General features: G+C 46.3%; 2 protein-coding genes and 1 pseudogene across 9 annotated transcripts; all 3 read left to right on the plus strand.

The window, feature by feature from the left end:
• Window positions 1–46,689: 46,689 nt before the first annotated feature.
• Hmgxb4 (HMG-box containing 4) lies at window positions 46,690–79,468 on the plus strand. 8 transcript variants are annotated; one of them, XM_020159578.2, is made up of 11 exons: window positions 46,690–46,773; window positions 51,067–51,165; window positions 51,801–51,949; window positions 52,386–52,464; window positions 53,203–54,158; window positions 69,720–69,801; window positions 70,959–71,023; window positions 72,397–72,502; window positions 73,328–73,497; window positions 76,799–76,921; window positions 77,406–79,468. In XM_020159578.2, the coding sequence occupies exons 2-11, from the start codon at window positions 51,135–51,137 to the stop codon at window positions 77,448–77,450; spliced, it is 1,806 nt and encodes a 601-aa protein (XP_020015167.2). In that variant the 5' UTR covers window positions 46,690–46,773; window positions 51,067–51,134; the 3' UTR covers window positions 77,451–79,468. The 8 variants fall into 8 exon arrangements, with proteins under 8 accessions (XP_020015167.2, XP_073940433.1, XP_073940434.1 ...); XM_074084332.1 differs by having other exon boundaries at window positions 69,729–69,801; XM_074084333.1 differs by having other exon boundaries at window positions 51,801–51,919.
• LOC141425835 (cytochrome c, somatic pseudogene) lies at window positions 54,165–65,650 on the plus strand (annotated as a pseudogene).
• A 2,424-nt stretch (window positions 79,469–81,892) lies between the features above and the next one.
• Window positions 81,893–114,829, plus strand: Tom1 (target of myb1 membrane trafficking protein). Its single transcript, XM_074084337.1, has 15 exons — window positions 81,893–82,053; window positions 94,164–94,248; window positions 96,913–96,991; window positions 97,902–98,051; window positions 98,313–98,447; window positions 98,547–98,693; window positions 101,110–101,226; window positions 103,491–103,624; window positions 105,396–105,429; window positions 105,809–105,902; window positions 106,950–107,070; window positions 110,520–110,595; window positions 112,968–113,027; window positions 113,836–113,875; window positions 113,951–114,829. Exons 1-15 carry the CDS (start codon window positions 82,002–82,004, stop codon window positions 114,103–114,105), a joined length of 1,479 nt encoding a protein of 492 aa, XP_073940438.1. The 5' UTR covers window positions 81,893–82,001; the 3' UTR covers window positions 114,106–114,829.
• The last annotated feature ends 26,578 nt before the right edge of the window (window positions 114,830–141,407 follow it).

A 141,407-nucleotide genomic window follows, 5' to 3' on the forward strand; every position in this document is an offset into this window, starting at 1 on the left:
TGAGTGAGTCTTACATAAAAATTAACAGGCGCTTGACAAAGTCATAATTACTAACTAATGATGCATTAGGCAATTTCCATAATTAGTCATGTTATTGATATTTTCTTCCAACCACAGTGCTGGTGGGGCCACCTTTATTTATAGGGAAAGAAATGTCTAGTCTGCCCCCTGCCACACCCGGCTCCTGTCCTCCTGTGGACCAGACCCCACCCCCACCCCCTGAGCTGTTTCCTCTCCATGGAGCAACAGGAACCAACCAACCAATTATGACAAGGATCCATGGAGGACACGGAGATGACACTGCGGCAATTTCTCAACTGTCCCAGACTTGAGGCATGCTGCAAGAGCAGCTTCTCTCCCATCATCTCGCAGCAGATCTCCAGGGTGCCATGTCTTACTCATCCACTGTACAAGTGCAAGGACCAAGGCCTGAAGGGGTGAAACGACACGCCCAAGTGCACAGTGAGCATGGGAAGCTCTGGCTGAGGCCAAGCCGGAGACCTTGCCAGACTGGAAGTGGATGCACAGCTCCCAATTAAAAGCCTGGGAGGCTGTGCACAGGGCAACTCAGACAGCAGGTCTGCACTCAGTAGCTGGCAGTTTCAACCAACTGCCAATGAGAAATATTCAGGGAGAAAAGTCAGGTATGGTGAGACACGCCTGTAATCCCAGCTCCTCAGGAGGCAAAAGCAGCAGGATTTAGAGTTTGAGGCCAACTTGGGCAAAGTTAGGGAGACACTGTCTCAAAAATGAAACACAAACCAAGGGGCTAGGGGCATGGCTCAAGTGGTACAGCATGCATGATGCCCTGCGTTCCATCCCCCGTACAAAAAAAAAAAAAAAGAGGGAGAGAAATAAGGACAGAGACAAAGAAAGAAATATTTGCGGGGAAAAATTGTGTCCATACTAAACATGTGCAGATTTTTTTGTCATTATTCTCTAAATAATATGGTATAGTGATATGTACATGACATTGACAATGTATTTTGTATTTGCTATTATAATCTGCAGATGAGGTAAAGGATTCTGGATGTTGTAGAGCATTTGCCTAGCATGCATTAGGACCTTGATCTGATTCCCTGCACTGCAAGAAAGAAAGAAAGAAAGAAAGGAGGAAGGAAGAGAGGGAGGGAGGGAGGGAAGGAAGAAGGAAGGGGAGGAAGGGAGGGAAGAAGGAAGGGGAGAGAGGGAGGGAGGGAAGAAGGAAGGGAGGAAGAAAGGAAGAAAGAAAGAAATTGAATAAATAAATAAACAATACACACAGGATCTGTATAGGTTATATGCAAATACTTCACATTTTATATAAGGAATCTGAGCACCAAGCAATTGCAGTGTCTGTGGGGGTTCCCGGAACCAAATCCCATAAATTCTAAGGGTAAGTGTAGCTTGTTTGGGTGCTGTTAATCTCTCCTATCTAAAACAGTTCTTGGCACATACTAAGCACTCCAAAAATAAATGAATGAGTGATTTGCTTCATACATTGCCCAGGCCATTGTTGACACTTGGTAAAAGCAAGTTCCCTTCTCTACCTGTGGCCATACCTGGAGACTTTGACAGACTGGCCAAGCTGAAGGGGACTTTGATATTTTTAACTTAAGCCATCTTGACTTGAGATTGGAAGTCTCACAGGGGCAAGAGCAATCCCCCAGTCCCCCACTGTGTGAGTGTCTACTGTAAGCATGAGGGTAGCAGTTGGATGACTGCATCATACATGATGCAGGCTCCTTGTCTTCCAAGCTCACTCTCCACTAGGAGAGAGAATTTGGATGGAGTTCAAAAGTAGCAATACCCAGGGCAGGTGTACAGACTGGTGATGGACAGTGAGCCAGGGTGCTAGGGAAGAGGGGACATGGCTTGCTTTGTTCTACAAATGTTTTATGCTGCCCAAAGACAGGGACCTGGAGTTCCCAAAAGGCCTCCCACTTTCCCACACATGCCTCCTCCTGTGTGGGATACCCTTGGCCTCATCCACCTACTGCCCTGCTGTTCATCCTTCAAGACTCAGCTCTATGGCGACTGCTACAGGAAAACTTCCTTGAGCTCTCTGACCACAGATGAGCACTTTCTACTGATGTTACCCGTCACTGCTCAGTGGGAAAACAGAGAACATTGAGCACTTGCTGTATGCAGAGCATCTGTTAGGCTTTGTGTGGAATGTAAGGACTGCCCTCAAAGAACTTACCAGAGAACTGTAGTGTGTGTGTGTGTGTGTGTGTGTGTGTGTGTGTGTGTGTGTGTGTGTGTGTGTGTTGTGTGTGTGTGTGTGTGGTGGCGGGGGTGGGGTGGGTGGATAGTTTTAGGCAGACAAAGTTTATTAGGTTGAGTCACATGAAATCACCATTTTAGTGGGTCAAAACAGCTGAATGTCAGTAATTCCATATGATCCGACCGAATAATTAGCAATGCATGTATTCCCCTAGCAATCTCATTTTCTAATAACCACGCAGCATTTCCAGCTGGCAGAATGCTTTGTGATCCAAACAATCTCTCAGTGCTTTAGCTACTTTCACTGTCCCCATAATCTTACAGATAAGGAAACTGGCATTTAGAGCAAAGGTGACTTCCCCAGGGTAAAACAGGATTTGGTCCCACTGATACTGGATTGTTGATCCCAAGTTTGTGTCTTGGCACAATGAATGAAGGCATCAGACCAGGAGTTAAGAGTTTAAAGTAAGTTCACACCAGACTAGGAGTTAAGAGTAAAGCAAGCACAAAGTTTTTTGAAAGATAGCAAAGCACCCTGATAGATGGGACTTTTTGAAAGAGCTAAGCCAAAGAAAGGATGAAGTCTAGGAGTGATACAGGGCACTAGATGGCTTAAGTCCAACTATTCTGCCTTGAAACTATTTTTGTGATTGATTGACGCTGAGTCAGCTTCTCACTGAGCTCAGCCACCTGTCTGTCCCTCTTCTTATTGAACATAGTATCCCAAAAAGATCTGGTCAGCTCATTCTGGCCTTGGAGCCCACATCTTACAGCTGCGTTTTGTTATTTTGGTTAGAGGCTTGTTATTTTTGTGAGAAACCTGTTGTTCCTCAGGCCCCCTTTTCATGTCTGCTTCTAAAGTGCCTCTCTCATCCAAAATGGAGTCACCTCTGTCATTGCTTCCCTTACATCTAAATCCAAATATGATGTCCATGTGTAGCACTCAATGTCAAACAGACCCATGGGCATTTCAGGCAGAGGGACTGCCAAGTACAAAGACCATGAGGTGCGATCCTGTAAGGTGGAATGAGTTTGTTGTGTCCAAGGTTAAGGACAAGGTCAGTGAGGCTGGAATGGGGACAAAGAGGGAGTGGTGTGACATGAGGCCTCTGCTTTCATAAATCAAGTCAGAGACCCCATCCTAGAGAAATTGTGCCAGCTATAACCCAGACAGTGACCGATGGGCAGGATTCGGAGAGGAGCCAGGCAAAAGGAGAAAGGCCCCTGCTAGGAATGCCTGCTCAACCTGGGTAGCCCAGGAATGAGCTGGGGCAGGAACCATTGTCATCCACAGGTTATGGGTGAAGGAATTCACCAGGGAGAAGAGTACAGGCTTACACTACCAAAGACACATCCAGGGCATGCAGTACTTGTCTTCATCTTGGCTGCTCAGAGAACAGCAGTCAAATTTGTTGCACTCCAAAGTGTTAAATCTGGAACCAAGATTAACTAAATTTGAACGCAAAGAGGCTTACACAGGAAGTCATGAGAGGGTGGCCCTGCAGGCATGCAACCAGGGCCCAGGCAGCACTTAGAGGAGGTCCGGAGGAGAACTGGATGTCGGAAGAGGCCCAAAAGGGTCACTTTAAGTAGGGTGACCCCACATTGCAGTTTGCCAGCTGTGACTGCTGTTCTGGTGGTAATGTTTCTAGGGTCCCAGTGATACAGTGCTTAAATACGTTGGGTTCTTGTCCAACGCCAGTCAAAGAATGACAACCCTGGCAAACAGGTGGGTGGCAAGCAGTGAAAGAAGTTTACTGAAATAAGGAAAGAGAGAACTCCCACTTGGGAGGGACTCAGAAAGACAGCCAAGACACCTGCGCTGTCTAGGAGTTTTTATCTAGTTCTTGGCGTGCTTTTGGGGCAGACTTTGAAAATCCCTGAAAGCAGCTGTCTGAGAGGTGGGCCTGTGGGTGGGCCCTTACCCCTCCCAATTCTGAGCCCTCCCTTGAATTCTCAGGACCATTTTGTGCTATCTCTGTTCTCTTGCTTAACATGTTTCTTGTTGACTTTAATGGCTCCTTTGTGGCCCTCAGCCTTAACTGCCTAAGATCAAGGTGGCTCCTAACACTAGAGTAACAAATTACAGGGATGTCTAATTCTAAGACCCGCTCAGCCCTTGACAGTCTCTGATTCTCTTCCCTGCCCTGCTGCCTCTCTCCACCCTCTTTGGCTGCAGAACATGATGGACTGTCACTTCTACCAGGGGCCCTGTCTTCTGCCCCCAGACCCCTTCTGGTCCCTGCAATGGATCCCTGTTGGCTCCATCCTCCCAGCTGCCCTTCCCCTGTAACACCAGCCTGGTTTCCTTTGGAAAATATTAGCTTTCATCCCCGGGGCTGGGTATAGGACTCCCCTAGCCAATCAGAGCATCCTGACCAGCCTCTTGCCCAGTGTGGGGACTAAGGACACCCCTGCTGAAAAGAAACCCCCACAGAGGCAAACGGAGCTGAGAGATGGAGCATAGACTTGGTCCTAAAGCCACTATTTGGACACCAGGATGCAGCTATGCCTGAAGCTGACACCCACCACCACCACCACCATCTGTCATAACCTGAGCTGGTAACTCTTCCTCTTGGTTAACATTGCTGAGTGGAGCTTCTGTCATTTGCAGAGGAAAGACATTCCCCTCCACCGAGCCAATCTAGCCCCTTGCTCTGCACCCTCAGAGTGCTGGCTCTACACCTATCCTGTCACAGCTCATGTCACCCATGATCACAGGTCCCAGCTTTACCTCTGACTTTCTGAGCAAAACAAAAATCTGTGATGCAGGGGTATACCTCCAGATCCAGAGAGACCTGTGGGTCACTTCCTCCTATCACTGGTGTCGCCACCTGTGGAAAGGCCCCCCCACCCCAGCCACCCTGTGATAAATGGCTCCCATTATGCTGGACTTCCCAGGCCACTGGCTTCTCCTCAGAGCATCTCCTGTTACTCTTCATCATTGCACTAAATTACATTTCTGTTTACTGTCTGTCTCCACACAGAAACAGAGCTAAATATCACTTGCCTGGAGCAGGGACTGGTTTCTGGGGCTCTCTACCCTGTGCATGCTTGGCACAGTAAGTGCTTCCATAAGCAGAGAGGAGAACAGAGGGGCAAATGCAGGCAGGAGTGACAGCGCTGGCCCGGGACACAGACAAGAGAACGGGTGAAGCAACCTTGGCAAAGCCATGGGCTCAGTTATTTGCTGCCCTTGCTATGCTACTTCTACGTTCTTTTTGTTGTTGTTGTTGCAGTACTGGGGTTGGAACTCAGGGAACCTTGAGCCATTCCACTAGACCTTTTTTGTGATGGGGTTTTTTGAGATAGGGTCTCAGGAACTATTTGCCCAGGTATTTCTATTATCCCTAGTCTACACACAAGGAAAGCAAGTCACAGAGAAGCAAATTTACTTGCCCTTGGGCCCACAGCTGAATGGCAAAGCCAGGAAGTCAGGAGCCAGCATTTATCCCTTAATCACTAACTAAACAGCTTCTGCCTTATGGAGATTAAAAAAAAAAAGACAAATTTCTGCTCTCAGGGAGCAAAGCAGAGGCATGAAATAGAGTGGGTACCCCACACATAATAGTTTAATAAATTAATTCATAATTCACCAAATTGTGGGGAAGGGAAATGAGCCACTCTGGGACACAGAAACCAGATGCCTGTGGTCAGCATAAGTTTACCCACCCTGGAGGTCACACAAGCCATAATTTCAGCTTCCTGCATCTCTGGAGGGATCCGCAGAGTGGCGGCCCCACGAAGCCCTCTTCCTGTAGGAGGAGGAGGGGGTGGGGGATGGAGCCTAGAGTGCCACTGATCGTACTCAGGGTTATATTTGAAGTCATTTATAAAGCACTGCATGGAAAATGGGCTTCTGAGTGGAGCCAGTGCTCCTCCTGTTGTGGTTTTGCTGCCCACCCCCCAACACACACACACACACACACACACACACACACTCACACCTCTGAGCCACGCAAAGGCACATGGCAGAGGAGCCAAGAATTCAATAAAGGATGACTCTCGTAGATCCTGGAGCTCAGAGGTTGGAGGCGCCTGCCTTAGAAACTGCTAACTGAGCTTTCCACCCAAGTCGCAGGCTGCAATGAGGCCCCCAAAGCAAGGGAGGACTGACCACTGCTCCTAAAAATCGCCACATCAAAGGGTCTGTGCTCTGCAAGGCCTCCTCAGTCCCCACCCTCCTGCACAGGCCCTCTCTCCTGTCAGAAGGCCTCACCCAGAAGATGGAGCTCAACATAAGGGAACGCAGATTGGTTCTATTAGTTAGGGATGCTTTCTGCTAAGCACTGACCAGAAGCCTGACTAATTGTAATGATCAAGGAGTGGGCTGTGACAATTCAGTAGCTCAGTGATGTCAGGGTGTCCCTCTGATTCTCTTTGTTTTTACCTCGTGGTTATAAAATAGTTACTCCAGGCATCAGCTCCCATTCCAGGGAGGGTGGAAGAGAGAGGTCCTTTTTAGCAGTAAAACAAAAGCATCCTCAGATGCACTGCCCTCACCCTAGCAGACCTCCACTTACATCTTATTGGCCAAACTGGAACCACATTACCACCTACCAATAGTCTAGATTAGTCAGGAAGGGAGAAAAATTTGGGACAGGTGCTGGCTTTGTCAGATAACAATGCAGAGTAGTAGAAAGAGCACTGACCTGGGAGTCAGACAGTCAGGCTCTTCTACTATCTGGATCTATATTCCTGGTCTGGGTCTCAGGTTCCCCACCTGTAAAATGGGAAGCATTAAACCAGGTAATCTTGGTGGTGGGGTGGGGAATTGGCCCAAATAATATATACACATATAAGTAAATGTAAAAATGATAAAATGAAATTAAAAAAAAAACAGGTGATCTGTAGCTGTGATATTGATTCAGCTTCTGACCTCTACAGACACCTGGACTGACACAGAAAGAAGCCATAGCTGCAATACCTACCCCTGCTCCACTCTGTGAAGGGCAGCCCCACTCACCAGTACCAACCGGCTGCAGAGCCTGGCCTGGGAGAAAGAGAATGAAGGCCCTGGGGAAAGCAGGAGACTGGGGTCAAGAGGCCTGGGCTCGCTCTCCCTGTTCACACTGCTGACCTCCCAAAGGTTTGGGGGGTGTCCTGGATGGTGTCCTCCATGTGAAAGTCAGGCAATCAGAAGCATAGTGCTAACAATAATAATGATACAAACAGCAAGTGGAACTTGACCTCAGAACCAGACAATGTGCTAAGAGCTTCACCCATCCTACTTAGCAAATTCTAACACCCCATTGTGTAGGTGTCAGCCATGTGACAGAGAAGTAAACCAGGCGTCAAGTCGTGCCCTTGCTGACTTCATGCAGTTAGGAAGTGGAGATGCTGAGGAAGTGTTAGCCAGAGTGCATCTCATCCTGCACCACCCCAGACCCTCATCTGCTGCCCTACTTACCCTGTACCATGGCAACCCTAGGGGTTTGTCCAAGTCCCTTGGGGCTGCTGTAACAGTTCTTTCTAGCAAGCAATCTCTACATGGCAGAAATCTTTTGCTCCAGCTCTTGAGGTTGGAAGCCCAAGATCAAGGTGCCAGCAGGTTCAGGGTCTGGGGAGGGACTGCTCCTGATAATTGGGGCCGTCTATGTCCTCACATGTCAGAAGCAAAAGGGGCAAGCAAGCTCCCTTGGGCCTCTTTTAAAGGGACACCAATGCCACTCAGGAGGGCTCTGTCCTTGTGACCTTGTCACCTCACACCACACTGATAGTTTAGGTTTGACATGAATTTTGAGGTGACACAGACATCCAGACCCTAACATTCTGCCCCTGGCTTCCCCAAAATTCATATCCTTCTCACATGCAAAATACATTCATCTATCTCAGCAGCCCCAAAACTCCTACCTCACTCCAACATCAACATTGAAGTCTAAATGTAAAGTCTTATCTAAATGTCCTCTAAGTAGATGACCATGGTATGCACACCTGTAATCCCAGCACTGGGAGGCTGAGGCAGGAGTATTGAGAGTTCTAGGCCAGCCTGGCTACTCAGTGAGACCCTGTCTCAAACAATAATGATAACAAACATCCTCTAAGTTAGATATGTGGGAGGCTCAAAGCCTGCTCCATCTTGAGGCAAACTTCTCTCCAGCTGTGGTGAGCCTATGAAATCATGACAGCGATGTGCTTCCAAAGTACAGTGGCAGATGGTGGAGTAGCTCAAGAGGTAACAGCACCTGTCTAGCAAGAGTGAGTTCAAATCCCAGTGCTGCCAAAATACAATGGCAGGCCAGGCATAGGATAGACACTCCTAATTCTAAAGGGGAGACATAAGGAGGAAGAAGGGAATTCCAGATCCCAAGTAAGTCTAAAACCCTACCAGGCAAACAATGTGAAACCTTAAGCCTGGAGAACAACCTGACTTGACTCCATGTCCTGCCTTTGGCACAAAATGGGGCGAGGTTTGGATCCCCAGGTTCCAAGAAGTTTTGCCCCTATCGAAGGGGTGGGGGGAGAGGGAGGGGGCAGGGTGGGTGGTAAGGGAGGGGGTGGGGGCAGGGGAGAGAAATGACCCAAGCATTGTATGCACATATGAATAATAAAACAATAAAAATTAAAAAAAAAAAAAAAGAAGTTTTGCCCCAATGGCTTTGCTGAGCACAGTCCATGAAGCAGCTCTGCCAGGCTGAAGTCACATGCCTCTGGCTATCCCAGGCTGGAGTTGAGCACTGGTGGCTCCACTGACCTAGGGTCTTGGGAGCAGCTCAACTCCCCGGGGCGTAGCCATAATGGGGCTCTCAGTGGTGGCCCTACTCCTGGGTCAGTTCTCTGCCTGGACCCATGTCCCTGCAGGGCATCCTTTGAAATCTAAGTGGAGGCAACCATGAGCCATGCGCCCAGGGTGTGTGCTCTCTGCATGCCAGGGGAGATAGCACCACCCAGGCGCCTCCAAGTTTTGTCATCCATACGTACCCTCCAGGGCATGGCCTGAGATGTGCCTGGGATGCTATGCTGCACCAAAATGCAGACAGCAGACCCTTGAAATCATTCTGCCCAAGGCCATGCTTTCCAGGCCCGGGATGTGCGGACAGCTCCAGGCATCTCCAAACACCTCACAGTCACTCACCTTGGCGAAGATGCTCCTGGCTTCCTTCAATCCGCACCAGTCTCCCTTATCAAGTGGCAGCTAAGCCACACCCTTAATGTTCTGTACTGAGATTTTTCACTCTTCACAACATGGTGAGGCTGAGACTTTTCCAAAATCTTCAAATTCTGCTCTCCTTTAAATCAGAATCCCCATCTGTAATATGTCTCGCTCTCCTTGCATTTTACTATAAGATGTCAAGAGAGACCATGCCTCTCCTTCAACACTTTGCTTAGAGATTTCCTCTGCCAAATGTTCTATTTTGTCACTCAGAAGTTCTACCTTTCACAAAGCATTAGGATGTGAACACAAGGTGGCTACTTTCCAACACAGGACAGCCTGTCCTCTACCTTCTGGCACTGTGCTCCTTGTTTCTGACTGAGCCTCATCAGAACAACCGTCACCATCCACCACACCCTGGTCACAGCCTCTGAGACCATGAAGACAAGGCTTTCTTTACACACGTCTCCTCACCAGAATTGCCTTTACTGCTCCGTTCACAGCAACAAGGGCTTCTCCTACCCTGCACATCTGCCCATTACCCACTTCTAAAGCCACTTCCTCATTCCCAGTTCGTGGTGGCTTCAGCACTCCATTTCTCAGTGTCAACTTCTGTCTCAGTCCATTTGGGCTGCTAAGACAAAATACCATAAACTGGGTAATTTAGAAATATATTGCTCACAGTTCTGGAGGCTGAAAAGTCCAAAGTCAAGGCACTGGAGGAGTTGTTTCTTATGCACGGAACTTTCTATGTTCTCACACAGGAGAAACACAAACAAGCTTGCTTAGGCCTGTTTTATAGGAGCACTCATCCCATTCAGGAGGGCTCTGCCCTTGTGAGCCACTCACCTCCCAAAGTCTCCGCTTCTTAATACCAAGTCATGCAGGGTTACATTTCCAAATGTGATTTGGGAGGGATGCAAACAGTCTGCCCACAGCAGGACAAAAGTGTGGCTCTGATACATTATATGGCTGAGCTCAAGTGACCCATCAGCAAATGCTGGAGGCCCAGTTTGAATGGAGCACTCACTCAGAGCAGAGATGCTGCCAGTGTCCACAGGAGCCTACCAGGACAGGGCCCCAGAAGGCTCTTCATCATAGGAATTACTTTGTATGTGCTTTGCCACATGGAAGTTTCTGGAAAGCCAACCAATGCTCCCTGCAGGCCCTTTCCTGCTAATTCTGGAATTTGCATTGTCCAAGAACCTGGGAAGGGCACACCAAATGGGCTTTGCTCCCATGGAGACTTGGGAAGGGGAGATGGTGTTTGAAGAGATGCCTCATGACCAAGGTTGAAATACCACAGTTCAACTTCTACCTGAACTTGCTGCCCAGGGCTCAGGGCAGGCAGTGATGGGTCCCCTCTGTGACTCTTCGAAGCAGAAGGTGAATGGGATGACAGCCATGCCTTCTCAGAAGTTAAGAGCCCAGCACACTAATGTGAGGAATTCTGGAAGGTGCCACTTTGGGGCCACCATTTATAGCTCTGTGGTGTGCAGATTCCCCAGACAAGCATGGCAGCTCTATAAGCTTCCCCCGAAGTCCCACATCAGCCCATGTCCTAGCCACACTCAGTTCCAAGGTGGAGGGGACCAGAACACTTTTCTCCACAGCCTTCATCCCCATCTGAAATTTTCTATGTCTTATTTTGATTTTTCTGGTTTTGGCCTTCCTTCAGGAAGACAGGAACACCATTGCTTTATCCCCAGCACCTTGGACCATCCTAACACATCTTAATGGGTCCTCCATAAATATCTGTCAAATAAATAACCTACTAAATGAAATGAGGAATGAGAAAAGTAATGGATGCCTAACTGAAGTGCCTGCAGAAACATACACGCTTATTATTTCACACCACAGGAAGTGCAGAGGCAAACTGCTTCTGGTTGGATAAAGCAGTAAGTAGGTGATGTGAGGGTCCAGCTCGGTGCTTTGTGGAACTCCCAGCTTTCCCATCACACTTGCAAGATGGCTGCCCAACTCAACATACTACAATGTCCCAAGGCAGAAATAAGCAACTCTCCACCTCCTGCCCCTTTTCAAGGATGAGGAAGGCTTGCCCAGAAGCTCCAAGCAGCCTCATTGGGAAGTTCAAATCACGTGTCTGTGCCTCAGCCTATCACTGGCCAAGAGAATGGAACACCTGTGACCAGTTTGCACCAATCAGCATTCTCGGCCCCACCTCCAGCTGGGGAGGGGCCCTTGGAGTACCTGGGCTCCCACTAACCTGAATAAAGCCCTGGTGCTCTAAGGAAGGAGGTGGGGAGGAGTAGGCATTATTCATAGGAGGTGGTGCTCAGTGTGTGCCACAGATGCAGCAGTCTCTTCTGAATTGTGTCCTGCATGAGCACAGCATATTTTATTGCTCCCCAGTTCTGTCTCTGATTTTATTTTGTCCCTCCAAAGTCTTCTTGACATAGGGTTCCTTCATGTAGGAAACTCCAGTCTTCCTTCAGAGAACCTTAAAAAAAAAAACTCTCTCTCTCTCTCTCTCTCTCTCTCTCTCTCTCTCTCTCTCTCTCTCTCTCTCCACTTATATTTGTGTCTTTGTCTTGGTTCTTTGCCAACTCATTAATGTAAAAGTTGTCAGAATAAAATGGAGTCACTTGTGTTGAGGCTAAGAGGAAAAAGTAAATGAAGCTGGGAGGCTCTGAAGGAAAGGCTCTCACACACAGTTGCCTGATGGTGACTATCACAAAAGGCTCTTCCACAGCCTTGCACAGAGGTCACCACAGCCTTGTACAAGAAGCACTTGCACAAGGACATATGCCCAGCAACCTGACTGACATCACCCCCGGTTATTACTCACTGTGACCAAAGACTATTGTTTCAAAATATCAAAATATCTGATTATAATTCCCCTCTTTTTTTTAATTGGTACTAGGGATTGAACTCCCTGCCTTCTCTACCACTCTGAGCCACACCCCCAATCCTTCCCTTTGTCTTTAAAAACTTCTTGCCTCAACCTCTTTGATGACAATTTCTGCTGTTGTTTTGTTTTTGTTTTCAGTGCCAGGCCTGGAACGCAGGGCTGGTGCTCTACCACTGAACCACACCCAGCCTGACTCAGTTCCTTTGCTGATGTCCATAGTTTACTGTGCATATCCCCAGCGTTCTGCTGCTCCTGTTCCAACACCAAGTAAATAGCACTGTTGCATAATTCTTTAGAGATTCTCTCTCTGATTGTTTGGTTTATGTTTTGTTTTGTTTTTATTTATTTATTCATTTGCTCATTTTTCGTAGTACTGAGGTTTGAACTCAGGGCCTCATGCTTGCTAGGCAGGTGCTCTACCAGTTGAACCACTCTACCAGCCCCTTTTTGGGTTGGGTATTGTCAAGATAGGGTCTCTCAAACTATTTGCCTGAACTGGCTGTGAACTGTGATTCCCCTGATCTCTGCCTCCCAAGTAGTTAGGATTACAGAAATGAGCAACTGGCACCTAGCTTGTTTTGTTTTGTTAGCTTAACTTTGCCTTCATTCCATGTAACCCATATAAAATGAAGTTGCCTTGGGACCCTGCTTAGGCACAATATTGCAGAATTTGAAAGTGAATAGTTTCTTTGCTTTATGGGTTTTTTTTCCCCCCTTTTGAAACGCAGCTTAAATCCTTACTCCAAGCCTCTCACAAGGGAGAAAAGGTCTAAAGGAGAAAGTCTAAGGGAGGAAATTTTGTTTGTAACACACAAGAGTCTTACATTTCCTCCTCCAGTTCTCTCAGTATCTCTCATAACCCAAGGAAGGAATGAAGGAATGCATGGATGCTTCCAAAAGCCATCTATTTTTCAGCAGGTCACACTGCCCCCAACACAAATGAGACTCCCAGAAAACATGCCTGAAACACTCTCTGAATGCCTTTCTCACTTCACTGAACCCGGCTGTGATGCCAGGGCTGGGTGGAAGGTGACTCCATGTGGAAATCCCAGAAACCATTGTAACAGTGGCCTGAGATTAGCCCTGGAGCCCTATGATCAAGTCCCAGTTGTGTCCCAGTCCCTAGGGCCCTCCTCTCCCCATAGCCCTGCTCTTGCTCTGGTTCAGCCTCTTTCGAGCAGAACACAGAGTGCGGGAGGCTTGGACCTCCGCAGGAAGAACTGGGTACTTGGAACTCAGGGTGTGGTCCCCCCAGACTGGCAGCATCCACATCACCAGGAGGAGCTGGGTAGAAATGCAAAACCCCAGGCCCCACCCAGACCAACTGACTCAGGGAATGCTGGGGGGACTGTAGCCTCCTCCCTTTTTAAGATACAGCCTCCAAAACAGATAACCAAGTTAAAAAGGGCAATAACTGGGCATGGTGGTACATGCCTGTAATCCTAGCACTAGGAGAGAATCACGAATTTGAGAACAGTCTGGGCTATCTAGTAAAACCCTGTCTCAAAAAAAAAAAAAAAAGGCAGTCGGGCGTGCCAGTGGCTCACACCTATAATCCTAGCTACTCAGGAAGCAGAGATCAGGAGGACCACGGTTTGAAGTCAGCTCGAGGAAATAGTTCGAGAGATCCTATCTTGAAAAAAATCCATCACAAAAAAGAGCTGGTAAGTGGCTCGAGGTGTAGGCCCTGAGTTCAAACCCCAGCACCGCAAAAAAAAAGAAAAAAAAACCTAAAGAGATATTTAGGTTTCTGAAAAATGCTCAACATAGCAAATCATCAGGGAATGCAAATTATGACCACAAAGAGATGTCACCTCGCTCCAGGAGGAATGGCTGCTATCAAAAAGACTGAAGATAACAGTGGGCAAGGATGTGGAAAAAGGGAATTCTTGCACACTATAAATGGAAATTATCAGGTCTGTTATGAAAAACAGTGTGGGGGTTCCCTGAAAAAATAAAAACCAAACCACCATGTGATTCAGCTATCCCACTACTGGGTATGTCTCCAGGGAAATGACATCGGTATCACTCCCATGTTCACTGCAGCACTGTTCACAAGAGCCAAGACATGGCAGCAGCCCAGCTGTCCACCAACTGATGGGTGGATAAAGAAAGTGACATCCATATACAGAACAGAATACTATGCACTCATAAAAAAGGACGGAATCCTGACATTTGCAGCCATGTGGCTGGAACTGGAGATTATTATGTTAAGTGGAATAAGCCAGGCACAGGAAGAGGAGTACCATGTGCTCTCACTCACACATGGAACTAAAAAGTCCATCTCACAGAAGTTTCGAGTATGGTGGTTACCAGAGGCTGGGATACCGGGGAGGAAGGGGTGGGAAGAGGGTGCTCAAGGATCCTAAGATAGGAATAAGAGGTTCTGTATGGAGTGCGTAGCAGGGTGACTATAAAGAATAATTTACTGTAATGTTACAAAAAGCTAGGGGACAGGACTTTGAATGTTTTCACCATAAAGAAATGCTAACTGTTTGATGAGACAGGTATGTCTCTATCTACCACATAAGCCGTGCCCCAGCTCCTTTTTTTTCCCTTGTTGTTTTTTGGGTAGGGTCTTTTTTTTTTTGTCAGGGGCCAGCCCCATTCCAAGATCCTCCTACCTACACCTCCCGAGTAACTGGGTTTATCTGTTAAGATGGAGGTCCCTCTAACTTTTTGTCTGTCCTGAAACTGTGACCCTCCTGATCTCCGCCTAGCAAGTAGCTGTGATCACAGAGGTGAACCACTGCTCCCAGCTCCCAACTTGATGTCTGTCCCTAGAGAGGTGCCCGCCTGTGTTCTGCTCACAGTAACAGTATCCCCACGCTGTTCCCCAGAACTGGGGCTCCTCAGGGACCATACCTGCCAGCCCAGGCTCTGGGGCCAAGAGCCCAGGCGCATCCTGTAGTTTCAGAAGAAGGATGAGCCTCCGTGTCTACAGGTCGCAGATGGACTTTGAGACTGGAGGGATCTGGCTTTGAAACCTGAATCCATTTTTTATAAGCATGCAGTAATCAGGCAAGAGGCTTCATTGTGGTGTTTACATGCATGCATAGCCTGTTCTTTGATTATATTCACCCCCTCTATTACCCGTCACTATCTCCTGCCCCTAGTTTTTTACTATTTTTATGGGGTTTCATTATCCTATTTTCATACTCTAACTTGAAGTAGATTGCAACATGCAAAATGGAGACAATCCTGTCTTTGGGAGAATTTTACAAGGCTTACATAGATCACAGAAGAAAAAGCTGTTGGTCCTCCTTCCCCGCCCCACTGCTAGATGGCTGTGCCAAACCTCAGACAAACCTGGAAGGTCCTGATACTGCAGATCAGTTATTACCTCCCAAATATGTCCTGTACTTAGCAACAGGCAACAGAAGAGCCAAATAAAAGTGCCTGGGATCATAAGAAATACATTGTCTCTCATACCAGGGAGTCCAAAATCCAGGACTGGTTAATTCAGTGGTTCAACACCACCCACAAAGGCCCAGGTGCTTGTTTTCTTGCCTGCTGCTCTGTAAGCTTCAGCTTGTTTCATGGAGCCCAGAAGGCTGCAGCACTCCAGGCATCACACATCACATGCAACAAAAGCAAGAGTTTCCTACCATGTGTTTTTTTTTCCCCCTTTCTCTTCTTCTCTTCTTTTTTTCCCCAAACTATGCACTGAGCAGACTCCCCATGATCTCTCTAGGGCTTCAGGGCCCATTGAGGAACATGGTTTATGTGAGCAAAGAAGTAAGGCAGGAGAATCCATTGACACCTTGACCAACAGCATCTGCCACACCTGATAGCCAGGGTGGGCCTCCCCACATCACCCGTTGTACTAAAGCACCACCTTCGTCCAGGGTCCAAGGCCTCTGGTATCCCCCATTCTGCCTATAGTATGGTTCTCCTGTACCTTGGAATCACTTGGAGGATTTTTTTAATCTGATGCCCAGATCTCTATCCCAGAGATTCTGATGCTAACTGGTCCAGGATGAGAGCTGAGCCTAGGAACTATTTAAATCCCCTCAGCTGAGCTAATGTTTGTACCCACTGGTGAGATCAATGGACCTCAGCCTCCCAGGTGCCTCAGAAAGGTCCCCAAAGTTCTGACTCAGCAGTGCTTAGGCATGTCTAGCAAGTCCCCAGGTGCTGATGGGGCTGACACAGGGACCACACTTTGAGAACTACCTCTGGATTAGTGCTGTATAAACCCCACCGTGAGTATGAACCACCTCGAGAATATTGTTAAATGCACCTGCTGCTTCCAGTGGCCTGGATGTGCCCAAGGCTCTGCAGGTCCATCAAGCCCCATGTGATACATGAAGCCCACACTGTGCAGCAGGGCCTAGAGCAGCCAGGGCTCTGTAATCCAGGGCCTGAGGGCCAAGCCCAGCCCATAGCCTACTTTTGTAAATAAAGTTTCATTGGAATACAACATTGCTCATTTAGTTACACATTGTCTTTGGCTGTTTTTGCAATAACAGCAGTGTAGAGCAGCCACAAAAGACCTCATACACCCTACAGAGCTGAAGATGCTTACTCTCTGGCCCTTTACCAAAAAGGGATTGCCCAGCCCTGGAATGGAAGCACTGCTGGTTTTCAAATCTGGCTGCGCACTGAAATCACTTGTGCAGTTTTAATGTCTGGCTCCTACTCCTCTAAATTCCAATGTGACTGCTGTGGAGTTCAGCCCGGGCACCTGGTTTTTGTTTGTTTTGTTTTGTTGGCAGCACTAGGGTTTGAACTTTTGGACTCAGGGCCTCACATTTGCTAGGCAGGTGCTCTACAACTTGAACCATTCCACCAGTCCTTTTTTGTGATGTTATTTTTCAAGATAGGGTCTCACGAACTATTTGCCTGGGCTGGCTTCAAACTGTGATCCTCCTGATCTCTGCCTCCTGAGTCCCTGCGATTATAGGTGTGAGCCACTGGCTCTTGGCTGGCACTGTGGTTTTTATAAACTTCCCCAGTGACCCTAATGTGCACTCAAGAGTCCTGGTCTCCTAGCCACCTTACCAGCTGTGTGACTACCCCTGGTCTGCCTCTGTCCACAGCTCACTCTAGGGAGGGAGGATCAGCTCCCAGGCATCTGAGCTGCCCGAGGGAAACCAGACAGCCCAGCTGGGGCCTGGGAGGTGCCCACCTCACATTTGGGAGGAACTGGAGATTATTATGTTATTATGTTAAGTGGAATAAGCCAGGCACAGGAAGAGAAGTACCATGTGCTCTCACTCACACATGGAACTAAAAAGTCCATCTCACAGAAGTTTCGAGTATGGTGGTTACCAGAGGCTGGGATACTGGGGAGGAAGGGGTGGGAAGAGGGTGCTCAAGGATCCTAAGATAGGAATAAGAGGTTCTGTATGGAGTGCGTAGCAGGGTGACTATAAAGAATAATTTACTGTAATGTTACAAAAAGCTAGGGGACAGGACTTTGAATGTTTTCACCATAAAGAAATGCTAACTGTTTGATGAGACAACATTTCAGATCCAAACCACAGCAAGCTGAGTTTCTGTCTCATAGAACTGGCTGTTAAGAAGTCACTGAGAGGCTGCTATGAGGAGCACAGGGTGGTCAGCTTTGATGTTACAGAAAGGAATATTCCCACAAGCACTAATTTTTTGCACATGAGGTGTAAGAAAAGCATTGTAGTAAGATGGGTTAGGTTCCCAATCTTTACTCCCTCCCCTAACAGAAGTGCAAGCCTTATGCCGTGGGACTCTGCATACCTCCAAAAGAGTGCACATCACACCCCTAATATGACTTGCCTTGGCCAGAGAAAAGTTCGCAAACATGAAGAGAGCAGACTTTCAATATGCTTGCATGGCCACGCATGGCTTGGCTTCTTGTGCTCCATCATTGTCCTGAAAAGAGCATGCCCTTGATAGCTACTAGCCCCTGAACAGGGACACATGGAGCAGGCTTGAACCTAGAGCCAAGTCCATCCAAGCCCAGGAGACCTCTGCAGAACCACAGCTGACTCACACAACCATGTAACTGAAGTCAAAGCTCGATGCTCCATGCCAGTGAGTTGGGGGACTGTTTGTTACTTGGCAGTAAACACATGACTAATACATGAAATAGAGATAGCTCCAAACTTACCGTGATTCAATTTGAGATTTTTTTCAACTTTACAATGGTGTGAAAGTAATACACATTCAGTAAAGCTATACTTCAAATTTCTTTTTTTATTAGCATAAATAAATTGTACAAAAGGGTTTCATCATATTTACATACATGCATATAATGTATTTTGATCAAATTACTATATTATGGTACTCTTTCTATATACTACCTGTCTATATTAGTCTTTCTTAATCCCCCTCTCTCCTTTCCTCTATTTTTGAATTTTCATCTTTCCCACACTAGCCACCATACTCTCTGGCGATGCTGACAACAGAAGTGACCTCCCAGTGAGCCAGTTGATCACCACAGAATCAACCACTGACCTACGGGATACTGAGATGCTAAGCTGTGATGTCTAATAAGTCAGGTGTGTGCAAGCTTATTTTCTACCTGTGATGTTTTCAACTTAACACTGGATTTATCAGGTTTTACCCACTGTAAGTGGAGGGGCATCTGTGCCCAGCACACACTGGGTTCCTTATTTAATCCTCACATAATCCTAGGATATAAATATTACCCTCCCCATTTTATAGTTAAAGCAACTGATGCTCACAGAAGTGATGTTATTTTCAAATTTAATACTGCAGATAAGGAGAGTCAGATTTTGACACCTATTGTGTCATATCATGCTGCAGTGTCCTCTTAGAACACAGGTGCACATTTCCAGCTGTGTCAGGGGGAAAGACATGTTCAAAAGGATGAGAATTGGATGTGGCTTATCATTAGCTGTGTTACAGTGTATGACAGTGCAGATGGACAGAGATGGAGAGCTGTCAGTCGAAGAAAAGGAAGTTCCTTCAGGCTCCTGCCAGGCTGAGGCAGGTCTGACATGTGGAAAAGGTCATCTCAGTTTCTGTGGATGCACAGTGCTGCCCTGGTCAATCCCCCATGGAGCCTCTCTAGTTGCCATTGCTGCCTTCTTCCTTCTTAATAAAACATGGATTTGATTCAGCTGGCAAAGTACACAATGTTGGGATATAACCCGTGCTTAGTTCAAACTGTTTGTGCATCTGGTTCCCCACTGCAGGTGCCTAATCTGGGTGTGAGCATTTGGCCCAGTCCTGGAAAATGAGACTTTCAGGGAAGGCTCCTGGGTGACTGAGAAGCTGGTCTTTCCCGACTGGATGGACACTACCTCCATAGTTCTTGGTCATTGTGAGGCCATCATGCCTCACACTGAGGCCACCACATTCCAGTCATAATAGGAGACATCACCCAACACCCTGAGGGTGACATAACAGGAAGATAAAAGTTGAGGTCCAGGATGACATCTCAGAGTTGTCAAAACTGTAACTGTCTAATTTCCTGGGACACTACAATGAATCCCCTTACTCTTTAAGCTACTACCAGGTGGGTTTTCTTTACTTGTAGTCAAACACATCTGCACTGGTCATCTGTTACTGAATAAGATGGCCGCAGTGGTGGTTTACAACACCACTCATTACCTCACATTTCCTTAGGTCATGAACCTGGGCACCTCTCAGTCAGGTCCTCTGCTCCAGGATTTGTCAAGAGACTGCAGGTGCGATGTCTGCCAGATTTGGGGTCACCTCTGAAGTAGTCTGGTTATTGCTGGATTTTGCTCTTTGCAGGCTCTTAAGCGGAAGGAGGACCCCAGACCTCTGCCAGCTATTGGCTGGAAGATGCCTTTGGCTCCTTGCAAATGGCCTCTCCATGGGGAAGCCCACAACTTCAAGCCAGCAAAGGAGAGAGTGCACTAGAACCATGCAAGTCAGTCTCTCTTTAACCCATTCACACAAGTAACCTTTGCCACATTCTATTGGTTACAACCAACAGGTCCCGCCCACTCGGAGGGAAGCAGACAAGGGCCTGGCTCCCAGGAGGAGGGATTATTGGGGTCCATCTGGGAGCCCGCAACCCCCCTCCTCCCCCGCTCCCCCCATAACAGCCTCAGTCTAATCCTTCAGATTTACTTCCTTCCACCCTACACCACCTGGATCCTGAGTCAAACAGCCCAACTCTTAAAAAAATATTCTCAAGGTGCTTGGGAAATTTTGATTCTAAACTACATACTACATGACAGGAAGAAAGCAGCATTAATTTTGTTAAGTGTGCTAATAGCATTGTGATTATATAAGAAAATGACCTTTTTTATTTGAGACATACATAATAAAGCACGTTCAAGTAAAATGTCATGTCTGAGGTTTGCTGTAACATTTCAGCAAGGAAAAAAGAATACAACAGATGTGACAAAAACCTAATAATTGCTGAATCTCGCTGATGGATATCTGAGGATCCACTGTGCTCACAACTTTGGAGTAGGTTCAAATGTTTTATGATGCTTTTCTGAGTCTGCATACTCCTTTATAGTCTCCTTAAAGCCAAGAATTTCACAGTAAACATGGGGGAGGGTATGAATGTGTCAAGAACACAAACAGAGGCTCTAAGCTGATGGTGGGGTCCTCCAAGATCTGTCACCCCACCCACACTGTTGCTCCCCTAAACATACGCCCCAACCCTGCCATCCAAATAGACGTCTCATTCCCCAAATAGACCACACTCCTTCATGCTCACCCCAAGCCTCTGTGTGTTCTGTGCTTTGCCTGGAAATTTCTTCCAACACCTTTCTCAATCCCATCCCCCTGTTCTACCTCCAAAATCCAGCTCAAGTGTCGTTCTCCAGTAAGGATTTCCCTGACTTCATCTACTAAGCAGAATGACCCTCCCTCTCCCCACTGTCCTTTGTGCCTTATGAAGATTATTATTATGGCATACATAATATGTTAGGTTGTAATTGTTTTTGTGATTTCCCTGGCCAGGCTAAAGCTTGAGAAAGGGTTTTTCTCATCCATCGCAGTTTCACAGTGTTAACATAGAACTTGGCACATGGTAAGTGCTAAATAAATGTTTGTTGAATAAATAAATGAACAGCTGAATGAATAAGTAAATGAATGAAAAAAATCTAGCACCTAGCAACATTTAATCTAAGTATCAGGTAAAAGTGAGCCCCAAAGTATACCCAGCCTACTATGTGACTTATGCAACCCCACCATGGCCTCCCAGCCATCTGAGTCTCCATCGGTCTATGAGATCTTATAAATCCAATACAGGAAAGACTCCATGACACTGAAATGAACACAAAATACCAAGTTCATTCTCTGATGTGGCTGAGAAATAAGCACCAAAAACAGATCCTCAAAAGGGGCTCCATGGCGGACACCTATGGCTTACAACTATAATCCTAGCTGATCAGGAGGCAGAGATCAGAAGTATCCAGCTGGAAGCCAGCCCTATCTTGAAAAAACCCATTACAAAATAGGGCTGATGGAGTGGCTCAAGGGATAACAGCACCTGCCTAGCAAGGCCCTGAGTTCAAACTCCAGTGCTACCAAGAAACACATACAGAAGAATTCTCTTTAATAGTTAGAGCTGTAGACTGTGAGGACCATCTGTGACATCCTTCACTCTATTGATCATCAGGGTTGATTTGGTTGATCTGGCTAGCTAAATAAATGTCCTCTTCCTCCCTCACCACTCATGTGTCTCCCGCCCAAAGTTGCACACTGGATCAAAGAGGATGACCTTCCCTAATAGAGAAGAATCCTTCTTCTGTCAAGAGCATGACTAGAGGGGTATATGAGTAGCTGCACTTTCCTAGTAGCACCTCCAAAGAAGCTCTCAAGGTCCATTTGAGGACAGTGTAGGGTAGACAAGCTTCCAATACCCCAGACACGTTCAGATGAGGCACTCATGTGACAGTCTGCCTTTGTTTAAAAAAAAAGTTAGCACTGTAAAGTGTTAGAACAGGCCACCTCCTAGACTCGGTAACTCCCCATTCATCAACTATTTACTGAGCACCTACTATTCCAGGTGCTTAGCATCTAATGTGTCAGGCATACCTCATTTTATTGCACTTTGCAGGTATCATGTTTTCTTACAAATTGAAGGTTGTGGCAACCTTACATGAGGCAAGTCTATCAAGTGCTATTTTTCCAACAGCTCAAATTAGCACTTTTTTAAAGATTTTTTTTTTTAAGTTTAGCAAAGATTTACTTAGCAAAAGAGGATAAAGTAGGGGAAACTGAGCATAACCCCTGATATGCAGAGGGTGGGGGCTTAAGAGGCTCAAACTGGTGGTCCTTGTCATGGATATATTTACACTTTCTGAGCAGGGGGTGGGGAGGGGGGTCCCCATCTCTAATCCCCATCTAGATAAGATCATGTCACCTTGCAAGTCACATTCATTTCCCTCAGTTTCCAAGTATGGATTCCTGGATTTAGGGTGGATCTATTACCCAAAAAAATGTGGCTAACATGGGTCTTATTACTAGTCGAAACATGGAGACAATAGATGTAACATTTAGGGCACCTATCTGCCAGACTAGCCTTTTGTTCAGTGTCTCCCTACACTGTTTTTTTTTTTTGACTGTACCAGGGTTTGAACTCAGGGCCTCATGCTTGCTAGACAGGCACTCTACCACTTAAGTCACTCCACCAGCCTCCTACACTCTCCTTGAAGAAGGATGATGATATAAGGAAAGCTTCTTGATTTCAGTGTGTCTGTCTTAATTTCTGAATCTGGCCTTCTCAATATTTTTAGTTTTTCTATCACTTCATCTATCTCTTCTGCCTCATTTTCCCCCTAAAGACTCTGGTCTCTTTTAATCTTTGTGTGTGTGTGTGTGTGTGTGTGTGTGTATAGGACTGGGGTTTGAACTCAGGGCTTCACCCTTGCAAAACGGGCACTCTACTACGTGAGCCACACCTCCAGTCCATTTTGCTGTAGTTATTTTGTAGATAGAATCTCAAAAATTATTTGCCCAGACTGGCCTCCAAATGTAATCCTTTTAATCTCAGCCTCCCAAGTAGTTAGGATTATAGGTGTAGGCCACTGGTGCCTGACTTCCTTTTTATCTTAAAAGGGTTGCTGAGTGTCTAAAATCTGTCTTCTTATGGCTTCTTCCTACTGAACATTGACCCTGCCTCTCAAGGGACCAGAAAGTCAGTCTCTATCTTAGTCAAGAGTTAACGCTGGAAATTCAGTTGGCAGGCTGCCAGAATCAGAACCAGACATTATCATAAGTAAACTGGTGATTCTTTTACTAAAAGAAAAATTAAAGAGAAATCAGTAGACATTGTCATTCAAAAGTTTAAAAAATGTTATCTGTACATGAACAAAGCTAACAAGAATTTTAAAGAAGAATCATAAAGATTACAAAAATGTAAAGTCTGTAGACATAGTGTATTGAAAATGCCTATCCACAGAAACAGAATAGTAGGTTGACAGATATTATGAACACAGTGGGCTAGATCCATCTGTTTTCTATTCCAAATGGTGATGGTTGGGTCACGGATCTCCTCCATAGACAATGCTTTTGTTGAACTCTTGTTGAATACTGAGGGAGGAGGCTGATTTGAAATCTTTCAATGTAAAGTACTTTTTTCTTTGTTTTTTGGTGGGACTGGGGATTGAACTCAGGATTTTGCACTTGCAAAGTAGGCACTCTACTGCTTGAGCCACACTTCCAGTCCATTTTACTCTGGTAATTTTGGAGATGGGGGGGTCTCTCGAACTTTTTGCCTGGGTTGGCCTCAAATGGTGATCCTTCCTATCTCAGTCTCCCTAGTAGTTAGGATTACAGGCATGAGCCATTGGCGCCCGGTCTGTAAAGTACTTTTTAGTTAAGGTATGTACATTGGTTTTGAGACACAATGCTATTGCACATTTAACAGACTGTAATATTTATTTGCATTGCTGGCTTGCTCTACTGCAATATTCACTTTGTTGCCGTGATCTGGAGTAGAACCCACCATATCTCAAGTATGCCGGGGTGAGGCAGGTCACAGTTCCCTGTGGATGCCATGTTCCACAGGCAACACAGAGCCTGGTGCTTCCCAGAACACTGCACATGGGTCTTTGCAACCTAGTCCCCCAGACACTGACCAGATGAGCTCAAAAGTTTTTTCCAAACACCACATCTGTTTTTCTTGTCCTGGTGATTCTTTCCAATATGTCAATTTCATGTAGGACTAGTGTTTCTAGAGATCTTCCAGGGGATGGTGGAGAACCTACTAAATAACCACAATCAATGAACATGAACTTGAGGCAAGAACCATGTGCCTCTTGTCTGCCATTATCGGGTCTTGGCACATAGAGACATAATAAAAATTCAAATTGAATTGCTGGATAAAGGAAATGCAAATTAAAACCACACTAAGATTCCACCTCACCCCTGTTAGAATAGCCATCATCAGCAACACCACCAACAACAGGTGTTGGTGAGGATGCAGGGAAAAAGGAACCCTCTTACACTGTTGGTGGGAATGTAGACTAGTACAACCACTCTGGAAAAAAATTTGGAGGCTACTTAAAAAGCTAGACATCGATCTACCATTTGATCCAGTAATACCACTCTTGGGGATAGCCAAGAGACTGTGACACAGGTTACTCCAGAGGCACCTGCACACCCATGTTTATTGCGGCACTATTCACAATAGCCAAGTTATGGAAACAGCCAAGATGCCCCACCACTGATGAATGGATTAAGAAAATGTGGTATCTATACACAATGGAATTCTATGCAGCCACGAAGAAGAACGAAATGTTATCATTTGCTGGTAAATGGATGGAATTGGAGAACATCATTCTGAGTGAGGTTAGCCTGGCCCAAAAGACCAAAAATCGTATGTTCTCCCTCATATGTGGACATTAGATCAAGGGCAAACACAAGAATGGGATTAGACTATGAGCACTTGATAAAAGCGAGAGCACACAAGTAAGGGGTGAGGATAGGTAAGACACCTAAAAAACTAGCTAGCATTTGTTGCCCTTAACGCAGAGAAACTAAAGCAGATACCTTAAAGCAACTGAGGCCAATAGGAAAAGGGGAACAGGTACTAGAGAAAAGGTTAGATCAAAAAGAATTAACCTAGAAGGTAACACCCACGCACAGGAAATCAATGTAAGTCAATGCCCTGTATAGCTATCCTTATCTCAACCAGCAAAAACCCTTGTTCCTTCCTATTATTGCTTATACTCTCTCTACAACAAAATTAGAAATAAGGGCAAAATAGTTTCTGCTGGGTATTGAGGGCGGGGGGGGGGAGGGGGCGGAGTGGGTGGTAAGGGAGGGGGTGGGGGCAGGAGGGAGAAATGAACCAAGCCTTGTATGCACATATGAATAATAAAAGAAAAATGAAAAAAAAAAAGAAAACAAATTGAATTGCTGGGTACAAGTGGCTCACACGTGAAATCCTAGCTCAAGGTGTAGGCCCTGAGTTCAAACCCCAGTACTGAAAAAAAAATTTTTTTAATTGAATAAGTAAGTAACTTAACTACATGGAGGGAGGAAGCAAAAGAGTTACATCTGCTCAGAAGATGGAGTAGAAAATGCTAATGTGTGGTAGAAATTAAGAGTATGAAAAGTGCCAGGTGCCAGTGGCTCATGCCTGTAATCCCAGCTGCTCAGGAGGCAGAGATCAAGAGGATCCTGGTTTGAATCCAGCCTCCGGCAAATAGTTCAGAAGGCCCAATTTTGAAAAAAACCCATCACAAAAAAGGGCTGGTGAAGTGGCTCAAGCAGTAAGGGCATCTGCCTAACAAGTGTGAGGCCCTGAGTTTAACCTCTCTTGCTGCCAAAATAAATATAGTATGAAAAGTAAGAATAAAGGAATGTTTTTCTAGGCCTTTTAATGTAAATTCCCGGCATCATTTTTTTTTTTCTGGCAGTACTCGGGTTTGAATTCAGGGCCTCAAACTTTCTACACAGGCACTCTACCATTTGAGTCACTCTGCCAGCCCTTCCTACATCATTCTTAAATGGACTGCAATAAAAGAAGGCGAATTGCCTTTTCAGTTCCTTTTGGATTCTGAACTGGTGTTTGCATGAGGTTCATGCTGAGCCTGAACACAAGCTGACCTACAGTTTTACAGGTTATGAGTGCTTCTTTGGGTTTTTTGTTTTGTTTTGTTTTTAACATTGTGAGAGACCATTACAGCAGTCAACAGGCAATGATACAGTTCAGACCCCAGTCTTAGGCAAGATGATTTCTCCCTACCTGGCCACTGCCGTTCTGCAAGCTTGAGCTACTGAAGGTCATCCCTGAGGAGATATGACCAGTTGGCATCCACTTTTCCTATCTGTTTCATTCCTGCTATTGCTAAGGAAGGAGGCAGGCTGTGGGTGCTTGAGGAAAGACTAGCAAGAAGACTGGTTGCTTCTAGTTTTGATGGACTGATGGCTCATAGAGCACCCATGACACCAAAGGCCCTGACAAGCTCTTGCAGCATGGGTTGTCCAAAGCAGCAGAAGTACAAGTCCTGCACAGATTCACAACAGAGGTGAGAATGTCTGTGCACCTGAGTACTGGCTTCTCCAGAGACCCCGTGGGTCCCCCGGGTTGGGTGACAGTTCCATTCACAGGCACCAAGAATGCTCCTGTGCTCATATTACTCTCCTGTTGCTGAGTGAGCCCTATCCTGCTCACTAAGTGACCACAGTCCAGCCTTTCTGTCACTCCACCACACATGTTCCTGAACTGACTCAGGCAACGTCCCAAGAGTGCCATTATTGATGTGAGTTATAGATGCTGGTGTCACACGACTAATAGGGAAGAGAACATGAGCCTTAGAGCTATTTTCCCAACAACTCTGTGCTGAACTGAATGCCTGCGTGCCCCCCTCTCCCGCCCCACCCCAAATCTGAATATTGAAGCCTTAACCCCTAATATGACTGTATTTGGAGATGGGAGCTTTAGGGAGGTAGTAAAGGTTGAATTAAGTCATAAGCATGGGACCTCAATCAATAGGACTAGTGTCCTTGTAAGGAAAGGAGGTGAGGCTAAGCGTGGTCACACCTGTAAGCCTAGCACTCAGAAGATGGGGGAAGAGAATCAAAAGTTCAAGGCCAGGCTACATAACGAGACCCTGCCAAAAAAAGGAAGGAAGGAAGGACCAGATATCTCAATCTTGGATTTGTACGTGCATGGGGGGAAAGCCATATGAAGAGAGGGCAAGAAGGCAGCCATCTACAAGTCAGAAAGACAGCCTTCACCAGAAACCGAATCAGCTGGAACGATGAGAAAATAAATGTCTATTGTTTAAATCTTCCAGCCTGTGATATTTTGTTATGGCAGCTGAAGCTGACTAATACAAACTCTAACATCCTTCCCAACATGCCTTCCCCCATTCTGAACCTTTTCTTGTTTTACTTCCTCTGCACTTACGTCCCATTCATGACTTAAATGCCACAGCATCATCCAATCTCTGAACAGCATCACTTGCTCCATCAAAGGAGCCTGAGCCTCCTTACATTGGGCCCTGTGCAGTTGTTGGGGCAGGAGAGCTCAGAGACTGAGAGAGCACCAAAGCTTTCGGGAATTTTATTAGGCAAGACAACAGCAACTCAATGGACTCCTCCCCAAGAACAAAGGGGCCGTCCTTATGTACCATTTGGAGCAGGTTACAGAAATGGGGGAGGAACAGTTTCCCATACATAATCGCATCTCATTGCATTGGCCACTAACCTCTGGAGCGAGGTGACCCTACTCTGGTCTCCAGGTAACCTTCCCCACTCCATTTTGTCCTTGTTTCACTGAGGCATTCATCATCTCCCTTCCCCCTCCCTGCCTTCCTGTCACAATGTCACACTAATAACAACAGCAATGAGGACCATTCACTGAGCACTTACTGTTCTCTGCCCTGAGCACTTACAATTGATTACACAAGCATTCTGCATTCTGCCATACTGTTTTTAGTGGGGGGGTTACTGGGGTTTGAAATCAGGGCAGGTTCTCTACCCCGCTGCTATACCTTTCATACTCACTAGGTCATGCAACCTTCATTTCTATCCTCATTTTACGGATGAGGAAACTAGGTCTGGACTCAAATGCTGGCAATCTGACTCCAGAGCCTACGACCTTGCCCATTCACCTGATCCGTTTGTTGATCTGCCTCCCTGACCAGACTTCCAGTGGGCAGGGACCTTATCTTATTTGTCTCTGCATCTGTCTCCAATGCCTGGCACAAGACCTGGTACATTCTGAACCTACAAAGGCTCCAGGAATGAATGAATGGATGCCTCAATCTCACACTGGTAGCCACCTGTCACAGTGGTCAGAAAACATGCAGTCCCTTTGACTATGGATATTAAGAAGGAATCTCAGTGTGAGGTAATGAACACATCTCTGTGCATGCCCATCCCATCAGAGTGAGAGATAACTCATGCTGAGATTTACTTAAAAGGCATTTAACTCAGCTCACACATCTGCCGACCAAGGCTATTACTCGCAGAAATCTATTCTAGGCATTACCATTTTGATTGCCAGCCCTGAGACACTGGTGGGTTGGTAGAATCTTTTTTTCCCCTCCTCTCACCAGTTGAGTTACTGCCTGCTTTTGTGGAATAAATTGCTATAAATTGAGTTACCAGCACTCTAAAATGGGGAAATATATTCTCGATGCTATATGGGCAGATGACAACATTACGGAAATACACAGAGTGTGTGTCAAAGTTTATGTGAATGGTGATGAGTTGTGATGGATGTTAGAAGGATGGGGGATGGGAGGACATTGGTGGCCTAGGGCAAAGACACTCTGCATACCCTTTCTGGCACTGCAATTGGCCTTGGCTTCTCAGAAGGGAAGTTTAGGGATGGAACACTAGAATCAGGACAAACAGGTGGAACTGATTATTGTGGGGGGGGAATAATAATTCATGCAATAAAACAAACAACCCCCAGAAACCCATAAGGATGGTATTGGGGACCCTGCCAATGCTCTCCTTGGACCTGTGTGATCATCCCACAGTTTCTATGTGCTTTGTTTCTAAAAGCTGCACTGCAAAGTCTCTTTGGAAACCTGCTCTGGGTGCCTGGCATTGCTTTGCAGCTTCTCAGCACCCCTCCCAGGGGTGAGGACAGTCCTTGGCCAATGACTATGTAGCATGAGAGTAAGAAGCCCAGCAAGCTTGCTGAGTTGGGAGGAACTCCCGAGGTCCAGTAGACACTGCAGAGCTTTCCCCAGGATCTCACCTAAGGACACAGCTTTGCTTGACTCCTCCTCCACTCCACCATCCACCTTTCCAAGCTTGCTCCCAACTTTCTCCTGGGAACTCTGCCCTAATAAGCCATCTCAGGGTCACAGGTGTGGAGTCAGAAGAACTCTACCAACTGAGAGGACCTGAGTGAGTGGATCATGGGAAATTTAGGAGCGATGGGGTAGTGATACCCAGGGAAAAAAGCAATCATGATGTTCTGAGTGAAAAAGAGAAAGGGATGTCCTCTTCCCAAAGCCAGCATTCACAGGTCATTACTGAGGCAGACTGCTGGGTGGTCCTTCACCAGCACTCCTGCCTGAGAGTTCTAGTCACCTTAGACAGTACTGGACAAAGAGATACAAGGGCTACCAGGAAGCCAGCCAGGAAACACTTTAATAGCACCAAGGAGCATGGGTGGGAGGCTCCCAGCCCCTTCTAGGACTCTTACCCACCCTCTAAGTCTAAAAGAATGAAAAGAATTGAAGACATGGGGCTGGGAAGGGGGCAAGGCACTCCCACTGTAGCAGGACAGGGAAGCATGAATTTCTCAGAGGAGTAGAGAACAGAAGGGACCAAGGTATGAGTGTTTCCATGTCCCCACCCTGAGAGTTGGCCATCATCCAGGGCAACCCAAGCAGCAAGAAGCTGTGGATTCCCCCTGGCAGCAGTGGGGCTAAGGGGTTCCCTGAGCTCCTGCTGGAGCCAAGCTGCCACATCAGAGCAGGACAAGGAGGTCTCCATGGGGACCTCTGAGGACCCACACAGGGGCCCCTTGAGAGGGCACTTGTCTTTTTCTCCCAATGTTCCCTGACCCCCTACCAGTGCAGGTCTCTGGACCATGGTCAAGCCTGAGCCAGAAAGGGGAAACAGAAGAGTAAACAGAACATGGAACTGAAGTCCTTAACTGCAAATGACCAAAAAGCTCGGAAACCAGCCTGAAGTACTGTTAGAGAAACAGTGGAGCACCTGGTGTCCCCCGTGGTCCACAGAGCTCCTCAACTCCATGTGACCACTGACTACTGCAGCAGCCACAGCACCAGGTGTTTCTATGGGCGAGCTTATGGACTCTTCTCAAGGACCTCAGGGGGCGGCGTCACTGTCCCTGGGGGACAGCTGGTAAAGCTTACAGAAGTTACGCAGTTCATGCCTTACCTTACAGGCAATGCATAGCAGAATCTAAATTCAAGCTGTGCTCATCAGGGCTTGGTGGTACACAGCTGTAATCCCAGCACTATGGAGGCTGAGATAGGAGGATCCAGAGGTCCAGGCCAACATGGGCTATATAGTAGCAAGACCCTGTCTCAAAATGAAACAAAACAAAGAAACAAAAATGATACTACCCATGATAAAAGTAGCCGAGGATTGAGGCAGGAGAGACATGAATGAATTACAAAATCATTACACTAAGTGGAAAGAGGCAAACACAAAAGGCTCCATTCTTAGGATTCCATTCATATGAAATTCTAGAAAAGGCAAAACAGAGTGACAAAAAGCAGATCAGTGTTTGGTGGGGAGGGAGGACCAGAGACCAGGGAGGCAGGGGGAATGAAGAAACCTTGGGGGTGATGGAAGTGTTGTATGCCATCATGGTGGCAGTGGTGGTTACACCACCGCATGCATTCATCAGACTTAGAGCTGCCCACCTCAAATGGCCAATCAGGTTGTACGTAGGTTAATACAAATGTCAGTTGCTGTGTACTAGTCAGTATTCTGCTACTGTGACAAACTACCTGAGATAATCACCTTCAAAAGAGAAGTTTAATTTGGCTCACAGTTTTGGAGGTTTCAGTCCATGGCTAGTCCTGTTGTTTTGTGGCCAGTGGAGAGGCAGCACATCATGGCCACAGCATGTTGCAAAACTGGTTCACCTCATGGTCTAGACACAATGAGGGAAAGAAGAATCTGGCACCAGTGGCTCACACCTGTAATCCCAGCTCCTCAGGAGGCAGAGATAAGGAGGATTGTGGTTCAAGACCAGGCTGGGCAAATAGTTCTTGAGACCCTATCTCAAAAATATACACCATGATAAATAGGCTGGCAGAGTGGGCACAAGTGGTAGAGTGCCTGGGTACTAAGCATGTGGTCTTGAGTTCAAACCCCAGTACCACCACCAGAAGAAGAAAAAGAAGAGAGAGAGAGAGAAAAGGAGGGAGGGAGGGAAGAAAGGAGAAAGAAAAAAAAGAAAGAGAGGGAAGGAAGGAAGGAAGGAAGGAAGGAAGGAAGGAAGGAAGAAAGAAAGGAAGGAAGAAAGAAAGAAAGAAAGAAAGAAAGAAAGAAAGAAAGAAAGAAAGAAAGAAAGAAAGAGGAACTGGTTGGGGTCCCAGAGACTCCTTCAAGAGCAGCCCCCAATGATCAGAGGACCTCCCACTAAGCCACACCTCTTAAAGGCTCCACTGCCTCCACATTGTGCAGAGCTTTGGGGGGCACTTATGCAAACTTTAGCACCTGGAGTTGGAGATGCCAGTGGAATGTGATAGTAGAGAGAGATCTGGAGCTCAGAGGAGGCAGGTGGGCTGCAGAGATCTGGAGTCATCCCACTGTCTGTGACACACACCCCAGGAGTGGACAAGGTTACTAGAGCAAGGGCACAGAGTAAGGAGAGCAAGGAGGACTGGACACAATCCTCAGAAACCCAAAATGTTTGGCACAAGCCTAGGAAAGAGGCTGCAAATGACCCATCAGAGCAATGGGTGAAAAACCAGCAGCTGTCAAGAAGCCAGAGGGCAAGTCTGCAGGTCCTTGGCCTGGGGAGCAGGGTGTCAGGGGAAGTGACACCAAGGGAGGCAGCTGAGGCGGACCAGGTGGGAGCAGGCTTAAAGGTTCCACTGCCTCTGTGCTCTGGCACACCTATTCCAAAGACAGTTAGCAGAGCCACAGAGGCACCAGCCATTCTGATGAGACTGGGGCTGGAGGGAACACAGAAACTGAAAAAGAAAATGAAATGGACTGGCAAGTGGTGTAGCTGAGACAGTGAGAGAGAAGCAGAGGGAGTGCTCCAGTAACTGTCTGCCTAATGCTTCTCCACCTTGAAAGTTGGGAAATGAGCCTCAAAGAGGAAGTAACAGTGGTGATGCATCTCCCTCCTTTCTTTCATTCAACAAACATTTGCAGACATATGTGACCTGCACAGCCGAGGAGCAAGCTCAAACAGGACAGTCTGGGCTGTCCAGAAGCCCACAGCCCAAAAGAGGGGACAGGCAGATCTCATGGAAATATACACTCAGGACCATCAGGGTCCCAGGCTGTCAACCATGAGTTGTTGCATAAGCAGGAGTTAGGCAGAAGGCTGGAGGACCTGAAACTTATTCTGAAAACCCTGCTGTGGGAAAATAGTACAAAACTATAAATGGAAAATTGAGTACAAAAGCAGAGGGGTCTGTGCAGGTGAGGGGTCCCCAAGCTCAAATCCTTTAGCTGTTAACAGCAATTCCTCCCCTTCAAAAGCAAAAACGCTTCGAAATTGGGCCGGCAGCGCCCTCTCGTGGCATCATGGAGGAAAGCCTCGGGAAGTCAGAGCCACTCTGATTGTTCCCCCAGGTGTCCTCAGACCAGGCTCCTGCCCCGCCCGTCTTGTATAATTATTTTTAGAAGCTCAGAAATTACTTGTAGTTTAATTTGGGGAAAGTAACTTTTCCCTTCTGAGCGTCTGTTACCTTTTCTGTAAATAAATTATGTCTTCATAGAATAAAATTAAAACCTACTCCAGCCTAGCATGGTAGCATATGTCTATAATCCCAGTACTGGAGAAGCCCTGCCTCAAAAAGATAAGGTATTAATGATAATTAACTAATTAAAAACATGAACCTCCCCCGTAGGTTGATGGTAAAGATCAAATACAATGACTCACACACAAGTGCTTTATACAAGGGGCATTTTGTCTTTTTTGTTTTGCTTTTTTTTCTATTTTTTCCCCTTTTTTTTCTGTGCTGGGGACCGAACTCAGGGCCTTACATTTGCCAGGCAAGCGCTCTTCCACTGAGCTAAATCCCCAACCCCCCTACAAGGGGCATTTTGATATGTAAGCATTTTTTTTTTTTTTTAAGAAAAATGTACTGACATTAACATCTTTTTCTGCTTCTGAATCAACTCTCCTGAAGAGAGAATCCTTGCTAGGTGTTCACGGAGGGACAACCAAAGCCAGCTACACCCTGGGCGAGGGACGACGACGACAGGAGGGGAGTTCCCGTCTCCTGCACTGCCCTGCAGGCCCTGAAGAGTGAGGTGGGAGTTTATAATCTCCAGGTGCCCCAGCACCTCCCTGGCTCATGGGCCATCACAGGATTTAGAAAAAGTCACCGCATGGATGAATGAATGACTGGAACGAGCCTCCACCTTCCATGTAGAGTGTGGGTTCATCATCTCTGAACAGTTCCCGCCTAGTGGCAGATGCGATCCCTCCTCGGCCCCCAGAACTTTAAATCATATTTCTTACAAACAAGGACTTTCTTTTACAGAAACACATTTCGATTATCGGAAGCGGAAAACTGACATAAATACAATAGTCTTGCCTCTCTATAAGCCTTATTTAAATTGCACCAATTGTCCCAATAATGCTATCTATAAAGAAGCATATCCAAGATCGCCGGCTAGGTGCTTCGGTCGTTGTTGTCCTGCAGCAGCTGCTGGGATGTGTGTGCCTGAGCACAGACTTCGGATCACAGAAGCCTGTAGGAGTGCAGGCGGTTACATTGTAGCACGTCCTTAATTTGGCGTCTGCCTGATAGTTCATCATAACCAGATTCAGATTATGCACTTTTGGTAAAGTCGTTTTCATACCAGGAAGTACATAGTGTTGATTGCATTGATCACTTGGATAAAATAGCGTCTTCCAGTTGCTCTGTTGTTACATTACTTTCTTTTTCCTTTGTAATTACGAGGCATCTTGTGCACACTCAATGGGGTACTATGTAACTATTCTGTTGCTTCTTTTCACTGTGTTAAAATCCTGTGATCACTCCCACCTGAGTTGGTTATTAATATGGTGATTGCCAAATGGTAATTCTGACATTTTTTCCTCTCCATGTATTAGTTGACTTTCCTATGGAAGGAAGCCCCTGTCCTGTTAGCCCATTATTTATTTATTTATCGTGCCAGTGGGCTCACTACCTCCTATATTTAGTCAATGTTTGTACAATAGTCCCCCTTATCCAATATTTCGTTTTCTGTGGTTTCAGTTACCCATGATCAACCTTAGTCTGAAAATATTAAATGGCAAATTCCAGAAATCAGCGATTCACAAATTTTAAATTCTGCATCACTCAAGTGTAATGAAATCTCATACCACGTCTTGCCCAGGAAGTGAATCATGCCTTTGTCCCTTGTAGTCGCACTGTGTGTATGACCTTCCCATTAGACATTTAATTAGGCATCTTAGTTATGGAATGGGTTGTGGCCATACTGCAGAATAGGTGGATTTAAGTAACCCTTCTTTTAGTTAACAATGGCCCCAAAATACAAGAGTAGTAATGCTAGCAATCAGGATATGCCCCCAAAGAAGTTATAAAGTGCTTCCTTCAACTGAAAAGGTGAAGGCACAACAGGACATTTTGAGAGAGGGAGAGCACATTCCCAAAGCTTTTGCACAGTAGTGTATCATTATAAAATCACTCTTTTTGTTGTTACTGTGTTGCTGGGGTTGGGGGATTTTTTTGTTTGGGTTTTTGTTGTTGTTGTTTTCTGTTTTGTTTTGTCTGTACTGGGGTTCTAACTCAAGCAAGGCCTTGAGCTTACTTGGCAGGTGCTCTACCATTTGAACCAGTCCTCAGCTTCAATTACTCTTTTTCATTATTAGTTTTGTGGTTAATCTCTGTGCCTAATTTATAAATTGCTGGGTCTCAGAACATATCCCCTGCAGACAAGGGGGTACTATGATAATTTTTTACTACCATTTTTTATTTCCATGCTCATATTTTCCTAGATTTGAGTAGCAAGAAAGACTAGGAAAAGATGAAGTTGGTTGGGAGAGGGGAGGATAGAGAACCAAGTGGTTTCTTTTTGGTTTTTTCTGTATTTTGCAGTGCTGAGGATAGAACCCAAAGCATCATGCACACTAGGCTAGTGTGCTACCCTGAGCTATGTCCCAACAAGTGGTCTCTTAATGGCACAGGAACTCAGTCCTAAGCAAGCACCTAGAATTTAGAGAACAACAGGAAAGTAATGGGTTGTCACTCTGTCACCAAACCACTTGATTTTGCTTTTTACTTATTTATTTGTAGCCAGATTTTTCATATGAGAAGCTCATCCAGAGAGGAAGAAAAGGTACCCTGATCCTTCCCTCTGGAGTTTAAAATCATTAAAACACATCTTGTGGGCAGGAGGAATCTCAACCAGAGCCTGATGGTGCAAAGGCCAGTCTCTGGGAGGAAGTTTGACCTTGGATGTGGAGCTGGTAATGAAGGAGCATGATGATGGGGTGTGGGTCAGTGACATAGGCTCAACCCTGAGAATTCTGCCCTTGGAAAGCAGTGATGGTCGAGACACTTGGCACTGAGGTTGTGTTTTGAGGACAAGACATGGCTGTCCAGCCTCCTTGGGGAGCTCATCACTGGATACTTGGGGACCCGGCACTTTTTGCCATGTGACTCCCCTAAGCATGAAATAGAGAAGTGGAGGAAGGTGAAACTGGGCACAGGGAGTGGGCTGACTTATGGAAGCTATATATATCACTGCTGTTTCCTGAACATCACCAAGTCCTCAAGGATGGGTCTGGGGGCCAGAAGAGGTGGAATGAGAGCTGAATCACGGGTTTATACAAAAACCTCTGTGCACAGGGATAACCTGGAAAGCCTTAGGGAAAGTGGATCCCTCTGAGTAAATGAAACAAGGTCTGGAAGCTGTCACCATTTGGGCAGTTTCTGGACGGAACTGTGCTCATACCCACAGAAAGGACAACTTCAGGGCTCCATTCCCTGAATCCCGAGTCATTGAACCAGAATAGTCAGCCTCAGACAGAAGGAAAGGCAACTAAAACTTATCTCCTGAAATTCAAGCTCTCAGACACCAGCCACAGGCCAAACCTGGAAGCAGACATTGCTAAGGACAGCAGCTTCAGCCTCCAGGGTTAAGACTTTTTTATTTGACTGCTATTATTATTTTCTCTTCATTACTGGTTTTATTCGATTACATAATGAGGCATCTTCTAATTAAGATATATTGTAAGCACATATGCAAATGTCACAATGTATGTGTCCCCTCCTTACAACTATTATATGCAAATAAAGATTATGATGCATCTTAGTGTCGTTTTCTAGGTTTAGGGAATTTTGCATCATTATTTCTTCAATTTTTTTGTTTCAGTACTGGGGTTTGAACCCAGGACCTACATCTTGAGCCACTCTACCAGTCTCTTTTTTGAGATAGGGTCTCTTGAACTATTTGCCAGGGCTGGCATCGAACCACAATCCTCTTGATCTCTGCTCCCTGAGTAGCCCCCTCTTTTGTTTTGTTTTGTTTTGTTTTGTTTTGTTTTTGAAAAGATGAGAAGGTAGGGTTTTGTTATGTTGTTCAGGCCAGCCTTAAACACCTGGGCTCAAGCAATCCTCCTAAAATTGTGCACCACCACACCCAGCTCTTCAATTTTTTAATTATTTTATTAGCATATAATAGTTGTACAAGGGCATACATTGTGATATTTACATACGTGCTTACAATATACCATAGTTGGATTTACCCCCTCCATCATTCTCTCTTCCCCCCTCCCCTTCTTAGAACAATATCATCAGATTTCATTCTTCTATTTTTACATATGCATACAAAACTCATCTACCATATATATCCTTGTTCCTCCTGCAGCTCAAATTGCACATATATTAAGCTTAGAGTGGTCCTGCAATTCACCAAGACTCTTTACTTCAGGGCCTTTTTTCTTTATGCTTCATTTGGATAGTTTCTTTGCTATGTCTTAAAGAAATCTTTTCTTCAGTGTGTGATTGAGTGTTAATCCCACTAACTGTGTCTTTTTACCTCAGGTGGAAATTTGTGTTGTATCTCTTTTGACATTTTGAGACTTCTATTGAAGTTTGATTGATATATTTCAAACTGCCATATATTTAATATGTGGTTTTGATGGACTTTTGATCTATATAAACAAAACAGACACAATCAACATAATGAAGATAGTTATCTTCCCCCAAAGGTTTTTTTTAAAACATTTTGCCCTATTTGCTCTGCTAGTCTCCCCTTCTTTCCTAGTCTATATTCATTTTTTCTGAGCTATTTGATAGTAAGGTGTGTGTAGTGATCCTTTACCCTCCAGACAACTCAGTACTTCTTTTCTGAAAACAAAGATATTCCCTGACATAATCACAGCACAGTTACCAAATTCAGGAAATACATAGAGATACTGTCACTTAATCTGCAGACCCTATAACACAATCTGCTAATTAGACCATAATTCCCTTTATAGTCATGGATAAGCTTTTGTGTGAAACTTTGTATCTTCTGATAATTGTAGATTTACATGTGGTTGCATCCTTCATCCAGTTTCCCCCTTGGTAACCTCTTGCAAAATGAACATACAATGTAATAACCATGACACTGACGTTGATACAGTTAACAGTCCTAGGATTAGAGGCTGGAACCACCAGCGCTCACTATGCTTTAACTAGTGTCTCCTTTATGGCTAATGACATTGAAAATCTCATGTACTTATTTGCCATCTCTCTGGCCTGTCCTCTTCCACAGCAATCTCATTCATGTCTTTTGTCTAATTGCTCTTTGGGTTGGGGGGGGCTTATTTGTTTTTTACTGTTGAGGGTTTTGTGTATGTATATTCAGGTTTGAACTCAAGGCCTACACCTTGAGCCACTCCGCCAGCCCTCTTTCGTGATGGGCTTTTTCAAGATAGGATCTCTGAAATTATTTGCCCGGGCTGGCTTTGAACCGGGATCCTCCTGATCTCTGCCTTCTGAGTAGCTAGGATTATAGGTGTGAGCCACTGGCAGAAAAAAAAAAAGGGCGGGGTACAGCAAGATGTTTAATATACTTAGTGAGATGCTGGGTACATCAAGCAAATTAGCATATCCATCACTTTGTATGTGTGGGTGTTTCTGATAAGAATACCTAAAATCTACTCCCTTACTAATATGATCCAATATGATTAACTCTAGTGTACATGTTGCACCTTGGGTCTCTCGATTTATTCGTCCTCCTGTGAAAGGAGCAAATATGAAGGGGAATAAACTGCAGAAATGACACGGAAGTGTAAGGGACAGATGGTAGAGGTAACTTTGTCTTAGATAAAGGAGATGGAAAGGCATCCTGAAAAGCAACCTCTAAGGAGACCTGAGGAACGGGCTTTTCAGAGTAATAATAAGCCTCTCACCAAAATAATAAGATGTAGCTGCACAGTGTGGGGAGTGGACCCCAGGGCCAGGACCAGCTGACAAGACCCTCCTGGAATGTCCAGTTTGATAAGGAAAGGGATGGAGAGGTGGTTGGATTTAATGAAAAGTTGACTGGGCACCAACTAATCACAAATATAGTTTCAAGCCAGAAGAGCTGGACCTACACCAGTTAGTGCACCTACCTCATCTCCTAGACTTCAGCCATTCTTTGGCTTAGCTCTTTCACTAAGTCCTTTCAATAAACTTTGTGCTTGCTTTAACTCTTAATTCCTGGTCTGGCATCTCCAATATTCAACTATGCCAGGACACCAACTCGGGAACAACACTCCAATATCACTACGGAACTACACATGTGTATCCTCTGCCCTACATCCCCCCATTTCTTCCTCCCTCCCCCTTTTCTCCTGGAAACCACCATTCTCTCTGTCTCTATGTATTGAACTATTTTGGATTCTACCTGTACGTAAGATCACACAGCATTTGTCTTTCTGTTTCTGGATTTTTTCATTTAGCATGTGGCCTCCAAGTTCATCCACATCAGTTTCTCCCCCTTTCATTGGGGCAGGGGGCAGTTCTGAGGTTTGAACTCAGAGCTTCACACTTGCTAGGCAGATGCATTACTGCTGAGCCACTCTGCCAGCCCTTTTTTGTGTTGGGTATTTTGGAGATAGGGTCTTGTGACCTATTGGCCTGTGGCTGGACTATAGGTATGAGCCATTAGCATGGCGCCCGGTTAGTTTCTCCCTATTTTAAAGCTAAACTATATCTATATCTAGATAGATAGATAAATATAGAATAATTATCCATTCATCAGTCAATGTACACTTAGGATGTTTCCTTATCTTGGCTATTGTCAAAAATGCCGCTATAAATATGGGAGTACAGATAGCACTATGAGGTGCTGAGCTCATTTCTTTGTGATATAAAACCAGCAGAGGGATTTCTGGGTTACATGGAAGTTCTATCTTTAATTTTTTGGGAGATTTCCATACTGCTTTCCATAACGGCCGTACCGATTTACATTCTCAACACGGTGTACAAGTGTTCCTTTTTCTCTCCTCACCAAAATTTATTATTTCTTGTCTTTTTATAGTAGTCATTCTAATAGGTGTGAAGTCACAGCTCTTTGTGATTCTGATTTGCATCTTCTGATGATTAGAGACGCTGTATACTTTTTTTGTATATCTATTATCCTCTTTGGAAAACTGACTATTCAAGTCCCTTTGCCCATGTTTCAGTCAGATGAATTGTTTTTGTTGTTTGTTGATATTGAGTTGTGTGAATCCCTTATATACTTGGAATTTTATCCCCTCATGTAAGCTTGGGAAAGAAAAATAAACTTGTCACATGTTCTGATTTCAAATTATATTTCAAAGCTACAGTAAGCAGAACAGTATGGTACTGGCACAAAAACAAACACACAAACCAATAGAACAAACTAGAGAGCCCAGCCAGCCCAGGTGGCTCATGCATGTAGTATGAATGTAACTCTAGCTACTTGTAAGGCTGAGAGCTGAAGGATCACAGTCTGAGGCCACCCTGGCCAAATAGTTTTGAGGTAGTCTACCATTAGAGAAAGTTCAGGACTCATAGAAAAATATTACATCTTAGATGAACTATGCTTTGGCTCAGAAACTGCCCTCACCTGGCCGGGAACTGCCCATGCCCCTCCCCACTCATTGATTACTGGATGGGAATCTCCTGGTTCTCCCCTTCCCATAGGTTATCACAGGTTTTAAAAGCACCTGAAGAGCAGAAGCAACTCTCTTGGCTGGCAGACTCCACCTGTGCCCACCACGCTCCCCTTTGTATTTTCCTTCCCTAACTTTTAATAAACTTTATTTACACTCATGTGTCCTGCCATGGACTCTTCCAATGGGACACAAAGAATTTGGAAGTCTTCTGATCACAGACTGCACCATTAACAGTGTGAGACCCCATCTCCAAAATAACCAGAGCAAAACAGACTGGAGGTATGGCTCTAGTGGTAGAGCGCCTGCTTTGCAAGCATGAAACCCTGAGTTCAGACCTCAGTCCCACCAAAAAAAAGAAAAAATTAATTTTCTTAGATCTTTATTTTTATATAGATACCTTAAGACTTTCTACATAAATAATTGTGTTATCTGCAAATAGGGACAGTTTTATTCCTTCCTTTCCAATCTGGACAACTTTTATTTCCTTTTCTTCCTTTATTGCAGGAACTAGAATTTCTAGCACTATGTTGAATAAGAACAAGGAGAGCACACATGCTTGCCTTGTTTCAAACACTAGGGGATGCTGGACTCTGGTGGCAGAGATCAGGATGATCACAGTTCAAAGCCAGCCCCAGGCAAATAGTTCAGGAAACTCTATCTTGAAAAAACCCGTCACAAAAGAAAAAAAGACTGGCAGAGTGACTCAGGCGGTAAGAGAGCCTGCCTAGCAAGCGTGAGGCCCAGTGCTGCCAAAAACAAAAAATACTTTAGGGGAAAAGCATTCAGTCTTTAATTTAGTCAGTTGCAGGTTTTCTGTGGGCACTCTTTGTGAAGTTGAGAAAGTTTCCTTCTCTGTCTTTCTGAGAGCTGTTTTTGTTTTGTTTTGTTTTATCATGAATGGATGCTACATTTCATCAAATGTTTTTCTGCACTGACTGATATGACTATATGAATTTTCTTCTCTATCCCATTATTACAATGGCTTATGCTGACTGATTTTCAAATACTGAACCAGACTTACAACTCTGTGATAATTGTGTAATTCTTTTATAGATTGCTGCATTTCCTTTGTAAATATTTCATTGATATTTGGGCCTATGCTCCTGATGTAAGAGGTGCTCAAACTGCTTTTGCTGAAAAACACTGACCCCTTACTTGGGCCCAGGAATGAACTAAAACCAGGAGAAAAGCTTGGCACCTCTGCCTCCATCTTGTTCTTGCTGTCCTTGACTCTGAGCCATTCTCTCCTGCAGCCACCTTAAAATCAGGGAGGGACAGGAATGCTCGGCAACATCTTTATGACAAGGGACTGCAACTTCCAGTAAGGAACAGCAGAGACTTGCAGGGCAGACCACCCCTCTAAATGAAGACAACTACTTACAATGATAAGACTGCACCCTAGAGCAGGAACAACCATCTCATGGGGACCAGATTGCTCTGCTTGAGTGATGACAGCGATAATATCTTCTCTGGAACTCTCAGACTAAGATAATAGTCAACCGGAACACACCTGTGACTAAGATTGTTTAACTATGCATACCTTTGTCCCTGCCCCCAGTTCTTTTTTTTGTGCCCTGAAGATGACTAAAGACAGGGCGAGTGGCCAGACCTGGCATATGGAATCCCAGGAGTTTGGGCCTTGGGTCCAAAACTTCCATTTCACTGAAGAATATTGACCTGTAGTTGTCTTTGTTGTTCTGTCTTTGTCTGGTTTCACTATCAGAATAACACTAGCATCATAAAGCAAATTGGAAACTGTTCCCTCCTCTCCTGTTTTCTGGAAGAGATTTTGTAGAATTTGTTTAAATTATCTTCATGTAAGAGGTGCTCAAACTACTTTTGCTAAAAAGCATGGACTCCTTATTTAAGCCCAGAAATTAATTAAAACCAGAAGAAAAGCATGGCATCTGTCCTCCATTTTGTATCTGTCTTTGCTCTAAACCATTCTCTTTGCAGTCACCTTGCAATCACCTTGGATTCCAGGAAAGACAGAGGATAACATCTTCATGACAAGAGGCTGAAACTACCCCCAACAGTAAAGCCTCATCAGCATGGACCACCTGCCCGACTCTAGATAACAACCCTGTCCCAGAACAAGAACTGAGATAGTGACCAAGTGGACCACACCTGTGACTGGGACTGTTTATGCATACCTTGTCCCCTGCCCCCAGTTCTTTTGTGTACTCAGACCTACAGCCCGTGTCAGATGGCTGAGGATGAGCTGAGTGCTTACTCTGCCTCTTCCCGTGGCATGTCCTGAGTGATGTAATAAATCTCCTTTCTCTGCCTTCACCAGCCTCTGTCTGGTGTGTAGGAGCAAGTGGCCAAACCTGGCATGTGGAATCCCAGGAGCGTGGGCCTTGGATTCAAAACTCTGGTTTCATTTACACATTTGGAAGAATTCTCCTGTGAAACCATTTGGAAATTTCTTTTTATTTATTGGGGAGGGGGAGTTAGATTATAAATCCAATTTCCAGTCAGTAAAATGGTTTGTGTTTGTGTTTTTGAAGAATTGGTCCATCTCATCTAAGTTGGTAAATGCATGTGTGTGGAGTTGTTCATGGGCCCTTATTCTTTTGGTACTTATAACATCTGTAATGATATCCCCTATTATATATAAAACACTCTGTTCTGTTCTCTTCTTCCCTCTCCCTCTCTCAGTCTCCCTCTCACTTTTGTTTGTTTGTTTTTTTCAGTACCGGGGTTTGAACTCAGGGCTTACGCCTTGAGCCACTCTACCAGCCCTTTTTTTGTGATGGGTTTTATTGAGATAGGGTCTTGAGAACTATTTTCCAAGCTGATTCAAACCTCAATCTCCTTATCTCTGCCTCCTGAGTAGCTAGGATTACAGGCATGGGCCACCAGCGCCAGGTCTTTCTCTCTTACTCTTTTACTGATTTTATCAAAGAGCTAGGGCTAGCCCTTTGGTTCATTGATTTTCTCCATTTTTTGCTGCTTTGAATTTCACTACTTTCTGAACGCATTCTGATTCACCCGGACCACACCTTTCTCCATCTCGAGCTATCCAAGGAGTCTTCCTTTCTCTCTCCAAGCTTCAGAAATACAAAACAAAAAAACAATAGGCTACCCACCAAGAACATTCTTCCACCTACTCACTGGGGAAGAACTTGAACTCATTCAAAGGGCTATGGCCTCCAGCAGAGCTGCCAACCCCCTGTGGTTGGGCTAGCCTCCAGCAGGCACCTGGTCAAATCCTCCCCAGCACTATTTTAAAGAACAGCCCCTTCCCACCCTTACCTGCCCTAGTAATTAGTATTCTCTTACTCTATTTTTCTCCACTTTTTACCCAACATAGTATAATTTTCTGTCCCCCTCCCCCCAGCTAGAATATAAACTACAGGACATGGGGAGGGGTCAAGGACCCTCAATTTTGTTCTCCATTCTATTCCCAAGGACAGTGCCTAATGTGGAGGAAAGCCCCCCCACACACCCCCTCACCCCACACCTTATAGAAGCATGATGGGAACAAAACTATCAAGAGCCAAAGGGAATGAGGAAGGAGGCACCAAGCTCCAGGAATGCTAGAATGGGAAAATAGGGCTAAATTCCCAACTGGCAAAATTCAAACCATGATCCCAGGAAGAGACAACCAATCAACAAGCCCCTCCACCCACCCTGCAAAGAAGCAATCGATCAGCAAAATCCCACCTGTGAAGTCCATAAATACCTATCCCCAACCCCACTCAGTGCAGTAGTAGCACCGTGATTTTTGGCCTAGCCGTCCTCCATTTTCTTTCTTTCTGATGGCATCCTAGTAAATCTTTGTTTTCTCCTTCTCTCCTGTCTTGGTAAATTCTTTTACCAATCTGCAGCTCCAAAACTCCTACCTGATACATGCTGTGTTTTCAATAAGGGTGTGTTCAATGAAGGAATGAATCTGTAGTGAATCCAGATTGGGAGCAAATTAATAGCATTTTCTAGGCTGTGGAGCTATGTGACTTCAGGTCTGTGAAAACTTAAGTTGAACAAAAATTTAATAGGCCCCATCCTCAGGTGGGATAAAAGAAAAAATGGGGCATGTGGAACTCATGACACATTCAGATCCAAGGTGGCAATACAATGAGTGAACAGGTACTATTTTTGACTACCTACCAGCCATTCACCCTTCTGTCAGTAAGTCCTGATTTTCCTTTCCCTACCCTACTTTTGGAGGTGAGCATGTGACCTAATTTAGCCAATCACCATACCCCACACTTTTGCTCATAGAGATTGCTTTCTGTTTGGACATATGCTTCAATTCAGGCCAAAAGAGCCATTCTCCCATGACCTTTGTCAAAGCAACATGGAAAAAGAAATTCCCTCCCTGGGGACACTTCTTGATAAAGATGATAGCCAAACTCTTAAGAGTCTAAAAATAACGTCAACTTGAAGGAAAGCACCACAAAGAGAACAAGGGGCTAACCCAACTTCCCTCCCTGGATCCAGTCATACCTGAATCTACTGGGGATTTCAATAGTCTGAACCAATCAACACCCCTTTTCTGGTGATCTGTTTTGAACTGGGTTTCTGTCTCTGACAACTGAAGTGACCAATACCTCCAGAGTATTAAAGAACAAAAAGAAAATACATTCATAAGGTTCTTAAATACCTCAAAGGGCGGTCTAACGTCAGGCAAAGTGTCCCAGAAATGCAAGTTTTCACTTTTTGATGAAGCTCATTGCCTATCTTTTTGGTGAGCAAGATAAGAGCTAAAGAGAAAAAAGCCACAATACTAGGGCTTGAAATCAGAACCTCATGCTTGCTAGGCAGGCACTCTAGCACTTGAGCCACTCCAGCAGCCCTTTTATGTGATGGGCTTTTTGGAGATAGAGCCTTGTGAACTATTTGCCCCGGCTCGCTTTGAACTGTGATCCTCCTGATCTCTTCCTTCTGAGTAGCTAGGATCACAGGGGTGAGCCACAGTGCCTGGTTTAGTTTCCATTATTATTTGCATTTCCTTTTTTGGGAATAAATTCAGCAACTCTGTTTCAGATGTCTTCACATCTCACCATCTGACAGCTGTAAAGGCAACAATTAAACAGAATCCAGTCTTCTATTCAGTGCAGAAGGGGAGAGAACTAAACAAAGCAAAAAAAGAGTATGGAGTCAAACTTGATAATCTGGACTTTTCCCTAATCCTCATCTGATCACTCATGAGAAGTGACGTCTGACAAAAACACCTTTGCTCCTCCTGGTCTCATAGCTATGTCATTTTTAAGTGCTCATTCAATTCTGGAACAGAAAGCCTGCCAGTACAGGGTTTCTTAAAAAATTTTTTTTTCAGTACTGGGGCTTGAACTCAGGGCCTACACTTAGAGTCAACCCACCAGCTCTTCTCTGTGATTTTTTTTTCCGTGATAGGGTCTCCTGGAACTATTTGGCTGGGGCTGGCTTGGAACCAAGATCCTCCTGATCTCTGCCTCTTAAGTAGCCAGGATTACAGGCGTGAGCCACCGGCACCCCACTAAGGGTTTCTTAATCTTTGATGAAGTCTAGGCCCCAGAAATACATGTGCACGAGCATACGACTTTGCATTATTTCATGGGGTTCACAGCCCTAGAAGCTAACCTATATCTCTAACTCCTCTGTTCTTCACTAAGAGAGAGGCCAGTTTGTGCTTGAAGTTCTCCCATTGATGGAGAGCTCACTACTCCTCTCATGGTCACTCATCAAGTTAGAAAAACAGGTTCTTTGTATTAAACCAAATTCTGTATATTGTAATGTCTACTCATTGATCCAAGTTCTCCACGGCTAATCAGAGAAATCAGATTCACGCCTATACCTGAGTGATCTCGCCTTCTCTCTCTGAGGACTGTTTCTAACTTTTAAATGAAAGTAATTTATGCAGGAGCAATGTAATGATTTTGCATGCAAAATATTTTACAGTGCATTGTTACAAAAATATAACATATGCTCTTCCTCCTCACATCACGGGCTAAATCACAAAGCACCACTGCTCGCAAGCTGCCTGGCTCTGAGTTTTGCACAGGGGAATGACTACTGTACAAAAATACCTTGAAAGGGCCGGGCACAGGTGGCTCACGCCTGTAATCCTAGCTACTCAGGAGGCAAAGACCAGGAGGCTCATGGTTCGAAGCCAGTCCAGGCCAATAGTTCCATGAGCCCCTATCTCAAAAAAACCCTTCACAAAAACAGGGCTGGCGGAGTGGCTCAAGGTAAAGGCCTTGAGTTCAAGCCCCAGTGCATGAAGAATCAGAAGACTTGGGAGATGATACGACGCTCAGAAAGCGTCTAGCGGGTGCAGAGCGAGCCTTGGGTAAGCCCGGCTCGGTCTCCGCAGGCCGGGCTGATCGATGCGCTCGGCGCTCCTTTCGAGGGGGCTCTGCGCTCGGCGCTCCACAGCGGCTCCCTGGCCGCTCGCGCTTTTCTCTCCTTCTTCAAGATGGCGGCGGTCGGCGGTGCCGAGGCGGGATCCGGGCGAGCCGAGTGAAGGTAGCGGCGAGCGGAACCCCCACGAGACCGGCCCGGGCCTCCACCCCGAGGCGGCAGCGGCTCTGCCCCGACATCGCCTGCCACTCGGGTCCCGCGACACCGCTCCGGGAGCGCCCCAGACCCGCCGCGGCCTGGCCGGGGGGGGCCGAGCCGGGGACTGGAGTAGCGGCCGCAGCCGCCCCCGGGAAGGGGCCGGAGCGGGCCGCCGGAGGAAGGCGGCGGGAGCTGTTCAAATGGGGAAGGCGGGAAAGCTGCGGGGCCGGGAGGGGGCGTGCGGCCGCCCCGGGGGCCTGAGGACCGCGCCGCCCCTCCCCTCTTCCTGCGCCGCCGCCTCCGCCCTCGGGGGCTCCGGAGGCCGTGGGGACGCGGGGACCCGGGGACCCGGGTCGGGCCCGGCGCGGCTGGGGACCCGCGACTCGGGGCGCGCGGGGCTGTCACCGGGAAAGGGTGCCGCGGCCGCGCGGGCGGGAGGGGATGCGGGGAGCGCGCCTGGCTTCTTCCCTACGCGGAGCTTTGTTGAAGTGGCTGTGTTTGCAGCACGGTCCCCCCCCGGGTCCCCGGGGGTGCAGGCATGGTGGTCCCTGGCAGTTTGCGTGGACACCCGGGTGTGGCGTGGCTTCTCCAACTTGGAACCCTCTTCCTAGGGGGAGTTTCTCCCTCCAGGCCCGTTTTCCCTCCGCCACTATTACCTGTAGCTCCACTTATTCCATATCGTGCAGAAGAGAAGGAAAGGCTGCTCCCCCTCTTTCTGATGACTAAGGCGGTGACCGGTTACATTCCCTCGTAGCAGGATAAATTCAGAAACTGAATGCAAAAGGAAGCCTGTTGATCGCACGAGGCCTGTCAGAATTTGGATGGCCGGTCGGGTGGAAACGAGTGTGGTCAGCCGGTCTGTGCGGTGGTCGTGGTTCGCTGTGCGATGACAGGATTTCGTCCCCATCCCAGGCTCTGGGGAGCTCTGCAGCTTCCAGAGCTGGCAGGGGCTGTGAGTGCTGCAGAGATAGGCCCTTGTTCAGAGACCGGAGGAGACCCGGGAAAATGAGAAGACCTCGCCCGCTCCCATCCTGGAAGTCACTACCGCCGAGATGTCAGAAACTGGCGAGAGCGGGATGCGCGTCTTCCTCTACCTGCACGCACGGACTGGCAATTTGAGTTCCTGCAAGGAGTGCTAGCAAAAGAGGGAAACAAGAACGACCTCGGACAAAGCTCGCCCTGGACTGCACCTGGATCTTAGGGCTTCTCTTACTGCCCACTTTGTAGGTCTTTTTTTCTTTCTGCTTTTTCAATCTCGTTTACATTCTGGGATGATGAAGCTTAGTAGTGATTGCTACCTCAAAAACTCACCTTCTGAAACTTTTTGGTGTTTACAGTTTGAATTTTCAAAATAACAAAGGACTACATCTGATGATGTTAATATTTTCCGTAATTCCTTTGGTTATCCCAAAAGGCTTTGCCTAGAGGTAACTTGTATTTTTACCTCCAAGTGGAAGAGCACCTCTACCTCCCCTTGTTCATATTTGAAGAAAAATCCCAGAAGAGCCAGTTTAAAAATTTGCACATTTCCCAAGTATGCATTTTTATGATAGCATGTTTCTTATTTCCATAAACAGTTACATGATGAATTTTTTACTTACGTTGTCATTTCTTAGCACCAAGACAAACATCAGTGTAAAATTATTCCTGCCTCTTGAAGTTGACAGCGTTGAATTTTGTGAACTCCAAAATTATGGAATTCAGGAGAATGGGTTTTAACACCTGTCTTACATTTGCCAACATTTAATGTAATTATGTTTTCTAATGTGAAAATCAAACCTAATTTTTCATCTTCATTAATCCTCCCAATCTGCTTCCCACCCCTGAACCTTGGAGTTTCATGGATGATATCAAGACCTGGAAAGAATATTAGGGGTTCATCTAATCTTGTATAAGTGTTGCTTGAACTCTGCCTCTCTTTCACACTGTTGCTTGAGACTTCTTTATCTGGAATCATCTTTCTTTTATGACCAGCCACCACAACTAACCCCTGAACTGCAATAATATCCTGATGTTAAAGAACATAGACATCAGGGCCCATCAGTGTGCCCAGGCTGGGAGGATATAATACATGGTGTTGTTCAAGCTCTTAGCTTCCCCAGCTGTTGGTGAATTGGACTTGTGTTCAGGTCCTGTTCATTTTTTTTCTATAGGTATTATTTGATTCTGTAGCTTATGAAATGTTCTTTGGTGCTTTTAAGGAGGTTAGCAGGCCTACTTCTAAAACATAATGCCAGTACCAGCACAAATTTTCTGTGTTAGCCTGCCTCTAAGGAGCAGTTCCTAATTTTCTCTTTAAATTCACTAGTTTTTCAAAGCCATCAGTTATGAGACATTGAGTGTTTTTTCATGTCCCGTAAGTCACAGTTGTTTTGGGGTTTTTTGGTTTTTTTTCTTACTGTCTGCAGAGGCATTTACTCCTGGTCTGACTTCAGATTGCTTGACTGATGTTAGTTTTGATGTCTCAAAGAGAAAGCTTGCTTATAAGTGGCTGGATCTGCCTTTGCTTACATTTAATAGTGCATGTTTTGGTGACCACAGAATAATGGCTATGTTTAATGATATTCAATAAGGTTTTTTTGTGAGGAGTTTTGCCATTATTTCTTAAGCATTCTTTGCTAAAATTCATTGGGCACAAGAAACATTGAACAAGAGGTCTCAAGCTGTGGTAGTTCTTGGCATTATCACCATATGAAAACTAATGTCATCTTTGTGTTTTTCTAATAAACTCAGTATTTCAGCACCATTTTTAAATGAATGAATATAATTCCTGTGACTCTCCACCCATTTTGTAGTCAACACCACTTGGATGGGAAGTAGAAGCCGTAGTTCCCAGTTAAGAACTGGCTACATGTGTATCTTGTTTCTTTGCATTTTTCCTTGAGGCCTGACCTTATATACCTTTAATTTCCCATGAAAAGGCCCTTTGAACAAGCAGTTTTCCAGTTTATCTTTAAAATAACCCAGTTAATTCCGTGCTTTTACTTCACTCTAGCTTCTCTTACCTTGAGCAGGTCCGTCCTTCACTCTTGTGTTTCTTAATCTGATAAATCATTCTTGGTGATACTTCTTTTTCCTGTTTTCAAGTTGGGCCTACCTGTGTATTGTATTTTATCTGACTGCAAACAAGTCTTTTTTTTAAATGTTAACTTATGAAAGTTAACCTTGTTAATCAAATTCATATTTTCTTTCACAAAAGTTATGTACTTCCCTCTTCTCCACTCCTACCTGAAGGGATTAGTAATGAGTTATTCAGGTGTCCTTCAATTTTTCTAAATCTCATTTGTAATGAGGATGGTAAAATAAAATTTAAATGAATGATCAGTCAGATTGGCTTTTAAACATTTGACTAATTGGATGAGAATATTTTCAAAATATTAAATATATAACTTTAAATTTCCTGCAAAGACATCCTGCAGACCATCCTTCAGGTATTTGAAGAACTTTGCCTTACACTGTAGTATATAGCATTGTCAGTAAGGACATCCGAACTTGAATGCCAAAAAAAAGTTTTAAATATTCAATATTTACAATATTTAAATGATAGTACTTTCATTACATAAAATCTTAAAATCACAAAAATGTCAGTATTAGTGGCCAAAGACAATTCCTCTATTTCTCACCTGCCTATTAGTGTTCAACATTGTCATGTGGCCAAACTACTGTAAGAAATATACCCACTTTTACACTGATGGATTTTAGCAAATTCATCAAGGCTAGCAGAATGCAAACAAAAATTAAAATTTTTTTTTAATATGCCTATAGTGGTACCATTGCTGTTTAAGTTACAATACAGCAAATTTTACTGGTTCTCCAACCAGTTGGTAGGATTTTATAGTCTTCAAGTATTTGGTGTAATCTGTCTTCCTCTGCATCTGGCTTTATCTGTGCATCCTGTAACCATGACTGAACCCACCCCTCTGACTTAATGTCAGTTTTTACTTTGTCTCTGTGTTGTCAGTCCTGTTGGCATTCCAGAAATTCTCGTTAATTTTGGAAGTACTTTTTTTAATCTAAGAAGTATTTTATATATTTCTCCAAGTGACAACTTTAATTCGTGAATCAAATCTAATTGAGCCTAGCATACTTCCTGCAATTTCAACCCCAGTATATTTGCAAACAGAATGAGGAGGTGACAAGACACTCCTTTATTTCTTGCTGTCCTTCCAGTCAGCCCTGGATCACCGCAGTTCCACCTGGAAGGTTGCTTCTGCACAGTGATTTCGCATTACAGGAAGGTTTTCCTTCTTTGTTTCTCAGACCTGGTCCTGTAGACGGGAAGGCGCCTGGACACAGTGACACATTCTCAAAGGCCCTGCAGGACCGCCATGGCTTATGATGACTCCGTGAAGAAAGAAGGTATGACCCCTTACTCAGAGAAGCATTCCAAAGGGGGTATCCTCTTCAGTCCTTGCAGCCCATGGATCTAGAGACCCGGACTGGGCACCACAGCCTGGACTCCCAAGTGATGGTCCAGAGCACTGTTATGACACTCAGCCTCCACATCATCCCCAGTCTGGGCCTGTGGAAACGAAAACCAGGACAGGGGTTCCAACACGAGAGTCTGAAGTGAGAGTCTTAAATTTATTGGGGTGATCCCCTGCAGCACTCTTGGTCCTTGCCAGCTCCAGTGTGCAGGACTCTGGGGATAGGAATCTCACACTGGACTCCCACAGAGCAGCGCAGCACATGAATCCTTATTTTTGTCAGCCTAACCTCTGCACGTCTGTGTCTACCTGCCAAATCACCACTAAGAAACCATGTCTGAGGATGCACACTGAGCATTTGCATAGCACGGAAGCATTGTTTCTTCAGGTTTCATTTCTTGGCATTTCCAGCCAGGTCATCAAGAGATATTCTTAACGCTCTAGGTCTAGCCCTGTATTTCAGCGGAATCATTGAAACAATTTTTAATTTGGAAATAGAAGAATTATTGCATTTGGTTGTTACTTAGCTTTCTTATTTCCTTCCCCAAATGAACCTGTGCTTTCCAGATTGCTTTGATGGTGATCACAGCTTTGATGATATAGGACTTGCAGCTGGCCGAAGCCAACGAGAAAAGAAACGTTCCTACAAAGACTTCTTAAGGGAAGAGGAAGAAATCGCTGCTCAGGTCAGGAATTCTTCCAAGAAGAAGTTAAAGGTACTTTCTAAACATTCAAATTAGTGAAGTTTTAAACTAATTATTATCTTATTTCCTAATGTTTAAAGATGGAAGTATCTTTTTAAAACATTGGAAAAGAAAAAATAATTGTTCAGAGCTGCTTGTTTATTTATTTGTGGTACCAGGGTTTGAACTCAGGGCCTATACCTTGAGCCACTCCACCAGTCCTGTTTTTGTGATGGGTTTTTTTCAACATAGGGTCTCAAAATGTTTGCTCAGGCTGGCTTTGAGCTGGTATCTGCCTCCTGAGTAGCTAGGATTACAGACATGAGCCACCAGCCTCGGCTGTTTTTATTATTTTCTGTGCTTTATTTTGTTTTCTAAAGTCAAAACTCATCAAAGAACAAGAATGGTTCTGAACTTCTTTGCCTTTCCATCTTATTATTGGTCACTTCTTCTTCCTCTTTAATTGTAGGATAGTGACCTTTACTTCTTGGGGACGGACACGCACAAGAAGAAGAGGAAGCACTCTTCTGATGATTACTACTATGGAGGTAAGGGCAACAGTGGGATAAGCACAGCACTGGTTCTTGGAGTCGGGTAGGGGAAAGGGATGCAGATGTTGCTGACTCAGTGGCCTATTTAACAGGACAGTGGTTCTTGTTCTGAGTGCCGATAAACCAGTGTGAAGGAGGAGAGAGGTGGAGGGCTGGTATTTTGGAGGATTCAGCATAGAAGAACAGTCTTCATTTGTGATATACCAGGTACCAGGTTCCTTCTCCCCTCCCCGAATCATCCACTTTGCTATTGTTATCTAGCATCCCTTTTGCCAAATGCAATCCTTGGGCCTTCTGGCCTGTGTCTACAGGTCATTTCTCAACCAGTGTATATCCACTCACAAAACCAGTTTTCTTAGCTGTGTCTAACCTTTCACCAGAATGAGTTTGTTCTGAACACAGAAACAAATGGTACTCTCTCTGCCATCTAATCTGAACTGTAACTACCCTTAATCCCACAGCTATAGTCTTCTTCATATTCTCTTTGGTTGTTTGTGAAGACTCAGTGAAGAGAACAACTTTTAGTGGCAAGAATGGTCTCAAGGGTCAAAGACAAGCTCTACCAAGCCAAGAACCACATGGGTGTCATCTCTGAATGTTAGGAAACAAAGGGTCTCCCCTCAAATCACTTGCCTTAGGCTCTTCCTCATGTTAGTTGGGTGTTTTTGGAGAAAAAGGAAACTCACTAAAGTTGCTCCCTGTCCTGTTGACAGTACTTCTCTTGATTATTTCTAGACATTTCGTCTTTGGAATCATCACAGAAGAAAAAGAAAAGGTCTAGCCCGCAGTCTGCTGATACAGCTATGGACTTGTTGAAAGCTATCACTTCTCCATTGGCACCAGGCTCCAAGCCCTCCAAAAAGACAGGGGAGAAATCCTCTAGCTCTTCAAGCCATTTGGAGAGTAAAAAAGAGCACCACAGGAAGAAAGGAAGTGGAAACAGTGGGGAGCTCTCCCTGGAGGATGGTAGCACCCACAAATCCAAAAAAATGAAGCCCCTCTATGTGAACACAGAGACTCTGACCCTTCGTGAACCTGATGGGTTAAAGATGAAGCTTATTCTCTCACCAAAGGAGAAGGGAAGCTGCTCAGTTGAGGAGGAATCTTTTCAATACCCTTCGCATCAGACAACTGTGAAAAAATCCTCTAAGAAATCAGCTCGGGATGAGCAAGGTGCTTTACTCCTAGGACATGAGTTGCAGAGCTTTCTGAAAACAGCCCGGAAAAAGCACAAGTCATCCTCAGACTCACATGGGTCTCCTGGTCCTGAGGGCTGTGGGTCTGATGCCTCCCAGCTCCCAGAATCCCACAGTGCTAACCTTGATATTTCAGGACTTGAGCCCATTCTAGTGGAATCAGACTCATCTTCTGGTGGAGAGCTAGAGGCTGGTGAGTTAGTGATAGATGATTCTTACCGGGAAATTAAGAAGAAAAAGAAGTCAAAGAAGAGCAAAAAGAAGAAGGACAAGGAGAAGCATAAAGAGAAGCGGCACTCCAAGTCAAAGAGAAGTTCGGGACTTTCTGCTGCACCAGCAGGAGAGGTCACAATGACACCTGGCCCTCCTCCCAGCGTCCCATACACTGGAACCACTGCTGCTGCCCCACCACTTCCTGCCCTCCACGTGGATGGACATGGCGAGAAAAAAAAGAAAAAAGAAGAGAAGGACAAAGAGAGAGAGAGAGGAGAAAAGGTAAAATGGTTTTTGAAGGGGGAGTAAAGTGATGAAAATGGTTCTTCTGAATAGTAAATGAACTTGGAGTTAAACAGCTGAGGGGCACCATCGGGAATTTAGCAAGGTGAGGGGGAGTGATATAAAGTATAAAATATTACCAATGGCCAAGTTTGTCAGGTACAAAAATAAGAGCAATCTTAATTATTCATGGATTTTCTTAAGAGTTATTTTCCCATTGTGCCAGCTATAGTCTCTTTTTTTTTTTTTTTGTGGTACTGGGGCTTGAACTCAGAGCCTACACCTTGAGCCACTCCACCAGCCCTTTTTTGTGAAGGGTTTTTTCAAGATAGGGTCTGTTTACCAGACTAGCTTCAAACTGTGATCCTTCTGATCTCTGTCTACTGAGTAGCTAGGATTGCAGGTGTGAGCCACTGGCACCTGGCTGCAGCCATAGTCTTAAGAGTACTATGGCTTATTCTGGCTGATTCTTAGAATTCATAGAAGCTGCTACACCCAGTTTATTTCCTTTAGCAGTACTTTCTGCCAAGAAGGCACTCCACCACTTGAGCTATGCCCTAGCCCCCCTTAGCAACACTGTACACCAAGGTAATTGAGAGATGTAAGTTTATTTTGGGAAAAGAGATTTTCCAAACTAGTAGAATAATGACCAGTCAAGTTAATAGAACAAGCTGACAACTTCCCACCTGCTGCTTCGGGTTAGTGGAAAGAAGACTTTCATTTTGGTGTCCAGCATGTTTTCTCGCCATATGAGTGCTCTGTCCTGTGGTGCTGCCCAGAGGTGCAGAGATGACAGAGCACAGTTCTTGATCTTGAACTCACTGTCCATTGGGAAGATGGGAATGAGAAATCAGGCACCTGCCTTTGATTTCTTTCCTCACACTCAAGAAGGTTTCTAACAGTTGTGTTTTAGGGTTGTTAAAGGTTTCCTAAAAAAAAAAAATAGATTTTTTGCTGGGTGTGGTGGCACACACTTGCAATCCCAGCAATTAGGATTGAGTTGGAGGTAGGAGGATCAATCAAGAGTTCAGTCTCAGTTGTGAGACTCTTTCTCAAAAGAAAAATAAATAATTTTTTTTATTTATTATTGTGCTGGGTAGGGTATATTGTGGAATTTACAAAAGATAATACATCAAATATATCATACTTGAATTTATCCCCTCTACCATTCTTCTTTATCGCTCCTCGCCCAATAAATAAATTCAACTTTTTGTCCCTGTTATCAAAGTCATTGTTTTTATGAAAATTTGTAAATTCAGCAGTAAGAAAAGCCAACAGTCTTATTTTGAATGTATCTTGTGAATAAATTACTATTACTATAAAAAAAGATAAAAGGAATTTATAAACTTAGAATAGTAAAAAGAATAAAATCATACTTTTGCCATCTAAGAACAATCATTTTCTTCCTTTATTTATATTTGTGCAAAGTGAAATGTCAGATATAATCTGAAAGATAAGCTGCTAAGAAACAGAAAACCAAATATGCTAAGAATTTTGAGTCAGGCCTTGCTGGTGCATGAGCTTGAGGCTAGCCAGGCCCATATTCCATAGTGTGACTATCACAAAAACTCCCAAGAATTTGGGAGTTTCATTTCAGTCTATGAGGTAGAAATTGCTTTCTCTGCTACAAAGGTGCCTTTTGAGAGAGGGAGAGGGAGAGGGAGGGAGTGTGTGTGTGTGTGTGTGAAAAACTGCCTCTGAGCCAACAACGTGAGCACAGCAGTCTTGGTATGTAAACACTAAGGCAGGGTTTTTTGCTTGTTTGTTTTTTCATTAGCTTATTTGAAAATTGCTTCATGAAATACAACGTATATATTCTGTATATGATTCTGTTTACCTTAAGAATTTCCATTCTGAGCTGGGTGTGGTGGCTCACACCTGTAAACCTAGGTACTTGGGAGCAGAGATCAGGAAGATCAAGGTTCAATGCCAGCCCAGGGCAAATAGTTTGTGAAACCTTATATTGAAAATACCCATCACAAAAAAGAGCTAGCGAAGTGCCTCAAGGTGTAAGCCCTGAGTTCAAGCCCCAATACTGAAAAAAAAAAAAAAAATTCCGTTCTGCTATTACATGATAATGCCACAGACAGGCAGTACTGGATGTGAGAGAGCAGGGTGATCAGAGAAAGCCTAAAGAAGAGAAAGGTGGCAGGGAAGGCATGCAGACAGAAGTGCTTAAAAAGTAGTATCCTGTGTTTCCAGCTGTCTGGTAAAATACTTCTGCTTGGATTCCTTGGGTGCTTCAAACCTTTGTGTCAGTAATGGAGCTTGTCATCCTCATCATCCAAACCTCTATCTCTCTTTAATTTCCTTCTATATTCCCAGTGTCTTGCCAGAGGTAGGTTGAGAGCAAATTGTAGAGAATCTGAATTGCCAAAATAAGGGGGTAAGGAGTGGTTTATGATCAAGGTTTAGGTATGATCTAAAAGATAATTTAAAAATAAAATGGTAGAGCTATACAAGGTGAGTTAGACTTGTAACAGACTAGCCATCAGGTTATGATAGTCCAGAAGGTCAGTAATAAAATCCTGTGAAAAAATTGTGGAGGCAGATTCAAGAGACTGAAGGAAAAGTAGACAACTGGGTTGTATCTTGGAAACTGAAAACATAAATGACTATAAGGGATGTCCTTTACAGCTTTGAACCTGGATATGATGAAAATAGTAATCTCAGGGTCAGGGACTTACTCATCTATGATTTCCCACACAGCTAGCAACTGCTAGAAACTTTACTTCATAGCAAAAACCTTGATTTTTTTTTTTTTATTAAGTCTGTCCAAAAAATCTGAAATGGCCTGAATATAATCATTTATTTATTCAACAACTATTTATGGTGGAGAGAGCAGGGCATCCAGCTTTCGAGCAGTTTCCTTCATTGTGATAGCAACATAAGAGCGAATTAAAGATGGGTGATGTTGAGAAAGGCAAGAAGATTTTTGTTCAGAAGTGTGCCTAGTGCCACAGTGGAAAAGGGAGGCAAGCGCAGGACTGGGCCAAATCTCCATGGTCTGTTTGGGCACAAGACAGGCCACTGAATTCTCTTACACAGATGCCAACAAGAACAAAGGCATCACCTGGGAAGAGGATATACAGATGGAGTATTTGGAGAATCCCAAAAAGTACATCCCTGGAACAAAAATGATCTTTGCTGGAGTTAAGAAGAAGGGAGAAAGGGCACACTTGAAAGCTTATCTGAAAAGGCTACCAATGAGTAATAGGCACTGCCTTATTTATTATGAAACGAAAGTGTCTGACAGCTTTTTATATGTGTACCATAACTTAATCTCACAGCACCAGAATTAAGATCATGAATGGCTGACAGAATATTTTTGTTGGACAGTCCTGATTTAAGTAAAATAGACTTTTAGTTAAAAAAATAATAATAATATTTATGGTGCATATGCCGTGTTTGGGGAGGGCTGCTTGTTTTTGAGGTGGGGTTTTTCTATGTAGCCTAGACTGGCCTCACTTAAGATCCTTCTGCCTTAGCCTCTTAACTGTTGGGATTATAGGCATACTGCCATGTCCAGCTTATCGTGTTTTTTAAACCTGACCTGGCACAAAAATTTTCTGTAAAGCTATTTAAAATAGTATTTTTTCCTGGGTTTTGTTTCAGTATAAAAAGAACTATGTAAACATAGGGGACTGCTTTGGAAATGAGGTTGCCTCTGCCTGCAGTAAGTAGGGCCAGAGAGCCACCTGGTAGAAATGCTAAAAGCCTTGGGGCCCATTTTACCTCAGATTCTATGACCAGGACTATAACAAAAATAAAGATGAAGCCAGGCTTGGTTGCTCACGCCTATAATCCTAGCTATTTGGGAAGCTGAGATAAGAAGGAACACAGTTTGAGACCAGCTGTGGCAAATAGTTCATGAGGCCTCATCTCCACAATGATCGGAACAAAATGGACTGGAGATGTGACTCAAGCAGCAGAGCCCCTGCTTTGCAAGTGTAAAGCACTGAATTCAAACCCCAGTCCAACCAAAAATAAAAATGAGAAAAATACTTGGTTTGGGAGAAGAAGAGGACTAAGCATCAGTAAATTCAGGATAGCCAAGTGGTTGAGGATGTGGGCTGAGGATCCAGACCACTTGGTCTAAGTCCTGGCTCTGTTCTACTCCTTACAAACCGTGAGGTAGGTGTTGGACAGATTTCCTAACTTCTAGCGCTGTTAAGGGTTAAATGATGTCATATGTATAAATGTGTTTAGGGCCTCAGTATGCCACATCAACTCACCAGGGCACTGCTGAATATTTTAAATATTTAAGTTTCTTTTTTTTCTTTTTCTTTTATTCATATGTGCATACAATGTTTGGGTCATTTCTTCCCCCCTCCCCCCACCTCCTCCCTTTCCCTTGCCCCTTCCCTCTCCCCACCTACCCCCTCACTACCAGGCAGAAACTATTTTGCCCTTATCTCTAATTTTGTTGAAGAGAGAGTATAAGCAATAATAGGAAGGACCAAGGGTTTTTGCTAGTTGAGATAAGGATAGCTATACAGGGAGTTGACTCACATTGCTTTCCTGTACATATGTGTTACATTCTAAATTAATATTTAAGTTTCAAGGGAAGAAATAACATCTGATATTTGTCTAATACTTTATGAACTACTAGCTCAAAGTAATTTCCCATTTCAACATCTGCATTACTTTCAGTCATGTCGTATCTCTACAAAACAGTTTTCTGGGATTGCTGTGATAAAAATTAAAGCAAGTACTGTGTGAAAACCTATATTGACACTGAGAACCAAGAAAGTTTGGGGATCTTGTCTTTGCACCATTTGAGGTCCAGAATTCAGTAGAATAGTTAGAACCAGGATTCAGAATTGGGTGTCCATGTGCAATAAATGAAGTAAGTACATGAATGGGTAAGAGGAGAGCAGAATGTTATAGGACAGGTACTGGGGCACAAGAGAGGGAAGAGAGGTTTACAGCCTCCACCCTGAAGTGCCCTGTCTCTTCTGATCTTAGAAGCTAAGCAATTCAAGCCTGGTTAATGCTTGGATGGAAGAGGAGCAAGTTGTGTTAAAGGAGAAACACAGAAGGGAGGGGAAAGACGGTTTCTAGAATAGCCTGGTTCATGCTGGAGAGGCAAGTGGGAATGAATGGAGCCCTTGAACAGGGCTAAGGAAAGGCAAGCAGTGTGAAGTCAGCAGGGTGTACTCTTAACTGTGGAATTTTGAATGACATGAAAGGAAATTAGACTGCCTACCTGGTAAGAAGTAGACTTTGATGTTGAATTTTGTTTGTTGGCTGGGTTGTGATTTTTTTTTGCTTGCTTGTTTTTGTTTGATTTGAGTTGCTTTCCACAGAAGAGTAGAAAAATGGGTGGTGCTATCTTGATGACTTCCAACTGATGATCTTCCCATTGGAACAGGCATTTTTCGTTAGGTTTGAGGAGCAGGATATGGTTACATTTCAAACATACCTTACTTTTGGTCTTACTAAATTAATAAAGACCATTCACTGTCATTCAAAATAATGTCCTGTGAAGTTCTTCAGAAGTATGCCTTCAGGTTTCTGTGTCTCCAGATGCACACGTGTTCTCTGAGCCACCTAAGGCTGAGCCAGGCAGACAGTGCTCGCCACACTCCTTTGTTTGTTGATCTACTGATGAACTGAAGTAGACTTGTGATGACAGTACATGAGCTCTCCCTTGGCAAACTTGCCATTAACAACAACAAATGGTCAAAATTAGTATCTGCCATCTGTTGAGTGCCTGCTACGTGCCAGGCTTTCCTAGGCATTTTACATGAGTTATGAGTCTTGATTGGTAGGTATCATTAGCTCCATTGACACAGGAGGAAGCTAAGAAGAAAAGATATGGAGCCAGAATTTTTATACAGATTTCTTTAACCCCACGCCTGAAATCTTTCGACTATACCACATGCCTTTCTAAAACTTCAGACCTGGCTATTCAGCTGAAAGTATATTCTAAACCAGGCATGGTGGTTCATGCCTGTAATCCCAACACAGTAGAGACTGAAGCAGGAGAATCAAGAGTTTGAGGTCAGTCTGGGCTACACAATGAGACCCTGTCTCCAAAGGAAGAAAGGAGGGAGGTGGCAAGGAGATGGAAACATAGGTTTGAGAGAGAAGAAATTCAGTATCCTGAATTTCAGAGATTTGTCCTATTGAGAAGTATAAAAGTTGTTTTTTCTAAATTTAAGAAACAGAGAAAAAGGCCAGGAGCAGTGGTTAGCACCTTTAATCCTATGAGATTAGGAGGATCATGGTATAAGAACAGCCTAGGGAAAAAGTTAACAAGACTCCCATCTCAACCAGTAACTGGGCATGGTGGTACATGCCTGTCATCCCAGCTACTTGGGAAGCACAAATGAGAGGATTGCGGTCCAAGACAGCCCAGGCAAAAACACAAGACTCTGTCTCAAAAATAACTAAAAAGCGTTAGGGTTGTGGCTCAAGTGGTAGAGCGCCTGCCTAGCAAGCAAGAGGTCCCTAGTTCAGCCTTCAGTACTGCCAAAAAAGAAAGAAGCATAATATAATAAATGGGAAAAGGCTTGGACTGGAGATTCAGCACCCTTGGGTTAGTCTGATACTTAATAACTTCGTTCCTGAAGTTGCTCCCTCACTTCTACTTGCTCATTTTCAAAATGGAGTTTCTAAGGTTACATTAGTGACATGTGAGACATGCTTAGCACAAGGCATGGCTACATCTTCAGTTCTGCAAAAGCATAAATATACTCGAAAACATATTTTTAAAGCTTTTCTTAGTCACTCATTTCAAGCATCTAGTCCTATGCCTCAGTGGAACACCCCACCTTTAGGGAACTGAACCCTATCAGATGTCTTATATTTTGAAAATGGTTAAGAACAGAACAGAAATCAGTCTCTAAAAAGCAAATGTTATGAGTTCCTTCAGCTCATTGGAGAACTTCCTGGTCACTGGGGCAGGGGGAAGGAATAGTGAGACTATGAGGCCCTGACTCTGTTCCCTTATTAAAGAGGAAACCTCACACCTGGCCTCTTCACTCACAAGTGTGTTGTACATAAATAAATAAAAACAAATAAGCTCCACACTCTCTTTTTAGGCTGGTCTCAAGCTCAAGGCCCTCAGTTCAAACCCCATCCTGCCAGTTAATTAATCCCTACTGTCCACTTGGGCATGGTAAATCAGGTGAGGTAATACACTAAGCACACTCTGGCCACTTCCCACACAGTTCTGAGACTTTGTTATTCAGTTGGTATAGATCTATTCTGCACTTGTCAGGTGCCAAGGATACAAAGAGGGATGGGGTACAGTGTCCTCAAAAGAGCTTCAGGTCTGGTAAAAGACGCAGGTGAGTAGTCAGTGTCTTGGACCTTTACCAAGGCCTGTGCAGAGTGCTGACAGAGAACAAGGAGCCTGGGGTGGTAGATTTCCTGAGAGAAGTAGCATCAAAACCAAATCGTCAGGCCATGGAGGAATTAGCAGGTAGAAAAGAAAGAGGAGCGGGCACTTCAGACAGGGAATAGAAAATACACATGAAGACGCTGAGATCTGAGTGTCTTGATGTTCAGAGAACCCCAAGAACTCAGTGTGCCTGAATGGAAGCCAGCAGAGGGTTAAAAGTGACCATGTAGAAGGCAGGAAGAATAGCTGTGGGGCAAGCCTTCTAGGATGGGGAGGAGGCTGAGAAGGAATTAGTCACCGTAGCTGTATGTATAGATCTCTTAATGTGTTGGAGACGCTGTACTACATTTTATCTAGCTAACTAGCTATCTACATTTTATCTATGTCATTGAATTTTCGCAAGGGTCAGATAAAGCGTAGGGTTATTTTAATTTAACAGTAAAAAGGTCAGAGGTGAAATAACCTGCTCCAGGATGCACCCCTTTTAAGTGCAAAACAGGAATTTGGACTCAGGCTTTTCTGATGACAGGATCCATGTTCTTTCAACTTTATAGAGTATTTTCAGGGATATGTTGTGAGAGGTAACAGAAAGATAGTATACATTTTAGAAACATTCCCATTCAAGTTTGCTAAAATAAAAGATCTGGGAGCCGAGCACTGGTGGCTCACGCCTGTAATCCTAGTTACTCAGGAGGCAGAGATCAGGAGAATCGAGGTTCAAAGCCAGCCCCCAGCAAATAGTTCACAAGACCCTATCTCGAAAATTTTTTAAAAGGGCTGGCAGAGTGGCTCAAGTGATAAGAGCACCTGCCTAGTTAAGTTTTTAAAAACCACACTGGGAACAATGGTTAGCAGAACCTGAGTTCATACCCCAGTACCACAAAAAAAAAAAAAAAAAAGACTTACCTGGTAGCCTTTCTCATACGGAGCTCAGATTTGGGAATCTCAGTCAAGTGAGATTCAAAGAGCATCAGATAGCATCATGGTTCTGAGTAGGGGTCTTGAGTCCAGCCTACCTGTGTTCACATACTGGTCCTGCTTTTTCCTGTTGTGACCCTGGGTCTCAGTTCCCTCACCTTTCTAGCTTAGAACTTACCTCATAAGGTTGTTGCAAAGTTTAAACAAGTTTCTAATTTATGATAGCTTTTATAATAATATATCCTTCCTATACAGTATTGACATCTTTTGTATAGGTATATTATTACTCTTGTCAGTTATATTAGGGAATATACATCCATTCCTTCTTAACAGGAGAGTGTGTGTGTGTGTGTGTGTGTGTGTGCGCGCTGAAAATCAAACCCAAGTCCTCTACATGCTAGGCAGGCACTCTACCAGTGAGCTACACTCCCACAGCCCCAAATTTCATTTTTAAGATTCATAGGTTGTGTTGTGCATTAACCCCCGTATGTTTTATTCAAACTACAGTTCTGAAGAGAGAGTTTCATCTGATTCTCAGTTCTATGATCCAAAAAAGTTAAACAGGACCGCTTTTATAAGGAGCATTAAGAAGTTGATTTTTGAAAGGTCTTTATATTATAGCATGACCTCATCAAACATCTAAAAGGAGACTGGCTGTAAAATTGCATTGAGTCACCTTTAACAAGTAAACTTGTTGCAAGTAATTTGCTACTAATAATAGTATCCAAGTTTTCAAAATATTAACATTTTGTTATAGCACAGCCAACTGTGTTTTACTTGCCTGTTTTTTCTTGTGTGAGAGAGCCTTCATTTGGAATCTTGTGGAACTGTTTTGCATGGATGGGTATCATCTACTGTTTGAGTATTCCTAACTGTCTGTGCCCTGGACAACTTGTTTAACACTTTAGTTTGAAATATGAACTTTAGGTCCACAGACTGGATCTGCATCTTGCAAAGAGGGACGGGTTCTAAGGTCAGCATGTGAAGTGTATATTGTATGTACTCAAGAGTGTCCTTTGAAAATCCTGTGGAAAGCCTCCATGTTGAAGGCCAGCAGATGTTCAGTCCAACAGAATGTCATCCCAGTACAACTAGATTTTTCTCTCTTCAGTACCATATGATGTCATTGGCATGCATCAGGAGACATATTTTATTTTTTAAAAAATCATATTAGCTACAGACATCAGAATCCCCACTTGGGTAATGAGTTGCCCATACTGAGAGAGACATACAAAAACAGTCTAGGAAAAGCAAATTTAAATTCCATGACAGACTCCAAGGTATAGGTTCTTTCAGTAGAGTAAATGACAAGGTGGAATCTCACAGACACACACTGTCTCATACACACACCAGTTCAAATATAAAACTTGTGTGAACTTGTGTGTGTGTGCCACTCCCTTGTATCTTGGGCCCAGTGAAGGGGGATTTGTTTTAATTAGAGTATAACATCCAGAGATATAAAGCAGCTACTAGGTAATAAAGGAGCTGCAACACCCAGAACTCACTTCTGTAACGTTGTTAAACAGAATTAGCTGTGCTAGAGGAATACTAAAAATGAGATCTTTACTATTTAAATGAAAAAATTTTAAATGAAAGATTGTCTACTATTTTCTTATATAGGTCAAGTGATTTCACCCTGTCCATCTCCACAGGTTATACTTTTGAAAGAACTAGTATTGGATGCTACACCTATCTTGAAAAATACAGAAGGGAATGGGAAGGAATTCATATTAGTCTTCTATTGTGGCATGACAAATTATCACACATTGATTTTACCTTACAGTTCTCTAGATTGGAATCCCAGGTAAGGCTCATCTGAGTTCTCTATTCAAAGTCTCACCAGACTGAAATCAAGAGATCCACCTCAGCTGGGTTTGCATCTGAGGTTCAAGGTCCTCTTCTAAGCCTTTTCAAATTGTTGGCAGTATTTGGTTCCTTGAAGTTGCAGAATTTATGGAAATTTGTTTTCTTCAAATTCAAGCCAGTTGCTTCTTGTCTCTCTTTTGAGGGGTTGTTTTGTTTCTTCATGATTGTTTCTATAATATCTGACATTTCTTTTTCATAGAAAACTTTTTTGTTTGTTTTGGTTTTTGAGACAGATTCTAGCTACATAGCCCAGGCTTGCTTTGAACTTGCAAACCCCCCTGCCCTCACCTCCTGAGTGCTAGTATTACAGCTGTGTGCACCCATGTCTGGAAGGAAACTTTTAAGGCTTTATTTTTGTAGAGTAAAAGTTTTAGTTTTAGATTCACAGCAAAATTGAAAAGAAAGTACAGCTATATCCCATATGTCCCCTGTCCCACACATGTCTAGCCCCCTCCATTATTAACATCCCCTACCAGCGTGGTCCCTTTTATAGTTGATGGACCCATACTCCTGTGGCATACTCCCATGGACATGACATGTCACCCTCAGTCCATCGTTTACTTAGGGTTCACTTTTGGGGGTGTCCATTTTACGAGTTTGGACAAATATATGATATTTATCTCCCATTGTAATGTCATACAGAGTATGTTCCCTGCCCTAAAAATCTTACCTGCTCCACTTGTTCATCTCTTCTGCACCACTAATGTTTTTACTGTCCCAATAGTTTTGCCTCTTTTAGAATGTCACCTAATTAGAATCTTGGTAGCCTTTTCAGATTGGCTTTTCTCACTTATAATGTGTAAGTTTCCTTTGTGTATTTTCATGGCTTGACAGCTCTGTTTTTTTTTTTTTCAGTTCTGAGTAACATTCCATTGTCTGATTGTTCCACAGTTTGTTCATTCACCTGCTACAGGATGTGTGGGTTGCTTTCAAGTTTTGGCCATTGTGAATAAAGCTGCTGTAAACATCCATATGCTCATTATGTGGAGATAAATTTCCCACTCCTTTGGGTAAATACCAAGGAGCACAACCAAAGGATTGTATAATAAGAAAATGTCTAGTTTTATAGGAGACCACAAAATATGTTGTTTATTTTCTTACTGAGTTTTAAGAGTTCTTAATGTGTTTTGGATGATGGTACTTTATCCAATAGGCCTTTGAAAATATTTTCTGTCTGTGGATTTATTCTCTTAACAGTATCTTTTGTAGAGCAAAAGTTTTTAATTTTAATGAAAGCCCAGATTATCTTCTTTGTGCCATGGATCATGCCTTTAGTGTTGCCATCTAGATTTTTGCCTGTGTTATCTTCCAGGAGTTTTATAGTTTTGTGTTTTATATTTAAATCTGTCATCCATTTTGAGAGTGAATCTTCATGAAGAGTATAAGGACTGCATCTAGAGACTCCCCCCTCCCACCCCTGTCCCGCCCCCCGTCTTGTGAATATCCACTTTTTCCAGAATCATTTATTGAAAATGGTCTTTTCTCCATGGTATTGCCTTTGTTCCTTTGTCAAATATCATTTAACTACGCTTATTTGGGTCTGTTTCTAGGCTCACTATTGTGTTTTATTGATATTTGTCTGTTGTTTTTTTTTTTGTTTTGTTTTGTTTTACCAGTACTACACCATCTTCATCACTGTAGCTTTATAGTAAGTGTTGAAGTCAAGTGGTATCCCTCTCCAGCTTTCTTTAATATTGTGCTGGCTAGTCTGGGTCTTTTATCTTTCCATATAAACTTTAGAATCAGTTTCTTGATATCTACAAAATAACTTGCTGGGCGTTCTTGTCTCTTTTAAGGACTCATCTGATAAGGTCATCTGCAAAATCCCCTTTGCCATACATCATATAATTCTGAGACTTGCCCATGATTAAAGAGAGGACATTATACAGGACATGTACATTGGGGAGCAGAATCCTGGGGGCCATCTTAGAATTCTTCCTACCATAAAAATAACATTGTTGAGTACCTTCTGAAGTGAAACACTGTTTGATTAACCCCCCCACCGTGAGCTAAATGGTATTGGTAAAGGTTTTTTGTTTGCTTGTTTATTTCTTTTCTGGTGTGCTCCAACCACCCTACTCTCTACCCAGGTGCTGGGAATTGAACCTACGGCCTTGCCCATGCTAGGCAAGGACTTTGGCACTCAGCAGCATTCCCAAGTTCTACTTGGAAACTGAAGCTCAGGAAAGTTAAGTCATTTGTACAACTTGTATGTGTCATGGTCAGGATTCTAACTCAACTCCATTGGTATCCAAATTCCAGACTCTATTTTGCCACATTTCCTGATAAATCCTGTCACTTTTTCCTTTCCAGTCTGTTTGCATTTCTCCAGCCTACTGTGTTGGCTGTAGGCTGTCATCCCCTTCCCTGGCCTCCAGCAGCAACCTCCAGATTGGCCTTCTTCCCTTTGTTTTGTTCTTCTCCAGTCCATTCTCCACAGTTCTAAGTGCAACCTTGACTGTGAAACCCTTTGTTGCTTAAAATATTTGAACTGCTTCTTCTACCTGGAGTCCATGCTCTATAATAGGGGATGTAAGACCTCAGCTTATGAGCTTTGTCTACTTCTCTAACATCATTTTTTTTTTACCACTCTCATCTTTGATGAGGGTACCATGTGTTCCCTCTGCCTAGAATACTCTTAACCACTCTTCATATCCTTACTTCTGCCTGACTTTCTGATTAAATTTAAATGTCATTTCCTCCAAAAGGCTTCTTTTGACTCCCTGACTTGGCGAGATACTCCTATTACATGTTTGCATGAAACCATTACTTTCCTTGTAATAGCATTGCATTTTATTATAATGGCATATTTATCTGTTTTATCTGTCAGGTTATAAGCCTCACTCTTGGCTATATTCCCAATGTCTGGCATATAGTGGAACTAAATAAATATGAATAGTTGAATGACAAGGTCCTTTTTTTTAAAATTTCTGTTTGTTTTTATTTTGAGGGGCTTTTTTTTTTTTTTTTTTGGCAGCACTGGGGTTTGAAATTAGGGACTCACACTCACAAGACAGGTACTCTCACTGATTGAGCAACTCCACCAGCCCTTTTTTGTGATGGGTTTTTTTGAGATAGGGTCTCATGAACTATTTGCCGGGGTCTGACTTTGAACCATGCTCCTACTGATCTCTGCCTCCTTGCGCCCAGCTGAGTTGTTTTTTATTTGTTTGTTTGTTTTTTGGCAGTGCTGGGCTTTGAACTCAGGACTTCATGCTTGCTAGGCAAGCACTCTACCATTTGACTACCATTTGACTCCACCAGCCCTACTTTCTTTCTTGTTTTTTAAGAGAGGGTATCACTATATAGCCAAGGCTAGCCTCAAACTCAGTCCTCACGCCTCAGCTTTCTAATTACCGGGATTATACACATGTAGCACCATGCCCAGCTCAGAGTATTTTAATAGGTTACTTTTTTGTTACCTTTGAAATGTCTCCCTTTTCATCTTCTTTTCCTTCTTTGCCATTGAAATGCTTTTAATATCACCTATGAGAAAAGGTATGAGCTTCTCATGTGTTTTATTCAAGATTAGTATATGGTATAGCCAAGAGAAGATAATGGGCCTTTAAACTTTATATTTCATGTGTTTTCCACAGTTTATGCTCTTCACTCCATGAGAGTAAGATCCAGGCTTCAAAAGCTCATGCTCTTAACCGCTTATGCTACTACCACTCAGAAGAGCTGTTTAATAAATTCCAGTTCATTGCTATGTAATAAAGTCCTTTATAAGAGATATGGCGGAGACCCCTTTCTTCAGTATGTGAATTTGGATCTAGTATGTATGCCACAAATTGTTACTAATTTTTTAAAGGTAGTTTTAACTATGTTCTAGATGTAAGTGGCCTTTGAATAGGGAGATTAACCTTATACAGTATTATATCATGCTCGAGAAAACATTGTTAAAATGCGTTCCTTGTAAGTTTTATAATATGGCCAAATGAGTTATGAAATTTCTAATCTCATATTTTTTCTAATAGTCTCAATAGTAGTGAGATTAATTCTGTAGCTGGGAAAGATTTGGAGTATAGACTTCTATAAATTACTCCTTCATCCTGTACTTTAGTAAATGTCAGGTACATAGATAAGCCATTGTAAAAGGCTAGCATAACATTTTTAAACTAAATTTTTAACAAGTGTGCCACAGCTTTCCAATAAGTGCCATCATGTTCAGCGCAGCTACCTTGGAAGGTCCTCAGACTGTTTCCATTCCTCAAAACGATTTCAGTTTAGGACTTAAAGTCAGAGCCATCATACAAGCTTGTATAGTCACTAGACTTTATTTTTTGAGGACAGTTATCTTACGGAAACATTAAGAACTTAAATAAAGTTACTCAAAACAGGATGCAACTCTGTGAAATTATGAGACAAGACTGTGTTGTTTGTTGGTTTTTACTCATCAGATCTGACTCAGGCAAACAGAAGTTCCCGAACATGAATTGTTCATGTCATTATAATAACTGCAGGAGCAGAAAGGACTGTCTTAGGAGGAGGTGGAGAAACAGTCATAGTGAAAGCATGGTTTTTAAGTTTGTTTTAGAAAAGCCATATGGAAAACATCTGGGTTCATTAGATTGAGATTATAAAGTGATAACCCTTTCTTTATTTGAAACAGTAACTTTTTCTGTATTCAGCCTCTCTTTTTTTGGCCCATGATATATACTGGAGACTAATTTAGTCAGAATTGAGTTGGTTGAGTTAGTTATGGTCCTTAGTAAGTCACTATTTCTCTGAGTTTACTTTTTCTAATCCTCAAAGTGAGAGATTTGGATAGGTAAGAGATCTGATGTCCTTTTCCATGTAGGAAAACGGGATTTTTCCTCAAGAAGTCATAAAATGGAGTGCATAGTAATACAGTCTTCTGTTTTATATTTCCCTAGTTGAACTGGCTTTAAAAGTGATTTGATCTTGTTTCTCAGAAATCATATGTTCCTTTTGGCATTGTCACAATACAGTGGAGAACAAGCATGCTTTGTAGTACAAAGCATGTGTCCATGTGAAAGAGATTCGTCTGACATCAACTAACAGAATCGAACCACCAGATATGAATAATAAAATAATTATAAACTACAAATGTCAGTAAAGGCAGGGTTAGAAATCAAAACCAGCGAAATAAAAAGGAATATAGACTTGGCTTTTGGGTTTCTAGTCCCGGAGTTCAAAAAGAAATTATGTGGTTCTGATTTTCAAAGATGAGAAAAAGAAGCACCCAGGAGAGGTAAAGTGTTTTTTAGTACTTGGTTCTGAAAGACATATGCAACATGGGGTTGTATACAGGAAGAATAACTAGCCTGTGGCTGCAGCAAGTGGAAAAATCTAGAGGAAAGAAAATGTTCAAGTATCCTTTGTATTTTATTACCCTGGATTCAGAGTTACTGAACTTGGGTTCTAATCAACTCTTGCCTGTTCTGTTTTCTGTGTGGCACTAGCCAAAAAAGAAGAACATGTCGGCCTATCAAGTGTTCTGTAAAGAGTATCGCGCAACCATTGTGGCTGACCATCCAGGCATAGGTAAGAACCTTTCTCATCTTCAGTTTTTTTACTTCTCATCTGAGTCTCTGAAACAGTGCAATCAATTAATTCAGTCACCAGGCAGCTTCTTCCCATAGTATTAGAATACAAATCTTGTTTCTTTCTTCACTTCTACAAATCTTTTAGATTTTCCCCTAGTTCATCCTACCACCCTGTAAAAGAGCGGAGCATTTTATACATAGCTCTTAAACTGATAAGAGAGGAAGCTGTAAAATTAAATGTTTGTAAGCAATGTGTAGGGGCCGAGTGTGGTGGTGTATTCTTGTAATCCCTATCTGGCAAGACTGAGGCAGGAGGATCACAAGTTTGAGGCCAGCCTGGGCTGTAGAGTGATCCCTGTCTCCGAGTGGGAGGGGGGTAGTGTGTATGTAAATGAACGTAAATATGCAGTTTATGTCCAAGATCTGCAGTTGATCTGTTCTTTAAACCGCCTTTGGGTGTGCTATATTGTTCGTATTTGTCTCTAAATAAGAAGTTAGTGAGACGAGCAACACACTACACCACAGACCTTGCACAGGTCATTTAACTTAAGTTTATCTCACTGGCCTGATGAGTAAGACAGCTGTCCACTCCACAGAGTTGCTGTGAGGTTCACATGAACATTCTTTACAAAGCATGCAATTGTTAAATGGAAAAGTAACGCACCCTCTGGAGGATTGCTTCTGGGGTGCTTTAGGGAACTTGTTCCTTGGTTCTGAGCTCTCAAAAATTTGGTAAAAACCTAACATCTTTTATCAAATACTGTGTAACATACTGTCTTTAAGCTAACTTGGTATGCCTCATGTTGTGAGATCTAATGAAAAGAAACCAAAAAATGCCTAAGGAATAAGTCCCTGGAAGGTAGACGTGTGAAGACTGAGCTTGAAACAAATCAGGCAAAATCTGGTGGGATCTGGTTTGGTTTTCTGAATGAATCTTGGGGTGTTTAAATCTGATCTTCAAAACACTTTTTCCACTTTTTATTTTGTTTTGTTTTGTGGTGCTGGGGATTGAATTCAGGGCCTTGCACATGCTAGGCAAGCTCTCTACCACTGAGCTACATCCCCTGCCCTCACTTTTTCTACTTTTTGCTCCCATTTTTCTGTTTTCTAAAAGTTAACCACATTCTGTATTGGATTTTTTTCCTTTTATGCCAGATTTTGGGGAACTTAGTAAAAAACTGGCTGAGGTATGGAAGCAGTTGCCAGAAAAGGACAAACTGGTGAGTAAGCTTTCTTACAATCATGGTCTTCATTGCTTTTTGCCTCCCAAAAAGCGTAATTCTCCTAAAGATAGTCCAGCCAGACAACACTAAAAATAGTTTAAAAAAAAATTACAAAAGTAATATAAAAAATAGTTTTACAGAGGGCATTAAAGTTAAGTGTTAGTGTCAAGGTACTCGAGGTGAGGATTTGACTATAGGGAGGATAATGTTTCTAACTTTATCTAGGTTTTTTCCAAAAACATAATTGAGCCCCCAAAAAATAGAACAAATGTGAGCAGTGATTGAAGTGCTCTCTACTACAAACATCTAGTGGTAGCTGTGATCCAAGGACTAAGGCCAATCATTCTGCAGATAATTAAAAGATGGGACCAGGCAGAGATAGGAGGCTTGTAGTTCAAGGCTAGCCCGGCAAAAAAGTTAAGGAGACTCTGTCTCAAAGAACAATCTAGGTAGGTGATACATGTTTGCAGTTCCAGCTGTACAGGAAGCATAGGTAGAAGGATCACAGCCTGACACCAGCCTAAGCAAAATGCATGAAACCTTATCTAAAAAATAACGAAAGCAAAAAGGTCTGGAGGAGTGGCTCAAGTGGTAGAGCACCTGCCTAGCAAGCACAAGGGCCTGAGGTCAAACCCCAGTACCTTATCAGCCATTAACAATGTTAATGATGTACCCTATTATCAAGAAGCTAAACAATGGTAGTCATATCTGAATCATACACACTTTCCCACTGGATGATAGGAAGGTAGTATGGGAAAAAGAATTGTCTCATACTTTAAATAAAGTACAGCTTTTCTAAATGAAGCAAGTTTTCACCTCAGGTAGATTATCCTTAGCTTCTGTATTCCATGTTACCATTAGCCTGTTGTTGGTATGGATATTAGCTGAGCCAGGTGTTTGGTCTGTGATTTACATTTCAGCCTTAGAGTGATCTGAAAGTCATCCCTGAGAGTTGACAGCAATGGCAAATGTTCATAGACCTCATTTAAAATGGCAGAGTATAACTTGAGTATGGTGGTGCATGCCTGTAATCCTAGCTACTTAGGAGGCTTAAGAGTTCAAGGCCAGCCTGGGTGAAGGTAGCAGCAGATCCTATTTCATAAACAAAATAAAATGCTGGGGCATAGCTCAGCTGGTAAGCACGAGGCCCTGGATTCAATCCCCGGTACAACAAAACAAATAAACAAAAAAGATAGTAGCATATCAGCCATTTGAAGCCAATTCAGTGACCTCAGCTTAAAAATTAGCATTAACCCTCTCTCTGCCCACTTCACTGTTCCCTTTCTGTTCTTCATTTTGTTCTTCCATGATGCCTTGCCCTTTGCTTTGTTTTCTTTATTTCAACTTACTATGCACTAATCTGCTTGCAGATTTGGAAGCAGAAAGCCCAGTATCTACAGCACAAGCAGAATAAAGCCGAAGCCACAACTGTAAAAAGAAAAGCATCCGGCTCAGAAGCTTCCATGAAAGTCAGAGGTACCAACCGCTTTTCCTCCTGCTTTTGATTTTTCTCTGAAGTGCTGTAAATTTTTATTCCTTCTAGGAAATTGGGAGAAGCAGCCATACCCAGGTATTATACTATATACTACAGGTTACAAAAAGAAGTTCAAATTTAGAAAATGTAAGTCATAAATCAGCAGACTTTTTCTGTAAAGACCCAGAAAGTAGGCTGGACATGGTGGCAGGCCTCTATAATCCTTGCCCTTGGGAGACTGAAGCAGGAGGATCATAAATTTGAGGCTAGCCTGGGCTGCACAGTGACTTCCAGGTCAGCTGGAACTACATAGCAAGACCCTGTCGTCAAAAAAATATATATATACATATTCATATGTATGCACATATGAATAATAAAAAAAAAAATCACACAAAAGGGCTGGCACAGTGGCTCAAGTGCCTGCCCAAATCCCAGTTCACAAGCTGTGTGAACCTGTCTGAGACTCAGTGCCCTTCTGCCAAACAGGGACTATAAAATCTACCCCGCTATCCTGGAAAAACCAGGATGGTTTTTCTACTTATCCCTGCCCCCTTAGAGATTGGGGTGAGGTTTTCTATGGGGGCCGCCCGAGCCAAAAAAAAATACAGCAAGTAAATATTACAAGCCTTTGTGTGCCATATGCAGTTGTTTTTTGTTTTTTTACAACCTTTTAGCTCACAGGTCATACAAAAAGAGGTCATGGGCTAGATTTAACCCAAAGGGCATAGTTTAGCTAATGCCTGGTATAGTTCATAAACAGGTAAAATCAGGAATGTTGTTTTCTGATATTTGAGGCTGTAGGCAAATTTTCACCCCTCTGTTCTCAGCTTCTTCTGTAGGAGTACAGTCACCTCCAAAGAAGTCCCCACCCACCACCATGCTGTTACCAGCGTCGCCAGCCAAAGCCCCTGAGACAGAGCCCATTGATGTTGCTGCCCATCTGCAGCTGTTGGGAGAGTCCCTCAGCCTCATTGGACACCGCCTGCAGGAGACAGAGGTGAGTGCAGCTCTCAGCAGCATGACTCCAGAGTCTTACACAGTTTGGATCTTTTGACTCATTTCATATACGTTCATTGAGCAGCTACTTATGCTGAATTATGCCAGGTACTCATTATACAGTGAAAAAACATACCAGTAAGAGAAAGAGTAATACCATCCTGTTGAAATAGTGGCACAAAAAGAACAGGATGGCCTGTAACTGACTTTCATTCTTTAAAAATTCAGTGGAAAGGATGAGTGTGAATCCCATAGCAGCTTTGATCACTTGTACTTCTAAGGGAGTTTGAATTTTTCAGTGCAATCCAGCAAAGTTTTGAATAGGCAGACTAGATTATACAAGAGATCAAAAGTTCCTCTTCTTCTTTGGGAATAGGTAGCAAATGGGGAAGTCAAGGCTCTCAAGTGCTTCATTACCGTGTGCTTGAACTATATGGTGCTATGTGCCCAGGGGAGATCTTTGTCATCGTAGGCTTCAGTTCAAAAATCACTTAACCTGCAGAGCTATCATGTTCCATTTTTGTTGCCATATTCAGTTTGTGACTGTACTGCCCCTTATGAAACTCAGTAGTATAGTAAGTACTTCAGCTCTCAGTTCTAATAAGACATTTCAGCGAAGAACTCACTCTATACCACTAAAACCATTTTTAAGCTAAGAAGTCAGTGCAGGAATATAAAATTAACCAGTTGCTTCTGTATGAAAGCTAAGTAATCATTCAACAAATAAAATTCCAAGAGCCACAAGAGATGAATCTACACTGAGTTCTTTGGCTAATTTCTAAAAATTCAGTGGATATCAGAAGAGCTCAGACACTCATATAGACTTATTAAATATCTGAATGAGTAAAGATATTTCTAGAATAAAATATTCTGTGATCCTTACTTATTTTTCATATTTAACCATTCTTAGATTTCCTAAAAAGTTAGAAGTAAAAATGGTTTGTTTTAAGCACATTGCAATTCCACATTTTCCCATTTTGTTTAGCAAATATTTGTTGAATGCCTGAGCCTTATTCTAAGATCTTGAGGAATACAATATCTGAATACTGGGCAGAGATGGTAGGGCTGTAGACACAGCCAGCTCAGGGAAAAAAAGTTAGTGAGACCCTATCTCAAAAAACAAGTCGGGGCTGGGCACCAGTGGCTCACACCTGTAATCCTAGCTTAAAGCCAACTGGGGCACATAGTTCGTAAGATCTGTCTTAAAACACCCATCAGAAAAAAGAGTTGGTGGAGTAGCTCAAGATGTAGGCCCTGAGTTCAAAACTCATTTCCACTAAATAAATAAAAGTTAGGGAGAGAGGAGGGAAAATGTGGCTCAGGTAAGGTTCTGAGTTCAAAACCCTAGTACCACAAAAAATATATATATAATACCCTCACTGTGTTTTTCTCTCATCCCAAGCATGACACAGTAGGACAGAGGGAGATGCTGTTCAGAACAGCAGGCAATTTAAAACTTATGAATTGAGGTCAGGAATCCATAATCCCAGCACTTGAGAGGCTGTCTGAAGCAGAAGGATCTTGATTTGAGACCATCCTCGTAGGATATATAGCAAGACCCTATAAAGAAAAAAAATAAAGGACTGTAGGTATGGCTCAAGTGGTAGATACAGCATCTGCCTCGCAAGTGCAGAGCCCTGAGTGAGTTCAAACGCCAGTACAACCAAAAAAAAAAAAAAAAAAGTCCTACTAAAGTATGTTTTACATACCACTTCTAAAGTACAGAATTTAGTGAGTTTAATATATATTTGTTTTGTTTTGGCAGTACTGGGATTTGAACTCGGGATTATAGGTGTAGCTATATATTCTCAGAATTGTGGGCTGTCATTACTCTCTGATTCCAAAATATTTTCATTATCCACAAAAGAAGCTCCATACACAGTAGCATCAGTCCCTGTTCCCTCTCTAGCCCATTTCTTTTCCCAGAGTTCAGTCACTTGGATATAGCCTCACATTTTTACAATTTCTGTGTACCACTTATACTACTATTTATTTTTATAGTTGAGTTCAAATTAATTTGTATGTGCTTTTACAATGCCCTTAACATCACAAGGGTGATATTCTAATTTTTTCTAAAGCACACCGTAACAGATATGTAGCCATCAAAATAATTAATGTTTTTCTATATGCCACATGAAAATTACATGCCACACTTTAAGAAACATTGCCTTACATCATTTGCTAATTTGGAGATTAAGTGCCTGAAACTTCATGAAATTAAGTGAATGTCACAAATTTACATAACTCCTAGTAATAGAGCTAGAGCCCAGTTGGCCTCCCTTCCAGCCCCATTCTCATTGTACATCGTATGCTCACTTGAGCAGTTAGAAGACTGTTAAGAACAGTCAGAGAGGTGTTATGAAAGAGAAGTGTTCAAACCAGATCTTAATGGATAAGCAGGATTGTGTCCTGTGGACAGGCTGGAGAAATAAAATGGCAAGCACCTGCTTGTCAACCTCCAGGTTGCCAAGAAGAATGAAAGAGGCCTATTGAGGCTCTAGACCCATCTCTACTGGAACTCAATCTTTTGGCTATTTTATATATTGGGGTTCCATAGAAGATTTCATTTGAAAGACAGTTTTACAGGCCGGGTGCTGGTGGCTCATGCCTGTAATCCTAGCTACTCAGGAGGCAGAGATCAGGAGGATTGCAGTTCAAAGTCAGCCAGGCAAATAGTTCAAGAGACCTTATCTCAAAAACACCCAACATAAAAAAGGGCTGGTGGAGTGGGTCAAGGTGTAGGCCCTCAATTCAAACCTTAGTACCACAAAAGAAAAAGAAAAACAGTTTTGCTGCTAACATTTTGAAACACTTGGAACACACAATATATGAGGTGGAAAGCGAAGGCTAGAACCCAGATTACAGAATGTCTTTATGGACACTGAAGCGTTGATACTTAGCTGGTCAAGAACTGCATGGGTTTTTTGAGTGGACATGGATGAGGTGAGAGCTCCCATTTGGTCTTCTCTAAGAATATCTTCTGTTTTAGATTGTAAATAAAAAGAGACTAGAATTGGGAAGAAGTTACAACAGTAATCTAGTGGAGACATGATAAAGATTTGACTTTAATTCAAGTGTTTATTGAGAAGTGCTTGGTTACATAGGAGTGGAGTCGTGCTCCCCATGGGACTGTCCTTTGATAGAGCTCTTGTGATTCCCCACAGCACAAATGTGGGACACAAATAAGTTACTGGAAGGCCATAAAAAAGGAATAGGATTTTAAAAAGCATTTGAGGCCATCAACCAGAAGATGGTGAGAGCATGAGGAGCATGGTCCCAGCTCCTGTCTCCTCTCCTTGCAGGGCATGGTGGCGGTGTCTGGCAGTTTGTCAGTGCTTCTGGATTCCATTATCTGTGCTCTTGGTCCCTTGGCATGTCTGACCACACAACTACCTGAACTGAATGGCTGTCCCAAACAGGTCTTGGTGAGTTCTCCTTATTGTCCTTTGATTTTTAGAGCCAGAGAGGCCCTGCCTTAATGAGTGCTGTCAGTTACAGACACCTAAAGCTTCGTGGCACATAGCACTCCTTTATATATTGTCCCACGAAACGTTACACTCAATTATTAGTGCATTGTCTGTTTTCAGTGAAACTAGAAAACAAGCCATTTCCCAAAATAGTACTTTGGAGAAAAGCATCTAACCACTGAGGTGCTGTAACTCCTGCATCCTCTATTTGCTCTTCTGCACACAAAGACCATACAGGAACTTTCTGCCTCTTTGTTACTGAGATTAATGGGAGAAGTCCGCAGAAAAACTCATAGCATATAACCTGCAGCAGGATATCTTCATTCTCACCCAGTTTTTTCTAACTCCACTTTTGCTTTCTCATCTCTCCTGTGAATAAAGAAACATGATCAGGGAACTGCAGTAAAGTACTTCAATTGAACCCTTTCTCCTTGTTTTCCAGTCAAACACATTAGACAACATCGCTTACATCATGCCTGGACTGTGACAACAAAGAGTCCTGGGACAGAGACCTTGTTCTACCCTTTTGCTGGTTTGTGTATATATATCTGTTCCAGATCCCTTCACTGGCTTCTGGGTGTAGGTTTTAAATTTTTATATCTATCTTATCTATCTATCTATATATATATATAATGTACAAAATATACATAGGACTGTAACTACTTTGCTTTTAATAATTTTATGAAATGGTAAAAGTTTAGCCAAGGGGAAACTTTGGCATGAATGTGGGCTTAGGATTATTTCTTATGGTGGATAAATCTGCCTTAAAAATCAGTGTAACTTGGGAGCTGGGGGCTTGTGGGTGCCATGTGCATCTCCTTATGGACAGCTAAAATGTGATTTTTTTTTTCCAAACTCAATTGTACCTCCAGACCCATCACTGACCATTTGCCTTACCTGTCTTACACTTGGAAATGTAGTAAGAAAGATTATGGGACGATGACAGCTGACCTTTCAACTTGAAATGACCAAGGGGGAGGTGATAGGATCAGATCTTTCCCACTGTAGCTGTTGAGGAGGTCTGAGTAGGGGTTCATTCTAGAGCCTACTATGCAGGTGTCCACATCTCAAGATTTCTTGTAATCATTGGTACCAATGGCAGCCTCAGTAGAGACCAAGGAGTTACGTGATTCCTGGCAGCAAAAAAATCACTTGGAGTGGGCAGAGCTGTCAGTGCCACCAGTTGAACCTGCATATATTCTCAGCCAACCAAAAATATTTGGTCTGCAAAACCAAGAGCTGTATCTTTCATTGGCAGCATTAGGTTGGCTACCAAATCCTCACAAATTCTGCTGCTTAGTTGCTTGGTGGTTATAGAAGGTAAACTTTGCTCGGCATGGTTGCTGGGTTCATCTTATCAGTTCCCTTGGTGAGCAGATACAGTGTTCTGCATTCCACATGTGAGTGAAGTGCAAAAAACGTACCCGATTCTCATGTGGGTTTATTTATATGTGCGTGTGAATGTGTATTTTAATTATGTATATTTAACTCTTCAAAATTTCTTAGATTTTAATTTATCCTGTAAATTTCTGTATATATAATTTAACTACAAAGCCTCTACCAGCAGCAGCATGTGGAATACAAATAATCTCATTTCTCTTCCCTTCCTCTGGTCTGTTCTGAAAACTCCAAATCATCTACATTTTAAGGTGTTATACCTCAAAAAGGAATCATTATGTTAGGATTCTAATTCTCTGTAAAGAACTTCATGGCTTTCAATAATGTTAAAGAAAGTGAAATATTACCATTCCAAGCTACCCTTATTTCCAAAGAACTAGACCTGCTTCCCAGTTGGAAAGAAAAGCCACTTCAGGGTGGTTTTTTAAAAATTTGACGTGAGAGTCTCTGGTAGAACCGAGCTCTGAGGTAAGCATGCTTTCTTCCCCTGGCCTAGATGGAGCACGACAACATCACAGTAAATCTTTGGGGATGGTGCAGCCAACTTGTGTCCTATTTAATTCCTTCCCATCTCCCCACCAATGCTCACAGAACTATGCTTCTCAAAGGTATTCTAGCTGCTGAGCCTCTTTCTCAGCTCAGAGAAGTTTTGAGATTAAATTGGGCAAGCAGAAGAAACCAGGAATGTTTGGGAACTAAAATCAAGACGAGCAGAAATCTTAGCTTGAGTTCGTGTGTGAGAACCTTCTACGGCACCTCCTCTGTACCTATAGAAGTTTCCTGTTGACCCAGGGTGTGGAGGGCCAGGAAGAAGTCGTCCTGTCATTGTCATTTGTGCACGTGAATGAAATCCTGATGAGGACCTGCTTTTCATTTGTTTCCTGTTTTATTTGTATTTGAGATTTGTACACATTTGTATAATAACCTGTACCTCGAGGTACTTGGTACTGTTAAAGGAAAAACTTTGGATTCAGGCCTTCTTGCAGTTTTTATATCATTGTTTTATTTTGTTTTTTAAATAAATTCTAGTGGTTTGATCCAAATCCCATTACAGTTGTATAAAGAAACAAAATTTTGTACTTATATTATTAAAGATCACATTTTTAATATTTGTAGTCCCGTCTCAGCTGTCTTTTCCCTAATTGTGCTAATCATAATTGCTATGAAATTATAAAATCTGTCTTTTTTTTTTTTTGACACTACTAGGGTTGAACTCAGGGCCTCACACTTTCCAGGCAAGTGCTCTACCACTTAAGCCACTGTAGTACTCCTGTTTGTGCTTCCCTGCATAGCTGGGGTAACAGGCACATACCACCATGCCCAGTCATTGCTTGATGGGCTCTTGCAAACTTTTTGCCCCAACTGGCTTCAAATCATCATCCTCCTGACCTCCTGAGTAGCTAGAATTACAGACTCGGGTCACCTTTCCCAGCCTCATCATTTCTTTAAAAAAAAAAAAAAAAAACTACCTGAAATAGAGGTCATTTCTAATGTAAGTCATTTTCCTAACTTATATCCTATTCTGTTTCTATTAATTTTCACATTGTAGAGGCCTACAATCTCATTTGTAAATTTTAAGTAAAGCCAGGGAACCCCATAGCTGTAGGGTTGGGGGTTTTTTTTGTTTGGTTTTTTTCTTTTTTCTTGGTAGTACTGGGGTTTGAACCCAGGGTTTCACATTAGCTGGGCAGATGCTCTACTGCTTAAGCCACACCTTCAGCCACTGTGACTATTAATTGACAAATGAAATGACGTGCATTATGGTGTTGGCCTAAATCAGGAAACTACCCATTAATCTTGTGTTAGAGCCACACCTGAATTATGTGCTAAAAATTTTACATTTTACACTGTTTCAGTATTCTCCCAGCTTAGTCAGTGATACTGAATAATCAATCTTCTAGGGGTTCCCAAAGTCACATCTGTAAAGTAATGGCACTTTCCTGTCTCCAAGCTTACAACCAGCCAGCCTAACGTGAATGTTTAGTAACCTCATGAACATTGAATATATGAACACTTAACCTTGCAAGGTAAAAAGTTCAGTGGAAACAACATAGCATTAAAAGTTATAAATAATAAAATAATATGGTTGATTAAAAGGCTAAAATAGGTAGAAGAGACAACCATATCACTGAATGACTTACTGAGAGTGGTTTACATACATCCTCTCGGTCCTCTCAGAGACCTTGTAAATATCATCCCATTTATGGTTGAGGCAACAGATGAAGAAAAGTACTTTTCCTTAGTTTATAAAGTAGTAAATGGCAAATCCCAAGTAAAAATGTTGGTACCTCTGGCCTCAAAGCCTAGGCTGTTTCTACTCCAACCTACCTTCAAATTTAAGTTGTGTGTCTGGGTCTGGTTCCAGGGAGACCACTCATGAGGAAAAAGCTAATGCTTAGTATGCATTAGTTCAGCGCTATACTACGGATGATTCATTTTCCCAGAAGGCCACCCAATTTCCCACTGAAGACAGTGGGCCTTTCAACAAATCTCAAATTTTCAATAAATCTCATTTATCATGTTAACTTTTAACTTGTTTGGGGGAAGGCGTATTTTTTTGTTTTTCTTGGTGCTGGGGTTTGAACTCAGTGCTGCATGCTTGCTAGGCAGGCGCTCTACCACTTGAGTTCCTCCTCCAGTCCTCTTTTGGGTTGGGTATTTTTGAGATAGGGTCTGGCTTTGAACTGAGATCCTCCTGATCTTTGTCTCCTGAGTAGCTAGGATTACAGGCTTGAGCCACCAGCACCCGGCTGAGATTAATTTGAGACCCACTGTTGTAGTTCAGAGACCCAAGAACTCCCTGGAGCTATAAGTAAAATTGTGCCTTTTTTCCCCCTTAGAAGGCTCAAAGCTTACTTCGAATTCTCAAAGTTGCCTGTGACCTTAAAAAAGTGGTTAGGGGTCCTAGGATCTAATTCCAGTACCCAAAGAACATGGGAGCTCACTGTTTGAATCATGCAGCAAATTACTGGCAGGGTAGGGTGCCACAGGCCCCACTGGTGACTGCTTTGCGCCATCCTTGGTGCTAGCCGATCCCTGGCCGCAATTAATCTGGCTCTTAGTCTCAAGGGAACACAAACCCAGGCCCTTGCCTCCTATTGGAGGCAAGCGAACTTGGGCTGTAAGCAGGGCACATCTTGGAGCAGAGATCTGACTTCAAACAGGAAAAGCCCGTCAGGGTAGGGAGGTTGTCACCTAAAGGGGTAGGTATGTAGTCACAGTAAGGTTCCCAGGACTAAAGGCTAAGACACTGATATATGTCTGAGCTTCTACGAAATCTTACCCAAGTCATTTACCTGGCCTGAGACCCAGTTTCCAGCTATGTAGCCATTTAGGCCACGCCCCTAAAGACTTCAGCCCTCTCTGTGGGCGTGGCTTAGAGGTCCAGGCTCTGGCCCCGCCCCGGCCCTCTGCCGTGCATGACGACGGCCAACGCCAAAGAGCCACCTCGAGGTCCTTACTCTCCGCCTCGGGCGCCCTCCTCGCGTCGGGGGCGGGGCCTATAGCTTTGCTCTAGAGCCCGGGCCCCGCCTCGCCGACACCTCCCCTCGGGCTCTCCGGCGCGTCACGTGACGGAGCAGCAGAGCTGGCGGTTGCTGTCAGCTGATTCCCGGGGTTGGTGGCAGCGGCAGCCACGGAGATGGACTTTCTCCTGGGGAACCCGTTCAGCTCTCCAGTGGGACAGCGCATCGGTGAGTCCCTGGAGCCCCGCACAACTCCGCTGCAGTGCTCCACACGGATCTCGGCCCCCGGGGTATCTCCAAGTCCCCAGTCAGGACGTGGGGCGGCCAGGAGGGCGGCGAGGCTGGCTTGTAGCTCCCCTGTCTTGTCACCGCCCACACTTGATTGGTAAGAGCGCGGACCATTAGAAAGCCTCGACTGAGGATTGATGCTGGCAGCGACCAATAGTTAAGAAGGGGGGGCCCTGGAGGGGGGACCCGCGACTCAGCCAATGTGCGCGTGCCGGGGTCCCTAGTGGAAGGAGAAAGTTTTGGGGTTAAAGGGACTCCGTGGTGTGTGAGCGGGCGTTGGGCCCCCCGCACCCTCCTAGCGACCCCGTCGCCCAGTTCCTATCGGCTGCATTGGCCGCTTCCTGGCTCTCGGTGCTCTCGGTGCTCTCGGGACATAGATACCTGAGGCGGGCTGCAGTCCCTTCTCCCGGAGCCGTAGAGACTGGGCTTGGCGCCCGGGGCGGCTTGGGGAGGAGCCCCAACGCCGCGGTTCTGAACGCTCCTGCCTCGGCTCTGTCACCCACCGGCCTCGGGGACTGCCCGCCTCGCTCGCCGGGCGGTCGAGCACCTGCAGAGATCGCGGCCTCGATGGAGCCCAGGTCTCCCGGCCCCGCTCGCTGCTTAGTGCTTCTCCTCGCCCTGCAGGCAGGAGACCCGGGTTGTGTGACATGGCTTCTGCTTCTCGCTCTGTTTCTCGCTTGTAATTAGGAGATAGAGACCCCCTACCTCCTGGGCTTGTTTGCAGATTAAATTCTTTGATAAATGTGAGGCACTGAAAATACTGCCTGGCACATGGCAATGCCATATACAACTGGAACACTTGTTGTTGTCACTGAGATACCAAGGGACCTCTGGGACAATCTGGGTATGGTCCCTCTTTGCCTAAAGAAACCCAGGCAGGTCTGTAAAATTCTCTCTGCATCTTTTTGATGACTTTTAGCCCTAAATCCAGACTGGGGATATTGGATCTTTTACGTAAGACATTCTTTCCATTCTTCCTATCTTAGAAGCCAAGCCTCCACAGGTCTGTCCACCCAGCTGTGTCGTAATCGCCACCACTCCTTTTGAGGCCCTTCTGAGGTCTGTCTTCTGGCTTACACACCAGGAGCTCCTGACCAGGGAGGAGGAACTGCCCTCTGAGCCCATCCCTTCCCTAAAAGCACAGGTGTGGGCACACCCCTCCCCACAGTGAGTCATTGTTTTGGAGCTGAAAAGAGAAGGCAGCTCTTTTCTCCTATCTATTTGAGACTTCCTACTTAAACAGAATTAAATAAATCTGGCCTTCAAAGCCAGGCACCTATTCCTGAGGCTGCTTGGAAAAGCTCACCTGGGCTCCAACTGGTTATAGAAAATTCATCATCTCTTTTTACCTGAAGAGGTTGCCTTTCTTGAGCAAGAACTAGTTGTGGCCAAAGACAATATTGCTGCAGTCTAATACTTTAGAGCACAAATCAAATATCACTGCTGGAAGGGCCCTACTGTGGGGGTCTGCTAACCCCATGGTTCACATCAGAATCCACCTCTTGGAGGGGACTTGTTTAAGAGTGGAAGAAGGCTAGACCCCACCCACCCCAGAGTTTCAGCCTGGTGGTCTGGAATGGATCCCTAGAATTTGCATTTCTCATTAGTTCCCACTGATACTTACGGAGCTAGCTAGCAGACACATACTGAAAACCTCTACTTGGGTCCATCCCCTTCATTTTACTCAGGAAGGGACTGTGGACCAGAAAGAAGATGGGGACACACCCAAGACCCCAGTGAATTGATAAAGAAGCTAAGATGAACTATCCAGAGCCAGTGAAACTTGAACCAAAGCTGAAGAAGCTCTCAAAGAGCTGGGCATGGTAGTTCACACCTGCAATCTTAGCCCTTGGGAGCTTGAGGGAGGAGGATCACCAGTTTGAGGACTGCCTGGGCAGTGAGACCCTGTCTAAAAAAAACAAAAACAAACATCGGCATTCCATGTTCTTTCTTTCGGATGTAGAGGAGGAGGTACTCCTGATTGGGTGTGATTATTTTGCTTTTTTTGAGGTGGGGTCCTGCTATGTTGCCCAAGCTAGGCCTCAAACTCCTGGGCTTAAGCGATCCTCTCCCCTTAGCCTCCAAGTAGCTGGGACCACAGGTGCACACTGGGCCTGTCTGGCTATGATTATCGATGACTGAGTTTTAGCTGCTTGTGTTCCTGTAAACCAGACCCCTCTTTGCTTCAGGTGTAAAATAACATCTTTTCAAGTCTGCCAACCCATATGCCCTGTTGAGAGTAGAGCCTTGTAGGACTGGCATCCCAGAGGGCAGGGACACTGATGGTAATAATCAGGGGCTAGAGTCACTGGGTCACAAAGTTCTCATGTACCACCCCATACACACACACACATACACACACACACACACACACACACACACACACACACACCTTGATGCTCTACCTGGAATGCCTCCTGGGTTCCTGCTGAGGAGCTGGCATCCTGCTGAGGATGCAAGGCATCATCCCCTCCTCCCTGAGGCCTCCCCTGACCCCTTCAGCTCCCACAACTGCTTTTTTGCTCTCCAGTCACCCTGCCTCGTCGGGTGCCTCACTGGGATGGTTGTGAGCATGAAGTGGGCCAATCCCCTGGGAGTGTTTGGCACAGCACAGGTATGCAGGAGGCAATAGCTCTTACTATCTTGTGTTCATTTGTATTTGCATCATCTCACTGATAGACCACTGTCCCCTTCTGTTTGTGGTTGCGCATGTCTGTCCTTAGCTAGACTGGACTTGGGCAGCACAAAAACTGGCCCTCAGTTATCCACCCTTCTCCTCCCCTCCCCCTTCCTCACATGGTGCCCGCACTTGGCAGGAAAGAAGAAAGGAGAAAAGGAAAATAACACGTTGTGAGCGACAGCAGGTGCCAACCTGTGCCAGTGTTCTGGGTATTAGCCATTATGGTGACCTCGTGAGATTTTGCTGTTTTTCTTTTCACCAGAAGTAAGTGTGAGGGAATTGATGCCTCCAGGGTTTCTCCGCTAGTCAGGGTCTGACTTCAGACTTGGGTGTTCTCCCGCACCTCACCACCCAGCTTATTTTGAATTTACATTAGTTCCACCAAGACTCCCGTTATTCCTCTCCTCTCTTGTGGATTCCTAGGAGAGCCTCCTGAGGGCAGCAGCCTGTGGCCAAGAGGATCCAAGTCCTAGGTAGTGTTGACACTGCCCTCCTCTTTCAAAGATTTCACACTCCTTGCAGGTCTGCTCTGAGGGCATATCTTATAGGCAGTGTTTTATAGACAGAAGTCAAAAGCCAACCCAAGAATACCATTTTCCATTTCTATCAGCTTGCCCTGGCACCTGGAACTCAAATTGCAGCTGATTGGCAAAAGCCAATTGAAGACAACAGAAACTATATCCAGGCAGAGGGTGCTATACACTAGACATGAGGCTAGAAAAGCTCAGAGCCTGAGGCCGGGTCCAGGAACAGAGGGGACGAGGTCACAGAGAGTGTCCTTGAGTCCAGAAAGGGAGCCAGGAAGGTACAGGCTGAAATCAGAAATGAGGGACCACGTCAAACCCCAGGAGCCCTTTGAGGATGATGGTCTGGAGACCAGAGTGGACACTCAGGCAATGGTGTAGACATCAGGCCAGGAGGCAGAACTGCTGGTTTCAGCCCTCATTCTGTTCCTACCTATATCTTGGTTCCCATCTATCTCCTACTCATAACGTAACACAGAGAAGCCACCTGCCTCTCCTTTCCTAAGGATAGGTGAGGAGCAATGGAAGGAAGGACAGTGGGGACTGGAAAGGGTTGGTGCTAGAAGGAAGATGAATCAGACTGTTTAGGGAGAGGGAGAAATGATTACACAAGGCCCCAAAATGGCAGAGGGCGATGTTATAGGAAGAGTTGAGTGTCAGTGTGAGTAGCCAGGCTGTCCTGTTTGGTAGTGAGCTCTCCACCACTGGAGGTGTGAAGACAGGCCAGAGAGGACTCTTGGGTTAGCTAGCAGTGTGGACTAGACCAGGAGCAGTCTATAAAGGGCTGCATAAATCCTTGTGGCCTTGCATGCCATATGGTCTATGTCACAAGGACTCAATACAGCCATTATTGCATAAGGGTAGCCATAGACAATAGGGAAATGAGTGGGCATGGCTATGCTCCAATAAAGCTTTATTTCTGGGCACTGGGAGTGAAGTTCATTTCATTCTCACACGCCATGAAATACTATTTTTCTTTGGCTTTTGTTCTAACCATTTAAAACTAGGCAGACCATCTGTAGCTCTTGGCCCTACAAAAGCAGACTGAATTGGGCACATGGGCTCATAAGTTACTGACTTCTGTGTCAGAGCAGTTAGCCAGAGGCAAAGTGACAAAAGGCACTGTTCCTCAAAGTGGGGTCCCAGGGCACTCCAAATGTTTCAGGACGCCCTGGCCTGGACACCTGAGTTGGAATCTCTACTCTTATCCACTGTGTACCCTAAGAAGCCCTCACATCTTAAAACGCTGAATTCCTGACCTGTGAGTGTAGCAGCCAGATTAGAGCCCAAGGCTCTTTCCTGAGGATGCCCTGAGGACAGCATCTACACAGGGCTTTGCACCAACTGGATGTGCAGTAGGAAGGCACAGGATGAATGAGTCAGACCAGCTTTGTTACCTGGAGCAGGTTACTTAACCTCTCTGTTCTTCAATTGCCTTATCTGTAACACTAAGCTAATAATAGCCCCCATGAGATGGGGTGGTTGTGTTGTGCTATTGTGAGCACTTGGCCTGGTGCCTGCCAGATACAAGGTGTCCGTGACTGTTGACCGGGGATTTTCACTAATGTCATCCTTCGTGGGCACACTCAAACATGAGTAAAGGTGCCAGTGCAGGGCCTTGACTTCAGTGCAGACTTTGTGTTGGCCTCTGTGTCCCTGGGGCATGAGCAGTCACTGGCTGGGTGGCAGCCACATTCACAGACAGGTCAGGTTTCAGGCTGCGGGGTAGAACTGGTTATCCCTTGGGAGTTGAGGCCTTTGCCTGACTCTGGATAGAACTGAAGAATAGGTTTTGTTCCCTCACTGAGCTCAGAAAAATAAGAGTAAAGTCCGGATTTCCGCTCTTCTGGCATTAGAAAAAAACAAAATCCTCAGTGTCTTCTAATTAGCTTTAGGCCAACACCCGGGAGAAGCAGAGGGATTGGGGACAAGTTAATTCTTTACCTCTTCACCAAGAAAGTCTTGATCTAAGCTAGTGCTCTCCAGACTGTGACCCCTCTTGCACTGTGCTGAGGATTTGTGTGGCCCCACATTCCACCTTTATTATTTTCATAGTGTCTTCCTTTAATTGTCTGGCTTATTTTAATTTGACTTCATCCTATGTAATTATTTCCATGAAGTCATGGCTTTGATGAGCTAGTTCATGGTGGTAGGTGTTTTGGGGTTTTGCAGTACTGGGCTCACCAGGCAAGTGCTCTACAACTTGAGCCACACTCCAGTCCTTTCATTTGTATTTTGTTGTTGAGATGAGGTCTTGCTAACTTGGGATCCTCTTGCCTCTGGCTCCTGAGTAGCTGAGATTACAGTGTGCACCACTACACCTGGCTAGTTCGTGGGTTTTTTTTCACACTCTACAAATGTTTTTTTTCTTTCTTTCTTGCCAGTACTGAGGATTAAACCCAGGGTCTCGTACATGCTAACTAAATGCTCCATCACTGAACTATAAACCCACTTCTGTGTATTTATTTAGATGGGTCTCACAGTGTAGCCCAAGGTGGCCTGGAACCTGCAGTCCTCCTGCCTCATTCTCCCAAGTAGCTAAGATCACAGGCATAGCCACCATGCCCACCACTCCACAGATGTATCTACATTGGCTAATAAAACCACCTACAGCATTCCAGGGACCTAAGCAGCCTAGAATAGGGTCTGCACCACAGCATCTAGGCTTAGGTGCCCCACCCACCTGGTGTACCCCAGGCATGTGACAAGCCTCCAAGAGTCTCACCCTCCAGGGCCATAAAGTGTGGGGAGTAGGGGTGCTGTAGCACAGGACCTGGGGAGAGGAGCCAGGCTCTGCTCCTTACAGGGGAGGTAGAGTGGCTAGTGGGAAGGAGGGGAGAGAGGACCCAGCCAGCCATGCAGGCTGAGCCAGACAGAGAATTTAAGAACAGATAGAGGTGTCTACTGTTCAGTTTGAATTTGTTTGGGTTGGTACAGTATAACCAGTGAGGTGACTAACTTTGTGTCAACTTGGCTGGGCCATAGTACCCAAATATTTTGGTACAACATGATTCTAGATATTTCTGTAAAGCTGTTTTTAGATAAGATTAACACTGAAATCAGAAGACTTTGAGTAGAGCAGATTCAAAAAAAAAAACCTTAATTCAAAAAGACAGACCTTCCCAGAACAAGAAGGAACTCTGCCAGCAGACTCCCTTGCACATGAACTGCATGCAGCCCTGAGTCTCAGCCTGATGGCTTACCCTGCAGGTATTGGATTTATCAAACCTGTATAGTCACATGAGCCAATTCCTTAAGAATTAAAATCAGTATCTCTCTCTGTATCTCTGTCTCTGTCTTTGGGGAACCCTCCACTCCCTAACCCCCCAGGTTGTCAGTCATCTTTGACCTTGCCCAGTGTGGGGAGTGTCATGTGCTGACTAGCACCTCTCTCCTCTGCCCGCTAGGCCTTCCTCCTTCCTACCTGGAGAGCTAAGGTACCGTCCTCTAAGGAGAAGAGTTTCTTTGGTGATGTCCTGTAGTCAGTTGCATCAGAAACCATGCCCCTCTGTAAGGTATTTTAGGGTTTCTTTTGTGGCCTGTGGTTAGCAAATAACAGGCGAGAGGCAGCCAGGGTTTTGAGGAAGGGCAGCTCAGCAACTTCGGAAACTGATGGAATTTTCCAGGTATGGAAAAATAATGGCTACTGCATATAAGTGATCTTAAAGTCTTTTCATGGGAGGACTTGAAATTCATTCATTTTGTGGCTGATATTTTTATAGTGAGTAACATTCGTTTTTGAAGTAGCTATTTAAATTAAATGATATTGAGGTGCATTGCATAGAATGCAGCCTCAACCATCATTCAGCCACTCAGCAAGCAAGTCCTGCAGGTTTCCCATGGCCAGGGCCCAGCTGGTACAGAGAACTGGGTGACTCATGAGCTGAATGTCCACCCTGGAGGAGCTGGTGGCCTGATGGGAGGGACAGACAGACAAACAGAGAAATGAGTGCTGAGGAGTCATTCTAAGGAGTCCATCAAGCAGAGCTGATGGGGAGGCCAGGAGGGCCCGGCCCCAGCATTGAATTGAACACCTAACAGCTTAGAAGCTTAATCCATTACTCCACAACTGCACAGGACCCTTTCCTCCTGTCCACCCAGAGGGTAAGCCAAGGAAGAGGCTGCCCAGGCTGGCTTTGCCTGCCACTCCTCCACTTCCCTGCACACTCATGGGCTTTGGGTACATGGCAGGGACTGAGCAGGGGAAGGGGATGTGGGAAGAGGCTCATGGAGCATCACGCACAGGCTGGCACTGGCCCAGTGAGTGCTCAGGGTTCAGGCATTGTTCTCCATGATGTTGTCAAGGTGCAGAAGGAGGAAATGGGAGGGGCTCAGCTCTTGGGCTGACTCGTGGCACCTGCCCTTTTCTGTGTGGCAGCCTCACCTTTTGTACTGTGCGGTGTGGCCTCCACTAGACTGCTCATTTGCTGAGGGCAGGACCTTTCTGGTTTTGCTCACCCAGCAAGGTCTCCTTGGGCCTGGACATGTGTCTAGTAGTTTGAGAGGCACATAACAGTGATTAAGATTGTGGATTTGAGCTGGGCTTGGTGCTGCATGCCTGTGATCCCAGCACTTGGGAGGCAGAAGGATCCCAAGTTAGAGGTCAGCCTGGGCTACATAGTCAAACCCTACCTCAAAAAACTAAGGGCTGTGCATGTAACTCAGTGGTAGAGCACTTGCTAACATATGCAATGCCCTGGGTTCAGTGCCTCACACTGCAAAGAAAAAAAGTGTGGATTTGACAGCCGGACCTTTTGGGATTTGAATCTGTACTCTGCAATTTACAAGCTGTGTGGCCATGAACAAGTTACCAACTTCTCTGTTCCTCCAGTTTTCCTGTCCTCTACCTTGAGGGGTGGTGAAGGTAACTGCGGTTGCAGAGTGCTTCTCAGTCCTGTTCTAGGTGCATCCAGAGTGTCCAGTGACTGTGAACTGGATACGTAACTGTATGAAGGATGGCGTCCCAGGTAGAGCCCAGGGGCGTGAAAGAATAAGGGCCCGGAAGGTGAGACACAGTCCCAAATGTCCTTCCTAGTCCCTGAAGAGTTGAGGTTTGTGACCCTTGCAACAGGGGATCATGGACAGTTTTTCAACAGAAAAGATTGCCGTTTAGATTTGTGTTTGAAGGGAAGAACATGGAGGTGACAGAGCAGGCCCTGGCAGAGCTAGCCAGTGTGACAAGAGGCCTGGCGACTGCTGGAATGTGCCGGTGGAGGAAGGTGACTGACACAGCAGTAGGTGTGCAGTGGGCCATATGCACAGTGCTGCCCACAGCTCCACTAAGCACCCATAGGACAGCGTTCCTCCAAAGCATGGGACAGCAGAGCTCCCTGACCTAGAATCTTGCCTGACATTCTGGGTCACCGCTGAGGATGAGCTGAGACCAAGTGTCCAACAGCTGCCTGGATTGTGTCTAGGTGTGACGGTCTTTGGTGATCACTCATTCCTTCCCTTGACCCAGAGTCACAGTGGACCTCACTGTTGCTCATTGCTGCCTTACCTAATGGGGTATAGACTGGTTGAAAAGTCTATACCCCACTGCACTGTGAGGCAGGCAGGCTCACCTGATCCTACAGACGCAGACCTAGGGACTCAGGGGCTGGACCTTACCCATGGCCTGAGTTAGGAGGTAAGGCCACACAGGGTGGGCCACTGTCCATCCTGATTCTCCATGAGGAAAGGGTTTTGCCCTCATGCCAGTCAAAGTATACCTGGAGCCCTCTGGACAGGACATGTCTGCACCAGGCCCAACAGGAGAGGACAAGGTGCCAGACAGACAGGTATCCAGTAACTCATAGGACTGCCAGTCCCAGGCAACAACAAGCACCTAATGACAACAAAGGTTTTCAAGCCTGGCCAATCAGGGGCTGGAAGACAAGGGCCTTCTGCTGCCAGGCACTCTTGAAAGTCATGGCCAGCAGCTTGCGGTTGGGGAATCAGTTATCGTTGTCTGGATAACTGTTGACTACCGGTAGGGTTTTTATTCTCCTTCTTAAAATAGCAAGCTGAATGACTTTCACAGTTAAAAACAAACATGCCCACATCCTCAGGTTCCTGAGTGTTTAAAACTCTGCCCTTGGATTGAAGGTGTGGCTTAAGCTGTAGAGTGCCTGCCTAGCAAACTCGTAGTCCTAAATTCAAACCCCACTATTGCTAAAGGAAAACCTCTGCCCTTGATGGGCAGGCCTCCCTGGGGGAAGCCAGAAGGGAGTTCTGCCAACCACACCTGAACCCAGAGGGGCATGGGGTGAGGCGTGGTTGTTTGGGTAGACATCTTGAGCTCCCTTCAGCTGTCATCCACTTAAACTGGTCAGTGAAGCTTGTCCTGCCTCTGCTTCTTCCTCCTTTCCCTCTCCCTTTCCTGTTTAGGCCAGATTCCCCCTCCTGGCCCCCAATTCTCCATCTTCTGATTGGCACTGTCCACTGCTGGCACCCTCACCTGCACTGCTCAGGCAGCCCCAGATTGGAACTCCAGGGGCCTCTGCGTCCACCTCATTCCCATACAGATCTCCTTATGTCCCTGCTCCCCTTCACAACCACTTGCTTTCCAAAATGACCATCATCCCTTCCAGAACCTTGGTGCTCTCTGGAGAGGAGAGGTGCTCCTCAGTTCCAGGGTGTATATCAGTCATTGAGGTGCCACCGGGGGACCTGAGTGGCCTGTAAGGACTGAGGTCAGGGAGGCAGAGCACCTGGGCAGGCAGAAAGGGAACTCGGCAATGCAGCAGCCACCTTCACCACTGGATGGCCATCTCAAAGTGCTGACCTCCGGCTACCTCAGGTTCCTCAATTGCAATGTGAGGACAGAAATGTACAGCCTGTGTGGTGAGGATTAAATCTCTCTCTTGCTACATGCTGGTGGCTCATCCTGTAATCCTAGCTACTTAGGAGGCAGAGATCAGGAGGATTGCAGTTTGAAGCCAGCCAGAGGAAATAGTTTGTGAGACCCTATCTTGAAAAACCCATCACAAAAAAGGGCTGGTGGAGTGGCTCAAGGTGTAGGCCTTGAGATTAAGTCCCCGTACTGAAAAAAAAAAATCTCGCTCTTTATGTAAACAGCTAAAGATGCTAGAGGTCATGTAGATATAACTTGGGAAGCTAAAATATTATGGAAGGGTGTCTAAGGTGTCTGGGAAGTTGTGGGGCACAGGTGGATACTGTCACTGGGCAGCATGGAGAGTGGGTGGGGCGGGGCCATGGTCTTGGGGAGAGGCAGGGCAGTAGTGGAGAGTGAGAGGAATGGGTTGATGGAGACACTCAGGAATTGGGATTGGCAGGACAATATGGCTGTTAGACTTGGGCCCGTGTTTGGGGATGACTCGACTCCTGCTGGCCTGTGCCTCCCAAGTGCTGGGATAACAGGTCTGTTACCACCATGCCTGACTGCCCTTGATTTTGACAGGCCTTGAGAACCTTGCAGCTCATCACCTAGAAATCTTATCCCAAGTATCACTCCAGCATAAAAATGTTAAGGAGCCAGATAGAGGTGGTGGTGGTTACACAGCACTGAGTTGTAGGTTCTAAGAGGGTTTGCTTTATACGGTGTGACTTTGACGTCAGTTTAGCAGGAAGAACCACTGGCACTTGCTGAGCACCTGTTCTACGCACCTATGCACCTACTGTACTGGAGACTCATCTGAATTGTCACTGCTCCTTTGGGCAGTTCACATTGGCCAGTCTATGGCTCATAAGGGAACGAGGAGGCTAGGTCACCTGTTGGGAATGGTGTCTTTACTTCCTAGGTAAACGTTGTCCCTGGGAGATAATGAAAGAAAGTGAGTACAGTGGGTACTTCTGGAAAGTTGGGGTGAGAGGCAGGCACAAAAGAGATTTACACCCCATTGTATACCAGCTTGGAACTTTTACATTTTGAACCAGGTAAGTATTACCAATTCACCAAATAATATAAACCAGGCATGGTGGAGCACTCCTGTAATCCCTGCACTCTGGAGATTGGGGCAGAAAGCCTGGGCTACATAATGAGACTCTATATCAAAAAAGTTAAAAAAAAAAGTAATATGAAGTCAAGAGGTAACATCTTACAAAAAAATAAAGCAGTACACTGTCTCTGATGTCATGACAAAAACAAGTCTCTGAGGCCAGGCCTGCCTCGATTCCTAATCCCACTCATCCACACTGTAGTCTCTGAGCCGAGGTTTCCTTATCTGTCAGAGACGAAGGAACTCCCAGCCTCGCATGGCTACTACAAAGGTCAAGCGACAAATGAGATAATGTATGTAAGACTGGCCCATCTTGGGTGCCCAGAAAGCATCCATTGTCTTCTGCCCTCTCTCATCACCCCAGCCTCCAGTGTATGAGACTTTTTATTGCTGTGGCAAATTGAGAGAGAAACAATTCAAAGGGGGAGACATTTATTTTGGCTCATGGTCTCAGAGGCTTCAGTCCGTGTCTGTTAGATCCATTGCTTTGGGCCTGAGAGCATCCTGGCGGGGGAAGCATGTAGCAGAGGTTACTGACTGGGCAGCGGGAAAGCAGAGGGGAGTAACAGGAAGGCCATGGACAAGATACACCCTTCAAAGACATGCCCTTCACCCACTTCCTCCAGCCAGGCCCCCCCTTTTACAGTTTCACCACCCAAGTCTATTCACATTTTGAGTCCATTAGTGGAGTAAACCATTGATTAGGTCAAAGCCCTCATGACCTCTGGAAATGCCCTCACAATCACACCCGGAGAAGTGCTGTACTAATCTCCTAGGCGTCTCTCAATCCAGTCAAATTGACTGTCAAGATTAACCATCACATCCCATTCTCTCCTCACCCCACTATCTGAGTTTGTCCATACGGGACCCTATACACTTAGGTGACTTGTGGTTTCTTCTCCTCAGAGAAAGCTACAGATGGCTCCCTGCAGAGTGAGGACTGGGCCCTCAACATGGAGATCTGCGACATCATCAACGAGACCGAGGAAGGGTAAGGTCCCGTGAAGGAGAGGTTGACGGGGCAGGGACACAAGCTGTCATGGCCACCTATAACAGCATATCCCAATGTTGACTAACCTGCATCCTGCCAGAGAGCTCCACCCCAGCCCACCACTACCAGCCACCAAGTCTGAGCCTCACCCTAGCCTGGACTGTGGCATTGTAAACATTTTTGGGCGGTACTGGAATTCGAACTCAGGGCCTTGCACTTGCTAGCCAGGTGTTCTACCACTTGAGCCACAGCCCCAGCCCTTTTTTCCTGTATTTATTTTATAGATAGGGTCTCATGTTTTTGCCCAGGACCAGCCTCAGACCACAGTCCTTCTACCCATGCCTCACACATAGCTGGGATTATAGTGTGAACCACCATGCCTAGCTTGTTAGCTAAGATGGGAACTCACTAACTTTTAACCCAGGCTGGCCTCAAACTACAGTCCTTCCTATCTCTGCCTCCCGGGTAGCTGAGATTATAGGTGTGAGTCACTGTGCCTGACCCAGAAAAGGTTTATTCTGACTCACAATTTCAAAGGTCCCTGTGGACCCATGGTGAGGCAAGCAATCATGGCAGGAGTGCATGACAGAGTAAAACCACTCATCTCATGACCAGGAAGCAAAGGAAGAGTAAGGAGGTCTAAGACTAGCTCAGTGGTACAGCACATGCCTAACAAGCGTGAGGCCCTGAGTTCAAACCCCAGTACCACCAAATATTAAAAAAAAAAAGGAAAAAGGTCAGAAAAGACAGTTCCACCATCCTATGAATAGTGATAGCTGGGTGTCAGTGGCTCACACCTGTAATCCTAGCTACTCAGGAAGGAGGCAGAGATCAGGATGACCGTGGTTCAAAGCCAGCCCTAGGCAAATAGTTCATGAGACCCTATCTGGAAAATACCCGATACAGAACTTGGGTGGTGGAGTGGCACGACTGGTAGAGTGCCTGCCTAGCAAGCATGAGACCCTGAGTTCAAACCACAGTACCGCCATAAAAGGAAAATACCCAACACAAAACAGGACTGTCAGAGTGGCTCAAGTGGTAGAGCACCAGCCTAGCAAGCATGAGGCCTGAGTTCAGACCCCAGTGCTGCAAAAAAAAAGAGAAGAAGAAGAAGGGGGAGAGGACGAGGAGCTGGGGTTCCACAATCCCCTTCAAGAGCACACCTTCAGTGACCTAAAGACCTCCCACCAGGCCCCAGCTCATGAAATTTTATAGCTTCCCAACAGTGCCACCATGGGGACCTTCACATGTGGGCCTTTTAGGGACATTCAAGATCTAAACTGTAGTGGTGGCCACACCAAGACAGAAGTCAGCCACCCCCAAGGGAGCTGGGGAAGGGCAAGGCGCTGCCCCTGGGTTTCTGGGTGGAAACTTCTCACTTCTGATCCAGGCTTGCCTCTCCCTCGCAGACCTGGCCACTCCACAACACCACCCAAGGCAGAACACACTCACCCAGGGCCTTCTTCCTCCTGTACTCCTTCCAGGACCTGGACCAGGGTAACACTCCCCTAATGGAGCCCTGGATGGGTCAGCCTGATGGACAGGCAGAGGGAGGACTGACCCCAAAGGCCACCCTCCAGCCTGAGCAGAGCCGAGTCATGGGCTCCTGCAGTGTGCAAGACTCCACTGAGAGGAGGCGGTCCAAGGCTGCTGTCCCACCATCTAGGGGACTGCTTCTCTACCCGGGGAGGGCCTGGGGTTAATGTCCCATAGCAGGACACCCGGGAAACTGGAGGCCCTAAGAAAGCTTCATGGAGGGATGGGCCTTCCCCTGAGAGACCTAGAGAGTGGGCAGAGCCTGAGCAAAGGTCTCAGACAAGAGTGATCCTGGCATCACTGATTATATCTGTGCAGGGCTGATGATGCTGGAGGTAGTAGGCACACATGATACAGAGATAGCAAGTAGCCTCTAGGTCTCCCACTGTACTTAGGTGCATCTGTCCCCCATCCTGTGAACCCCCCAGGGTCTCCTGGGCCTCCTGTATCTCCACACTTTATGTCTTCCTCTTAGTCTCTGACTCCAGGCTCCTCTGCCTGAGCTCAACCTGAGCTGCTCTGCCCTGATTCTCCCCCTATTCTATCATTCCCATCCCTCAGTGTTCTCTTGGTCCCCACCCCACTTCTCCCTCAGGACCTGCTTCTCTCCGGGTACTTTGGTTTCCCCAAAACATGGGATCCTTGTAAGCAGGGCCTGTGACCTGTTCACCATTTGTCCCCAGCTCTTAGCCTGGTGCTTTGCATACATGGGTGCTCTGTAACACTTGAGTGGATAGGCAACGGAGCTGGCCAGGCCAAGGTGGTGGAACACTTTGCCCAAAGTCACTTGTTCTTAGCCTCAGCCACAGAAGCCCTTGGGACTTTGGAAGCATGCAGACCCTGGGCCCCTCCTAAGACTCTGGCTCACGTACTCTGGGCTTCTGCGTTTTAAAACACTCAAACCTCCCCCAAAGGACTGGGGACCACATGAGAGTCCCAGCTGTCAGCAGCTGGGGTGGAACAGCAGGACTCCACTAGGATCAGAAGTTGGCCCATATGCCAGGCTCAAGGAGAAGAAGATAATCCAAACCCTTTCCAGGAACCCCTGAAGTTTCTGCACACAGCCTCCAGTGCTGAAAAAGGAGGGTCCATGCCTAAGCCCAGCCTCCCTTTTATTCTTCTCTCCAGCCCCAAAGATGCCTTCCGAGCGGTGAAGAAGAGAATCATAGGCAATAAGAACTTCCATGAGGTGATGCTTGCTCTCACGGTGAGTTTCCCATCCATCTGTCTGTCCATCCCTCTATCAGTCAGTTCTGTGGCAGGACCACAGTCTGCTGAAAGCCACCTCTCCTCAGGCCCTGTAGGATTCTCATCCACCCTTGGGCTCTTCATCTAAGAGCTGGGAGGAAAGGACCACGGACAAAGTACCATCCTCTCCATACTGCTGGGTGGACATGGGTGTCAAGAGAGGCTGTCTGCCTCTCCCCTACCATGGGGAGCAGACACACAGAGCCACTTCCCTCTAGAACCACTGGGGTGGATAGCCTGGGTCAAAGGACCTGCCAAGTGACAAAAGTTTAATACACCCAGGCTGGGGGAGGAGGCAGGGAAATTATATACTGCTTGGCACTTTAGTGCCCTGAAAAATGTTCTCAGTGACTGAGAACAGCCTTGAACATAGCACTGAACCAGTCCAGGTCCAGGATGGGCCAGGCATGGTGAGTATGCTGGCCTCGATATGATTTGGCTAGGGAGGGGAGAAGAGGACACTTTGTCCCAGCATCCCCACTGGGAAGACATCAGGTTAGACTGGAGACCAGGGTCAGCTCCTGTGGCAGTGGACGGGAAGGAGGATGCTGTTCCTGGGCCACCATGCCACCAGCTGGTGAAGAGCTCAGTCTATCTTTGATTTCCTCCAGGGAGACCAGGCTTAACTGGGAAACAGGGTCAGTAATTGGTGGCCCTGACCACCGATCAGGGAGTTCCAGCCAGCACCTCTACATATAGACAAGCTCCTAAATCTGGCAGTGCCCCACTCTCCACATTCTGGGGGCAACCTCAGGAAGCTCCTGCCCTCTGCTTGACCTCCCCTCTGGGACATAGGAGGAGGCTGAGAGGGTGGCTGGGTGCTTCCTGTCCTCTAACTGGGCTCCTCTCGGGCACTTTTTGCCCTCCAGGTCTTGGAGACATGCGTCAAGAACTGTGGGCACCGCTTCCATGTGCTGGTGGCCAACCAGGACTTCGTGGAGGGTGTGCTGGTGAGGACCATCCTGCCCAAGAACAACCCGCCCACCATCGTGCACGACAAAGTGCTGACCCTCATCCAGGTGAGCGCTGGGGGTGGGAGCAGCAGCACTGGTACTTCTTTCGGGGTGTGGCCACAGGCTGTTTCCCATTTTTGAGGCTCACTGTTAGTTGGATATTCATGTGTTTGGTGAGGCTTGTCACCCTGTTCAAGACCCAGTGTGTGTAGTGAGAGGACTGGGAGGCCAGGGGAAAGATTTCTGCTCCCTGAGTGCCAGGATGGGGCAGGCTCCCAGGGAAGAAGGTGAGTAGTGGTTACCAGTAGTGTCCCTTGTCCCTCTCAGTCCTGGGCTGACGCGTTCCGCAGCTCGCCCGATTTGACAGGTGTCGTCGCTGTCTACGAGGACCTGCGGAGGAAGGGCCTGGAGTTCCCCATGACTGACCTGGACATGCTATCACCTATCCACACACCCCAAAGGGTGAGAAAAAGCCCGTGGAAACTGGGCAGGACAGTGGTTACCCCAGAGGATCCTGTGGCTCTCTCCCAGGAGGCCTCACTGGCTATCTTTTGCTTCTAGACTGTGTTCACCTCAGAAGCACCATCAGGACACACCTCTCTGGGCACTGACCCCAGCCAGAGAGGAGAGTTGAGCCAGCACACTGCCCCTCTGCCCACCCCAACTGTACTCCCTGGCGATACACCCATAATGCCAACCCCTGAGCAGGTAAGCAGACAAACCTTTGGCCAAACTGGGTCAGGAAGGGGCCCCTGTCAGCATGAAAGTCACTGTGGAGCTGCTAGTTCATCCTCCCAGCAGCACCGGGTAGTTATTATTCTTTCTGTCTTAGAGATGAGGCTCAGAGTCACACAGCTTATCAGCTGGGATTCAAGCTTACATCTGTCTGACCCCTGGCAGGCATTGTCCTATACCTCAGCTGTTTTCCAAACTGCCCTCCATGGAGCCTTCCGGGAAGCACTGTGGAGAGGAACTGCCCAGCAGACGGCCCTTCCACCACAGCAGCTCACTTTACTTGTTTGGTAACGTGCTCAGTTTCATCTGAACTGAGGTTCTGGCAAAGACAGTTGTGAAACATCTGCACAGAAAGTACAAGACATATTTGCATTGCACCTTGCTGCTTCCCCCAAAGCCCCACGAAGAAGCTTTGAGGCTTGACATGAGATTCTAGGTCAGTTTTCCCAGCCCTGTGACTACCTCTGCAGTTACCTGCCTCAGACCAGGCAGCACACTGGCTGAGGCACTCTCTGACCTCAGTTTCCTCCTCCTGTAGCTGGCAAAGCAGTGACTGGTCCTGTAGTCGTAAGCTATTTGTGGCATGCAAGCCACTCTGCATGCTGAGGTACTTGCATGGCCAAGCCTGGTGACAGCTAGGTGCTTGGTCATTTTATATGGTGCTGGCCTGCACACCAGGGATGGCCACTTTCAAGGTGCTTCACAAACTGCAGATCCATGGTCAGCCAAGTGTAAAGATTTAGCTGCTGAGTGTGCTAGAGGTGAAGACACAGAAACGCGAGGAAATGAGGCGAGGCTTCACTTTTCAAGCATTGTCCCACCAGCTGCTTATGTGTTATGTGGGCATGGTCATACCCTACTTGGAGAGAAATTTCCATCTTTGTTATCTCACAGCAAGTTATGAAATCACCCCCCAGGATTATAAATGTTACTAGAAATGTTTTGGTAGCTGGACAAAATAACTAAGGGTACATAAAACATTGTAAAACCACTCACTGATCCCCCCCAAAAAAAATCTGCCCTAGTTATGATTGTAACCAGTTTGCCCAAAGTCTAGCCCTGTGCTCTAGAAGGTTCTTGATGAACAAAACTGCATGTATTTGTTTAATTTTATAGTCTCCTTTTGTCTCCCAGGACATACTAAAATGGTCAGGTGCATGGCGATGTAACTCCCAGGTTCCTTTGTGGTTAGGTCCCATCAGGTTTGGATGTGGTGGGTTGAACAGTGACTTTTTCACTCACTTACACCAAGGTGTGCATTAAACAGACCAAAGTCTACCAAACCTGGGTGGATTGTAAATGTTAGTTAAGTGTAGTGGGTATATATTTGCCTGGACTTCCATCTCTTCATCTGTAACAGCTAGGATAAGGGGATGATGAGATCTACCTGTGGCAAAGGTTAAATTAGCAATATATACTGAGTGCTTGGCACTTATTAAATAGTCAATGAATGATAACTACTCTCACAATCATGAACTTATAGAATGATATTCATCTTCTAAAATCAACTATAACTTGGTTACATAATTTAGAATATACTGGCATCTCCTAAAATGTGGTCCTCTGGCTGCTGGATCCATGAGCTGTTCCTTGATAAAAGGGTTGTTCGGGAACAACCTGAATGAAATGTTCAGGGTGAATGAACCTTCATATTGGTCTCCTCCCGGGGATGCCCAGGGAACACAGTGTCCCTGAAGATACTAAGTACCTGCAGGCCTCACTCATAAGACACGTGCACAGAGATCCTTACAATCTCACCTGCTTGTGGACACTGTGCAGCTTCATGGACAGGACCTGGACTCCCTTTGACCCAAGTCAAAGTCTAGCACTTGGAGCAAGTGCTAGAATCTGAGCTTTGTGCTTAAGATTGGTGGCAGGGCTGGGACCATCCTTGGATGAGTCTGGGACAATAAAGCAGACAGAATCCCAGTCCTTCTACAAGAAAGAAACAAAGAGAAATCTCAGTCCTTCCAGGCGGGGGCGGCCTGCAACCTCCCTCCTCCCTTGGGAGAGCTTCCACTCCCCACCCAAGGGCCTTGTTAGCTGCTACCTTGGCCCCAGGAGGTGCTGGCATCCTTCCAGCCGCACTCAGTGGCTTATTCCCTCTCAGCTTGTCACACTCCTTTTGGCCTCTCCCTGCACCCAGTTCCTATTTTGGAGATGGCTATGGTTAGTAGCACCTCTGATAGGGACCTGTGGGGTGGGATGAGCCTACCGTGGGCCTCTGAGCACAGGCTGCACCTGGGAGCCAGGAGAGAGGCTGCCTGGAGAGGGTGATGGTGGGATGGCTCCTTGGAGCCACACCTGGACCATGGGGCCAGGTTCTGTTTCTGGGAGCAGCAGAGAATGCAGACCCTGTCTTCTCTCCCCTCACAATTGTGTGTTTCAGATCGGAAAGCTGCGCAGTGAGCTGGAAATGGTAAGTGGGAACGTGCGGGTGATGTCGGAGATGCTGACAGAGCTGGTGCCCACCCAGGCGGAGCCCGCAGATCTGGAGCTGCTGCAGGTGAGCCAGCAGCCTCCTGGCAGGCTCAGTTGCCCCCTCCCAGGTGACCACACGGGATTCTCCCAGCTCATACTGCAGTCTTCATACTTACTCAGAACTCCTGGGGCACTGGGACCATGGGCTCCATGGGATTGGGATTCAGATCTCAGCTCTACTGCTTTCTGGCTTAAACAAAATAGCCCCTCCTGCCTTAGTTTCCTCATCTGACCACTCTAATATGAGATGACATGAGAATTAAGTGAGGTATTGCATGTGTAAAACACCCAATGTTGTGCCGTACAGTCCGCTCCTAAGAAACAGTACCAGACAAAGCTGAACTGTGAGGTTCCACCTTCAGAATCCATGTGAGCAGTGGGGGGAATTGAGGCAGGTGGAGCTGATGGGTTGTTTTCCTTGTTTGTTTGGCAGTACTAGAACTTGAACTCAGGGCCTTGCACTTCCTAAGCAAGCACTCTACCACTTGCACAACTCCACCAGCCCAACTGGTGGTTTTTGATCCTGTGTGCCATGCGATATTGCCATGATCTTGTCCCCAACCAGAAGCCACTGGAAAAGAAAGGGCTGTGTTTGGGGAAAGGCACATCGCCATGGAGGTTGCTTCACAGGGGCACCGAGAAAGCTGGGTGTCCCTGAGGCCAGAGTCACCAGAGCCTATGAGGGGACAGGGTGCTTAGTGTGCTCATCTGATTTCGTATTGCTCTCCTGCCAGTCCTCAGACCCCTCAAGGGCAGGTCTCCATGTCCCTGTGGTTTTGGGTGGTAAAACAGGAGTGTCGGGTTGAATGGGCCCATGATGGAGGACTGGATGAGGAAAAGTAGAGTGAGGGTTGCTGTTGTGTAGTTTCCTGTCCTAAGCCCAGCCATGAGGGTGAATGATGTTGGAGACTCAGAAGCCTAAAGCTGGGTGGCAGGGTTTACCCAGTGAGAGCTCCCATCTGATAGGCACTTCCCATGAGCCAGGTTCTGTACATTAACTTGTACCCTGACCATGCCATTGTCCAGGTCAGGAAACCAAGGCAAAGGGAGGTTATGTGACATGACTGGGGTCACATGGCTCATAAGCAGCAGAGTTGAGATTTGAATCCTGGAGGCCTGGCTCCAAGCGCTGCTCTTCTGCTCTTGAGAGGGGCTGGCAGGGAAGTAGAAACAAAGCCACGAGAGTGCTTGGTCATGGGAGGAAGACAGGCAGGCCCCAGGATGTTGAAAGTCACCCCAAGCTGCCCTGCCCTTGTGCTCATGGCAGATGAAGAAATCCCAGAGGGCCTGACCCAGAAGGGAGCGGGTAACAGGGTCCACAGGAAGCCAAAATAAATATTAGAGCAGAGCTTAGTCTTAATGTTCCCTAGGAGAAAAGCATGCTAGCACATGGCCACCCTCAGTAGCTATCTGGACCTCAAGTCCATAGCTATCTGGACCTCAAGTCCATGCCAGGCACCTTTCACCCAGCAGCAGGTACTTGAGAAAAGAAATGATCAGTCTTAAAAGTTATACCTCTAAGGCTGTGTCTTCTAATTCCTCTCTTTTTCCCAAACAAGTTTAAATGTCATTAAAGGTCAGTCAGTGGGATCCTGGAACAGAAAAAAAGGACATTAGCAGGAAAACTGGTAAAACCTGAATAAAGTGTACAGTTAGTTTTGACAAGTGTCAAACTGGATGAAGGGTACATAGAAACTCTGTGCAATCATCATTATTCTTCTGTTAATCTAAAGTCATTGCAAAATAAAAGTTTATTTAAAAAGAAAGAATTCAGTCAATGAGAATAATGAGGCAAAAATTCAAAATCAGGGCATGTGGGTAATGACTGGAGTCATCTAGCTTATTTGATTACACCAGAGAAAAGGTTATAGTTTGTTCTGCCAGTCCCACTGCAGTCTTGGGTTTTTCAGCTAAGCAAAGTTGGTGAAACTTTATTCTTCAGTCTGCACAAAGCCAAGAACAGCTAGCATGTTGGCTAAAATGTTAGTGTAGAGTCAGGTGCAATGACACTTACTTGTTCTCTCAGCTACTTGGAGTCTGAGGAAGGAGGATCACTTGAGACCATACTGGGCAACAGAGAGAGACCTTGTCTTGCAATTAATTTTGTGTAGACTTCTGGGAAGCAAAATTCAAATAATGTTTGTAGAACCCCAAATGCTGTTCCTTGGAACCCTAAAGTCCAGTTTGGAGACCTCTCACTCCTCTGGGGCAGAGCCAGGCTGGAACCCTGTCCTTTAGGAACAACTTTGCTGGGTGCTTGGCTGACTGTCTCACTTCCTCTCCCTGCAGGAGCTGAACCGCACGTGCCGAGCCATGCAACAGCGGGTCCTGGAGCTCATCCCGCGCGTCTCCAGTGAGCAGCTGACAGAGGAGCTGCTCATGGTCAATGACAATCTCAACAACGTGTTTCTGCGTCATGAACGGTAACCCGACCCTCCTCATGTCCCTGTCCTTCTGGCCTCCTCACCACTGTAGTTTTCCCTCATCTCCCTCGCAAGCAGAAAGCAGTCCACCAAGGGCACATGCCCTGGACCATCTTCTTCCAGCACTCGTGCAGATGCCCAGCTTCTGTCCCCTTGGCCTTTCCCAGAGTTAGCCCTTGGACAACTTGACTTAATTAGGGCTTTCTGACTGCAAGCTACACAAGTCCTTCCTGACTAATTCTCCAGAAGAGGATTTATTAGGACAATGGCCTGTATTAAACATGCAGCTTTCTGAACCCAAAGAAAAGTGAGACAGTGAAGCCTCCTCACAAGAAGGTAGGCCAAACCCCAGGGCAGTTTGAGGCCTCAGGGGCAAAAACTTCTGGACTGTATACCCAGGGTGCTGCCCCCAATAACTGGATCAGTCCCAAACGCTTCTCCAGCTCATGTCTTCCCATGTGAGAGTCAGGTCCCCAACAGAGACCGACTGGCTTAGCTTCACTGTAGCCACCCATGGCAGTCCAATCAGGATTGCAGGAACTGGGGGGCAGCTCCTCAGAGGAGCGCTCAAGTACTATGGCAAAGGACAGAAGAGAGTGCTGGGTCTGAACAGGCAGTGGCCGCCACACTCCCTGTGCCCATGACAGAGCCAGTCATGAGGCAAAGTCTATAAAGCACTTGCTGTGCCCAGTAAACTCTGCTAGTTATACCAACCTCCACTGGCTCCCTGTGCCTCTCCTGTGTCTTTTTTTTTTTTTTTTTGTGGGACTGGGGTTTGAACCACTTAAGCCACATCTCCAGTCCATTTTGTTCTGGTTATTTTGGAGATGGGGGTCTCACGAACTATTTGCCCAGGCTGGCCTCGAACCATGATCCTCACGATCTCAGCCTCCCAAGTAGCTAGAATTACAGGCATGAGTCATTGGTGTCCAACTTCTTATATCTTTATTTTTTCAGCAGACACTCACCAAGTGCAGTCATTTTTTGCAGTCAGTTGAGAGTGAGGTGGGGCCCCTGCAGGTCACATCTGCAAGGCCTCTCATGCTCATTGGTCCAGTGGGAATGAAGGATCCCATCCTTGCCATTTGAGGGAGGAGAACTGTGCGATGATCCCACCAGCACCCAGTCATTAGCCTCCAATTTCCAGTGCTTTTTGGTTCCCAGCCACTGCCACTCAGTGTCTTCACTTGATCCTCACCCCACCAGGAAGGCAGGCATCCACAGACACTAAACAAGGAGACAAGCTCAGAAGTGATGGATGTCTCATTTGCCAACAATTCAGACAGACCTCAGACCAAGCTCCTTTCCATCCACTTGCCCAGTCCTTGAGCCTTAAGTGACTCCATAAAGCAGAGTCCAAGATATGCTGTCTCTTCTATACCACCTTGGAGAGGCACCCACACCTCAGGTGTGAGAGTCAATAGTGAAGGCAACTCACAAGCCACACTCACCTTCTCTACATGCTGGGCCTCCCGCTTCCCCTCTGTTCTGTCATTGTTTCTTTTGTTTCTTGCTGGTAGTAACTATAAGGATCATGTAACTGATCTCTCAAATTGGGACCCTTCTGCAAGTGAAAGAGGGCCACTGTTAATGATTACATGTCAAGCAGGCATGCACTGGATCTGTCCAGGGCAGACCAGGACATCTCGCTACCCCAATGGCAACCCCAGCGTGGATCCTTAGGACCTGTGGTTTGAGAAGCTCTACTGGGACTGTGCCTGGGAGCCTGTCTTGGTCTGTCCCTTTGACTACGGTCTTTTCTGTCTTGTAGGTTTGAACGGTTCCGAACAGGCCAGAATGCCAAGGTAAGCGGTGTCTCTTTTGTGACTCAGTTATGCCATGTTTATGGGAAGCAGGAGGGCTTTCTCACCTGTCCCCAACACCCTGGACACAGTGGTGCTTTTTACTCATCTTCATAGGGAAGTCTCCTTCTAACTTCCTATGCTACTGCTCCTTTAAGGGAAGTAAGGCTCTGCCACCAGCTGGTGCCCCAGGGCCTTCCCAGCCTCCCAGGGCTATAGCTAAGCCAAAGGGGAGCAGAAGCAACTCCCTGATTCCCAGTCAGAGCTGTGGGAGCCCTGGAGATGGATCCTCGGGCAGAGAACACAGGCCCCAGTGCTCCTGGCAGAAGGGAAGGAGGCTGCAGGCAGAGAGGATGATCAGAATTGTCTCCCTTCCCCTCAGGCCCCAAGTGAGGCTGAGCCAGCTGCTGACCTGATTGACATGGGCCCTGACCCTGCAACCACCAGCAACCTCTCATCCCGGCTGGCAGGAATGAGTAAGTATGGCTGGGGCTATAGTGAGGGGTACATTACAGTGCTCACACAGCCCCACAATCGCAGGGCTGCCTTCCCATTACACAGCAGCAGCAGAACATTGAGCCAGACACCCCCTCTCTGGAGTCCCAAGCCAAATCTTGCTGCAAGATTGGGCACTCAGGGAAAAACATGTGGGCTCCATGGGTCCTGAGCCCTGTGACCTCAGAAATTCCACTGTCCCTCTCCACTGATTCCCCATAACTTGAATCATCTGGTGAGTCTGGGCAAGCCACTAACTCTTGTTGTGCCTCTCTTTGCTCCTCAGTAACCGGTGGGGATGAGCCCTTCCTCAGAGGTGGGGAGCATTGAGCAAGCTAATGCCAGAAATAGGTGGAGATCAGTACTGGGCTGAAGGGCACTTTTTTGGTGGGAGAGGGGCAAGGCTGTGGATCAAACCTAGGGCCTTACCCATGCTAAGCAAGTGCTCTATCACTAGCTACATCCTCATCACCTTTGCAGGATTGGGGGGGGTGTTTTTTTGAGATATGATCTTTCTCTGTAGCACAGGCTGGCTTAGAACTCTCGATCCATTTTCCTCTCTTACCCTCCTACCTGTGGTGGAATTCCAGGTGTGTACTACCATGTCCAGCTGTACTCTTGATAAATGTTAGCAGTCAACATCATTGTCACTGGTTTTAACATTGACTGCTTGCTTCATGCCATGCCCTAGGAAATCATTCAGATTCCAGTTGGAATCTCTGATACTACACTTTTTTGAAAAATCAGATCTGCCCACGGTCCTATTACTCAGCTGCTTCCTCTAGCAGATATAACAGGCAGTGCTTTCCTGTTCTCAAACCCTCGGCACAACTGGGAGAGATGAGCACACTAAAGCCAGAGAGGGGAAGCACCTTCCCACTGTTCCTCAGGCAGAAGGAAGGTGCCCCATCCATCCCCCTCCACCTCCCACCCACAGCCCTGCTGCTCCTCAAGCACCAAGCCGTAGGCTCAGCAGGGAGACACAGGGACAGTGGATAGTCCCTCATGTGGCCTTTCTGTCTCTGCAGACCTGGGCTCTAGCAGTGTGAGGGCTGGCCTGCAGTCTCTGGAGGCCTCGGGCCGCCTGGAAGATGAGTTTGACATGTTTGCGCTGACCCGGGGCAGCTCACTGGCCGATCAACGAAAAGGGTGAGTGGTCCAACTCCACTTGGTAGCCACAGGTAGGGGCTCTCCACTGGAGGAGCCCTGCACCTGGCTCAGCCCAGCATGGCCTGGAAAGCCCTGTGCTCAGGGGACACCCAACCCCATAAGCAGGGATAGTGGGGAAGGGATGCCTCCAGGCCCCTGACAACAGTGTGTCACAATCTTATATGCTGTGGTCATGGAGGGAACTAAGGCACTAATAGGCCAGGCCAGGTGCCTAACATTTGGCAGCACTGGGTTGGTGGGAGTTTGGCAGCATGATTCCAAAACACTGCATGTCCAACCTGCCTATACTCCACCCTGAACACTACAGCCCTTACCCACCCCTGGGCAGAGGAGGGGATCTGCATGTCATTTATGTTGTTCTATAACCACCCTTAGTTCCCAGAGGGGGCCCTGTGGCCCTTCTCTGGTCTGCCCCCTTTGCACCGAGGAGGGATTCTGCCCTTCCCTGCAAGCCATCCATTTTCAGGGACAAGCTTCTAGCAGCCTTTGAGGGCCCCGCCCCTGGCCTTGACTTCTCTAGCTTTTCTCCACACATGTTGGTCAGGGGAAGCAGTTTGGTTGGTGTCTTGGGCAGCCAAGGTTCTTATAGCCAAGGAAAGTTCTAGATTAAAGAGTCCTTGTGGCTCACTTGGCTCCTTAGTGATTGCTCTGGTGTCTTTGGGAACTGCCAAATGCCAGCAGAGAAGCTGGGGATCCTTGTCCACCCCCGCAGATCCAGGTGCTGTCTGACAGGCTGCCGCCGGCCTGGGTCATCAGGGCTGCTCATGGCCCTGCCCACTGACCAGAGCCAGCCTGGACTATGAGCCAGGGCTGTCTATGCTGAGCAGTCTGTACTTCTGAGTCCAAAAGCTCTGAGACCAGCAGATCACAGTTGCTATGGCATTAGGGACAATAACGAGACTGCTGTGCACGTGGAAGCCAAGGAGTCTGGTAGAACCTGCAACCATGAGGATGACCCATCTACATAGACATTGGCGGGCAGGCAGCATTAATGGCCATCCCAAAGAGCACTTGGCTAAGGTGGAACTTGTACCGTTACTCCTCCAGGAGGCAACCCTGGGAGACAGGGAAGATGCGCCTGGAGCCTACCCTCCAGTACCATTGTGTACAGTGCTGAATTCTGTGCTGGAATGGGTACATGGTGTCATGGACACAGAGGAGGTGCAGGCAGCTCTGCAGAGGGCACAGGGCTACACTTGGTGGAGGGTAGTCAGGAAGCATTTCAGGCACAGAGAACAGCATGTGCAAAGGCTCAGGTAGGAGAGAGGTGCTCTGGCTCCTGTACAGAGCACGTGTGGAGGGAAGGGATGCTGAGAGGGCAGCAGAGGCCAAATGGGCCACACAGTAGCACTAGATTTTGTGACAGTATTGGCAGTTGGGAGCAGATTTGCATCATTGAAACTCCCTTTGGCTGGGCACAGCTGAAGTGACATCCTAAACCTTCTCGGGCCTTTGGTTCTCCTGCAGGCCCTGCCTTAGGATTGGTCTCCAGGCTAGCAGAAAATACCAGCTGGGCCCTGAGTGCCTCTTCCCTTTGTTTTCCTGCCTGGCTGGCCCACCCTTATACTTTTGGCAGACCTTTTGGCTCTGTTACCTGACTGGCCTTTGCTACTCACTTGGTGTCCACCCTGTGCATCCACCATCTGCCTGGCTTCCCACTTCACTCCAACCTACAGCTGGCTCTGCCTTGGCTCTCAGAGAATCCAGAAAATGCCATGTTGAGACAACTCAGGCAGGTCTTCCCGTGACAGAATGTTCCTCCTTGCCTTCCTCCCCACCATCCAGCTAGTTAGCCAGTTCTCCTGCCTCCTCACAACACTCTACACAGCAACCTCTTCTCCAACAATCACTTAGACCAAATGTGGTCCCAAGTGTCCGTAGGCCCAGCCCAACCCTCACAAGGACCATCTAAGGACAGGCCCACTTCCCTCCTGCTCAGGGCAGGAGTTGGCCAACCCAGGGTCTACAGCCCTGCAAAGGTTGTATGGGCTTCTTCCAGAGGACGAACCAGGCTCTACACTGGCTGCTAGCCTGGCCCTCAGGGACAGCCGAGCTTTGACTTCTGAACAGAGAGGAGGGGGAAGAGATGGTAAGAAGTAAGAAAGAAGGTGTAGTTCTTGTGGGCAAAGAGGAAGCAGCAGTTTCTGAGTGGCCTGGGCTGGGTGCTTCTCCCGGCCTTTCCCACACATGACAGTAGCAGTGCGCGAGAAGCAGCAACATGACTGCTTGCATGCCCTGGCCTAGCAGGCCTCAGGTCACATTGTAAGCCTACGGCATCACTTCCTCCTCACCAGCTCTCATTGCTCAGACTTAGCTGGGGATTCCAAGGGAATTGGCACACTCCCCACCCCCCCTGGCTTTAAGGTGGCTCCAGCAAAGCCCTACAAGTAGTCACCAGCACTGTAACCAGCTTTTCCAGCTATCTGGACCTCTAAGGGAAGGAGCAGCAGCTGTGCTCCCAGGAATGAGTGCCTGGGAATTGGAGATCTTATTCAAGAAGCCTCCTTTAATAATAGCCTGCCACTTCCTAGGAAGAGACATTGGCAAGTCCAAGGGCTTCCCCTTGGGACTGGAGCCCTATGACTGCCTTCCTTGCCTCCAGGTTGGACTGAGCAGGACCGAGATCTGAGCTCCTCTCTGCCAGCCACTCAGTGTTATTGAAAGGTTCTTCCCTAACATCAGGGCTGGGTCCCAGGGCTCCCCCAGATACCCCACTGCACCAGCAGGCAGAGACACTTGCTCATTGGCCTACTCTTGGAGGTCCTTTGCTCTCCTAGGCTGAACTTCGGTCATAGCACACACCTCTCTTTCCCTTTCCTCCCTCATCTGCCTTCAGCCAATGGCCAGCCCTGCCCTTCAGTTCTGGCCCTACCCTGGGAACATTCAGAAAAGCTGTAGCCAGGTCATCAGGGAGGTAGGAGTTGTCTTCCATCTGCAAACCAGTACAAGACAGCCCCTCCCTCAGCAATTTGCACACTGCTTTTGGCAGCAGAATGGACCCCCTCCATTCAAACACAGCCTTATGCAAACCACAGTTGTGAAATTATGAGACAGGAACTGCTCAAAAAGGGGTCCATAGATATTGCTCCATGAGCAGTGGGTCACTGGAGCTATTTCCCAGTCCCTCAGCTTGGACAGATCTGGTCACAGCCAGATCTCTGACCAAACACCTTTCCTAAGTTCTCCACCTTTGCTCATGCCTGTCACATGGATCACAGGCCTGAGCTAATTGCCAGAGGCAGGAAATGGGAGCCTTTCTTTCATTCCCAGGTGAGCCTGAGCGTAGGAGCCCAGCCTGAGTCATCATATGAGGCACCCCTGCCCATGCCCCGCCCAAGTCCCACTTCCTACACCCCTCAATTCTCGCATCCCCTGGCAGTCCTGTGATGGCAAGGTAATATCTAATGGCACTGCTGCCTATTTTTCAGAGTCAAATATGAAGCCCCCCAAGCCACGGATGGCCTGGCTGGAGCCCTGGATGCCCGGCAGCAGAGCACTGGAGCGGTAAGCAGAGGGGCCCTATTCTACCAGGCCTTTCAAAAGGAAGAGAGAGATGGCCACCCACCACTGTGGGCCTACTGTGTGCTGGGCACTGGTCCCACACATCCACAGCCCTCACCTTTTGGCTCTAAGTTGGCCCTTTATGGCTAATACAGTTATTCCCAGTTGATAGCTAAGGAGATTGCTGGAAAGGACATCCTTCGCCCACACTTGCACAGCAAGAATTTAGACCTGATCCTGCATCAGGGAGCTGGCGTCTCACAGTCCTGGGGTCACATCCCACTCTATCACGTGCCAGATGTCGGTCCTCAAGCAGATTATCCGCCCTTCAGCTCCTGCTTTTTTCTCTCTACCTGGAGCTTCTAACAGTGGGCTGGGTGTGAAACTAGCACTTGATTAGCATTCTCACTCACTGCTGTCCAGAAACCTACTACTTGCAGGAGCGTGGGTGGAGGAGAGTGAGGCACAGGCCCTATAACCATAGGCTGGACTTCTGGTCACATTTCCTGTCCATTTAATTGTTTGACTACGTCAAGTGGCAGCCATGTGCCTGCACTGAGCACTCTTTGAAGCCACCCCTCCTCCTCAGCAAGAACCCAAGCACAACCCTTGCTCCTTTGAATGTTCACCTAGCTCTGTGAGAACTGCTGTTGCATAAATGACCAGGAGGTATCTGGGCACAGCAGGCTGGGAACTGGAGAAGGAGGTGAAAAGTGGTGGCAGAGAAGGAGGAGTGGTGGCAGTCAGACTCCTGGGCCAGGTGGGCCAAATGTGGGAAAGGAAATCTGAGAGGTGGCAAAGACCCAGGAATCTCAGGTCAGTGGGAAGGCTGTGGATTTTGTCCTAGGTGAGGTGGAAGCTACTGAAAGGTCTTGAGCACAAGGCTCCAGAAGCTGTGGGAAAGCAGTGAGGAGGCTGGGAATGCTGCCCAGCATACATGGAATAGAGTCCGGAGACTCCTAGAGGCCCTCCGTCTGCACTTCTCTGTCTCCCAGCATCTGAGTGGTCATTCTCAGGTCAGAGAAGGGCCAGGCGAGACCCCCAAGGCCTCCCATGTGCTGGGGACCTGCCACTAAGCAGAGCACACTTCTCTACTGGGCCTCAGTGCCTCCACTCATTTCCCTCATAAGTGATCACTTCTTGAGCCTGTGCTGTATGCCAGGCCCTGTGCCAAGCACTTCACATCTGCCTCTTAAAAGTCACCACACAGCCAGCCCACTTGGACTGCTGCCGAGAGATGGGGTCACTTCCCCAGAGCACACAGCAACTCAGAGGCATGACTGGTCTTAGGGCTCCTGGCTCCCACAGCAGGAAGCACACAACTCCATCTGAAGAAAAGTGGAAATTGATAGATGGTCATGCATTCAGCCCCATAACTCACAACTTCCTTCAAGACAAGGGGGTGGTTTCTGAAAACTGAGCAAACACCTGCTCCCAAGTTTGGCTGGCAATAAGGCTGTCCCACTAACTGCCAGGACATGGTTCCAAGCAGAAAAGTACGAAATGGAATCAGGTGCCAGCTCTGGGCATGTTTGCCCTGTATTGCAAGCAGAACTCATGAGTACTGTGATATGTGCTGTTGCTTGCCGTGTGCCAGTTTTCCTGCCTTCACTCCTTAGGGTGCAGCCGTGTGTCAAGCCTCGCAATTGGCTGTGAGGTGGGCAAGGTGGTTATGGGTGGCCAGCTAGAAGCCAGGACTGGAGTCCTCTCCACCACTGACCTGTTCTTGTGCTAAGGAGCCTCCTCTTCACCTTCATAAATAGGAGGGCACTGGACAAACCCATGACTCTGAAACACAGGGCTAGCAGAAGCTCCTGTGAGCCACCAGACTGGCTGATGGCTGCTGCTCTGTGTGTCCAAACTGCACAATGCCCGCTCTGGGAAGGGCCAGGAAGCTTTGTTTAATTTCTTCTCAGCCTTGCACCAGCCCTGTGGCTCTGGATCCCTAGACTGTTGTGGTTCTGCCCTTCCCCCAGTGAAGTGCTCAGTGCTGCTCCTTCATACATCCACATGACAGAGCATGCACAGGTACACACACATGAGCACATGTGGCCTCCCTACCCCACCTTGATGGCCCCCCTGGTATGTCAGAACTGGAGGATCCATTCTCTCCTCAAAGGGAAGGGGCTCCCATTGACCCCTCATCCTGCTCCGGCTGCTGAGAGCCTTACTCCTGCTTAGCCTCCAGGTGGATCCCAGGCAGCCAAAGGTGGGAATCTCAGGGCCTCCACTCCAGCAGGAGACAGGGCCTTCTAAGCGAGGAGGAGGACACTCAGGGCAGGGGTGGGTGACTGCCCCAGGCTGCCCAGCTGGAGGCTTCTGTCTTCTGTCTTCAAGGGCACTGTCCCTTAACTGCCATGCCTCCTGCCTTCCAGATCCCTGCCACCCAAGCCTGTATCATGGAGGACATTGAGCAGTGGCTTTCTACAGATGTGGTAAGTGGGCTCACCCCTTACCTGCCTGGCAGGGATCGCATTTTTCTCATGGACAATGAATGGCCACAAGGCCAAGGTAGAGTGGTACAGTCCCCTGAGAGATCCAGGGTGAACAGCTGCTGAGAAGAGGCAAGTGGCAATGTCCCTGCCCCTCCCAGGCACAGCACCTCTCTCAGCTGTGTTCCAGATCAGGGAAGTGCCCAGGAGACAGAAACCCTGAGCCATCCAGCTTCCAAACCTCTGTACCAAGGACAAAATGAGCTTCTGGGCCTTGTGGGCCTGGAGGTTGCATCCCACAAGTGGCAAGACCATGTTACTGCCCAAAGTCAGACCAGGGGCCAGGCTTAGCCCCTTCCGTCTGGGGGCAGAAGCCTCAGACCATCCTTACCCCACTCCCAGCCTAGTTGAAATGGCCCCAGTGACTGGGTATCATCCTTTCCTCCATGGTACCAGACAGTCTGCCCCTGTGGCCACTGAAAGGAAAGGAATTGGTACCCATTGGAGCCTGCTAGGTACCACACCCTGTGCTTGGCATTCTGTCCACACAACTCACCTAGTTAGCCTCAGCCTCCCCATCTTGAAGGAAAGAAGTCAAGGCTCAGGGAAGTCAGGGTACACTGAGGCCCTGTAGCTCTCAGGGAGGGATAGGCCAAGGCCCAAGTCCTGGTTGCCAAGTTCAGCCTGAGTATGACCCCAGTACTGGCTCTGCAGAGCCTGCCCTGTGCCACATGAACTGCCAATGGACTGTCATGTGCTCCCAGTCATGACAGTCCTGCTAACCTCTACCCTCTTCTTTCCGCATCCTCAGGGGAATAATGCAGAAGAGCCCACAGGTGTCACCAGTGAAGGTAATAGTCCCACTCTGTTCACCCACCCCTCCCCAGGCTCTGGCCTCCCAGCTCACCCTTCTGCTCTTCTACTAGAATTTGACAAGTTCCTGGAAGAACGGGCCAAAGCTGCTGATCGGCTGCCCAACCTGGCCAGCCCCTCAGCTGAGGGTCCCCCAGGACTCCCTTCTGCAACAGCCCCTCGGAGGAAGACCCAGGAGAAAGATGACGACATGCTATTCACCTTATGAATGCGGGGTTTGGCATCCCGCAGCCCAGGGCCCCACTGCTCCATACCCTAGCTGGGGCCTCTCCCCCTCCCTTGGTGTTAAGGCTGCTTTGGGGGTGTTCTGTACCCCCCTTCTCTCCTCGACGATGGAGGGGATCTAGCTGCCAGTAGGCCATGTGCTGCCTGGGGCCTGTGGGACAGCAGGATGAACTAGGGAAACAGATCGACTTCCACTGGGATCCTGGCTGCTTCTGCCTCTCTCACCAGCCTGCCACCACTACAACTTTGCTGAGATCTGGGAGGCCCCCGACAGGCTGGCTGCTCAGTTGACCTGCTGTGGCACTCCTCCCCAAGGTGATCCCACCCTGGACTCATCCCCAGAGGAGCCCTTCAGAGCGCACACTGCTGGTCTAGGCCAGTTAGAGGCTGGAGACAGAAAAATCTGTACCAAAGCCTCAGGTCCTGCCTTATGGAGCCTGAAGGCTTTGGCTGACTGTTAAGGGTGGGATGGAGGTGCCTCCCTGCCGATTGCCCACTGTCCAGGTATGAAGCTGCACACAGTGAGGCCCAAGTGGCAAAATAAGGCCTCAGGGGATGCTGGTTACCTAGGGCCTTCCACCCCCTCCACTGCCTTTCCCGTCCTTCCTCCATTCTTCCGTAGGGCTCCACCCTCTCGGGGCCCACCTGTCAGTTGTACAGGGAGAGGTGCCTTTTGTACCCTCAAATAAAAGTAGAAAACCACCCTGCCAGTAGTGTGTTGAGCCTCCTGATGGGAAGTGATTCCTTGGCCTCATGGGGCATGCGTGCCAATGGCAATGACAGAGCAGTAGGACCCGGCACCTGACAACACCCTCACAGGTGCAGTCCCTCCTACCTCACAGCATGATCCATACATGATCTGTCCCTGACAGGAGGCCACCTGGTCTCCACCCAAGTGACACCCCTCCCTCTTCAGGCACCTTCACACTGCTGTGCCTTTTGGCCAGCCCCTGCCACCCTGTAAGAGTCACACACAGGAGCCAGGCACTGGTGGTTCACACCTATAATTCTAGCCACTCAGGAGGCGGAGATCAGGAGGATCACGGTTTGAAGCCACTGCAAGGCAAATAGTTCGCAAGACCCCATCTCAAAAAACCCTTCATAAGAAAGAGCTGGTGGAGTGACTCAAGGTGAAGGCCCTGAGTTCACGCCCCAGTACCACCAAAAAAAAAACACGCAAGGGAAAGAGCCCACCTGGATGGTGTTGGTGTGGTGGGTCAGCAGGCCACGGTGAGGGTGTTGGCCCAGGCACCAGGCTCTTGTCCAGCTGCACGCTGGCTTGGAAGATGCCTGTAGCCCTGGGAGTAGTCTCCATCACCACTTACAGGTGCTGAGATGTGACTCAGTCATCACACGAGCTGCCCCGGCTCAGAGGATGTGGCTTATCAGGTGCTGGACTCTTCCTCACATATAACTCCATCATCCCCATTTTTCAGATGGCAAGAATAAAGCTCAGTTTGGCTACACACAGTCACGTGGTTCTGGGGCACAGAGCCCAGGTATTGAGGTTCATTTTTGGGTCTTGACTCTGCACACCAGTCCTGCCCCATCTCCCCCATACACCCCACCCCCGCTCTGGGAGGCCCAGCTGTGGGTGCCTCCTGACAGCCTTCGGTGGCGGAAGGGCAGAGGTCTGCAATGGGGCTGAAGCAGTTGGCCTGCCCAAAAGATCAGCTCAGGGACAGCAGTGACCAGTCATTATGCCTGGGCTCCCAGAAGTGTGGTAGGGTCTGTGTGACCAGCTCCATCTGCAGCCAGCCAGGGGTGTGCACTCTGAACCATGGGACATGGGATGGGCAATAAGACCCAATAGCTGTTTCCTGCTTTGTGATGAAGAAGAGGGTCACTGGATGCGGAGTGGGGAGGTCAGGATGGCCCTGAGGAGGTCAAAGGTCAAAGGTTGCAGGGAGGATGGGGCAGCAAGAGCCTGAGATGCAGACAAGAGGGGCCCTTGAAGAAGTCCGGCCCTGCCAGACTTCCACTGGCAGAACAGTGCAGGCAATGAGGGGTGGGGGTCACTTTACAGTGACAGTGAGTCACAGCCCCAGGGAAATGAGGACCATCTGCCAGGTGGCTTAGGTGCCAGCAGGCCTCCACCTGACAAGAGGGGCAGGACTGAGGAGGCACCAGTGACTCCTGCCAGGACCAGCTGCATTAGAAGGCAGGGACATGGGGACCCTAGGGAAGGGGATTGAGTAGAGCCAAGACCAGAGGGGTAAAGGAAGGGCCCCTGCTCCAGGTCTGCAGGAAGGGGCTGAACAGAGCTACCTGGGAGCATCTTGACAGTGCCTCCATTCTCCATTCTCCCTCCTGACACCCCTGAGTTGCAGAATTGCACCCTGGGCCTGAACACTGACCCCTCCAGCCCCTGACCCAGCATCAGTCTCAGCTTCCAGAACTCTCCAGTTGTGCAACAGCAAATCCTGGGCAACCCTCTCTGAGCTGTGTGTGCTTAGGTTACTTAACCTCTCTGTGCCTCTGTTTCCTCACTAATAGCAGTTGCTTCTTTACAGGGCTTATATGATCTATACATTTCAAAAGGTTTCTTCCAGTTTTTAATATTTTTTTACTTTTTATTGACATATATTAACTGTACAAAGGGTTTTCATTATATTTCCATACGTGCACATAATGTACTTTGATCAAATTCACCTGTTGCGAGGGTTGACGGGACAAGTGGCACAGCACCTGCCACGTAGAAAACCCTCCATCCATGTTGTTACTGCTGTCCAATCCAGAGTGACCTCTGCCAAGAGCACTGCCCCCTGACTCCTGGTCATTTTAGAGACCCCAGCCCAGCCTCCCTACTGCCTTCCCAGCTCTTCCTCCAGAACAGCCTCTGTCCAAAGACCTGGAGGATCATGCCAGTCTCCAGAACAGCCTCTGTCCAAAGACCTGGAGGATCATGCTGTCCAAAGACCTGGAGGATCATGCCAGTCTCCTCCCAGGCTGGGCAGCTTCCTCTAAAGGTGGCCACAGCTGCCTTGCTTCCAGCCTTGGAAGCAAGGCAGGGTCTGCCCAGCAGTCTGGATAGGGCTCTGCTGCCTCTCTGTGGGCACTTCTGGAAGCCCCCACCCTCCTGATGCCGGTGGTCCAGCCCTGTGGGCTCTGGATCCAGCTCGGGGTCAGTGACCCATGGTGAACACAAGGTGGCAACAGTGCTGAATGCAAGCATGCCTGCGGGTACGTGGTAACACCACCAGTGGGCCCTGTCCCATGCACTGACATGGCAGGGTGAGGAGGAACACTGCCAGCTGTAGTACTGTGCACCCCGCCCCAAGTACCCTCACTCTTTCCCTCAACCCTCTGCCCCTATACACACACACACACCTCTGGCTGGCAGGGCTGGGTTACAATGGTCAGGATCCTGGAAGCTGGAGTCCTGAGGCTGGATGAGGGATTTCATCTCTGGAAGCTTCAAGTCTTCTTACACCTCTAGCTATGGGGAAGGCTCAGGGAGACATGCTGGATCCCAGTGACTGGGCCACTGGGTGGGCAGGCACAAGTCTCAGCCCCTCCCCTGCTGCTCCTGACAGAGCCCTGGGGTCCTCAGCATTGGAGCTCCCACTCTCCTCTGTGGACACACAGAGATCCTTGCATAGTGCCACTTCTGTTTCTATAGGTAGAAAACCAGGAGCTCACCACACTCCCGTTATAACCCAGGCCACAGATTTCTGCTTCTGTCTTTCCAGTGCGGGTGACTCCCTCCTCCAACAGGGAGAAACCTAAGTCCCACTGTCTTCTCCCCTCCCTGCTTTGGCAGTACTAGGGTTTTGAACTGAGGACCTTGTGCTTGCTGAGCAGGTGCTCTACCCTTGAGTCACACCTCAGCCCTTTTGCTTTAGCTATTCTTTCAGTTAGGGTCTCATACTTTTTCCCAGGCAGGACTCAGACATTGATCTTCAGGACTTAGACATTGAGGTAGGCTAGGTTAGATATGGTCTGCGACTGCTCCCCTCTTGGTTCAAGGGCTCCTTCCCCTAGCCCATAGGAGAGAGAAGCCAGGTGATGACAATATGTATTGTCTCCCACCTCCAAGTTCAAGGTGGTATAAAAATAAGCTACCAAGAGACCCCGGCTCTTCTTCTTCCCTATCCCCACCTGGCAGAACACATGACTCCCCTTCCCTCAATAAAGCTATTCTACCTCACTCCATCCACGTGCTCTGCTTAGATTCTTCCATTTGGAGCACAAGGACCAAGAGCTTCTGAGAACAATTGCCAATAACATGTGTAGCGAGCCAGCCAGGAGCAACCAAGTAGTGCGATCCCAATATGCTCTCTGCTCATCCTTTTTATTTCAATCCATCTTTCTCTGTCCTCTGGTTCCACACCTCACCATCTGATGCTTCAGAACCAAACACTACTCATGGCTTGGGTGATATGGCACCCTTGCGTTGGGACATTCACCCACTGCTCAGGACTTGCTTAGAGCCCCGGCACAGACAGACTGCACTCTGAATGGCAGGATACAACATTTGCCTGCAGGACTCATGAGCTCCCAGGAGCACCCCAAAGCACAGGGTTCATGTCCAAGTTCCCTGGTCATGCCTGGTGGGATGGACCACTAAAGCTAGCTGCTCCTTCCCTAACCTTACCCTCCCAAGCCCTAATCCCCTCCCCCATCCTTTCCTTCTCTGCACTGTGGAAGATCATACTCCAAGGTCTCTAATCCCCCACGTGGCTGGGGACAATTAGAAATGCCCCCGCCATTCGGGCTGGGTTTCTCCACCCCGCCTCCCATCTTTCTATTCTTTTCTTCTTCTCTCTCTCCCCCTAACTGGTGGTTTTAAAACAACAAATTGGAGACACACCTCAGCCCATCCGGCAACAGGCTATTTTCAAAAAGAACAAAAAACTGGAGGGGCTAACTGACACCTGCCCTGGGAAAGGACGGCTGCTCCTAAAAATAAGGGAGGGACCTGTGTGGACAGGGAGCAAATAAACTGCTACCTGTGGGCTGGGAAATTTGCGTGCCCATTGCAGTCGCTCCGGGGGGCATGGAACTGCAGGCGTTTGCACTGACGGTGGAGGGAATGGAGGCTTTCTGCCCCATCCCAAATGCCGTGTCCCAAAGACTGCCAACACCTCGGAACGGGTGTGCACACACAGCCTCCTGGCCTGCTGCTCAGGGCAAACGCGCACGTGGCTTGATGCAAGTGCGCAGTTTCCTCGGCCACCGCTAGGGGCAACCGTGTACAGGCTTGGCACAAGCACACAGTTTCCCGGCCGGCTGCTAGGGGCAGCTGCACACAATTTGCCGCAGACACGTGCGTTTTTCCCAACCCGCCCATCAGGGCAGACAGAAGTCCTCACCCGGGACCATCTGGTGGAACCTCTGGTCCCGCCTCACAGACCACCGCTAGTGCGGAACCTATGAAACTCCCACCGTCGTCCAGCAGGACCTCCCGGGTCTCGCCCCTGAGGTCCTCCTGCCCCTTCCCTCGGGCCTACATGCGGCACAGGCCTGGGCCCCGCTTTTCAGCAGGCTGTCAGCCCCACCTAGCCAGCCACTCTGCACTGACTCTGCAGCGACCGTGACCGTGGAGGCAGAAGCGGCAGGGGCAGCAGTGTGTGTGCTGCAATGTCCTAACAGACGTAGCTGTAACATGCAAAAGGGGCTACAGCCCTTGCTTGCAAACGTGCGCACTTGGGCCTGCGCCGGCAGCCTCTGTCCAGCAGCCTCCAGCTGAAAGACTCCCAGTGCCTGAGCTGGCTAAAGAGGGAGTGCAAAGGCACGGAGCTCCACCGCCAGTGGGGAGGCCAGAAAGGCTTGGGGCACCAGGGACAAGGCAGGTGATAGCCTGGCAGCCCACAGGGACCACGCATGCTCTCCCCAGCTGTGGTTTGCATCTCCCAGCCCATGGCAACAGTGGCAACAGGAGGGAGCTACATGCTCCCGATACTTAGGTTCACAACTCCCACTCTGGGGACCAAAAAAGAAAATTCTTTTTTTAAAAAAGCGGAGGGCACCACCTCTGGCGACCAAGGTCCCATGCCTAACCAAACCATCTTCTTCCTATCTGAAGCCTGTCTTCCTCATCTGACCCACTCCCTTGCCCACCTATCTGCCAGGTCTATCTGCCTGAACACCCTATCCCAACTCTCCTTGCCCCGTGGCCTGCAGGGGTCACAGAAATGCTCACACCGAGGACACATTTCCTTGTCCCAGGGCTGACAAGGACTTGTCTGCTCATCTTAGCCAAAGAGTCTAAATTCCATTCAAAGGTAAAATCTTAATTAACATATAGGTTATATCTGTGTAGGTGTATTAATTGTAGCTGTCCCTAAATACTAAATGTATTTAAATTCTCTTAAATATGTTCTCTACAATTAAAAACAGTGCCATTTAATTAAGGATTTAACCTTGGTCACCCATATAAATGTATCTGTAATAAAAAGAAAAAACATAACTTATTTAAAATTCGTTTACCCTAAAGGCAAAATTGAAAGAGGAAAGTTATTCTATTAATAAAGTGTCATCTTTGTACACTAAAATATAGTGCTAATTAATGCTGTCCATCATAATTATTATTCTAGAATGCTATAACAATAAACATTCTAAAAAATTCTAACTTTCACTGTTCTTTACTGATAAAATTAGGCTTACTTACAGTCAAGATGTTAAAAAAAGTGGGTCCTTATGTGCGGGTATTTTAAATGGGCAATTTAATTAGAGGTTTTATTCTTAACAATTAATTATTTTATTTTAAAATTAATAAAACTTTGTTCTCTATAGGTCAATGTCAGATTCTAAACTTGTTTAAGGTCCTTTCAAACTGTAGATCTGTAAATGGCTGGGTTCTACAGGGTTTGGATTCTTGGCTTTCTAGGCAATAACCAAGCCCCACTATGAGGAAGTCCAGGATCTAATTACAAACACCTAGAGTAAACTGGACACTAACAAAACCTCTTAGACTTAGAGGTTTACTGCCATTGCCCTAAACCTAGTAATCCTAAATTTAAATAAGCCTTTAAAACTAAAAGACAGGATATTATATTCAAAAAGAAAAAGTTCTACAGCCTATGACTAAGTCTCCAAAACTATCAAGTGAGGTCACATCCAAGGAGACTACAAAACCTTTTAAAATCCCACCTTGCTTCAATTTGGTCTTTTCATTAGCATGCCTAACTCATGAATGCCTGTCTCTCAGGGAGAGATGTCTTTTACTCCTATAACAGATTGCTATTTTGAGCCTGTATGTTGCATGTAACATGTCTTTGTGTTCCATTTGAGAGACCCTTTGGAGACAGCATGTGGTCACAGGAAATGCCACCATGATGGAGCCACCATGTGTTCAACACCATCTTGCCACTCCCTAGGGATGGGTTATGCCATCTTGCCGTCCTCCAGGAAAATTACAACTAACTTGTGGTTAAAATTCTCTAGATTAATATCGTTTCTATATATGTTGTTTTTACTGCACTGGTCTATTAAAGATTTGATGAAGGGTAGACATTTAAATTGGAGATCTCTTACAAACTGCTTAAAAATCTAGCTGACTAATCTACTAAAGATAATGACAAAAATGGTTTGTTTAATAAGAGTATACTCTAATGTGTGTCATTGTGTGTTTGCTGGGTGTGTCTTTTTCTCCTACCAATTGTGGCCACTTAATTCTTACTTTTTTGAGCTCCTTATGTGCACTTATATTCTTTGGCATGCCTACATCAAAACATCTGTGTGTGCTACTTTTATAAAGTTAATGTGCACAGCTGTCTCAAGAGTTATCTAAAGCTTTAATCCCAACCATGTTTAATTATTCTCTGTCTAGGACTAAATAAAAATTTATGGACAATAATCTCAATCTGTTTTATTCTATTGTGAGTATAATTTGCATTTAACTCTTTTATCATTAGGTTTATTGACCCATGTGTTCTCATAGATTGCTATTATTAAAAGATGGTTTAATTTAATTTCAATTTTCTTCCTAAGTCTTTTAAGGTATAAGGTTGCTATGAGTTTTATTAAAAACAGTGTTATCTAAATTTGGGTTTTTACAAAATACAAATCAAGATCTTAAAGCTTAAAAGTTTATATGTGTGATTGGGTTGGTTATAGTTTAAAGTTTGCCTAAGAGTTTTCTAAGGTCAAAATTTAAGGTACTAATGTGTGTTCAAGAAAAATGGGTTTCTGTTTTATCAAAATAACTATCAAGATCTTTTGGTGATATAGCTGATACAAAATTTTACCAAAGCCAAACAAAATCTTTCCCTCTAGATGGAATAATAGAACCTTAAGTTTTTAAGTCTACAAAAAAGCAATTAATCCTACAACACTAAATGACACACATCATTAACTCCCAATGACTGAGCCTGTTACTCATGGGCTCCAGAGGCTACATGCAGGTCAACAGCAACCCTGCTTTGTGTCCCAAGTCTTTCTGTTAGTTAACATCAGCAGTCTAGGATGTAATTTCTTAACAACATCCAAGCCATGGCCCTAGTTATTGGGTCTCCTAACTTTATGCTTACCCTCTTATCTCTATTTCCATATGTAATTAATTGAGACATTAATACTAATTGGTTTATTATTAAAAATATGCATGTTCTTCCATTTTTCTCAGTTTACAAGCTGACTACAACCCGATGGCCTGATAAGAAAACTAACTACGAGGGCTGGCGGAATGGCTCAAGTGGTAGAGTGTCTGCCTCGCAAGCGTGAGGCCCTGAGTTCAAACCCCAGTACTGCAAAAAAAAAAAAAAAAAAATTAAGAAAACTAACTACGAGCAATGAGTTTGTATCATCCAAGCTTGTCTTGGTGCAATGTGGATTTAATAATTTTATACTGGTTAAGACAGTTCATATTAAGATGTTTTCCTTTTAACACTCAACAGATTGTCTTCCTACCTATTGTTATCTTTTCATTTTACATGTTTTGGCGTCAGCCTTTTTGCCCAGTGCATAATAGTTCTGATGTTTTAGTAGTTGGTTCAACATTTAGGATGGACATCCCATCTAAAAACCCTTGTGCAGGAGTGGAAGAGACAGGTCCTTAGGGGAGCAGTTGACTGGCAAGACAGGGTATCCTGCCACTCGCTTGCTCCAGAGACGTCTGACAGAAATAGGTCAGAGGGACCTGTTTTGAGGCTTTCAGAAGGTTCAAGAAGGGCGCTTCACAGATCTAGAAAGTTCTCATTTTTCTCTCTCCAAAAGGGCAACAGCTTTCCTCCTTTCCTTTTCCTCTGTCTCACTCTCCACCAGCCAGCATAGAGAATTCCATTAAGGAGCTGTCGTATAGGGGTGGAGGGGTGAATGGATTCTCCCCCTTCCTTTCCCTTCCCTCTCTCTCTTTCCACCAGCCAGCATAGGGAAAGCCAACACATTCATTTGGCTGTATCCTTAAGTACTGAGGGTGCCTTGATCCTGCTGACCGAAAATAAGATAACAAGTTTCTACGTAGCCCATTTGAAATTATTTACTATTTCTTTACATCCTGCCTAAACACTAAGGTATTTTTCTAATAACACTAAAGAAATTAAACTAAGAAAAAAAATTTTAAATGGTTCTAATTCTGCTAGTACCTCGTATCTAAATGTTATAAAATTATTTAGAGTTAAAAATGTATACATGTAAACAGCTATAGTTCTTTTATCTAAGGTACAGTCTATTTAACAAGGTCTTTGACATTTCTGCTCTTTATGACAAATGCCAAAAAGTTCTGCCATTTAGGCCTGACATCTGTTCATCGGATAAACATTGGCTGATCTGACATTGGCTAAGTAAACATTGTTTTATGTATATAATATGCATTTGAGCATCAAAACTGGCTATTTGAGATTACTGACACTGCCTTCCCTTAAGCATTGGAAAATCTGGAGTCTTTAATTGCCAGTACTGTATTGATAGTACTGACAACCACTAACTTGTTACTTTACCTAACCAAAATTCAAGGTTTAAACTGTGATGCTGCTAACTGGCTCTTCTGTATGTTATATGTCTTTGTCTTCTTCAAGTATATAAGCCTTCTAAAGTAGTTATTAAAAGACACTGTACCAAGTTGGTGTCTTACCTTCTTTTACAAGTTTGTGTGTATGTTCCCAATCATATAAAGAGAGGTTTAGTAACACTACACTACTATACAAATTACTAAACTATTTACCATGGTTACTTTAAGTTTAGTCATTATAGTTTTAATCCTATTGGGACATTTATAGATAACCCCATGGAAAATGACTCTGACAAGTGTTTAACTGTCAACAAGGACATTCTTAAGTATTGGGGTCATTTTGTATTTTTCTTGCAAAGCTGTATAACTGTTGTCTGCTGACACTTTATAACAATTTAGAAGGTGCCGGTACATCCCCTATGAGACAATTAGATTTAGTTAAGCTCAGCCTAAAAGCCATATGTTAATAAATCTCTTTGTTGCTTAATTTTGCCAAAAATGTTGCATTAGCACTGACTTCTTTTTTTTTCTTTTATTTATATGTGCATACAATATTTGGGTCATTTCTGCCCCCTTCCTCCCCACTTCCCTTCTCCCCCCCCCCGCCCCCCCTCCCCGCTCCTTCCCTCTCCCCCCCACCCCCTCACTACCAGGCAGAAACTATTTTGCCCTTATCTCTAATTTTGTTGAAGAGAGAGTACAAGCAATAATAGGAAGGACCAAGGGTTTTTGCTAGTTGAGATAAGGATAGCTATACAGGTAGTTGACTCGCATTTCTTTCCTGTGCATGTGTGTTACCTTCTAAATTAATTCTTCTCAAACTAAACTTTTCTCTAGTTCCTGGTTCCCTTCTCCTATTGGCCTCTGTCATAGCACTGACTTCTTATCTGTTTATTTCCCCCTCGTCCATGGGACAAAATCTGACTTTCTTGTCTTTCCAGGAGAAGTCACTCCTGCACTGAGGGATGAAACTGCCAAATTGGCAAAATCTTCAGAGACAACTGTTCAGAGAAGCAGTTTAAGAGGATATGACCCCCAAATGGTCAGTATCCCCCGACTTCTCAACTTCTCAGAGGAACAAGTCGCATTCAACCACCTGAGAGAGTTCAGAAGGACTGCACAAATGAGGGGACTTCTCCAGATCCAGATGGAGTCAATTATGCCAGACCTCTAAAAGTAACCAAAGCTGAGAGATTTAAAAAAAAAGCGGGGGGGGGGGCCACTCTTACACATGTGCTCTAATGTTTAAGTATTCTAGGATTTGGCAAAAGGCAAACTCATGTCTTTGACCTAGGCCTTCTGTTTAAACAAAGGCAATATAACTTTCAGTGGTAAATAACTTCTGCCTAAGGACACTGAGTCTTCTTTCTGTACAGAACTGACTCATTAATGTTTACTCTCTAATTGGACTAACACCTGCCCCCGGTACACTTGGCCCCTAATGTAATCATCCCTTAACTGCTGGCTAAAATGGAGGGCCACCTGAGAGTTAAAATAGCTACAGATATAAACACCTACAGACAAAGCAACCATAAGACTCTGTCATTTTTCAAAATTACTTTATCCTGCCAGGCGCTGGCGCCTCACACCTGTAATACTAGGTACTCAGGAGGCAGAGATCAGGAGAATTGCAGTTCAAAGCCAGCCCAGGCAAATAGTTTGCAAGATCCTATCTCAAAAAAACCCTTTACAAAAAAAAAGGACTGGTGGAGTGGCTCAAGGTGTAGGCCCCAGTACCCAAAATAAAAAAAATTACTTTATCCTTCCTGCACACCTGGCAGGGCCCCTTCTGATGCTCCTGTTATTATTGATGTTCAGGTCATGCCTTCTAAACTAGATTTATCTCTTCCAGGGTAAAAACCTTTAAAACCCAAACCATAACACGACAGGGCTGTCAACTTCTGGAGGCAGATGAGATGCTGATGAGCAATCTTGATCAGACTGGACAAGGATTCAGACAACAAACGTTACTGCTCAAGTCCCCAGGGACAGCAACAGGAAAGGGGCAATATTCCTGATAGTTAGGGTCTCCAGTCCCTTGTCAGCTTGAAGCAGCTACTGAAAATGAACCGCCACCCCCTCAGCAACCCCCCAAAATAATTTTTGGAACTCCCACAGGGGGAATTTGAGGCAGGCTACTTTAGGGGTGGTCTGGGACTGTTCCCCCTCTTGGCTCAAGGGCTCCTCCCCCTAGCCCACAGGTGAGAGGAGCCAGGTGATGTCAATACATATTGTCTCCCCACCTCCAAGTTCAAGGTGGTATAAAAATGACCTACCAAGAGACTCCAGCCCTTCTTCTTCCCTACGCTCACCTGGCAGAACGGGTGACTCCCCTTTTCTCAATAAAGCTATCCTACCTCACCCCATCCCGTGTTCTGCTTAGATTCTTCCATTTTGAGCACAAGGACCAAGATCTTCTGAGAACAACAATTGCTGGTAACAGTACCTCTGCCTCCCAAGTAGCTGGGATTGCAGGCATGCACTACTATGCCTTATGGTTTTTGTTTTAGCTTTCCTTCTTTCTCTCTTTCTCTTTCTTTCTTTCTTTCTTTTCTTCCTTCCTTCCTTCCTTCCTTCCTTTCTTTCTTTCTTTCTTCTTCCTTCCTTCCTTCCTTTTTTTTCCTGTCGAGATGGGGTCTTATGAACCTTTTTTTGTCTGAGCAGACCTTGAATCTTGATCCTCTCAATCTCAGCCTTTCAAGTAGCTAAGGATTACAGGGTGAGCCCCTGAACCAGCTGTTTATTTTTTGAGATAGTGTCTCACTATGTAGCACAGGCTGGCCTCAAACTCGAGATCCTCCTGCCTCTGCCTTTCAAGTACTGGGGTTGCAGGCATCATTGTCATGCTGCTGGGCTGGTAGTGATTCAAGTAGCAGAGCACCTGTCTGGCAAGCATGAAGCCCTAAGTTCAAACCCCAGTACCACCAAAAAAAAAAGTTCTATAGTCATGCTGCCATGCCCGGCTTTGTACTTCATTTGTTACTTCTCACTTAATCTCCCTCCTAACCAATATGTTGCTACTACTGCCTGCCCCTGCCTAATGTCCTCCCTTCCATCTTCCACTGGACACCATTCCTTACCCAGCTCAGGTCCCACACTCTCTGGGCCACCACAGCCCTCATCCACCCAACAGAGACAATCTCAGTGCATCTCATGGCCTTGGGGTCGGAAGGGAAGAAAAGAAAGGAAAGATTTAATTTTAAACAGATGATCATCTCAAGTGATGATCAAGTGCCACTGTCCCCACAAACCACCCAGATGCTTGCGCAATCTGAGATTTGCACCTGTGAGCGACCTGTCTGCCTCTTGCATCAGAAAGTACCACAGAAATCCTTGGTAAGCAGCTTGAGTGCAGCTGACTAGGGCACAGACAGCAGAAACCTGTTCTCACATTCTGGCAGCCAGAAGTCCAAGATCGAGGTGGGTGGGGCAGGGTTGCTTCTGAGGCTTCTCGTCTTGGTTTGCAGATAGTCACCATTGTCCTGTGTCCTTACATGGCTGCCCCCTCTGCATGTCTGTGTTCCAATCTCTTCTTAGGACACCTGTTTGGTTGGATTAGATCTAATGATCTCATGTACTTCAGACATCTGGTAAGAGCCTCTGTCTCCAAACATAGTCATATGCTGAGGGCCTAGGGGTTGAGGTCCTAGGGGTTAGGGCTTCAGCATACAAGTTTTGAGGGGACACAGCTCATGGCAGGGACACACTCTGATCCCCTCCAGTGTGCTTCTCTCAGGCTCAAAAACATCTGCTCCATGGGAACCACATCTCTGCAGAGGTCTGCAGAATACCCACCTCCACCTGCCCCCTGCTCCTGCCCTAAGGCTGTACCCAGGACCCCAAAGCCCAGGCCACCACCATGCTGCACCTCCAACTTTGGCCAGCAGAGGGAAAGGCTGCACATTGACCTGGCCCAAGCTCCCCAATGGGTCACAGTCAGGCCTGCAGGGCCCTTGACTTCCTAAGGCCACTGAAATGCATACAGATAGGGAAACTACCCAGGCAAGGGAGGGTCCCTCAGCTGGCATGCTGGGTCCCCAGAGACTCCAGGTCACAGCTGCACTGGGAGGGCAACCCAAATAGCTATAGAGTGGGGAACAGAACCTGGGTTTTGTCTCCCACCCCAGGACCAGCAAGGGAGGGAAATATCTGCCAGAAGGCTCAGTGGAACAGGCATATGGGGGGGTGGGGTGAGGAGTCAAATAGCCTCAGAAGGAAACGAAACCCAGGCTGAGCCCCAGTGTTCCCCCTAGCACCGCCCCAAAAAAGGGGAAGCAAGCCAAGGACTGTGGGGGAGGGACAAGGTTGCTTGGGTACCCCTAGAACCTGCACTCACCAGAGTCCTTGAGAGCTCCATTTTAGAAAGCAGTGAGATCAGAAAGGTTCAGTAAGCCAAGGTCACATAGCTGGGAAGAGGAGTCTTTTCTGGGGAGGAAGGCCCTGTGGGGAGTCAGGATGGGCATTTGAAAAGCCAGGGTGTGTGTGTGTGTGTGTGTGTGTGTGTGTGTGTGTGTGTGTGTGTACCTAGTAAGCCTGCTGGGCTGGACCAGTGCCATTTAGTCTGCAGAAGCTGCAGACACCAGCTGGTATGGTAGGAGCCTCTGTTTCATGGAGATGGTAGCACCAGATCAGGGTCTCTTAGGTGCAAAGACTTGCCCAAGGTCACACACCAAACTACGAAGGCCAAGATGAGAATCCAGGACTTCCACTGAGCCTCTCAGGCTAGAGGAGGATACGTGGAGGGTGGCAGGAATCTCTCTGCCAAAACACCTTCCCAGTGCCCTCCCCTCTACTCTGGGTCCCCATAGAATTTTTGCCTCAGAAACCAACTAATCCAGTGGATTATAAACCTGTCCCCAAGGCACTCCTTGACACCATGGCTTTCCTTGCAAGCCTATAAATCTAGGCTTCTGTTTGGTTGGGTTTTGTCTACAAAACATTTTGCAGTGCACTGATAGTTAATATTTTTCCCTCTTGTGCATCACTAATCAGACTTGTGCCCAAGGTTCCACATTAAGGGAGTATCTTTTTTTTTTTAAACATTCCTATTTTTATTTTTTTCACTCTTTATTTTGTTAAATTGGTCAGGTGGCAGTATCTTTTCTTCCCAGACAAAAGTGCTCCAGGTGCCCAGCAGCCTTTTACCAGGAACTACCACCACTGGAGAGAATAGAAGCACATCGTGGAGGTTTGTGAACTGTAACGTTGGATCTGTAAGCTCAGAGAGGGCAGAGCTGAGGTGCTCTGCCTAGAAGCAGGAGATGGCCACACCCATCCAGTGCAATCTAGAAGAGGGCCAGGAAAGCACAGAGACAGACGGGGAGGAGAAGGCAGGAGAGGGTGAGTCCCTAGTACCAGGCAAAGAGTTGGGGAGGATCAGAGATCAGTGGCTGTCTGGGGTAGACCAGAGATTTGAAAGGGCTGACAAATCTGAGATACCACGTCACAATGTTTGCCAGGTAGGCAGATGCCAACCTTCTTTCTCTGGGACCTCAGATGTTCTGCACATAAGTATTTGTCAAGAGTCAGGGTCTGAGTGCCCCAGTGGCTCACTCCTGTAATCCAAGCTACTCAAGAGACTGAGATCAGGAGGATCAAAGTTCGAGGCCAGCCCAGGCAAATAGTTTTGAGACCCCATCTCCAAAATAACCAGAGCAAAATAGACTGGAGGTGTGGGTCAAGCGGTAGAGCGCCTGCTTTGCAAGTGTGAGTTCAAACTCCAGTCCCACCCTTCATGGAAATGGGGAACGGATGAAGTCTCATGCTGAGACTGCACAGAACCTGGGGGCAGGGGACATGGTGAACATAGAAGTACCGCCAGGAGCTCAGACCTCCAGGAGGACTGGAGGACTTCAGACTTTCACGGGAAATTAGGAGATAAAGCATCCACACAGCCCTCACCCAAATGTCCCCCACACACAGCTAGACTACATTTTAAAAAGCAAATCTGGCCATGTTTTATAATGCTAGCACCCAGACTCTAACACACATATCTAAAACTCTTTACTTGCTCTCAGGTGAGAAAGAGCCACCTCCTGGCCTGGCCAAGGCCTCTGGGTCTAAACTCTATCACACCCAGGCACACAGGCTGTCTTTCACACCTCAAAAGTCCCATGTCCTGACCACAGGGCATTTTGTACGTGCTGTTCCCTCTAGAACATAACTTCTCCCCCTCCACACACACACACACAGTTAACTCATTTGTCCTCTGGGCTCAGCTGAAGTGTCACGTCCTCAGACAAGCCACTCCTAACCTCCTGACCTGTCATTCATTCATCACGAATTCATCTGTTTGTTCACACTGGCAACAAGGAATGGAATAATCACAGGATGGGTTAGAGGCTCCACCTTCCTTCAATGGTGTCTCATTCCTGCCATGGGCCACCTTCCCTGGATCTGCATTTCCAGGTGGAAACACGCTGGGGACCTGTCATTGAGAAGGGGCATGGCTGTGAGCAGACAGTCACCGGAGTCTGCCAAGGAACTGTACACCCTCTGACTCACCGTCTCCTGCAGAGAAGGGGCTGTTAGACATTTCTGGAAGGTGATGGCATGAGCAGAGCGAGAATGAACTCGCCATGTGTGGGCATTGGACCCCAACTGGCCCGATGAGATTGGCGGTTGTGTGGGATGTAATGGAGCTTACTTACCAGGCAGCTTGCTTTCAGGGCTGGAAGCTGCAGGTCAAAGCATGTCCGAGGGACACACAGAAAACAGCCCTGAAGCAAAACCACCTCCTTTGCATCAGTATACCAGCAAAGCCTCCAGCCCACCCTTGACAGACTCAGAGTCATGGGCAGGAGCCATTCCAGGCAAAACTAGGGTGCAAAGCTCTCCTGGCTTGCACACCTCCAGTTATGGTGCTCACCGCCCCTGAGGGCCCAGTTCCCCTGGCCAGCCTCACTGTCATCCATAAACAAAGCAATAAATCTAGGTAGTACACAGCTTAGTGGGACAGAGTTTCAGTTTAGGAAGATGAAAAAGTTGTGGAAATGGATGGGGCAATGGTTGCACAATAATGTGAATGTACCTAACACCTCTGAACTACTCACTTAAAAGGGTCAAAATTGGTTGGGGGAGTGGCTTAAGGTGTAGAGAGCCTGCCTAGCAAGAGTGAGTTCAAAAGCCAGTACTACACACCAAAAAAACTCCCAGAAAATGTCATTTTTGTGCTATGTGTATTTCACCACAAATTCTCTTCAAAAAAAAAAACCACCTTGGGGGGGTGTCATGCTGTACAGCTGTGTGACTCTGAGCAGGTATATTTTTTAAAAGCCAGTTGAGACAGGTGCCTCTAATCCTAGCTACTCAGGAGGCAGAGATCAGGAGGATTATGGTTCAAAGCCAGCCCAGGTAAATATCCTATCTCGAAAAAAAACCATCACGAAAAAAGGGCTGGTTGGGTGGCTCAATATTTAGGCTGTGAGTTCAAGCCCTAGTACCATAAATAAATAATAACCAGTTGCCTGGGTTTGCCCCACCCTTTCCCATCCTGCTTGGCCTCCAGTCTCAGTATCTCCAGCTTCAAATCCTGCCTCTGTCCCTGTGGGGGCCATGGTTACTGTCACCATCTTCTGTTGTGACTGAAGTATGCTGGGCTCTGGGAACACAGTAAGAGACAGACAAGTCACAACCCTTGTCTTCACAGACACAGAAGCACTCAGGGGAAAACATGATAGATTGATGGGTTGAAACCTGCAGGGTCCTCTCCACCAAAGCCAGCCCAGCAGCTGACCTGTGGGCTGGCCTGGTGGCCTATCCCTGAAGCCATCCCAGGATGGCTCAGCACACACAGAATGTCTGGCCTCGTGGGAGTGCCAGCTGACATGGGGCAGCATGTGCCAAAGAAGAGGCAGCATGAATTACCATGATTGAAACTCCGCTCCACACCCAGAAGCCACAGACCCATGACAGCCAGACCAGCCAGCGAGGAGGAAGGGCTGGGAAACCCAACCAGGGGACCATATCAGGTCATGTGGGTGGTGCTCTACCACGTGAGCCACTCCACCAGCCCTTTGTTTGGTGATGGGTTTTTTTGAGATGCAGTCTCATGAACTATTTGCCTGGCTGGCAATCCTCAGGATTTCTGCCTCCTGAATAGCTAAGACTATAAGTGTGGGCCACCAGTGCCCAGCACTTCTATTTTTTTTTTAATTTAGTCTATTGCCAATGTTTAAAAAGATGAGAAATTTCTAATTTCTCATTAAAAATAATAAAAGAGGGACCAGGGGTGTGGATCAAGTGGTATAGCACCTGTCTAGCAAGTGCAAGGCCCTGACTTCAAACCCCAGTACCATAAATAACAACAATAATAATAATAACAAAATAATAATAATAATAAAAGGGGATATTCTGTGTGGCAACAGTCGGCTGGAGCTGAGGTCCAACAGCCATGGTAGGTGGGGCACATGGGCTTCCTCTGGCCCTAGTCCCCACCTGCTGGTTCCATTCTCTCACTCATGCTGCCTGTCAGCCTCTGGAGGCCTCTGACTTTGGGATTTCTGATTTAATCCAACATCCTGTGACACATGAATTTAATGAGACCCAGAGAAGGCAACTGACTTTCCCAGGGTCATGCACCTAGTAACTCATCTGAGACCAGAAAGACCTAAAATTTCAGAGGGATCATCTAGCACCCACTCAAATCCTCCCAACACCCTCCAGCATGGTTCTGCCGATAAGAATCAAGGTGGGCTCACTTGGGTGAGGAAGCAACTAGAGGCTGCTAGGAAATCAGAAGAGGTAGTCAGTTGGCAACTCCACCTGGCAGCCACCTTTGAAAACACAGAGATCAATGAGACACAGTCTTCACCCCTCACCATGATCCAAAAGGGTGATCCATGCCACCCTGGTTTGATCCCAATCCGTTTTATAAGCCGGCCTCTCCAGTTCCCACCCCAGGCGAGAAGTGTGGGCAGCAGCTTGGCTGGCCAGGTTGAGAAAGAGGCCAGTGCCAGAGAGGAAGGGGCAGCAGCAGGAGGGGAGGAACTTGGGAAAGAGCAGGGTGTCATTGGGGAAGGGCTGTCCCCAGATCTCAGCTTCTTCAACCTACAAAGGTTTGTTTCTCACACATGTTGTGAAGGGCTGGCTGGAGGCAGCGCTTAAGGACACGGCTGATGGAACACTGCCCATCCCAAGCCAGAGGTAAAGGGTCTCATGCTGGCTGGCCATGGAATGTGAGTAAGTCCCTTACACCTTCGAGTCACTGGCCACCATTATCCTATGGCCTCCTGCTGCCCCAGGGGAGCATTCCATCCCTTACCTAGGAGGCTCCAGATGAAGATGCTGCTTCATCCTCAGCCGCCACTTGTCCTCAGCCACCACCCATCCTCAGCCACCCAGGACTTCACCTTCAGGGAGGTCACATAGTTCATCAATGCGTGAGCTGGATGGACCCATGGCCTCCCTTCCCACCTCTGCCCTCAGCACAGCAGTGTTCACTCCATTTATTTATTCTTTCAACAACTACTGGAGGGCCCCAGTGTGTTGGGCACCATCCCAGGCCCTGGCCAGGTTGCTGTGAACAAGACAAAGTTCTGGCTTTTAAAGAGCTGGCATCCAGTGAACAGGTGCCTGCCTCGGGAGAGAAATGAGACCAGGCCAGCTGTGCATAACCCAGTACTGGCACCACAGGAGGTACCCCATGGCAGGACCACAGATGACCATGAGAGGCAAGCAGACACAGTGCTGAGGCCTTCCCGTTTTTCCCATGGACTGGCTCATTCTGTTCTCCTACAGCTGGGGAGGTGTTCCCTTAAGTTTATCCCCACCTTCCAGAAGAGAAGCCTGAAGTACAGACCCCACATTCATTTCCCCAAGGTCTCACAGCATAAGCAGAGCCTCAGCTGTCAGCCTCCAGTGTCTGAGAGCTTGGCCAACACACCAAGCTGTCTGTGTCCCATTGTTGATTATTATTATATTATGATTACTGGCAGTACTGGGGTTTGAACTCAGGGCCTCATGCTTGCTAGGCAGGTGCTCTTACTGCTTGAGCCACTCCACCACCCCTGTCGTTGATTATTCAGTGCTCACCTTGAAAAGAAAGGAAGGTTCCCAACTGAGCACTTACTGGTGCCACACACTGGGCCAACCAAGTTTCTATGCCTGTGATCCCATTGGACCCTGGCAAGTTGAGGCTGTCATTCCATTTTCCTGATGAAGAAACTGAAGTTCTTTAGAGTAAAATGGTCACAGTGTGAGCAAATGGCAGAGTCCAGCACCCAACTCTGTTTGCTGCCAAAGGTCAGGTGCCACCCCCCCTTAAAACTCCACCACCTTCCCAGGTTGATACCACCTCTGCAGAAGGTTGAGGCATATTCTGGAATTTCTTAAGAAAGGAGTTCTCTCCAGGAGTTGGTGGCTCATGCCTATAATCCTAGCTTCTTGGGAGGCAGAGATCAGGAGGATTGCAGTTCAAGACCAGCCAGAGCAAAAAAAATTAATGAGACCCCCCCCCATCTTAATAAGTAAAAGCTGGGGATGATGGTACATGCCTGTCATCCCAGCTATGATGGGAAGCATAAGTAGGAGGATTGCAGTCCAGGCTGACCTGGGCATAAATTCAAGACCCTATTCCAAAAAAAACCCAAAAGTTAAAAGGGTTAGGGGTGTAGCCTGCCTAGCAAGCATAAAACCCTGGATTCAGTTCCTAGCACTAAAAGAAAAAAAGGGGGGTTGTAGGAAGACACTAGCCTGAAGGTGTTTCTTTGTTGTTTACAATGATGTGTATATAATCCCGTATCTGCTTCCTTGCATTCTACCTTCTTGAATTATGTGGGAATACCCTGTCCTTAGTTTTCTAATGTAAGGTCTATAGCCATCACCCCATCTCCCAGGGCACCTCTTGTTGAAGGAGTTCACAGTCATGGGCAGCAGAGCTGGAGGGCTTGGGGTGATGGCGGCAGCTACATCAAGTTTAATGTTGGCCACCTCTGTCTGCAAGCCCATACGCCATCTCGCACCAACTCACACCCCAGCACCTTTATCTCTCAGCACCCTTTCTTCAATTAAAAAAAATACTAAAATTGTATTTTGTTTGGGATTTCAGTAGTATACAGAATGTACTCCAGGCTGGATCCATTACTATATATTTAACATTCTTATATTCAATTTCTCTTCTGTTTGAAAAAGAAATTCAGATTAAAATATTTCTGTAGGCCCCCTTCAGTGCCACCTGTTGTGGTGCCCCCAGGGCCTAAAGGGTAAGTCAGCTTCCCTGTTTCCCAGTGAGGCTGAAATTCCTCCCTCCTGCTCTGTTTTGTTTCACCCTCTCCTTTCAGGTCTTAGGGTGGGAGTTAGGCAGGTGAAGTGTTTTGAAAACTGAAAATGTCTTGGTCCCTTTAGACACTGGGTAATTTAGAGTACCAGATTTTAGCTTCAGGTTCTGAAGGCTGGGAAGTCCAAGATGGAAGAGCCAGCATCTGGTGGCACTGGGGCTTGAACTCAGGGCCTCACAATTGCTAGGCAGCTGCTCTTACAGTTTAAACCACTCCACCAGCCCTCTTTTGTGATGGGTTTTTTCGAGATAGGGTCTCCTGAATTATTTGCCCAGGCTGGTTTCAAACTGAGATCCTCCTGATCTCTGCCTCCTGAGTAGCTTGGATTATAGGCGTGAGCTGGTGAGAGCCTTCTTGCTGTGATATCCCATAGCAGAAGGTGGAGGGACAAGAGAGGACCTGATGTTTCTTCTTTTTCTTTTGGCAGTACTGGGGTTTGAACTTGACCTTATGCTTGCTAGGCAGGTCCTCTACCACTTGAGCCACTCCACCAACCATTTATGTTGTTTTAAATATGCTTTCTTATCTTTCTCTTTCTCTCAAGGGAGCGTTCAGGACACTCCCTTGAATGAATGAATGAATGTGTCCACTCTGTGTAGCATTTTTAAAACATTGTTCACAAGGCTCTTTTAATCTGGGAAGACACACTAAGCAAAAGAAAAGAGAATATAAAATAGACATTATAGTACAACAATATAGATACTCATTTATTAAACTGTGTTCGTGTATCATTTATATAATATTGCATCTATATATGTCTATATCTATCTATACTTCTTTGCATGATACAGTTTATTTTGTAATTCTAAGAAATGCAGTAAAATGTAACATCTGCTGGTGTAGGAATTTCCAACTTAAAATGTACAATTGTCACCAGAGGACAGATGAGGGGAGCTCCCACAGCTTCCCAGATTCCGCAGAAAATCTCAGGTCCTTGAGATCCATACACATGAAAAGCATTTCAAGGTGTCTGATAACAAGAAGTCTCACAGGTGAAAGTTTTAGCAAGGATTTATTTTAGTATAACAGGATAAAGTATAGACTGGCGGGAGGGGGAGAGGAAAGGAGAGAGAAGCATTTCCTGTTCCCCACACAGGAAATGGGAACAAAGACTCAAAATGGTGGCCCCCAACTCCTAGTTTTATACTGGAGGGGGGTGGAAATACACGTGGTAAAAGGTAACGGGGTTGGGTGGCTGAGATGGCTGACAGGGAGGGGTCACCCTCCTAAATCAACCCTAAATCAAAGACAATAGGAAGCTTTAGCTCCCCTCTTTCCTAGATGTGATTATTTCTTCACGCATCCCAGGATCCCTGCAGCTTTTTAGTATCTCAAAGAGGAAAGCAGAGCGGGTGGCTCCTCTTTGCCGCCCTGTTCCTGTAACTTACTTTCTTAAAGATGAGAGGGGCCAGCTGCCCTGGCTCTCCTTGTCCCAGTGTCAGAGTCTGGCCCTTTAACTATTGATTCAACTACAATTTCCCTGTCTCCTCGTCCAGCTGCCCTGATTCACAATGACATATAACACTCTCATAACTGCTGATTTAAAAGGTATTACTTTTAAAATTTATTTAAATGTTATCAGGGATGATGACAGACCCATGGAGTGTTATTAAGTAGCTCATCAGCTTTTTTCGGTCTTTGTTTTTTCTGGTACTGGGGCTTGAACTCAGGGCCTACACCTTGAGCCACTCCACCAGCGGCCCTTTTTTTTGTGAAGGGTATTTTCAAGACAGGGTCTTGCAAACCATTAGCCAGGGCTGGCTTTGAACCGCGATCCTCCTGATCTGGGTCTCCCGAGCAGCTAGGATTACAGGCGCTGATCAGTTTTAAGGGAGACCCCAAGTGCGTGTTGAAGTGAGCTGCAGGAGCGGGTGGGATGCAGAAGTGATGGCAGCTACAGTTCCCACACTGCGGTTGGGAGCGGCGGTCGGGTCCGGGGCGCGCTGTGCCCGCGCTGAGTAACTCTTTCCAGCCTGGTGGAGCGCCGCCCAATCTGCTGAGTCACGGTCCCGAGGCCGTTTTCCGCTGAGTCACGGTGCCGGGGCCGGTTTCGCTGAGTCACGGTCCCGCTGCGCAGGCGCACTCCATACCGGGGGGGAGGGGGAGCGCGGGCGGGGCTTGGCCGGGACCTGCCGGGCCAGCACGTCCTCCCGCCCGCGCTGCAGGCATCCCCTGTCCTTACGTGGCGCTGGGCTGGGGACTTCCATTTCCACTCGAGTGGACGGTGTGCGCGGGATTAAACGCAGGGACGCCTGCAAACCAGCTTGCTTGTGTTTTCCAAAAACATCAGGGTGTGGAAACAAAGGCTGAGGGAGCGGGCAGAGGCAGGGCAAATGAGTGCCACGCGCTGACCAGCCACCGAGGGTGTTAACATTTAAACGCAGTGGAGGTGTAGACCATGCATCTGTGCGTTTTCGTTTTCCCACGTGCTGGGGATTCGGGCTAGGCTAGAGCTCTACCACTGACCGACATCCCCAGCGTCCGGCTGTGCATCCCGAAATACACCGTGGCATGAGGATTATTTTGAGCGAAAGGCGTTTCTAAAAGCCAGGCGGGAGAAGGTGGCTCCCACCTTTCTCTCGTTACGAGCAGGAAGTCTAGCCTCCGTGTGGAGGAAGCCATGGCCATGTGAGGACCGGTGACCTCGGGGGACGTCGGGGCCTAGCGGAGCGTCTCCAGTGGCAGAGTGCCCACCTAGCAAGCATGAGGTCCTGAGTTCAAACCCTATGCCCCCCCGAGACAAAGCCGGTTTTCCTGCCCCCCACCATTATTTCATAGTTTACCGTGCCCTCCAACTCACTGCTTCCTGATCGACTCTACCTGCTTCTTTGGGACTTTATTTCCTTGTGATGGACACTCATGTTAAATATGCGTGTGTGCCTAGTGGCTCTGCCATATGTCAGCTAAATTCTCGGCCCAGCTGGAAAGTCTTAAGAGTGTTGCCTTGTTTTTCTTCTATGATGTAATGAATTTGTATCTGAGTCGAATTTCCTGGAATTTACAATGGTACTGCAGTTACAAGAGACTGTCCTTTGGACACAGTATCTGCTAAAGAATTCAGAGGTAAAAAAGCACGTTGTTGCCGGACACCTGTAATCCCGGTTACTCAAGAGGCAAAGATCAGGAGGAGCTCGATTAGAAGCCAGCCTAGGCAAGCAGTCCTCCAGACCCTATCCCAAAAATACCTAACACAAAAGGGCATGTTGCCAGCAACTTCCCCTTAAGTGAGGGTACAGAGTGGCGGTAAGAACAAATGTGGCAGAATGCTAATACAGTAAATCTGGATGGAGAAACGTCCTCTGTACTTTTCTGGGCATCTGAAATTTTTTCAAAAAAGATTACTTCTTGAGGAAAAAAAAAAAATCAAGATAAGGAAGCTGAGATTCAAAACTCATGATGGAAAACAAGGTTTGTCAGTGACACTCCCACCCTCACCCTAGGTGGAACTCTCCAGAAAGTTCTGCATGGAGGGGGGGGAAAAGGCTCAGGCTTAATGGTGAAAGAGGAACTGGATCTCTCTGACCAGCTGTAACAGTGTGCTTCCCGTGTGCCAGGCCTAGTTCTAAGTGTCTTATGTTTTTGTTTGTTTTGGTGGAACTGGGGTTTGAACTCAGGGCTTTATGCATACAAAGCAAGCACTCCACCACTTGAGCCATGCCTCCAGTCCATTTTGCTCTTGTTATTTTGGAGATGGGAGTCTCTCAAATTTATTTGCTCCAGCTGGCCTCAAACCTCGATCCTCCCAATCTCAGCCTCCCACATAGCTGGGATTACAGGTGTGAGCCTCTGGTGTCCAGCTGTGTCTTATGTATTAAGCTGATTTCATCCTTAATGCATCCCCTTGATTTAATGCTGTTTTTAATCCTCATTTTGTCAAATGAGGAATTAGAAACTTGGAACGTTCAAGTGTGCACAGCAAATAAGTCCTGATCCTGGATTAGGCTGCAATCTTTTGCTTAAGCATATTACTTCAGTCAGTCAGTCTGTGATAAAGTAGGAGTCCCTCAGTCAGGTAGAAACAGGTCTTGGAGCTGTCGGCTCCATATTGGCAGTCTTGGCCAGTGGTCCACACTTTCCAAAGACCGGATCACTACACTGTCTGTAGGTCTTTGGTCCCTATCCCTGTGCTGACAAAGACTGGACAGTGTTTGAAATAGACATTGACATCTATACCTCTCAGTGCCCAGGCCCAGGGACTCCTAGACATCAAGCTGTTTTGAACACAAGTGTGCCTGAGGCTAGGCACACCTGGCCTCAAATCACAGGTGAACAGTGTGACCTTAGGCAGGGAATTTAAACCCTGCTTACCAGGCCTCATTCTTTAAGTATGTGGAGAATGTCTGCCTGGTGCCAGGTGCTGGCATAGGAAGGTGACTCCCTCAAGGTCCTTGCTTCCTTCAAGGTCCTGTGCTGCCGCTTAGCCAGGGTGGGGTGTGGGGTAACTAAGGCACAGGTTGCTCAGCACAGGAGCACTGTAAGCTGAGCAGGAAAGAGTGGGCTGAGTATTTCATGGCTGCATGTAGATATAATTGACAAACAATAAACTTTACATACTTAAAGTATACAATGTGGTGAGTTTTGACATACCTCAGAATCCATGAAACCATCAAGGTCATGAACTTACTCATCACGCAAAAGTTTTCTCATAATCCTTGCAGTTTCGTCTTTTACCAGGGAGCTACCGATGTGACTGGCTCACCTTGAAGGTCCTAGACATTGTCATAATTCTCTATATATTTACATGTAATCTTGAGGCAGGCTAGAAGTAGAAAAGTTTGGGGCTCATGTAGGTTGCCTGCGGATGGGCCTGACCGCCCTCCCCTGGCTGGGAACCACCCATGCCCCTCCCTACTCGTTCATTATTGGGTGGAACCCCCTGGGCCTACCCTCCCATGGGGTAGGGTAGGTTTTAAAGGAAACTGAAAAAGAAAAGCACGCTCTCTCAGCCAGTGGACTCTACCTGCGCTCACAGTGCCCTCTTTTTCTGTTTCCCTTCCCTCACCTGGCAGGACAGGCGACCCCTCTCTCAATAAAGCTATCCTACCTCACTCCATCCATGTGCTCTGCTTGGATTTTTCCATTTGGATCTTCTGGTCACAGACTGCAGCGAATGGCATTAACAATCTTACATAAATGGGATTGTACAGCAAGCACTCTCGCCTTGTTTTACTCAGGCTCTCCACTTTGAGAGTTGCTCATGTTGCATGCATCAGTAAATCCCCCCTTTTTCTTGTTGGGTGCCCTTCTACAGTTATGCACACCACAATCTGTTTATTCACCTGTTGATGGACACATGGGTTATTTCACTTTGGATCTATTACCAGTAAACCTTCCTGAGCAAGTCTTCGTGTAGACACGAACTTTGATTTCTTGTAGCCAGGTAAGGCTGGATGGTAGGTGTATGTTTGACCTTTTAAGAAATTGCCCAACTGTTTCACAGTGGTTGTGCGTAGCCAGCTTTTCTCTGAAAATTAAACTGATAAAGTACAGGTGAACAAGAGAATAACAAATCTGTTATGAACACAGGCAGCATGCAGACATGGGGAGGACCTTGATGGTGAGCAGCTCAAAGGAATGGCTCGAATTTGGGCTTCTGGCACATTTTAAGAAAGAACGAGTTTGTGGAGAAGAGACAAGACAAAAGGAAAAGGTTTTTGGCTTTTAGGGGCAATAAGCTGTGGGAAGACACATGTGGGGGAAACTAATGGAAGATAAGGGGTAATTTAGCAAGTTTCTTGTACAGATTTCTCTGGGTGCTTCTCTGAGGTGGTAAGAATCCAGTATTTTTCTCCAGTAATGAAGGGTCCAAGCCTGCTGGGTGTGGTGGTACACACTTGTAATCCCAGCACTCCATATTCTGAGACAGAAGGATGACCAGTCGGAGGCTAGCCTGGACTACATAGCCAGACTGTTTCAACAAAACTAAGCAAAGCAAAACAGAACAGTCTATATTTCCCTTTTAGGCAAATGGGGAAGAACAGGGCAGAGAGCTTTTTTTTTTTTGGAAGGGGGGGGGTTTCTCATTTATCTTCAGTTCAAAATAATCCTTACACCAACATAGCACATCTTGGGTGGCATATTTGAATTCTCTGTGGTACCATTTTATATTGCCACCAGCAG

This window comes from Castor canadensis, chromosome 8, assembly GCF_047511655.1.
Source record: "Castor canadensis chromosome 8, mCasCan1.hap1v2, whole genome shotgun sequence".
Classification (NCBI taxonomy): Eukaryota; Metazoa; Chordata; class Mammalia; order Rodentia; family Castoridae; genus Castor; species Castor canadensis.

Excerpts from the sequence above, each read along its gene's own strand:
- Hmgxb4 (XM_020159578.2), top strand. The coding sequence starts at position 51,135 with ATGGCTTATGATGACTCCGTGAAGAAAGAAG. Across the intron at positions 69,802-70,958 it reads GGCTGACCATCCAGGCATAG|ATTTTGGGGAACTTAGTAAA; the intron begins GTAAGAACCTTT and ends CTTTTATGCCAG. Across the intron at positions 76,922-77,405 it reads GCTGTCCCAAACAGGTCTTG|TCAAACACATTAGACAACAT; the intron begins GTGAGTTCTCCT and ends CTTGTTTTCCAG.
- Tom1 (XM_074084337.1), top strand. The coding sequence starts at position 82,002 with ATGGACTTTCTCCTGGGGAACCCGTTCAGCTCTCCAGTGGGACAGCGC. Across the intron at positions 105,430-105,808 it reads GAACAGGCCAGAATGCCAAG|GCCCCAAGTGAGGCTGAGCC; the intron begins GTAAGCGGTGTC and ends CCTTCCCCTCAG. Across the intron at positions 110,596-112,967 it reads GGCAGCAGAGCACTGGAGCG|ATCCCTGCCACCCAAGCCTG; the intron begins GTAAGCAGAGGG and ends CCTGCCTTCCAG.